This window comes from Silene latifolia, chromosome 2 (genome assembly GCF_048544455.1).
Source record: "Silene latifolia isolate original U9 population chromosome 2, ASM4854445v1, whole genome shotgun sequence".
NCBI classification, from domain to species: domain Eukaryota; kingdom Viridiplantae; phylum Streptophyta; class Magnoliopsida; order Caryophyllales; family Caryophyllaceae; genus Silene; species Silene latifolia.
In genome coordinates this window covers 186,659,340-186,781,186 of record NC_133527.1, presented here as the reverse complement: position 1 = coordinate 186,781,186, position 121,847 = coordinate 186,659,340, and the positions used below count along the sequence as shown (strand labels likewise).

General features: G+C 36.1%; 12 protein-coding genes and 1 non-coding gene across 19 annotated transcripts; 4 read left to right on the top strand and 9 right to left on the bottom strand.

The window, feature by feature from the left end:
- The first annotated feature begins 1,749 nt into the window (after positions 1-1,749).
- On the top strand, positions 1,750-4,012 carry LOC141643810 (uncharacterized). The gene is made up of 3 exons (XM_074453125.1): positions 1,750-2,096; positions 3,229-3,498; positions 3,771-4,012. Exons 1-3 carry the CDS (start codon positions 1,892-1,894, stop codon positions 3,824-3,826), a joined length of 531 nt encoding a protein of 176 aa, XP_074309226.1. The 5' UTR covers positions 1,750-1,891; the 3' UTR covers positions 3,827-4,012.
- Positions 4,013-15,753: 11,741 nt separating this feature from the next.
- LOC141643809 (prohibitin-3, mitochondrial-like) lies at positions 15,754-19,897 on the top strand. The gene is made up of 3 exons (XM_074453124.1): positions 15,754-16,348; positions 17,518-17,881; positions 19,615-19,897. Exons 1-2 carry the CDS (start codon positions 15,861-15,863, stop codon positions 17,873-17,875), a joined length of 846 nt encoding a protein of 281 aa, XP_074309225.1. The 5' UTR covers positions 15,754-15,860; the 3' UTR covers positions 17,876-17,881; positions 19,615-19,897.
- Positions 19,898-23,169: 3,272 nt separating this feature from the next.
- On the bottom strand, positions 23,170-31,176 carry LOC141643814 (acetyl-coenzyme A synthetase, chloroplastic/glyoxysomal-like). The gene is made up of 18 exons (XM_074453130.1): positions 30,594-31,176; positions 30,008-30,151; positions 29,669-29,824; positions 29,430-29,552; positions 28,928-29,096; positions 28,119-28,201; positions 27,745-27,846; positions 27,579-27,667; positions 27,301-27,391; positions 26,375-26,488; positions 25,763-25,839; positions 25,602-25,680; positions 25,339-25,407; positions 25,066-25,241; positions 24,917-24,973; positions 24,128-24,218; positions 23,911-24,009; positions 23,170-23,691 (listed from the first exon to the last, which is right to left on the bottom strand). The coding sequence occupies exons 1-18, from the start codon at positions 30,780-30,782 to the stop codon at positions 23,506-23,508; spliced, it is 2,094 nt and encodes a 697-aa protein (XP_074309231.1). The 5' UTR covers positions 30,783-31,176; the 3' UTR covers positions 23,170-23,505.
- A 3,338-nt stretch (positions 31,177-34,514) lies between these two features.
- LOC141643815 (OVARIAN TUMOR DOMAIN-containing deubiquitinating enzyme 12) lies at positions 34,515-41,370 on the bottom strand. Its single transcript, XM_074453131.1, has 10 exons — positions 41,283-41,370; positions 39,222-39,448; positions 39,012-39,085; positions 37,077-37,131; positions 36,929-37,003; positions 36,454-36,527; positions 36,290-36,338; positions 35,655-35,739; positions 35,109-35,165; positions 34,515-34,819 (listed from the first exon to the last, which is right to left on the bottom strand). Exons 2-10 carry the CDS (start codon positions 39,378-39,380, stop codon positions 34,776-34,778), a joined length of 672 nt encoding a protein of 223 aa, XP_074309232.1. The 5' UTR covers positions 39,381-39,448; positions 41,283-41,370; the 3' UTR covers positions 34,515-34,775.
- Positions 41,371-58,470: 17,100 nt separating this feature from the next.
- LOC141643808 (ribonuclease TUDOR 1-like) lies at positions 58,471-65,890 on the top strand. 2 transcript variants are annotated; one of them, XM_074453122.1, is made up of 17 exons: positions 58,471-58,868; positions 59,702-59,870; positions 60,213-60,287; positions 60,456-60,587; positions 60,700-60,795; positions 61,015-61,221; positions 61,333-61,548; positions 61,649-61,756; positions 62,145-62,315; positions 62,397-62,594; positions 62,708-63,070; positions 63,302-63,532; positions 63,607-63,795; positions 64,022-64,102; positions 64,198-64,392; positions 64,689-65,069; positions 65,397-65,890. In XM_074453122.1, exons 2-17 carry the CDS (start codon positions 59,721-59,723, stop codon positions 65,583-65,585), a joined length of 2,982 nt encoding a protein of 993 aa, XP_074309223.1. In that variant the 5' UTR covers positions 58,471-58,868; positions 59,702-59,720; the 3' UTR covers positions 65,586-65,890. The 2 variants fall into 2 exon arrangements, with proteins under 2 accessions (XP_074309223.1, XP_074309224.1); XM_074453123.1 differs by having other exon boundaries at positions 58,578-58,868; positions 59,686-59,870.
- Positions 65,891-66,724: 834 nt separating this feature from the next.
- Positions 66,725-73,544, bottom strand: LOC141643807 (putative magnesium transporter NIPA8). The gene is made up of 14 exons (XM_074453121.1): positions 73,079-73,544; positions 71,724-71,972; positions 70,694-70,778; positions 70,556-70,617; positions 70,290-70,375; positions 70,132-70,205; positions 69,529-69,631; positions 69,236-69,361; positions 69,014-69,113; positions 68,805-68,924; positions 68,363-68,453; positions 68,207-68,273; positions 67,379-67,478; positions 66,725-67,240 (listed from the first exon to the last, which is right to left on the bottom strand). The coding sequence occupies exons 2-14, from the start codon at positions 71,814-71,816 to the stop codon at positions 67,019-67,021; spliced, it is 1,329 nt and encodes a 442-aa protein (XP_074309222.1). The 5' UTR covers positions 71,817-71,972; positions 73,079-73,544; the 3' UTR covers positions 66,725-67,018.
- A 1,438-nt stretch (positions 73,545-74,982) lies between these two features.
- On the bottom strand, positions 74,983-79,805 carry LOC141643806 (uncharacterized). 2 transcript variants are annotated; one of them, XM_074453119.1, is made up of 2 exons: positions 78,794-79,802; positions 74,983-75,468 (listed from the first exon to the last, which is right to left on the bottom strand). In XM_074453119.1, exon 1 carries the CDS (start codon positions 79,691-79,693, stop codon positions 78,818-78,820), a length of 876 nt encoding a protein of 291 aa, XP_074309220.1. In that variant the 5' UTR covers positions 79,694-79,802; the 3' UTR covers positions 74,983-75,468; positions 78,794-78,817. The 2 variants fall into 2 exon arrangements, with proteins under 2 accessions (XP_074309220.1, XP_074309221.1); XM_074453120.1 differs by lacking the exon at positions 74,983-75,468 and adding an exon at positions 76,938-77,591 and having other exon boundaries at positions 78,794-79,805.
- A 900-nt stretch (positions 79,806-80,705) lies between these two features.
- On the bottom strand, positions 80,706-84,367 carry LOC141643805 (syntaxin-22-like). The gene is made up of 7 exons (XM_074453118.1): positions 84,010-84,367; positions 83,817-83,910; positions 82,814-82,953; positions 82,659-82,721; positions 81,701-81,858; positions 81,482-81,582; positions 80,706-81,185 (listed from the first exon to the last, which is right to left on the bottom strand). The coding sequence occupies exons 1-7, from the start codon at positions 84,183-84,185 to the stop codon at positions 81,120-81,122; spliced, it is 798 nt and encodes a 265-aa protein (XP_074309219.1). The 5' UTR covers positions 84,186-84,367; the 3' UTR covers positions 80,706-81,119.
- Positions 84,368-85,200: 833 nt separating this feature from the next.
- Positions 85,201-98,508, bottom strand: LOC141643804 (ATP-dependent DNA helicase At3g02060, chloroplastic). 3 transcript variants are annotated; one of them, XM_074453117.1, is made up of 16 exons: positions 97,692-98,473; positions 95,989-96,214; positions 94,877-95,122; positions 94,185-94,319; positions 93,474-93,598; positions 92,067-92,206; positions 91,219-91,289; positions 89,357-89,518; positions 88,656-88,742; positions 88,386-88,559; positions 87,815-87,859; positions 86,873-87,229; positions 86,465-86,599; positions 86,275-86,373; positions 85,741-85,884; positions 85,201-85,525 (listed from the first exon to the last, which is right to left on the bottom strand). In XM_074453117.1, exons 1-13 carry the CDS (start codon positions 98,288-98,290, stop codon positions 86,498-86,500), a joined length of 2,469 nt encoding a protein of 822 aa, XP_074309218.1. In that variant the 5' UTR covers positions 98,291-98,473; the 3' UTR covers positions 85,201-85,525; positions 85,741-85,884; positions 86,275-86,373; positions 86,465-86,497. The 3 variants fall into 3 exon arrangements, with proteins under 3 accessions (XP_074309218.1, XP_074309216.1, XP_074309217.1); XM_074453115.1 differs by having other exon boundaries at positions 86,275-86,599; positions 97,692-98,508; XM_074453116.1 differs by having other exon boundaries at positions 85,201-85,597; positions 86,275-86,599; positions 97,692-98,480.
- A 2,143-nt stretch (positions 98,509-100,651) lies between these two features.
- LOC141643803 (small ribosomal subunit protein eS27y) lies at positions 100,652-104,436 on the bottom strand. The gene is made up of 4 exons (XM_074453114.1): positions 104,303-104,436; positions 104,024-104,125; positions 103,896-103,924; positions 100,652-101,059 (listed from the first exon to the last, which is right to left on the bottom strand). The coding sequence occupies exons 1-4, from the start codon at positions 104,303-104,305 to the stop codon at positions 100,933-100,935; spliced, it is 261 nt and encodes an 86-aa protein (XP_074309215.1). The 5' UTR covers positions 104,306-104,436; the 3' UTR covers positions 100,652-100,932.
- A 315-nt stretch (positions 104,437-104,751) lies between these two features.
- Positions 104,752-110,530, bottom strand: LOC141643801 (uncharacterized). 3 transcript variants are annotated; one of them, XR_012543778.1, is made up of 6 exons: positions 110,058-110,530; positions 109,787-109,963; positions 107,566-107,989; positions 106,631-107,423; positions 106,537-106,587; positions 104,752-104,844 (listed from the first exon to the last, which is right to left on the bottom strand). XR_012543778.1 is itself a non-coding variant. In XM_074453111.1 (4 exons), exons 1-4 carry the CDS (start codon positions 110,316-110,318, stop codon positions 106,738-106,740), a joined length of 1,548 nt encoding a protein of 515 aa, XP_074309212.1. In that variant the 5' UTR covers positions 110,319-110,516; the 3' UTR covers positions 106,508-106,737. The 3 variants fall into 3 exon arrangements, 2 of the variants coding, with proteins under 2 accessions (XP_074309212.1, XP_074309213.1); XM_074453111.1 differs by lacking the exon at positions 104,752-104,844 and having other exon boundaries at positions 106,508-107,423; positions 110,058-110,516; XM_074453112.1 differs by lacking the exon at positions 104,752-104,844 and having other exon boundaries at positions 106,508-107,423; positions 110,066-110,491.
- A 2,374-nt stretch (positions 110,531-112,904) lies between these two features.
- On the bottom strand, positions 112,905-116,802 carry LOC141643802 (uncharacterized). Its single transcript, XM_074453113.1, has 4 exons — positions 116,336-116,802; positions 116,050-116,223; positions 114,076-114,490; positions 112,905-113,893 (listed from the first exon to the last, which is right to left on the bottom strand). Exons 1-4 carry the CDS (start codon positions 116,582-116,584, stop codon positions 113,220-113,222), a joined length of 1,512 nt encoding a protein of 503 aa, XP_074309214.1. The 5' UTR covers positions 116,585-116,802; the 3' UTR covers positions 112,905-113,219.
- Positions 116,803-121,361: 4,559 nt separating this feature from the next.
- On the top strand, positions 121,362-121,448 carry LOC141645461 (small nucleolar RNA SNORD24). The gene has a single exon (XR_012544943.1). It is a non-coding gene; the product is annotated as a small nucleolar RNA SNORD24 (small nucleolar RNA).
- Positions 121,449-121,847: the final 399 nt, after the last annotated feature.

The window sequence follows — 121,847 nt, the reverse complement described above, 5'->3', positions numbered from 1 at the left end:
TTCAGTTATCTAAGACATTAATATTATTAGCTTTAACAATTTCTTGTCAAATTATGATAATATTACAAGTCCAAATTTTCTTATGAAACTCAATTATCTCAAAGATTTAATTCCAAAAGACTATTTCATTAAAATTATCTTTATTTGATGGAATGCATGGTTTTATAAAAATGACATTATCTTTAACAATGTTCATTTCAATATCAGCAAAATTATTATTTTTTGTAATATTAGCATTAAGATATGGAATGAGACTAGATATAAAGATCTCAACAATCCCGAAAAAGACAAGCCAACTAGAATTAATTCTAGTAGCGAAGAAATCTAGTGGGAAAAACCTATAAAGGATTTTCTAAAGCTAAATTTTGACGGTTCAAGAATAAAAGTCAATGAAGCTGCTTTAGGATATTGTATAAGAGATCATAATGGTAAAGTCCTTATGTTAGGAGCAAAAAAGTGCGGATCTAATAATATTCTTGTTGCGAAAGCTCTCGATTTAAAAGAATGTGCTTTAGTCACTAAACAATTAGAAATCTCAAAGCTAATTGTGGATGGTGATAATTTATCCGTTATTAACCCACTTCGTAGTATTTGACAAATTCTTTGAGAAATCTCTAGTATTATCAGAATAATGTGAAATTAGGCCTTCATTTGTCCGATGAAGTATTGTTTTAGTGAAGCCAACAAGGTTGCTGACTTCACGACTTTTATTGGACATTCATGTCCAACTCTTTCAAGGTGGTTTGAAAGCCGGTGATTTCAATTTACTTCACTCATTCGAAAGCATAAGATAGATTGATCATACCCTAAAGAATCAATCTAATTTTCTTACCTAACAACTTACGGTACTTACCCAGTTACCCGAGAAAAAGGAACATACATCGTATGTACTACCTCCAACTTTTTTGTTTTTGAGCATATATGTATTTTTGTTGAGCTTATTACCTCAAACTTTATTTGTTTTTGAGCATATATGTATTTTTTTGAGCATAATAAAGTTATATGTAATATTTTTGAGTTTTATTGTAATTGTTTAGAGCTTAATATTTAAGTGAATAAACTCAGAAATTTCATAGTGAAACTCAGAAACTTTAAAACAAAACTCAACTTTATTATAATGCTCAGAAACGGACCTACTCAGAAACTAGGGCAGAGCAAAAAATCCGATTATCCAAACTGATCCGATATCCGATCCGAATGTTTGGATATCTGATCCGAAAGTTAAGTTTGGTTTGGATATCTAATCCGAAATCTTTGGTTTTGGTTTGGATATGGATATTAGAATTAAAACATTTGGATATCCGATCCGATCCGAAACTATAGTTTTCTAGTATAATTTCGAGAAAATAAAATTTTATTTGATACAACAACTTAATTAATGTTTAAAATATTAGAGAAATATCTAGGTGGTACTTAAATTTTATGTCGAGAACATTGGAATAAGAATACTAAAGAAAATCATCATGTAAGTAAATGAATATAATCGTGTTTCAAACTTAATTTTAAAGTAAATTCTAAAGTATGGATATCCGATGGATATCCGCATCCGATCCGATTATTTTGGATACCCGAACATTGGATATCCGAAACATTTGGTTTGGATATTGGATATCTAAGTTCAGTATTTTTAATATGAATATCCGATCCAAACTAGCACTTTGGATCAAATACCCGATCCGTACTCTGCCCTATCAGAAACTATAGAATTAGAGGTAATACATCAGATGTATAATTCTCTTACTGTCAGTTACCCCGAACTTACCGAGTAACCTGACTGATTGAGACTGCCTTTCTTTCACCTTAATCCAACTAAAATCGTGCACTCGTGCGTCACCAATTACGCCCAATCTGCTACCCACTCCCCTCTTCAGACACATCTCCCGATAAACAAATGACGACGATGACGATGAGAATTGCATCGCCTTCGCAACCGCCGTCGTCCGCCATAGCCGATCTCCGACCACCTTCAGCTTCACTTTTCCGGCGCGTTACTCCTCCTTCTTCCTTCTCTGCCGCAGCTCTCTCTTTCACCATCCTTCCTCACAAATTCAACCTTCCCGTTCTTCGTCGTCGTTCTTCCTTCCGTTGTTTCTCCGGTAATTCTATTTCTTCCTCTTAATTAATTTGATTATCAATTTTCAGTACTTTCAGATTATTTTTTCGATTATATTCGTCGAATTGATGATCGCTTCTGTTGTGTTCAATTGCTGAATTGTTTTCTGCGATTAATTATATTTTTACTGAATTTTGAGTATCATTTTGCTTAGTTTTGCTGTTTTCTTAACTGATTATGTGATTTCCGGCGAAATCGATGTTCGATTCAGATGCTCATGTAGCTTGAGTTTTCAAGTAATTATGATTACGGCTTATTTTTGGATTAATTGTTCGATTATATTCGTCGAATTGATTATCTCTATTGAGTTCAACTGCTGAATTGCTTTCTGCTCATAATCTTCTGTTAATTTACTTGTGTTTCTGTTTTACTGAATACAGTAGTATTTTGCTTAGTTTTGTTGTTTCCTTGATTGTATAAGCGATTTCCGCCAAAATCGATGTTCAATTCAGATGCTCATGTAGCCTGAATTGTCAAATAAATATCGTTTTGACTCGTAGATGTGAAAAAAAAAAAAGCGTGATTATGTTATGTCAGGTTATATTTATACTGACAGAGTCACAGAGCCGAAGTTACTTGTTGAATAGGATTAATTTTGCTCAATTGGTGAAACAATGAAACATGTATAACGTATCTAAATATATGCTGCTATGAATGAGATGAAATATAATTTACGATGTCGATTGTGATTTATGAGAATAAGAAGGGAAGAAGGTGCTTTAGAGATAGGGGTTGAGCGTTTAACTGCTGAAATATTTTTCTTCTCATAATCTTCTGTTAATTTTACTGGTTGTATACTTAACACAGCAATATTTTGTTGTTTTGGCTGTTTTCGAGACTGTTTATTTAATTTCCGCCTTCTCATGTAGCATGAAAGTTCAAATATATATGATTTTTGACTCGAAATGTAACGTGTACCTGAGTTTGTCAGGTTTATTTTATACAGGCAGGTCTGAAGTTTGCGCAACTTAACAATTATACTGTAGTGACTGAATGAACCTTCCTGAAACATGATTTACAATGTCGGATTGTCGGTTGTGATTTTGAGATTGGGTTGGAGTGTATTGATTGGGCATTATATGACAGTGCAATGGCCTTGTGTTTGATTTCTGCAGCTCTTAGTCCAGAGTTGAAGACGACAATTGACAAAGTTGTTACGTCACACAAAGTTATTTTGTTTATGAAGGGAACCAGGGATTTCCCTCAATGTGGATTCTCTAATACTGTTGTACAGATATTAAGGTCGGTGAACGTGCCTTTCGAAACTATTAATATTCTGGAAAATGAGTTCTTGCGTCAAGGATTGAAGGAGTACTCGAGCTGGCCAACCTTCCCTCAGCTTTACATCGATGGGGAGTTCTTTGGTGGTTGTGATATCACTGTCGGTGAGTCTTGTTCTTCTCTGAATGCGTTGGTTATTTGTGATGATATTTGATCATGGCGCTTTGTCCTTCTAATGTACTGTTCCGATCAAGTGAGCTTACCTGCTTTGGTAAAGTGGACTTAAAAATCTTTTCCAACTTGGTAGCTCCTCGTGTAAAGCTTGACGAGTAGCATTCGCTGAACTCCAAATTTCCGTTCTTTAGTTTTTCCGGTTTTGGAATCTCCTGTTTTTTCTTTTGAACATTTTCTAACCCTGAGCGGTTCCTTGTTACAGATGCATTTAAAAGTGGGGAACTTCAAGAGACTCTGGAGAAGGCTATGTGCTCTTAATAGATCACAAGATTAGCTACATGTTGTAACCTTGAGTAATACATGGCCCACTCGGACAAAATGTACATCATTCATTCTTTGTTTTAGAATACTTTATGGTTTCTCGGAACACCGTATCAGCTTGTGTTGACTTATAATTTTGCTAGTTCTTTTTCTCGTCTCCTTAATATAGCATCTGGTTCAGTACTTCCGTGGTTGTGGACTCCCTTGTTGGAGCGAAGGTCTTGAGTTCAATACTTGCCAAGCCTTTACTTAATTCGTGGTGGAGTCTCCACCCATCCCAAAATGATTTTGTTAATTTTTTTTATTTTTTTTTTGGGTGTTGACTAGGAGTATCCCCTAACGACAACTAGAATAATCTCTTTCGGGGTACTGAAGGCAATTTAATGGGCTTCACCCCTCCCAAGTTTGGCTTTTTCATTCACAAGAGTCAAGAATCAAACCCCGGACCACTTGTTTAAGAGATGAGAGACTTACCACTCATACCAGCGAAGTTTGGTAAAATGAGACAATAAAATCCGGGTTTTTTTTGTCAGAAACTACCTTTTAATTAGGGTCATTTTTGAACAACTACCTTTCATTTCTTCATTTTGCAAAGACTACCAAAAATTCACTTCCGGCGATAAAAAGTCAACTTTCCGGCGTTGACTATGATGACAATTTGATCCTCCACACCCAATTTGATCCACTTGTAATCCAATAATTGGTCCCCTTCTATTTCCTTGGTCTTTGAGCCAAAACCAAAGGCAAACAAATGATCGGGGTGAGGGAGTGTGTATTTTGATTATCACAAATTCTCATTGAAGACATGACATATCCGTCACAAGCTTGTGACGGATACCATTTTACCTCACAAAGTATCCACTTTTTCTCTCTCTGCAACACTATTCATGTGGCCCCCTTTCTCCACTAACCCATTTTGTTACCATTTTATCTCACAAAATATCCGCCACAAATGGTAACCCGTCACAAGGGAGACCAATTGTTTGATTATAAAGTGTAGGACTTGCAATGCTTTTTGGCTTATGTTCATTAGAAATTCACTTGTTCTATGATTTTTGGTTTATTAATGTCGTCTTAGGCTGAAATTTGGTTTATTAATTGAAAAATAGTCATGATGGGCAATAATGTGGATCCTGATCATAATGTTGAGATGAAATCGCGGCCTAATGAGGAAGAGGACGAGGATGAGGACGAGTGTGGAATTAAGTTACTGGCCCAACTGCCGCAGGAACTATTGCTGGAGATCCTGATATGACTTCCCAGCAAGTCTGCTAGTCGTTCCAAACTTGTGTGTAGGGATTGGTGCTCCTTAATTTCGACCACTTACTTTACTAGCTGCTACATGAAGCATCGTTGCCAAGATACTTCTAGGACCTTTACCTTGTGTATACGCTCGACTACAGATCTCAAAACTCAAACTCCGGACGCCGTCAAAATATTAAGGCTGTCTCCAATCATCCGGATGTGTCCAAGACGGACCAATACGTTGGAAGAGTACCACAAGTTCAAGCTTAGCAACGGCTGCCAACCCGCTCTACTGAGAAGACATGCTTCTGTGTTGCTCATTAGCGCTTACTGGTTTCCATCCGCACCGGGTTCTAAAACCAGTTAGTTACTCCGTATTATTTAACTTTGTTGTTGTATAAGTGTGTACTTTATCCTGTTTTGCTCAAAATTATTAAGGAATGAACTTGGTATTGTCCGATTGTCGAGAGTTAATGGGTTTCCGTATTGTTTTTTGTTTAAGTTATGCTCTGCTTGCATTGTTGTATGAGGTTGATTGCTCATTTTCGTGCTCCTTTTGTTTTCAGCTTCCGTGACAAGTGCAGGTTAACTCGGACGAAGAGCGAGAATGATTAGGTAACATCAGATTATTAGAAGAAGTATATGTCTTAAGGCATGAAAAACAGTCACTACTCACCTGTGATTGTGATTAATTAGGTTTACAGGTCAGGGCAGGCCTCTATATGCAATCAATTCATAATGCATCAGCATAATAAACTATCAAGTCAAAGATACTCGACATTCGAGCTAGTCAGGTATCGACGGTTTGCTGACGTCACCGATCCATCAGGTCGTGATTAAAAATGCAAATGAGTACAGTTCAATTTTGTTAAATTATAGACATCTCATCAACTTTTAAGTAAACAATCAAAAGGTAGCAGACTAGTAGTGTTTTATCTCTGGATCAAGAGGCATAGACTCCATGTTTGGATCATTACCTTCATAAGCCTTTATGAAGATGTGAACCACCTTCCTTTAAGATTGAGAACTTTGTACCAGAAACGAAGGAATTGTCAGCTCCCATACAACATCAGTATCCCTCATTAGGGTTAAGGTAAGCCCCCTTGATTAAGGCCCCATTTGTTTCATGACTACATAACTAACTGAAGTGTTAAGAACGATTAATACCTAAGAGTGGAGGGGGTAAATTAGGTGTACTTTAAAATTTATTATGACTAACTTGTTTAGAATCACAATCGAAAAGCAGCAGATTGGATTAAGCAAATAAAGATGGATAAGAGTTAATAAACAAACAAGACGATGTTTTTAAAGATTGGTTCAGCTTCTACTCTGAATCCTACGTCCAACCGTTATTTATTACTTTGTTTAGAAATTTACTCAAATTCCTAAACCTCTTACAATTAAAATAACACCCCAACCAACTTAAGTTGTACTTACACTTAAAGCAACTTAGGTTCAAGAGTATAGTTCTATCTCCACAAATAGGTTTACAAAGTCTAGAATCTCAAATGGCAACTTAGGTTCAAGAGTATAGTTCTATCTCCACAAATAGGTTTACAAAGTCTAGAATCTCAAATGTTCACTTGAATGAACTTGAAGATTACTAGTAAGACCAGTAAGTGGATTATACATCCGATGTACTACCACTAATTTTATAGTTCCCGAGCATCATAATAAAGTTTTTGAGTTTTATTTTAAAAATTATGAGTTTTACTATAAAGTTTTTGAGTTCATTCACTAAAACATTAAGCTCAAAAAAATTATAATAAAACTCAAAAATATTACCTACAAACTTAGTTAAATTTTAGTTTGACGGAAAAACAAAATAAATTCCAACTTATAAGTTTTAATAAGTTGAGAAAAAATACACATATGCTCAAAAACAAATAAAGTTTGAGGTTAGAAGCTCAGAAAAAATACAAATATACTCAAAAACAAGTAAAATATGAGGTAATACATCCGATGTATGTTCCCTTTTCTCCTAATAAGACCTAAATACGAGATCACGGAACAAGTTTGAATGCCACAGTAGTGCGAACTAATTCAAGGAGAGTTTAACTTTTGAAAAACCGAGTGAAAACTTTTAAAACAAAAACTTTCAAACATGAAAACACTTAAGAAAAATAAAGCTTTGAATGCCAATGATTTGCAAACTATTATTCTCAATAAATGCCCTTAAACGTTTTAGTGATAAATGAGAAATGAGAAATGAGAGGACTATTTATACAATAAGAAGTGTCCAGAGGAAGGATCATATGATACTTCATCGCTCCATTATTCAAGAGTTATAAGATATTTTCTCATTTAAAATTGTTTAAAAGTACATTCAGTTTGTAAACTCAAAAAAGAAATCATTTTCCAATACAAGGAGTGTTTTCCATAAATTTTTATGTAAACTCACAATTTTACTATAAATAGAAAAGGTGAAAGACCCATTTTTGGCAATAAAATCAACTTATACAACTAGGATTGTTATTTCAAAAATCAACTTGTTAGTAAATACTTTTAAGTTCTAAAGATTTGTAGGATGCTATCTTTTGACAGCAAGAGAGTTTGAACAAGTTTTGGCATTTGTTATTTTCTTCGAAAATTTCTCCTCTAAGTTGAACTATAAACCACTGTAGCATGTAGTGTCGTTTTGCCGATACTAAGACAAGTTAAATGAGTTCTATAATCACGCTTACAACATTTAACTAAGCCTAGACCACCTTAATTCTTGATCATCATCTTTGAATGTACTTGGCATCTCCAATTGAAAGATTCAAATCTGCAATTAGAAACTAAGAGGACACATAATTAAATGATTAGGGACTTGACATCATCAACCAAATATAGTCTAACACCAACCTCTTTAGAGAAGTCAACTCATGTTAGATTCAACGGATCGAGTAAACGTCGTTCAACTCCTTCTGGTCCTCGGCATAATACTCGGCCCACCAATACTCGGACGCCTACGGAGCAATCACATGGGCAAGTTGTGGCGAATTCTCATTGTGCTCCGCTTTAATCTCCGTTGTAAAAATATAATATCTAAAACATTCTATCATGGTAATTCGGGCTTTCTCCAATAGCTGGGGATCCTGCTCCACTTACACGATTACTTGTTTTAACCGACGATCGAGTCCAACGACCTCGTCATTTAGCTTCTTGGTTTCTCCGAGAGACATGTCACCATCACTGATATCACTAAGCTCTTTCGGGCTCACCGCTCGAAAGAACGGTTAGACGGATGCAACTAAAGACGCTCGTGAAGACATTGATGCCTCGCTACTACCATCGGAGCTTCCACCTCCCTCGGAGTCCGCACGTTGTTTCCCTGAAAAGAAATCGTCAAGAGCAATGTTATTATTATCGTCATTTTGGTAAAACAAAACATCTGAAATTACGATATCGTCCATAGACACATGTACTCCATAGATAATATGTTTCAAAGAAAACACATAGAAAACCAGTAATTATTTTTACGTCTTAAAAACCAAACAATTAAATAATTATTTAAAGAAACAAAACCTGTAAAACCCAACAAGAAGACTAAATAAGAATATCAAGACAATAAATACACAGCATACATAAATTCTTATTTTTTTTTTGTAAGATATTTAAATAATAATGAGTAATATCTCATTAGTTTTTCATTTTAGCCACAAAAATTTAGCACGACCACTTGCGCCACGAAATTATTTTGTGGCGATGTACCTTAGCCACGGAATATAGCACTTTTGCCACGACTTTAGTGGTCGCCCATGATGCTCATTTGTATTAGGGGTAGTATCTCATTAGTTGTTGATTTTTCTCGTTGTATTTGTTTTGAGGAAAAAAAATGAGAGTATTTTAAAAAAAAAAAAAAAAAATTTAGATCACAAACTAATGATTTAAATTTATAAATTCTCCAAAAAAATGACTAAGACGGAGGGAATATAATTTTGTGTTCTTCGTTATCCAGGTAGGCCTTTCCATGCAGTCAATTCATTGATGCATTAGCATAATAACCTATCAAGTCTAACATACTTGACATCTGAGGTTGAATGCCAAGGCACAAGTTTTTAAACTCATCAATAAACTTGATTGTATCGGAATAACAAGTTCAAACGCCTACTTAAACGAAGGAATACCTCATTGGGTATGACTTGATCAACAACACTCTAGGATTAGGTCTTTCCACTTGCTACCTCAACCACTTCATCCTCATCTGCTATGTCCATAACATCAACAGTAATTTTGAGCAAATACGAACATGTGAGCAATGTTTAGGAAATACTCACGGTTTTCTAAAAGAAACGCCGGAATATTCAACTCCCATAAACAAGCATTATCCCTAATCACAACAAAAGTGACCTCACTTACCTCAACCCTCCCCATGATGACGTAATCAATTTGTTTTGAGAATTCACTCCATGGTAACTCGAGCGGATTTCCTTCGTTGTCCGGAGCATAGTATTCCGCAGCCGTGTATTATGGACCTCAAGGAGCAACCACGTGTGCCAGTACTACTAAAACATCAGCAAGCTCAAACTCACTCCTTAAATCTCTGCGCAAAAGTGTAATAGCCATGACATTTGTACAAACCAATACAACCCTTTACAACTAGCTCCGACCCCTCCTCCACATAAATCCTCGCTCGCCTATACATACGATCCAACTCCGGCTCATCATCATCTACTGCTTTGTTGGTTTCTCCGAGAGCCATGTCATCATCACTGACATCACTAAGCTCTTTCGGAGTCTGTGAAAAGTCGAAGGACTGGGAAGATGAGGATGAATATTTTCATATCATTCAAGTTCTAAGCATCAATACACATATAATACAATAGGTTAAACTAATACAATAGGTTAAACTAAATCTTTAACCTTCCTAAATCAACCCCTACAAACAAGGTAACAAATTATACATCTTACCTAAATACAAACATTATGTACAAAGGATAATACACAAAATCAGGATATTATTTTTAATATTAGTCTTTCACTCCCTCTTAAGTTGGAGATTTTGGTAAACCGAGTGGTGGGTAGGGATTGTTGGAATAATGGCTCAAAAAGTCTTTTGTCCCACATTGGAAAAAAACTAGCAAGTTGTTTTCTTGTCCCACATCGGAAAAAAACAAGTTTTATGGATTTATAATGTTCTTCTCTACCTTCTTGTTTGAACTTGTGATTAGACCTTTTGTGGAGGTCGATAAGTTCGGGCTAGGACACACGCGCGCGCGCGACTCTACTCGACTCGGCGAGCCGGGCCCGGGCTTTGGGTAGAGCACCTGTGGTGCGGGCCATCGGCTCCTTTTATTTTTTGGAACTTTGTTTTACTGTTATTCAAAGGTTCAATTTCCGAGACTGATTGGTGCAGTCTACGAAATTGACTACGGTAGTCTTCCAAACTGATTGTTCTATTTACAACGTTTTTATTTTTCCTCAACAAAGCTGGGATCAACTTAACATTTGAATCTGATAAACTTGTGCTCACCAAAAGGGAAATTTTATTGGAAAAGGCTTTTGTAATAGCGGTTTATTTGTATTAGATCTTCAGACTATTAATAACAATTTTGCTTTTGTTTATATTGCTGAGTCTGTTTCTTTGTGGCATGCTAGACTTGGACATTTGAACGTCGCATCGATTAAAAGACTAAAATTCCTCACTTCAGTATCACATGTTTCAACAAATGTGAGGTATGTATTGCGGCAAAACATGCAAAACAACTTTCAACAACTTTCAACAAATTCCTCGGTTTAGTAGCACCTGTTTCGACACGTTTTTATTTTTCCTCTACAAATGCATCTTTTCTATCCCATCTTCTAAAGCTCCTGGCCCTGATAGTTTCTCTAGCCAGTTTTTTAAAGATTCTTGGTCAGTTAATGGGTTTGAGGTTTGTGAAGCTATTCTTGACTTTTTCAGGTTGGTAAGCTTTTGAAACAGTTAAACTCAACTTTAGTTACTCTCATTCCTAAAACTGCTCACCCCTCAAGTGTTCTTGAGTTCGGACCAATTGCATGATGTAACATCATTTATAAATGTATTGCTAAGTTGTTGTGTTCAAGACTGAGTAATGTTCTCCCAGACATTGTGAGCCCTAATCAAGGAGGGTTTGTTAAGGGGGGAATATTGTGAACAATGTTTTGATTTGCCAAGATCTTGTTAGGCTTTATAACAGTAAATCTGCTTCTCCCAGGTGTTTAATTAAAATAAACCTTATGAAAGCCTATGACACAGTTGAATGAAAGTTTTAACAAAACATGCTCCTTGCTCTTAAGTTCCCCAGGATTTTAATCGATCAAGTAATGACCTGCGTTACTACTACTTCCTATACTCTTATCTCTTAATGACAACAATTTTGGTTTTTTTTCAAGGTAAAAGGGGGTTGAGACAAGGTGGCCCTTTGCCTCCATTATTGTTTACTCCGAGTATGGAGTACCTTTCCAGAATATTTAATGTTGTGAGTGAGCAAGATGACTTCAGATTCCATCCCCTTTGTGGCACTATCAGACTGAACCATTTACTTTTTGTTGATGATTTACTGCTATTTTCTAAGGGCACTGCTCTTTCAATCATGTGGATGTTGATGGCCTTCTCTACATTCTCTGGTGCTAGTGGGTTGTGCCTGAACAGAGACAAATCAGATATATATTTTAATGGAGTAACTGGGGCAGTAATGAGTGATATCATGTAAGTATCAGGATTTAGAAAAGGTTCTTAGCCTTTCAAATATCTAGGTGTCTCGATCTCTTCTAAGAAGCTTTCAAAGAATGATTGTATGAAGTTAATAGACAGAATTACAACTAGGATCAGATCCACTACTACAAATCCAGGCAACTACAACGCCCCTTTAACAACGTTTATGCACGAAAATCACAATAGACGTTGTAGAATGTATGGCGCGATTTTTACTAAACTTAATTACAACGGGTATGGTTATATAACCGTTGTTATACGTTTTAACAACGGGTTAAATTTGCACAACCGTTGTTAATAATTTGGCGCAAAGTTAGTGAAAAGTAATCACAACGGGTATTTTTAAACCCGTTGTTAATACTTATTTGACAACGGTTGTTGATTTACAACCGTTGTTAAAACTTATTTAACAACGGTTGTTGTTGAACAACCGTTGTCAATACTTTCAATACTATAAACCACACAAACACGATCGCTCTGACCACAAAACACATACATAACCTAACACAAACACAGACAAACACAAACACAAAACACACTTTCTCATCGTCTCTTTCTCTCTTTCTCATCGCCGCTTTATCATCTCGCCACATCGTTGGTTTCATCGTCTCTTACTTTCTCTAATTATCGGGTAAATCTACCGTCACATTGTTGGTTTCATCGTCTTTCATCGTCATTGTTTTCTTTTCTTTTTTAATTTTTTTTTTTTTGCATGTATATATGATGGGTTTTTATCGATCATTATTATGTTATTATTCGCTTAATTAGCTCGTAAAACAAATTAAATAAAATAAAACAAAGAAGAAGCAAGATGATAGAGAGGAATGCATGATAAACTTAATTAATAATTCATTAATATATATATATATATATATATATATATATATATATATATATATATATATATATATATATATAAATACATAAATTAAAAAAAGAATTACATTTCTAAAAATGCAATTCTTATATTTTCATAGAGAGTCTTATTCTCTTCTATGATATCCCTCCTCTCCTTCTTAGGTATTTGGAGGTTTCGTTCGTGCTTGCTATATCGTCATATAGCCGCAACAACTCGCCGCTCTGTCAAACCATTTCTTTTGGCGTCCTTGAGTGCGGCTTGAGCATCCACAAGATAGCTCCTAAAACTGTCCTCGATGTGGAGCAACCGGATGAAGTCCGTTGTTGTTCTCGGTCATAGTAAGAGTTTTAAGGATGTAATCGTTCATTTTGTTGATGAACTTTGGAGTTGTTAGTTTGAAAGATTAATTAGGGGTTGGAGATTGTTTTAGCAGTTAGGGTTTGAAGATAGTGAGATAATGGAATGTTGGTTGAGATAAAGTATGTATTTATACTAAGTAATGTGTCCTTTGAGTTGTTTTTTAATTAATATAATATATGCATGTTTAGAAAGTTGTGCCATAATCATCATATCTCCCTGCTTCAAATCTAATGTAAACCCTTCTCATTCCATATATTGTCTATTCATATGCACAGTACAGGGATGGCAGTAATAATGCATGCATCGGAATTATAACGGGCCCCGTAATTATGAATGCATCTAGTAATATTTAATTTAATTTTTTTTTTATTTTGTAAAAACAAACAACAACGGTTATGTAGATACAACCCGTTGTCTTTAGTTATAACGACGGTTCCTTGTAAATTAACCGTTGTTATAACTTTCCCACCAAAATTGAGTCACACTTTCAACAACGGGTTTTGATACTTAAAACCGTTGTTAATAGTTTTAACAACGGGTTGCTTAAGAAAACCAACCGTTGTTAAAACCTTTAACAACGGACGCTTTAACAACGTCCACTATTTTATATAACAACGGTTTTTAGCCGTTGTTATAGCCTGTATCTGTAGTAGTGATCATGGGGTTCTAAACATCTCTCTTATGCTGACAAGCTTGCTCTTATAAAACATGTTCTTACCAGTTTGCACTCTTATTGGGCTAGTATATTCCTTATCCCCAATGGAGTTATGACTATAATTGATTCAATTTGCAGAAATTTCCTTTGGGGATGGAAAGATTTCTACATGAGAGCACCCAATGTACACTGGGATAAATGTTGCAGTCCTAAAGAAGAGGTGTGGTTTGGGTATAAGAGCATCCGCAAAGGTGGGGAGGTGCCTTCCCATATGTACTCTCTCTCCTCAAATGGGGAGCCTCATTATTACACACACTTCTCCTTAATTAGAGGCTCCACCATTTGTAGGGGAGGTTCCCATATGAAAAAGTGGGCCAAGTTCTATTAAAAAGGGGGCCAAATATATTCATGTGAGATCTTGTTTGATTCGTCTTTACGAGTACATTAAAAATATCGAACTTTTATAATTTTTGCAAATACGTAGTTAACGATATTTACCGCGTAAAACACGCGTTGGCAAATGTGAAAAAGTAAAGTGGTAAAGTGGAGTTGAAATGGGGAACCCCATTGTTGCAAAGATGTAGTTATGAAACACAAATTCTCATTGAAGACATGACATATCCGTCACAAGCTGAAGACGGATACCATTTTACCTCACAATGTACCCACTTTTTCTCTCTCTGCAACACTATTCATGTGGTCCCCTTTCTCCACTAACCCATTTTGTTACCATTTTATCTCACAAAATATCCGTCACAAATGGTAACCCGTCACAAGGGAGACCAGTTAGTTATGAAATGAGGAGGGTAAATGAAAAAGTTAGTGGAAATTAGGTGGACGAATAAGAAAAAGAAAGAGAAAATATGGGGAGCCCCATTGTTGCGGATGCTCTAAAAGCTTTTAAGATTTGGAACAAAGCAATGTTGGGAAAATACATATGGGGCTTGCTAACAAAAAAGATCATCTTTGGGTCAAATGGATTAATCATGTGTATATGAAGGATACCCATTGGACCAACTACTCCCCTAATTCTGAATGTAGTTGGTCTTGGAAAAAGATAGCTCACACTATGGTTACCTTTAAGCAAGCCTACACTTAAGACTGTTGGTTAGCTACTGATAAGTCATATACTGTGTCATCTGGCTATCAGTGGTTAAAGCAAGTGCACCCTAGGGTGCAATGGAAACATGTTTGGTGGAGTTCTATGAATATCCCAAAATGGTCTTTCATTTTTGGGGCTGTTTCAACTCCATAGATTTTTTACTAAGGACCGTATGATTCGTATGGGATTTGGACAATATTCTATCTATGTGCTATGTGGTGGTGCTGAAGAGAGTCATGTACATCTTTTCTATCAACGTCCATTCAATGCTCGTTGCATACACAACCTGCAAACTCTGCTCGCAGTTCAATTTCAGCCTGAAAACTTGTGTAGTTAGAGCTCCAATGAAAGACCTAAAAGTCAGCTCAAGAGAAAGATCATTAGTGCTTGTCATGTTGGTATCACTTATGCTATATGACAAGCGAGAAACAAAGCTAGGATTGATTTATGCGTTGGCAGCCCGCGACATACTGTACAACAAACTGTCAAAGCTGCAATTTCCAGATTCAGAGCTAGAAACACTTCAGCACTTACAGTACAGGAGATGGACTGTCTTGCTTAGCTGGCTAGTTCATAATTCTGTAATTTCTATTTTTGTCTCATGTATATCTGTTCTGAACTTCACATGGCCCCTTGATGTAAATTGTTTTTGATATCAATATATACTTACCTTTTACAAAAAAAAATAACACTAAAAAAATGGAACAATTTTACAATTATAGTCCGACTGTAACGTAGGATAATTCTTAACAGTTAACACCCTAGTATAAGAACTACAATCTAAAACTGCTAATTTAATTAAAAAATTGGTCATAAATTGCAAAGAAAAAACAGTAAATACTAAAAAAAAATATTTTCGGATCGGATAAAATATTTAAACGTTTTCATTCTAATATTCATATCCGATCCAAATACCAAAAGTTTCTGATCGGATATTCGATCTAAACTGAACTTTAGGATCGAATATCCGAAAAATTGGATCGGATATTGAATCGGTTCGGTTACTCGGAATTTTTTGGTCAGCCCTAGTTCCAACATCCAAGTATCCAACCATACGATCCAATCTTCACCCCCACCCCAACAAAAACCGATCTATTTCACCATCTCCCCTAAACCCTAAAATTCCTAAAACCCTAAAACTCAACAACAATGGCGGGTAACGCACAACAAGCCGTCTCCGTCCTAACAAACATCGCACGCGTAGCCCTAACCCTAGGTATCGGCACCACCGCCATCAACTCCGCCCTCTACACCGTTGACGGCGGCGAAAAAGCCGTTCTTTTCGACCGTTTTCGCGGTGTACTTGACGAAACCGCCGGCGAAGGGACACATTTCTTGATTCCATGGCTTCAGAAACCCTACATCTTCGATATTCGCACCCGTCCTCATCAGTTCTCCTCGATTTCCGGAACAAAAGATCTTCAGATGGTTAATCTTACACTTAGGGTTCTTTCTCGACCTGATGAAGCGAAATTACCAGTGATTTTTCAGCATCTTGGTACTGAGTATGATGAGAAGGTGTTACCGAGTATCGGTAATGAGGTTTTGAAATCTGTTGTTGCGCAATTTAATGCTGATCAATTGCTTACTGAGAGGCCTAGGGTTTCTGCTCTTGTTAGGGATAGCTTGATTAAGAGGTTGTTTATTCAACTTTGTTGTTTTCGTTGTGTTTTGATTGATTTGACGGATAGCTTGATTAGGTCGTATTGATTTGTTTGTTCGATTGCGATTGAAAAGGTTTTTATTATGTTTTGATTTAGGTTCGGTTCGAGATTATATGATATAATCTGTTATTACTGATGATTTAGGCTATTGATTGATGCATTGATTATGCAGTATTATTTTGTTTGTTTGATTATGATCCAAGAAATTAAGCTACGTTGTGATTTAGGTTTTGTTAAAGAATAGTATCTGATTACTTTGTTTTGCTTTTGATGATTGTTGGTTTCTAAGTCGTATCCGCTTTCAATTGTTAGTTACTGTATTTGATTGTTAGTTTCTAATTTGTATCCGGTTTGTTATGATTGTTGACCCTCTGGTTAGGGATAGCTTGATCAAAAAGAATTTTCTTTCGATTTGATGGTTTTGTTATGTTATGGTTGTTGTGATTGATTGTTCTTTGATAGTGTTTTTATATTTGTTTGATTATGATCAGAAGAGTTGTTTCATGCTATCATTTAGGTTTGGTTAGATACGTTGTTTTTTGTCTTCTAATTGATGATATCTGGTATTTTGGTATGTTTTTGGCGAATTTCATGTTGTCATGTGGTTGCATTTTATAGTTATTACTGATTTGAATCCGGTTTGTTATAATGACTGTTGGTGTGATATAATCATGCTAAGTTGAAATATTAGTCCATGAGCCCTATTGTGTCTTGTTTTTGAGCTGTTCATCCAATTTCTTATGCAAAAGTGGTGTTTGCTTCTACAAAAAGGGTGACTCTCTGCCTGTATGTCAGCTAATGTGTCTTGAGTTGTTGCTTTCTGTATTGTTGCAGTATGTATTACATGTTTTGTTTGGGGTTGATTGCTGCCAGTTCTCCTTTCGTGATAGGTTTTGGCGCTTAGGGCTTTCAGGTTTCTGATGTTATTAATTTATTATAGCATATGCACAGCTTCCAATTGAATGATATTGATCAGTTGCATACTTACGTTTGGTAATTTGATGGTTCTTAGACTGTGATGTGAGGTAATTATGATGCTATTATTATGGATGTGATGAAGGAACTGTATCGAGAATTTTGTATTTTAGTGGACTAATTGGGAATGTTGGGCAGTACTGACTGCATTTTACTTGGAAATGCAGGGCAAAAGATTTCAATATTATGCTTGATGACGTTGCTATCACTCACTTGTCATATGGAAATGAATTCTCAAAGGCAGTGGAACAGAAGCAAGTGGCACAACAGGAGGCAGAAAGGTCAAGGTATGTGGTTATGAAGTCAGAGCAGGAGAAGCGAGCAGCTGTTATAAGGGCAGAAGGAGAAAGTGAAGCTGCCAAGTTGATTTCAGAGGCAACTGCCTCTGCAGGAATGGGTTTGATCGAGTTAAGGAAGATTGAAGCTATGAAGGAGAATGCAGCTACAATGGCAAGGAGTCCTCATGTCACTTATGTTCCTGGAGCAATGAGCATGATTATGGGCATGCCCTCTGCTGGTCGTTAAAAGATGGTAGGTTGCCTTTTCACCCTGTTTATGTTTTTGGGGTTGACTTGCTTAAGAGTTTGGCACCTGTTCTTATACAATACTTTGTCCTTTTTAACCATACAACTCTAATTTATTTGCTTTAGTTGACTTACCCAGAGTATTGTCTATTGCTGTTAGTTTCCTTGTTGAAATAATTTGGCTTGTGTAGTTTTTTTGGTCATAGGTTTGTCTTTAGGTTAGCGGGGAAGTGGCAAATAAGCCCCATACGTTTGGCCCTATGTGCAAATTAGCCCCATAAGTTTCTACTAATGCAAATTAACCCCATTAGTTATAGCCTCTGTGCAATTAAGCCCAATTGGAGATATTTAGGTGAATTTCTCGCCGGAAAAAGATGACAAGACACCGGAAAAATGACTAGGATTAAATCAAATAAAAAAAGCACTTATCAGAGGAGATTCACGAGATTTGTTGTAGACTCGTAGCAGCCTAATTACCAATTTACCTACACATTGATTGTTTCTTCAGTTTTATCAAAACATGACCACAACTAAATAAGGGAACTGAAATCAAAGAGCAAGAGCAAGTCACAAAATCCAAAATCATCACAAAAAGTGATCTTAAATTAGTCGAATTGATTCCCAAATTCTTTCCTAATAAGTTTTTGTTCAGTGGACGACGAAAAACAAAGGTACATATGCAACGCACTGTGTACTCAACGACTCGTATGATTCAAACCAAGCATGAGAAAAGAAAGAATATGACAGCCATCATAATTAACTCTCGTATAAATCAAACCAGTAGATTGTTTACCGTTTTTTTTTTTTTTAATTTAATCCTAGTCATTTTCCGGTGTCTTGTCGTCTTTTTCCGGCGAGAAATTTACCTAAATATCTCTAATTGGGCTTAATTGCACATGGGTATAACTAATGGGGTTAATTTGCACTTGTAAAAAGTTATGGGGCTAATTTGCACATAGTGTCGAACGTATGGGGCTTATTTGCCACTTCCCCGTTTAGGTTAGTTGGGTCTTATTCACCAATTTTTCGTGTTCTAGTTGGCCAGGTTTTCTGTGGTTTGGTCCTTTAGATGAGGTTTTGGGTTGAGCCAGCGTAGCCAGTTCTATCGTGGATCATATCATGTTAATGCCTTTTTACGATACGCTTGCTTTATTGGTATATGCGGAAACTACATCTAGCAAACTTGAAACTTTTGTTACATTTATTGGGCCGATCCTCAAAAGATGATGGTCATTCAATTTTAATTTCTTCCAAAATAATTGACCGACTTCCTATACTAGGAACCTTGGAAAGTTGGAATTATAATCTTCATATATTGCTCTCTATTGAACTTCCCGTACTGTGTAATTTGATATTGTGGTGGACATATCTACTTCAGTTGTAGATCGGGATTATTAACCAGCAAAAAGTTCTATTTCATTCTTCATTAACAATTTAACATGAACCTTATCTGAGAGTGATCAATCTTTTTTGGGTTCGAGGGAGCAGTGTATGATTATTTGCAGTCACCCAGTGCCTCAGATTATGTTTCTAATATGTATTTCTTACAGTAGTGCTTTGTGGTGATTCCTCCAAAGAAATACGAGTATATGCTATCGGCCTATCGTGACATTGATTGCTATTTGTACTGCGCGTTGAATGATAATCATCGTCATTCAATGGGTTTATTATCTATTTGCTTGGTTTTAGTATGCATGTGCCATGGATGAGTATTCTAACACTTTTTGTCTTGAACTGCAGGCATGTGCATCTCAGAATGATGATCTTTTGGGTCAAATAAAGGTTCTCGTCTAAGTTTGTTGCTGAATGGGAATACAAAAGCTGTGATGTTGTGGATGATTTGAAAACAATGGCGAGTTATTCTTGTTTTCTAGGTGGAACAATTTATCGTTCTGACACCTCATTTTGGGGTTGCTTCAATTTTTATTTTGTACGTTTTGGTAACTTTCTCCCGCTGGCAAGGAATTTTGGACAACTGAAGGAAAATGCTTATCGAGTTAGAGATTTAACTCGGTTTCTAAAATGTTCTCGTTGTTTTGAATTTTACGACTTTCTGTGAAAAACCTCATTAGAAAGTGTTTGGAAGTAAATGTACCAATAATATTCAGAAAGTAATTTTGCGGTGCACCTTAGCACAAGAATTGAGCTGAAAATGTTATCAAAAAAAAAAAAAAAAAAAAAAAAAAAACTCCATTGAAACACCTTCAATTGCTTTGTCGCTTATCTTCTCCAGACTAATTGGACTAATTGCAAATGGGTTATGCTCAATCATGGACATGATTTACTCAATCATGGACACAATTGACGATTATACCCTTTAAAAATACCTTCATTTACAATTTTGTTTCACTCCAATTTATCTTCTCAATTTACTCACCTCAACTACGACCAGCTAACCACCGCCACCGACAGCCACCCTGCACTAACCCCCGCCGCCCCTCCCTGTCGGCCAGACCACCTCCTCAGAGTCGCAGTTCCTGAGACCCGCACCTCCCAAACCACCATTGAACCACCCCCTGTGCTGCCACCACTCCCGATCGCAAATGCAGACCTACCAACCTAGAACCGTCCCCACCACATCCAGGCCGCCCACCTTAGAACCACTCGCACCACCTCCGACCTCCGACGTCCGCCTCTACTACCTAGCCACACTTTCCTATATTCTTAATTTTCATTAACCCTAATTTTCCTAAACCATAAATCAATTAAATCTCGCTAATTTGATATACTTAATGCATAATTAATTGAGTTGGAATGTTAGAATCATTGCCTCATGAACTTGAGAATTATAATACATAATTGATTAATTTGAATTCAATTTTGTGAGAGAAATATGGAATTCGTTTTTTTTTTTCCCTTTTTTTGGTTTCTCAGAGGAAGGGCAAAGGAAGGGAAGGGCAGTGGAAGGAAAAATAATGATAAAAAGTACAGGAAAGAGTAAAAGTCGTACTTGAAAGAGCAATGACGATTGCAAATTACCCAAGCGGGCTGAAATTTATCCTCCAATTCTAAGACTCTTGTCGTTACGGACAAAGTACAATCAACCTCCAATCCAAGAGCCCATTTCCCATGTCAGCTAAATAGTTGATGGTCAATTATATAGTTAAGGGTCTTAGCGCATTTTTTGGATTTGAATTGTATGAATCAATTGAATCGAATCAATCGCACTTAATGGAGTGAATCGAATCAACTTAACTTAATGAAGTTTAATCAATCAAATCAACTGATCGATCTCGAATCAAATAATAATAATAATAATAATAATAATAATAATAATAATAAATATTATAATGACAATAATACCAATAATAATAATAAATATTATAATAATATTATTCATTACGAATAATAATATATTAATATAATCTAATAATAATAATCTAATAAGGTATATAAAAAATAAAATAGTAATATAACAATAAATATAGTAATAATAATAATAATAGGTCTAATATAATAACTTATTAATATAATAATATTAAATATAATAATAATAAATATGTGATTAATAATATTAATAATAATGAATATATTAATAAAATAATAAATATAATATAATAACTTATTAATATAATAATAATAATAATAATAATAATAATAATAATAATAATAAATTTGTTATGAATAATATTAATAATAATAATGAACATATTAATAAAATAATAAATATAATATAATAATAATAATAATATTAAATATAAATATAATAATATAAACAATACAAATTAATTATTAATAAATATAATAGTAATATAATAAATATAAAAATAATATAATAATAATAATAGTAATAACAATAGTAAATACATTAATAATAATAATAATAATAATAATAATAAGGGTTATTTAATATAAATACTCTAAACTATTGCTGGTCTTCTTAAATTACTCTATACTTCAATTTAACTTACAATAAACCATATAATTGACTCATTCTTCTCATACTACACTCAGGTGACCGACTACCTCTTTAACAAGTCATCCTCTCCTCCTCCTTGAAAACTTGCCTATTACTCACCCAACCTTAATCCATCATATCATTCCTTTTTTCATTCACAAATTTAAGTCCCAGATTAATATTTCATCTCAACGACATTCCCTACAAATCTGTTTTGTTCCCAACATCCCTTCTTTTTTCATTCACAAATTAAAAGAAATCCAACAAATGTTTCCACATTTTTAAGTAAACAATAACTCCCAACATCATGATATTCCTTTATCAAACAAAAACCAAATGAAAAGATGCAATCTTTGGACTTAAACTTTGCTCCGGTTTTAACATAAAAGATGCAAGATTGTTGTTTGTTCTTCTCAAAGGAATTTGAAGCGAGAGTGACGATGTATGACCAGCGAGCTTGAAGCGAGGAATTGGATGCGTTGTTAATTTGTTATGTTTGTGAATGGAGAAGGACGCTGGGGTTCTCTTGTTTTTATAGGTGATGTAGTGGTGGTGGTGAGATTTAATTCAACAAAGTGGAATTTGCCCAGATTTGGGTATTTGTGTTTTAATTGTGGCGCTGATGATAGTTAAAGCTCTTTAATTTGGATGCTTCTTAAATCATTTTCGTTTTAATCTGCCTATTTTCGTTTTAATTGTGGTGATAGAGAGTTATATTTTCATAAAAGGAACTTGCCCAGATTTGGATTTTTGATGGTCCGAGTTTTAATCTGGGTATTTTGTTTCTATTCGGGGAAGAAGAATTATTGAGTTTAATGGTGAATGGTAGGTTATGGAAAGAAAATGGAGGGTAGTTGGCATTTTAAAAAGTCGGGGATGGATTTGGAAGGAGAAGAATGGTGGCTTAGGGAAGAAGAAGAAGAATGTGGGATCCACACTTAATTTTACCTGCTGTCACAGGTTAATAAAGGGACAATTCTATTAAAAGAGAAAGGGTGAAATAGTTGGGTATAATGGTAGTTAAAACACAGTTAGTAGTATTTTGAGAAGCACCCCAATAGTTTGGAGTATTTTCGTTAAATAACCCTAATAATAATAATAATAATAAGAAGATGATGATTATGAAATAAGAATAATAATATTAATGTTGAAATAAACTGAACTGAACTGATCTGAATTGAACTGAACTGAACTGAAATGAAATGAAATGAAATTAATGGAGCTGAACTGAACTGAACTGAACTTATTAGAACTGAAATTAAGTCCAAAAGAACAGGGCCTTAGTTTCAAAATTATGAAGGTGAAGATGAAAAGAAAAGTAATTAGCACATTTTGCAAGTAAACCATAACACATTTATTTTAAGAGTTTCGTGTTCTCCAATAATTTTACAACCACATTTTGCAAGTAAACCATTACATTTATTTTCATGCTCACAAACTAATAATTTTACAACCACATTTTGCAAGTAAACCATTACATTTATTCTCATGTTCACAAACTAATACGATGCAAACAATGAATTGAATAAACTCTCTTTCGATGTGATTTCAGTTCAAAAATGAGGTAACATAATTAACAAAAGCAACAATACAATGGACTGAAACACAAAATGAACCTATGTAATTTCGCCTGCATGATTTTGCGGGGTGTCTTCCTGAACATCCGAAATCAATCCCCTGTACAAATGCCACGTCGAAGTAGAATTTGTCAACAACAGGTCGACTTGAAAGTTTTATACATCGGCAAGGGCAATGAGCTGATCAACAACATTTGGTTCGGCTAAGGTGCTGGTGTCACCAAGTTCATCTAGCTGTCTTGCAGCAATCTTCCTCAAAATCCTTCTCATTATTTTACCACTCCTCGTTTTTGGAAGTCCTGGTGCCCAGTGAATCTTATCTGGAGCTGCAAATGCTCCTATCTGTCCGTTTTCCAACGGTTTCTAATGTTAGTTGAGCCAATAATCATACATTGAAAAGGCCGGTAATCATACCTTGTTAGAAGTAGTTTTGAGGGAGAACCACGGCAAGCCGGTAGGTTTCACATGACATAAGAATGAGACATCTTGAATGTGAACTAATTGCATGTTCCAAAATTTACTACAGGTCTGGGGGAGAACGATGGCAAGCGGAAAACTAACCTGCTGACGTACGCTTACGATAAGGCTTTTTCGAAGCTCTTCACTGTAAGGAACACCCTCTACCAAGGTAACGAATGCATAGATGCCCTGCCCTTTAACCTGACAAAAAAAGAAGACAAGAAATGAAAAATAAAATTAGAAAAGAAAAAGATAAGGATTCGATGCAAATAAACCGAAGTCGAGCCGAAAGAGAAATCTGTTTAATGTGTAAAAATACCTCATGCTCAACACCAACAACAGCAGCCTCGGCACACTGTGGATGAGACACTAGGGCGGATTCCACTTCAGCAGTACCAATACGGTGACCACTACATAAAACGAACAAAAAAGGATCAAAATGCTTAAAAAGACGGATGTGTATGTCACATGTAAGGTTTCCTTGTGTGTCGGCACGACCTGTTTTACTCGGATTTGGGTACGGGTATCTGAAATGAGTAATATCCAAGTATATTACTCCACATAAACTTTAGACACAATGATTGTCTCCTATGTATCCCAGTGTTGACTCGGCACGATTCTTTAGACCCAAGGACCGTCTCGGGCGTCTCCTATTAATGAGGATATGGGTGTAAGTAGGGACTAGGGAGTAGGGACACACCCTCAAAGTTCAAAACAAAAATGCAGTTATAAAATTAAAATATTTTAAACTTTTAGAGTAAATAGGTAGATGTTTGATTAAAAATATCTTAAAATCCTTGAAAACATTTCATTCAGAGTTTCTTCCTCTAATTTTTGCCATGCAGAAATTCCTTTTTTTTTTTGGCTCTTTTAGAAGAAGTTGTTGGTGTCGAACATGGTATGGCCCCAAAAGCGAAGTGTTGAAGTAAAATGGAACTAGAACAAGATGCTCCTTTCGATATGACACAACACTTTTGATGTTTTAGTTTAGGCCAGAAAAATGATTGTGAGACCACGACACGCACTCACATCCGATGACTAAGCAGAGTCCGAGTAACAGATCATAGGCATACCGCATATGACACCACGTAATTTGACACTACCATACCTGACATTGATAACATCATCTACTCTGCCAGTGAGCCAGTAGTAACCATCTTTGTCCCTGAGTAACACACGAAATTGTTCCACCATCAACAAGTGAAACAAAAGCCAGGTATCCTTTCAAATTTCGAGCTGACAAAAATGCAAGCGTACCTACTACAACCATCACCGGTAAAGTAATAGCCTGGAAATGGCTTGAAATATGTTGTCTCATATCTTTCATGATCACCATATAAAGTACGGAAAGCTGAAGGCCATGAATGCTTGATACATAGATATCCACTACACTCACCTTCAATCTCATTACCCTTCTCATCAACAATGACAGGCTGGAAGTAGACGGATGTAATAATTAGAACCAACTTCACGCGTTGGTAAAGAGGTTGAGAAATAAAAGAGTACAAATAGTAACTCTCAAGACACTACCTGAACTCCAAAGAAAGGAAAAGTGGCGGAACCTGGCTTCTGTGGCCAGGCACCAGGTATAGGAGTTAACTGCGGGTTAAAACAAAGACAAGTCAGTACACTCGTATAACAAAAGTCAGCAAGCACCATTAATGAGCTTTGTATGAGACCAAACCAGACCTTATGTATTTGTCATTCAATTATAGGGTTAGTGGCTTCGTCTCAGACGCGAGTTCTTAAAATGACCGAGAAAACAAGATGTAATGATAAAAAAAACAGCGTACCATAAAGCCACCGGTTTCAGTCTGCCACCAAGTGTCAGAAATAGGGCATCTCGAATCTCCGACAACATTGAAGAACCACCTGCAAGAAAGAATTACAAAAGGTCAATAACTCTTATTTAACCACCATCATCATAGAGAGAAAAGAGCCATAGTTGGTTAACCTCCATGCGCTGGGATTGATTGGCTCTCCTACACTTCCTAGAATCCGTAATGATGTGCGAGAATAACGAGTCACATGCTGCATTAACACCAATGGGTATTAAAAGAAAAACTGAACGAGTTCATTAAAAAACAGCTCTTCCTGTTTGTAAAGGAGCAACAGGACAACAGTTAGAAAAGGAGGTATTACCTCCGTCACATTTATATTTTCCCATTATATATTTAGTTTTCTACCGATGCCAACTTTTGAGCATAAATTTCACAAAGTATATTTGGATGTAAAAATGTAGAATTTTAAAACAACCAATTAATCGATATGCTATACTCCGTAATATTTAGAGAAAAAACTTTTTTTTTATTCTAAATAAGCTTCTATATGAAGTATAATATACTGCGGAAATTTCGGTCAGACATTGTTTGATTGTCAAAGTCAAACAGGGAAAATATAAATGGGATGGAGGCAGTACTATACTACAATATTTTAAAGCAGCATTAAAGAAGCCTGCCATCAACATTACAATCGCCTGAGTATGGTGAAAGAAAATCTTAGCAAGAACAAGAGAGGTTGATTGTACTTTTATAAGATATGAAAGACATTTTGACATAGCTCTTACCTCCTTGCCCTCACGCATGAGAGATCTGACTAGCGTAGGGGCAGTGTAGAATATACTAACTTTGTATTTATCAACAACGTCCCAACAACGTCCGGCATCTGGATAAGTAGGAGTCTACAAACCAATTATCAACCATAAGTTTTGATTAGGCATAACTCATAATTTAGCATGAACACAGAAGTATAACTTAGCAACTGAATAGTAACACGATTTTCAGGCCTATTTCCTACATTTTTTGCCAAATTACTCCGTTTTACGGTCATTTGTTCCTGCTGGTTCAGGTTTTGCCCCAAGGAGTTTGAAATTTGAATTAACATTACCCCATTTGTAGATAATAGAATATAAAATCTTAAGCAACAAATTTAAGACTAGCAAACGATTAGGTTCAAAGAGTAATTGACAAAACCAGAGCGCAATAACCATCAAGAACCTATTGAACAGAATGAAAAGGAAAAAGGAAACCTGCAGAACATCACTTTTAAGGCAGAATGAGAACAGTAAATGGTGAATTGGTTTGCCATAAGAATTTGTAATATCTGAGTTTTCTTTTTCGTCCAGCAAACATGATAGCACATTCGTAGTTCACATAAGTTGTAATTAATGTGTGTATTTTTATTCGGAACCGATAGCTGACAGTGTTCTACAGGAAACTTATACTGAATCTACTTCCGGCATGATTGCCCAGGAAGATCAGCATAAACTTGATCAAAGAATAATGACAGAGATAAATTAAATTCAAGGAACTGAAGAAGCCGCTATCAAGAGTTTAAATTAGAACACCATGTTTAAAATATGTATTTCTGTGGTTAGTTTTCTGCAGGAAAGTATTTCAATTTTACAGATAAACAAGGATAGATCCAATCTAAGAGCAGCAAAAATTATACATATCTATCTAAAACAAACTAAGGAAGAGGGACGGTAATTACCCCTTCAAAAACAATACAGCTTGCGCCATTGAGCAAAGGACCATATGTGACATAACTATGTCCAGTAATCCAGCCACAGTCTGCTGTGCACCTATGTCATGATTGGGAATAAACAACTTCTAAGAAATTCTGCTACATAGTACAGTCGACCATAGATGCACAATCGAAATTTTCTCAAAGGGAAGTGTTTGTTAAGAAAAAAAAAAAAAAAAAAAGACAAAACAGATGATAGATAGACATATAACAATATTGCATCTGGGTTACTCGGACAATCTTACCAGTAGACATCTGAAGGCTTGTAATCAAATGCATACTTGAATGTTGTTGCGGTGTAAACCATGTATCCTCCTGTTGTATGCACGACACCCTACAATAAGACCCCACGGATTATATAAGACATTGACCAAGCAAAAGAACCAATTAAATAAATGATAACATTGTTACCTTAGGTTTTCCGGTGCTTCCACTAGTGTAAAGCAGGAACAACGGATCTTCGGCATCAACCCATTCAACAGCACAAGAACTGGGGTACTTTGGAACAACATCCTACAGAACCGAAAGGATGTCAAATCGACTCTAAGTTGTCATGATTAGTAAACCACTTGGAAATGAAATGCTACAATTTCCCTTTTCCATCTAAATAGGTTAATAACTTAATAGAGTCAACGTATATGCTACTTTTTTTGAATACAGTGGAAACTTTCTACGGTAATTGCAAAATCATGCCCATGAAAAGAAGCACATCGCGCATTGTACGAATAACACGATTGTATTATACAGGGAAATTATCCATAATCTGACAATAAAAGTCTACTAACCTGCCACCAGATATCTCGCCCTTCCTTCCATTTGGTATTTTCTCTTTTCATTGCTGATTGGTTTTCATATGTCAAGCACACATCTGTTTCAATGAAGTTTCAGGGTAATAATCATTGTCCAGATAATAGGAGCATCATCTCAAAATTTAAGCAAATCTATATAAAAGATGATCGCGAAAGATACAAGTATGGATTGAGGATTAAGGGAATGTTGTTGATTAGGGGAAGCTATGGTGAATCAGAAAATCCTCTTTGTCATGCAAAGATGCAAATAATTAGAAGAATACCTTTACAATTATCATGTCATGTTGAGTAATGAAAAAACCAAACAATTGAAAAAGTCCAAAAAGATGCATCACGCATGACACGGGTCAAAGAGTGACTCAGGGTACAAACCAATTGTACAATGAACTGATGAAGTGGCTAAACAAGCTACTTTAGACTAATCATGGGTTGGAACAGTAACCAATGATCGATCTACTAAATGAACCATGCAATCCGCATCAACAGATAAACATTATAGAAAACTGAAGTGTGCTATTTCACCAAACACAAAAATACTCTATTAATTATCTTAGGCTACTTCACCATACAAACAAAATATTAGTTTTCTTTTGTTTTATTCAAATCATAGAAGTCAATTGAGTTGTCCTAAACCTACGGGTATTATGGAAAGTATGCAACTGTGCAAAACCACGCCGTTGTGGTCTTTTTATCTCATTAAAATCATTCATTTGATTGAAGAAGGTAAAAGGCTCAAAGGAGTGGAAGCTGTTAAAATAGTCACCAAGAAAATGATCAGTGTGTACCTACGGAAATGCCATTCTTAGCTGAATCATCTAGAGCAGCATCAACAATATCTTTGAGCCCAATGACCTTTGCTCCTCTTTTTACGGCATTACAGGTCAGGACCACCTTTGGCTTGCAATCCACGATTCTCTGAGAAAGAGACTCTGCAGAGAACCCAGCAAAGACAACCTAAACATGAAAGTGATGGCATCAGCCATAAAGCCGTAATTCATAGAATAATACCACCGAAAAATTGTACTCCGTCCAATTTTATTGACCCTATTTGACTTTGGCAATCAACCTATAAGCCAATTATGATCATTAATTTGGCATAACATAAATAGCGATATAATGTACAACTTGCCGTTTTGATTCATCACGAAAAAAACTGTTCTCATATCGACATTTCATTTCTAAATGTTGTCACTATCGTAAATTGCGAAAAAATATGGGTGAACATGGACATTGTTTGACTAATAAGATAGAGATTGTACAAGAATAAGAAAGGAAGTTATAAAGTACCGAGTGGATAGCCCCAATACGAGCACATGCCAGCATTGCAATTGGCAGTTCCAAGAGCATGGGTAAGTAGATAACAACAGCATCACCCTTCTTAACACCAACATCTTTCAAGTAATTCGCTAGCTGTCACAAACATACAGATTGATTGGATTACAACCTCCACATAAACCATCACTCCACACAAACCACTAAGCTCTTCCGTTTGTAACAAGCCGAAAGAAACAAACTTCAACAATCACCTGGCAAACTTTCTCCAGAAGCTGGCTATAAGTTAAACTGTCATCAGAACCCAGGTCATTCCCTTCCCAATACAATGCAATTTTATCACCATCACCGAGCTCCACATTTCGGTCCAAGCAGTTATAGCAAATGTTGGTGAGCCCACCTTTAAACCACTGTCCAGATCACAAATTTACTAAAATCAATAAACCTTACACTACTAGTACTCGAAATCGAAATTTATACCCAAGTTACAATCTTTTTTTTTTTTTTTTTGAAAAGCCCAAGTTACAATCTTTTGGTTAAAGCTATGAGATCAAGTTTAACACACAAAAATACATTAATCATTAATCACTGACCTCAATGCTAACATTTCCGTTTCTCACATCCAAATTCTCTGAACAAACATCATCTCCCCATTTCAACTTCCAGTGAAATTCTGATGCAATGTCTGACCAAAACCCTGATGGATCCTCCACTGATCTTTTATACATCTCCAAATACTACACATTCCAACAAAAACACAGCATTCATAAACATTGAAATTTGAAACCCGTCATATTTACCCTATGCTCCCTCCGTCCCAATCATTTGTTTACCTTTGATTAAAATACCCGTCACAAATAATATAAAAGATAAACAAATAACTGAATGGAGCGAGTAATATTATTCAAACCCATCATTCTATATTTAGCCAGAGGATCAAATACTCAAATCCCAATACACATCACCAACATTAACAAATCAAAAAAAAGCTGCCCACCAAATAAAATTTACTGAATATTCTATTAAATTCCACACAAATCATATACAGTAATAAGACGATTAAAATACACATTTATTGCCATCAATAATTGAGTTTTTTTTTTTTTAATATAGAACACTGTTTCACACTGTACGATCTTACATAATAATTATTGTAAATTCCAGAGAAAAAAAATGGACCTTGGAAGAAGAAGGGACATTGGCAATTGAAGAGAAATCATGACTGGGGAAAACGAGGTCGTTTTGTTCAGTAGCAAGAGCTTCTCCAAGAATGACGGAATTTAGCTGCGGAATTTTACCGGCGCCAGAAGGAAGCGTCTTAAAAGACTCAAGATGTCGGAGATGATTTTCCGTCGTTAAAGTTCTCATTTTTCCGACAGATTAACTAAAATTTGCGACACTCTATTGGTTAGGTTGGAAAATATGAGTGCTCAGATCTCGAGATTGCTGATTAGAGTATGGTGGGTTGTTGGGTGAGATGAATTTGGCTTTTAAATGTTCCATGATGATCCTGTGCTGCAAAATCGGTAATATCTATGACCCCAATTATTGTTCTAAATAAATTACGACGATTACATTGGTTTTAACCTTAAAACGTGTCAGTAAATTTTATGATGGATACATTGATTGGTTGATCCGGAATTTGAAGGTCAACAAGCACAAATTCTAGAATAAGACGGTCTTTTTTTAAAAAAAAAAAACATTGATTGATTTATTGTTATTAATAAAAGAGTGAAATTCCACTGTGGGGTACGCATGCGGTTATTTCGGCCTTCGAGGGGAAACCCCGTTGAATAAGTGGACCCTGGGCTTGCCGGTGTCTGGGTGTCCGAGGGTTTGCTCGCTCCTTGGATCAGCCTGGTCGGCCTTCGTGGGGCAACCCCGATAAAGCTGGGGCTGGTAGCTGGAAGAGGGATTCTCCCTTTGCTTGCCAAAAAAAAAAAAGAGTGATTTTTATACAAACTGAGGGCGTGAGACGTAACACACAATAACAACCGATCAATAAAAACGGTTAAACGTGAGCGTTCTATTCTATTGGTCTAACAATTCATTACTCCGCTTACATAGTTGCATGTCAAAGAGAATGAGGATAGTGACACGATCTTTCATGATCCCGTCTTATACTCTTATACTCCGTAAGTCATAACACTATATCAGCCAAAATGTGTGAGAAGAAAATAATTATTACTTTCTCCATTATTTATTTTATGACGTTTTAGATTGAAGCACACAAAATAAGGCATGCATTTATTCTACTTTTTTAATCTCTTAATTCACTTTTTCTGCACCTTTTTTTGCACGTGTCCATAAGAAAGAGTGCATTGCTTATCATGTTCTTTTCTTTCGTGCATTCTATTGGCTCATATAGAGATTTCATGTGACCAAAACATTGGGAATTGGAGAGTTTTAATGATAGAAGGGCTAAAACGACAAGTATAATGCAAAAAATCAAAACACCTAGAACGACATATAATAAGTAATCAAAACATTGGGAATTGGAGAGAGTCCATATAATAAGTAATGGAGGGAGTATATTTGCGGAAATTCTTTTTTAGTTTAGCCATTTGTTATTCAACAATAATAAGACGCCTATTTATATAATTGCTTAATATTTTTGATAGTTTTTCTATTAACTAAAGACAAATTAGACATATTAGTACAAAACATCTGATAAAATTATATACAGTACGATATAAAAAGAGACAAATAATAAAAAATGATTTATGGGGGAAGTACAGTAGGTAATTACTAATTAAGGAATAAGGACCATAAAGGTTTGGAGGGAATGGTGATTGGATATTTTTGTAAAGTTTGGTGAGCAACAAAAAATTGAAAATGAAGTAAAGCAGGGGATGATCCACGAGGTCACTAAAAGTCATGCACTGCAACGCAGTCTCGCACGTGACCATACATACACTCTCAATATCTCATGCACGCCCCACGAGGTACCAAACTACCAATGGAACGGACTACGGACTGTATATCAGTAATGTAAACCCGTTTTGGAAAACGGACGTTTACGCTGATGCTTTGACGGTCGTAAGATACAATGGAAGGAAAATGATTATTTTTCGATTAAATGTGAATGTTTTTTTGATAGAAGGTAAATATACTAGTTTATTATTAAAAAGTGACGATTTTAGTGATTATTTTCTCATTGTAACTAATACAAGGGAAAAAAGTTGTAAACTCGATTGTACTATAATTAGTACAAGCGACCAATTTTAAGATTTTTGCGTCATAGTTTTGTCTTAAAGCTCGATAACTAATATCTCAAGTTTTGTCTTAAAGCTCGAGAACTAATATTGGAGTAAAACGTCAAGGACTCGATTTTGGACAGAATTGGACTCGAAATAGGCTGTATTTGTGACTAAACAAGGATATGACTTAGACGAGATCACGAAGCAAGTCTAAGACTAGGAATCTCGTCCAAGATCACGAAGCAAGGACTAAATTCCGCCCCAAAGCACTAAGCAAATGGAGGGTTTTCCGCACTAAGCAAGAAGAAAGCGAGTAGAAAACTCAGTTTTCAAACTCATAATTTTAATCTTAAACTCAATCTAAATTTTACATAAGTTTAGAGCTCCTTATATAGAGGGTCCAATCTAAACCCTAGCCATACATCCAATATTACATCCAAGGGTCACAAAATGGCAGGTTTGAGGTACAAAAAACGACAGAAATAAGGCCTTACAAAGCCTTACACAAACTGAAATGAAAAGGACAAAGCAATAGAAAGATAAAGTAAACTAATAGTCCAACCCTCCTTTGTTTGCTTGCTTAACTCCTTATTTATGCAATGTGGACTGGTTTGGGTACTTTAAAAATCGTGTGGGGCTCTTACGTAGCTTCCAAAAGTTCTTTGGCTTTGTTGGATCAAAATAGGGAAGGTTGAAAGCGACATTCAGTACATTGTTCATGTTCCGGGTGTAATTCCAGAGCAAGTATTGTTACCACCCGTGGCTTGTAGAATGATGTCTCGAGTTGGATTCCTCACGTCTCTATCGTTCCTCTCGGCCTCTCCTGCAACAATGAACGCACTGAGGGCTTGGCTTTGTGCCAAGCGTACTCACTCCGACGCTCAAGTCAGTGAACTTAGAGAGATAAGTTGCGTGTTACTTGGCTAAGTATATTGTAGAGAGATAAGGAAGATATTACCAGATGAATAGTGATTCTTAGGTTAATTTGTTGGATCCTTTCCTCAATGAGGGTTGAGGAGTATTTATAGACTTTCACCTTTTGTCACGTAGTGGCCAAGTGGCTAGCAGGTGGAAAGACCGTTCTACCCTCGGCCGATGGACCCATGTCAGGCCGACCGAGGGGTCTTGGATGTGAGTACGCGGATACGTGCCCCGGCTGGCTAGTTGCCTAGCCGAGACCCAAGTGACAGGCCGACAGGTGGCGTCGGCTAGGCTGTCCAAGGTGTTGATTTGCTTTGGATATCTTTGACCTTGCTTAATATGTTGACTCGGTCATCGGGTGCAGAATATGCCCCATCAGTTCAAAACCGAGAACCATGTGTACCCTTGCAAAGATTCCTCAATTAATTCTTGATAGGTACCTCTTTGAAATAAAAGTCCCTAGATAAAAACGTCCCAAACTTACCCAAGATGTAAAATAGGACGGTTGGAACCATGACTTCTTAGACAGATTTGGAGTTAGACCTCAAATTGTGACGAGGTCCAAAACCGGGTGAATTTGAAGCTTCCTCGGGTTGTTTCTCTTCAAATATCTCAAAACAAAATATAATTGGAACTTTTTAGGAAGTTTAGACTTAGGCTGAAAAATAAAATAATAAAAAAAGGTTTAAATAGGGACAGGAATGTTATACAGCTTCGAAATTATAACTGCAAAAAAGCTTTGTACTGTAAAGCTCAAAAATTTGGATTACTTGTAGAGTTGTAGATTACAATCAGTTCAATAATCTTTGTATTGCAACTGACTACCATTAACAATTTTTTTTTTTTTTTTTTTTTTTTTGGTTGGGACCCATCAAACGAGCAACAAAAGCCAACGGTCAGAAAACTACACAAACGGAGCATTCTGGTATTGTACAAAAAATGAATTAAACATACGAGTCGTCGAGTCATAAGAAGTGGATTGGCACACAAAGTTCAGTCTTAAGCCAATAATCTTTTATTCAACAATACAAGTTTTAATCAACTCAGGCTGTGAGGAAATATTCACACGAAGAATCTGACCAGAAAACCACGAGGCCAAATGAATGAATGAATGAATGAATTAAATCCCAATTTATAAGACGGATAATACTAAAAACTGTGTGCAACCTGTGTAACAACATCGACTATACAATCTATATACAGAAGATTATCAGTACTCCATTTGTATCATCACTAGTATTTAGAACAACCAATGTTTCTTCCTTGGTTTGGGCGGAAGAGCCGCTGCAAGATGAATCAACTTGCTATAATTAGTCTTCTTATATTTGAAACATTCATAAATTATAGAAATTGCAAAAATTACTTGACCCAACCCCCCATGTACGTGAACAGATGAAATTGAACCGACCCCAGTCTGACCCCATGCCGACTCTTAAGACTAAATGAGTCCAAAATAATACTACACCCGAGCGCAAAATGACCCAACTCAGCCCGTATGCAAAGAAACCAACAACCTACAAATGACTGACTTTTTTTCCAGGTCTAATAAACAAACCATGAGAAGGAAACAAACCTCGCATATCATAAAGTGAATTATAGTGAACCTCGGACCAGAAACTCAACCATAGCTCTGTTACATGCATTTGAAAACCCTCAGGTGTCATCATCAATCAATTAAATACAAAAAACATGGAAAATGTTCAATGGAAATAATACTCCAAATATAATTTCCTTTGTTTAGTTGAAAGGCTGTTGTGTGATTCGGCAAAAGCTCAACTCAAGGTCAGAGACCAAGCTTGAGCACAAGCCACTTTTCATTGGAACGATCGGAGCCGGATGTAATAGGTCTCAACTCAAATGGTTACATAAGATCAAAGAGGTTTTACTTGGAGGAATTAAAATTCCCTTCATACTTTCTTTCAAGTCCAAGATCATACCACAGAAGTTTCCGGGACAATATTCTACCCCAAACCAAACAAGGCCTCGTAGTATCAATTTCAACACCCTCAATTAGGAAAATGGACATCATGATTCATGTATATAGTGCAACACTCCTTTAAGGTCCTAAATGTAACAAGCATTACTCATTATTAATATCGCACAAAAATAGCAGTATTACCTCGTTGGGGCGGGTGGTTTTGTGGAACAATCTCAATAAAACACGTGTCTCTGAAGGAAGTTAAAAGGCATATTTTTGCAGCAAACTACACAGTAGAGCACAATAGTTAGTAAAAATAATACGCGATATAAAAGGTAAAGACTGAAGCCAAAGTAACCAAGCACAACTGCTGCAAGCAAAGTACTTTAATTTGTCGACTCCGGATTTTTAAGCATGAGCTTTTACCTTTACTTTTTAAAGATAAGCAAGCTCAATGCCTACTAATTCAACTTTTCGTATCCTTAAAACTACACTAATTCATAATGTTTAGCTTCATGGACAGCAACGTTAACTGGTTGGCTGTTGGCACGCGACAGAGTATCTATATTCTAGTACACTGTACAGTGTACACTAAATAAGTTTCGAACACTTGCTGCCTCCTAAATCCTAGGCCCCCAAATACAAGAATTAAATTTTCTGATTTATAAAGCACATTTTGACTATAAGATGACCAAAAACACGGCTCATTACTAAGAATTGTATTTTGTTAATAGGGAACCTTATTTTCAAGGTTAAATTATTTTTCAAGCACGAACTTCTACAAAGCAGAAAACACACATAACTATAATAAGAATCGCATGGAAAAAAGTACTGACCCTATCTGCGGCTGCCTGAAGCGTTACATGGTCTCCCCATTCACCAGATCTGCCACACAGAAAAATTAGCAGGAAACAGAGAGGTGACTGCATAAAAGTTGCAGTAAATTATCACTATCAACAGAATGCAGATAATTCAGAGAGAACTGAAACTGCGATCCTACTTGGCCATCTTCTTGTAATAATGTTTGTACTTCATTGGGATATAGCTTTCATACGAAGACTTCTGTTCCTTTAGCTGAAACAAAGGGGTTAACAGCATGTTAGTACATTTCTGAAGCCAAAGATAAAAGACTAATTCAATTTGCCTCGGAAAGCTTAATTCTATTTACAGGGTAGGAAATACTGTTCAATGGCGGAGCAAGACATAGTTGGGCCTACCCAACGCGATAAAACTAGAAGCACAAAACTCCCTCTCTAAAAGCTTCATCTGCTTCCAGTTTATAACTATATTTACATGAAAGGCATAACTCACAGCACAAAAAAATAACTGCTTAGCTCAGCTCAATAAAAGATATTCGGAACTATTTTGTCTCTGTTAACGTCTGGTATTTTGGTATTTCCCTAAGTCTAGTTCCCTTTATTTTATATCTACCATCACAATTACAATTATCAAACTCAAAATATTGAGGCACATACCTGTTTAACTACTTCTTTACGGACAAACTTGTGATGCTCAGGCGACTTAAACATCTGATCTGAGAGCGCACGGAACTGCAGAAGGTAAAACAAAGCTGCTAAGAATTCATTTACAATCATTTGCAACTAATAGTCGAGCTATACCCACCTGACAATTTCCATCACCAGCGACACGGACCTCAAGGAGACCATAAGCCTGTAGCCTGATAGGAACTAAAGCGAATAAAACTTCACAAACCATAAGAAAGCATGAAGCAGAGACATAAGGTCACCAAAGGCCATATAAAAGGTTTCGCCTTTAACCAGTAGTCCATACAAATGCACACAAAAAAATAGCAATTGTTAAGAGAAAAATGATAAAAGTTTCGAGTTTTTGACAGCAAAAGAGTTGGAGGAAGCCTTTTTTTTCCATTTTCATGATAAAAATAGAATTTCAGTTGTCACTTCTGCACAACTAATTTCTCCAAAATTCACAGAGTTCTCTACTTTGCATATCAACTACTAAACTGATCAACAATGTACCCCAAAACTACATGATCTAGTTAATTTAGGGTACATAGGGATGCAGAAAATAGTTTCTGATCATCCCATTTCATGAGATACAACCATGCAGTAGATTATTTCTGAGCATTGTAAGTTGCAACGGCCCTATCTGACAAACGAGGCTTGCTGTCAACATATAGCATATTTCACCTACACACGACTTTATATCAGGCCTCGGAAGTCTATATGAAATTTTACCAGAGAAGTCCAAACACAAACCATTGCATAGTGCCTGAGTCCACTGTTTGGGAAACCTATGGTGGAACAAAGTGGAATCAAAGGCAAAAGAGTCTAAAGAGAAGGATGTAATATGAACTAAAGTTAATTGTAGACTTAAGGGGGACCTTTGTAGTGCTTGTGATGGAAGGAAACTGGAGACAAAGTTGGCTAAGAGGCGTATTGGACTCGACTGTCTTCAATGAGAGTAAAATTGGTAGACATGATCATTATCAGCCTATCAGGTGGCTACAGTCTACAGGGTATCGCAAAAGGAGGTAATATATTATATATAGCGGGAGTCAAATGCCATATCTCCAAAGTAGGATTACTAGTGGTTCCTATCAGTCAATCAGGTGGGAATACCCAGGCAAAGTGGGCTAGTTGCTCGGAGGTGTTGGGCATGAGAAAAGTGATTTCATGTCATTCTTTAAGGGAATATCCTCAAATCTCCTTTTAAGGTATGATTCAGTAGCAGAAGAATTGAAATATGTTGTCAATTTTCGGCACAAATTGGAAAACTTTCCCTGATTTAAAATGAAGATAGAGGGAGGAAGCCAGCAAAATCCTCCTACTACTAAGAGAATAAAAATTCTCTTAGTTTTCCCTCCAAAAAAACATCTAGCTAAATAAGGTAATAAATAAAATTTTCTTTCATTACATTATTATCCTTTCAATGAATATATTCTTATAAATAAACTCTAATTTTTTAAATAAATTCATAATTATGATTTTTTCATTAAAATAAAATAAAATTGATATTAAATTATAAAATATAAGTTGCTAAATTTTTTCAGTAATGCAATAATTATTACGGTAGAGAATAACTTGACACATGCTTACTATTAGTTTCGTGACAAAAAAAAACATTCACTAAAAAAAAATTACAACTTAAATAAATTTTTTTCTTAGTTTTCCATTTCAATTTTTCTGTTTCATATCAAAATACAATGGAGTGAGTTATGAACTGATAAATATTAACGAGGTGCAAATTTTAAAAGTATAAAACCTCCTATATATTAAGAGAATACAACTTCTCTACAGTTTTCCCTCAAAAGTGCTCAAACTTATATATGGAAACAAATTAGATTTTCATTTATTAAACTAATTTTCCATTTAAAATAATCTATACATAAAAACCGTATCTCCAATTATTAACTTAGTGACGAAAAAAGTTTTTTTAAAAAAATTTGACGTAGTTAAAATATTTTCATAAAAAATATAATTCGCGAGATATAAAATAACTAATACACTAAAAATTAAAAGGTCTATATATACCGCGCATTTGCGCGGGATCTACACTAGTTATATTCAATACACATACCTCTGGAGAAGTCGTTGGTGATCCAAATTGGCATCACTTAAAGTGGGAAAAAAGGAATTTATTCTTGGGACAACCTGAAATAGAGAAGGTATCAAATTACAAAGAAACCGTTAAAATCTAGGTTTCTTCAAACAGAAATAGTCAGGGCAAAAAAAAAAAAACGAATGCTTCGTATAGATAAAAATAAGGATGCATCTGGGAGGATCTTACAGGCACAGGAGCAAGGTTAGAGACACGTCGAGCAACAGCGCCATCTAGTTTAGAATACTCTTCTGTTAACATTAGCGCAATCATCCTATCATCCTTTGTATCCGGCTGACTACTCCATGAAGTTGAGCTTGAACATTCACTTTGGTATTCATTTGTCATAATTCAAGATTGAAAGTTAAAACCTTCTAATATTACCTTATTAAGTTATCAAAAATCGGGAATGTGGCCTGCAAACAAAGATATCCAATCAACTGATCAAAGGTAAGCCATGCAAAAATGGATTGTAAGAAATATAAAGATATCGATAATTTGAGTAAAATAAAATTCAGGAGATGCACAACAGAAAGCAGGGTCACTGCACCTAAGTTAATTAAAAAGTACTCCGTAATAATTAACTAGGGGAACAATTACAGGATATGTCGCATATACAAAACTATCTACCATAATAACATGTTACTTATGAGCATAAAAGAGCATGAGAAGGCTTCCATGTACACTATTTGTTGGCGAACAATCACAGGATAAGTCACATATACACAAGTATCTAGCAAAATACCATATTACTTATAAGCATATAAGAACATGAAAAGGCTTCAGGGTACACTGTTTGTTTCGGCAACACTACAGTCAAACTGTAGAATGCATAATAAAAAGCTCGTATCTTGGCATCCTTCAATCAAACAACAAAAAGCCGCAAAAAGAATCACATAAGCACACTCACTCAGCCAGGTTAAGATCAACAAAGACGCTCCATAAATGCTGTGGAGATAACACTTGAACGAGCAGTCGAGCACTTAAAAATCTAATATAAAGGATAGCGTTATGCTTAACAACATGTAGCTTTCTCAACATAAAGTGAACTAATCAATATCGCCAATAACATCGATGACTAAATTGAAGACTTGATCAACCAAGTTTTATTTTCAAAGGCGCATTGGTTCGCTTAACCAGTAACCTAAAAATGCACGATAGGATAACACATCCACATATCCCGCGGAGAAGAAAAATTCTTTGGAGCTCCATGGCCAATAAGAAGCTTTTAATTTTGGGTTTTCCTACATGGTAAACTTGTGTTTTTTCAAATTCTACATGGTGGCAAAACGGGTTGACAGGTCAGGTTTGGGTCGGGCCAATTCGGGTCGGGTAAGCTCGGGTTTGCCGCATTAACGGGTTAGTTTGGGTCGGGTCCTTTCGGGTATGTTTGTCGGGTCATTTTCGGGTCAAACGGGTCAGGTCATTTTCGGGTCAGTGATTAAGGGGAAAAAGGCATTTCAAGCCTTTGGGGTCAATTAAAGTTATGTTTTGTCGGGTCATTTCGAGTCGGGTCTATGAAAGCTCGGGTCATTTTCGGGTCGGGTCAGTTCGGGCTTCGGGTGTCATTCGGGTGTGGCGGTTCGGGTCGGTCTCGGGTCAGCCTTTTCGGGTCGGGTTGATTTTAGCAGGTCTTATTGGTAACCCTACTTTTGAGTTTTGAGTTAAATGAAAATTGTGTTTTAACCGAGTTTGGTCGTTGATTTGCGTTAACCCTGTGTTTTTTCAAATCTAATTACTTTGTTATTTATGAAAATTGTCGTCAATTTCAATTTTCTCATTGGAATATCTCCACATAAACCGCATTTGAAATAATGCAATGAGAACGCAAATCAACGACCAAACTCGGTTAAAACTCATGACAACGATCAAGAACCCGATCTACGAAGCATTCCAAATCTCCTAAATTCAATTTCATAGGAACGTTTTCCCCAAACTTGGTCAATTTTTTCAATTAATCATCAGATCAAAAACAATTTTGACTATCATTTAAGAAATTAAAATCAAGACACAGCAAAACGCAGCATAAAATTCATATACAAATTGCGGAATTGGGGAAAAGTTGAAACAACAATACTTGATATGAAATTTCCCGCATAAGCAATTAGTTACATCGTCTCACACCGCGTTAGTGCGTTACTATGAGACGGTCTTATTCTATAATTCGTAAATTTAACATTGTAAAAGAGGTCATCGAACAAAAAGAAGAGGAAATTATAGGTAAGACATGAAAATTGGAAAGGAAGTTACCTGAGGCGCGAGTAACAAAATGCGGGAAATTTGACTATGCGGACGAATATCACGAAAGAGTATAAAATGATGTATAATTGGACATAGTAATAACAAGAACTCCGTGCGTATCAAAGGTAGCGGTTAATGGAAAAATAAATGAGGGATGCTGGTTGGTTGGAGTTCCGAATAAAACAATCGGTGTACACGATTTAAAATAGGGAAATGTTATATACAACTTAATGAATTGTATTTAAAGCATTTAATATCCTTTCAAATTTGGTATTAACTTAGAAATTAGAGAATAAATTACACATGAATCAATGCAATTAATGCATATATTAAGTATTTATTTCCTTTTTTTAGTTTCTTAAATACAACCCAATCATAACCCTTTAAAATATCACAAAATCTCATTTTAGTAGACGGGTCAAATATGACCACTTTTATAATAAGGCGAACAATAAGTGGCATGTTGGGGGTGGTCTTATTATAAAAGTGGTAACATATTTAACCCGTCTATATACGGATATATCCGTCTACAATGAGATTAATTGTTAAAATATTTCCATAGTGTATTTTCACGAATTATCGTTTAAAACAGCATATCGTCTAGGATTATAATTCTCTTCATTTTTTCGGGGGAAAATTAATGGTTTCTTACCTCTAATATACACCACCATTAATTACTTAAGTTGGAACTGTTAGATCATTTCAGAATAATATCTAGACAGTTGAGAGAAAATAATAGGGAATAAATGAAGAGAATCCAATTGATCCGTCTAAAACATAAAAGAGTCATGGAATTAAAAAAAAAAGTAAGTAAATACTAGCTAAGTTGGAATAATAGCGTGTTGGAATAATAGCTCTAATAGTCTTTGGGAAATGGAGCACCCCGTGAATATTGTGTTGGAATAATATATACTCCCTCCCAGTCGTTATAATGTTCCCCTTTCGGAATGGCACGATACTTAAGAAAAGTGAATATAAAATAATAAAGGACAAAAGTGGGGTTTGTTGATAGGAGAGAGAGAAGAATAGTTAGTAGTTAAATAATGTAATGAGCTTTGGTAATTGTTCCCTCCAAAAGGCTAACACAAAACTGCACATGCTTAATTAAATTGCTAATCCGTCTTATCTATATTAAGACTAACAGCTAATTATAGTACAAAACTTGGTTGTTTAACAACCATTACATACGGAGACATGCCTCCGTTTACCAATAATACTACGTACAATATTAATAAAATCAAATTACACAAGATTAGTACCTGATTACGAAACAAATTACAGAAATTGAAATTTTTTTTTTTTAAAAAAAAGACGAGAATTAGGTGATCAGAGGACTTCAGTAATCAGTATGGATTTCTCCTATCTTGGCAGACAATTAGGTTGTCCTTGAACCAAAAACCAAAGTGTCAAAGTCTTAATCCATCAAAGCAAGTTGCCTCACATATGAAAATTTGGCACCAAATTCAAATTAGGAGCCAAATATCACAAACATTTCAGTTTTGCGCCCAAATTATCTTTAAAACAGTGTGCAAAGTTCATGGGTATATAATTAGAGGGGCTGAGATCATTTTGCCTCATTTATTTGTGTTGAGCCAAAACAATCCTTTCTAACCATCACATAATTGAAACAAAAAACATTCTCACTATATTCTCAATAAAGTCTGCAAAAAATGAAAAAACCAAATCTAGATAACTTGGAAAGAGAAAGAATCTGTCATCTTTTACTAGAAAAAACCAATGATGGAAAACTAAAACATGGGGCAATGAATGAAGTTGCAAAGACGATTTGGCGTATGCAGAAAAACAGTTACCAAACTTTGGAAACAGGCTAAGATGCAACATGCAGCAGGTCATGGGATAAGTGTAAATAGCAAGCTCAAAGGAAGACAAATGCCTGCAAGAAAGGTGTTTGACACTACAAAACTAGAGAGCATTGAGTTACTAAAGAGGACAACTCAGGAAGGAGTAAGTAAAGGGATGGGTGTTAGTCAATCAACAGTCAGCAGATGGGTCAAGGCAGATCTCATAGATTCACATACAAATGCCATCAAGCCTCTTTTATCAGATAAGAACAAACTTGAACGATTAATTTATTGTCTTTCACACCTTCATTATGATAAACACACAAAACAGTTTATTTTCAAGGATCAAAGTAATGTGATTCACATAGATGAAAAATGGTTTTTTATTACAAAACCAAGTCAAAGATTTTATGTAGGAAAAAAAGAAAGGAGACCTTTTAGATGTACCCAATCAAAAAGATTCATAACTAAGGTTATGTTTATGTGTGCGGTATCAAGACCTAAATATGGTGAAAATAAAGAAGTAATTTGTGATGGCAAAATTGGTATATGGCCATTTGTAATAGAGGTACCAGCTAAGAGGAAATCAAAAAACAGAACAGCAGGAACATTAGAAACAAAGAATATAGAGTCAATAACTAAGAAAGTAACAAAAGAAATGTTGATTTCTAATGTCTGTCTGCTATTAAGGCTAAATGGCAGGATAATACTAGTAAGAATGTTCTGATACAGCAAGATAATGCAAGACCCCATATAACTAACATGGATGAAGATTTTAGAAGGCATGTTAATGAAGATGGGTGGAACATTCAACTAACTTGTCAGCCTCCAAATTCTCCAGATTTAAATGTTCTTGATTTGGGTTTTTTCAGAGCCATTCAGTCACTTCAGCAAAAGGAAAAAGCAAACACACTCCAGCAACTTGTTGACAATGTTATGCAAGCTTATGAACAGTTGGAAGCAATTAAACTTAACTATGTGTTCATTACTTTGCAGGCATGTATGATAGAGATTATGCAACTCAAAGGTGGGATTGACTATCCTATACCTCATATGCACAAATCAAAACTAGCAGCACAAGGTTTATTACCTGAATATCTACACTACAGGAAAAACGCGGGAAACTGACGGAAAAATAAAGCCAATACTGACGGCAATTCCGTCGGTATTTCCCTTTACTGACGGAAATTCCGTCAGTAATCAGGGGTCAGCTTATTTTGTCAGTAAAACACCTCTACTGACGGAATTTCCGTCAGTCTCCCAAATAACTGACGGAACTGTGACGGACAATCCGTCCTTTTTTATAGGTCAATAGTGACGGAATTTCCGTCAGTGTTTAGCATTACTGACGGAATTTCCGTCAGTTCTGACAGACACGTGGCATTCCACGTAGGTTTCTGAAATCACATTAACAGAGGGTACTGACGGAAATTCCGTCAGTTTTTTAGGTTTACTGACGGAAATTCCGTCAGTTTGTGTGACACGTGGCAGTTTCTAGTTAAATGGAAAATGGGGAGGAAAACGCAGCGATGGAAATTCCGTCGGTATTTTAATATTATCGACGGAATTTCCGTCGATGTATTAAATAACGATCAGAAACAAAGAAATTGACTGCTGCCCCCCACGATGCGTTTTTTTGCATCGTTTCAAATCACCCACGATGCCTATTTGCATCGTTTCCAATATAAACAAAACCTGCAAAACACATCCAATCGTCGACCGCCAAGCGGGAATCCATTTTCACGTCGACCGCTAATGCGGGAATCAATACACAACAAAAGAGAAGGGGACGCAAATTGTTTTACATAAAAACATAGTCAAATTTGTACATTGTCTTACAAATTAAACAGAGAATTGTTTTACCATGTCTTTCATACTTACTAGACGACAATACTAACTAAACTAAAGTTCTAACCTAAAGGCTCTAACTTAAAGGCTCTAAGTGTTTATAGGGTCAATAAAACTACCACCAATACCTCCAAACCCGTCATCACCACCCCCAAAGTCATCCCGTCTATGTGGAGTAAATTGTGAACACGTGTTTGGGGGTTGAGATGCTTGCAAATCAGCCCAAGCCTTTCTCATTGCCGCCATTTCTTCAGCCTGTTCACGAACCTGTCTTTCAAGAGCAACTCGAGCGGATCGTTCATCATTCATTTGGGTGGAAAGCTGTGAAATTATGCTAGGAGCATAAGATAAAGACCGTCGGCCAGCTTTGTTAGGAGGAAGATCATACCATATTTGGGCCCCTGTAGGTCCTGTCCCAAACATCCGGTTCTTCTCGTCAAATCCTCCTACAGCCTTGTAGTAGGCCTGAATCTCGTCGGGAGACTGTCCAGGTGGCAATGGCTGCCTCATCTCCTCATCGTCAAGGTCATCAGGATTAAGTCGATCCTCTAAAATTTGGTCAACAGTATCACGCAATGCATTTTCCACGAACTCACGGTAAGGATTCTCACTAGCATTTGTACTAGGTAGTTTCTCACCGTGATACGTCCATACATAATAATTATCGGCGAAACCATACGACCAAAGATGAATTTGAACATCTGCTTTCCTTTTAAAACCTAGGTTTTTGCATTTCTTACACGGACACCTCATTTCACCTAAATTCTTGTACTCACTACTTCCCTCCGCGAATTTAATAAACTCTTTCACCCCATCTGCATATGCTTTCTTGGGTTTCTTTTTTTCGTCTAATCTTTCATACATCCACTGCCGTTCTAATCTTTTCATGTTATTATATATCTACACATTTATATATATCATTAAAAAAGATAATAACCTAACAATAATCAAAATCAAGCATAATAAACAATAATTTAACATTTTAACCAATAATTTAACATTTTAACCAATTGGGTCCTTATCACTCCAACCTAAACCCATCAATGTACGTTTTAAGTCACTAGCAAACATGTACTTGTGATTTATTAATGAAAAAAAATTAAGCAAAGAAATTCCCATCCGTTCTCCAAATACACAATATAGAATAAATAATTACTCTACATATGCATTTAGAGAACATTAAAGGAATTGTCACCAAACTCTTTTCTCATTAACAAATCACAAGCACATGTTTACTACCTAAGTGACTTAAAACGTACAAAGACAGTCCCAAAACGGGGACTATTCAAAAATTACTCCTAGTGAGTAATTTTTGAACGGGTACTAGGTCAATATGAACAATAATTTTAACAATATTAAAAACAAAACATACAACAATGACTACTTTTTCAATTAACAAAAACTAACATAATTTACTTTTCATTTTACATATCTAGTCTAATTCATATTTATTCTAATTAACATTTAACAATAATCTAATTTTTAATAATAAAATTAAATATCTATCTTAACTCAACATGCATACATTAAAAAAAAAAAAAATTATAACTAATAATCTAAATTAACAACATACATTACCAACATACATCCGTCACAACATTGGCTTCTATCCTAAGTCAACATGCATCAACACCAACCCTTTTTCAACAACAATTAAAACAATAACTAATAATCTAAATTAATTAAACTAATTAAAAAATTTAAAAAGAGTAATATCCGTCGCTTTTTCACAATTACGACGGAATATCCGCTCGGTAGAAACCTCGACGATTAAAACAATAACTAATAATCTAAATTAATTAAACTAATTAAAAGGAGTAATACCTAATTAACTTGACCAAAAAAAATGAAAAAGGAAGTGCGGTGGTGGCGGCAAAGGGCCGGCGGCGGGCGGCGGGGCGGCGGGCGGCGGCAAGGGAGGCGGGCGGCGGCTACTATTAACAAAAAAAAAAAAAGATAAATAAGAAAAGGAGAAGGAAAAGGATGAAGGAGAAGGAAAAAGATAAAGAAAATAGAAAAAAAGATAAAGTTAATTACCTTATAGTGATGGCGACGGCGTGGTGGTGTTGGTGGTGGTGGTGGTGGCGCCGGAAGTGGAGGAGGGTGGTGGTGGTGTCGGGTTTTAAGGAGGTTAGGAGGGTTGGCGATTTTTAATTGATTTGGGGAAATTTGGTAAAGTGAGGGGAAAGTGTTCGCGTGTTTTAATTAATAGGGACATCGACGGAAATTCCGTCGATTAAATAGAAATCCTGACGGAAATTCCGTCAGTATTCTTATTAAACTGACGGAAAATCCGTCACTGCTCACTTTATCAGAAAAATAATGCAAGGACTGTACACGTCAGTTAAAGTAACACTACTGACGGAATATCCGTCAGTTTTTTCAAAAAACTGACGGAATATCCGTCACTAGCTCAATTATTGTGACACCCAGTCACACACTACCACCAACTAATAATTGACCATGTGACGGATATTCCGTCGCTTTTTGAAAAAAGCGACGGATATTCCGTCGAATTGTATAGTGTTTTCAAATTTGTCATCCAATTTAACGCGCAAAAGACCATTGACGGATTTTCCGTCGGTATTAAAAGATTACTTGCGACGGAATTTCCGTCACGTTCTTTTTGGCGCCTTTGACTTGGTCAACGCGCCAATAAATACTTGACGGGATATCCGTCGAGAAATCTATCTTGACGGAATTTCCGTCACATATCCGTCGAAGAACCGTGTTTTCTCGACGGCCTCTTTTTCCGTCGAAGGCCGTCGATGCGCGTTTTTCTTGTAGTGCTAACTGCTAACACAGAATTGGTGATGAATTGCATAACATATGTAACAAATCTTGGTCATGCAAGTAGTATTAGTGAACTGGTAGATGAAATAAAAAGTGCAGAAAATGATTTGGAACTAACAGAGCATGCGGGTTGCGGTAAATGACCCAACAAGCCAAATCAAGTTGTTGGTAACATTACAGTAAATGAAGGTGTCGTTAGTGCGGAACCAAGAATGATAGATCAAGGACAAAAACTCGACTTTTTGAAGATAGGCGGATGAATGCATTCGAGTAAACAAAGAAGGAATGATAAATCGAATCAGGCAAGTCAACTTTTTGAAGACAACAAACTGAATGCAATCAGAGTACAAGCATGTAAAGCAGAATAACAGATGTATGAAGACATGCAATTTATGTACCCTTTTGAACTTCGCACAAGTTTTTAAATCGTTTTGGGCAGTTGATGTAAACTGAAGTAGTTAAATGGCAAATGTGCTATGGCAGTAAAACTTCAACATCATTGAGTTTCAAGTTAAGATAACCACAGATCACAATCCATGCATAGCCTGCATCACAATTTCTTATGGTGGCGTAATGCATGGATTGTCATCATTTTGCTCTCAAATTATCATTGAGCATCGAAAAAAAGGAGTAAAAGATAATCCATAACAGTTTATTAACATCATTAGTCCATTAAACCTAATTTAAAAGATAAAAACAATAAATCAGGAGAAGAATGAGTGATAAAATTAGACCTCCCATCGTATTTGCCTTCCAAATCAGGCAGGAACATACTCGAAAACTGAGAATCAGGGACAAACGTATCAACTTCCCCATAGGTGTCAGGAACAACATCACAAGAGTCGAAAATGGGCTGACTGTAACCACCAACATCAACACAATCCTCATACATGACTTCATCTCCCTTCACACCCTCGTCATCTTCACTTTCAATGGCAAACATAGGATCAATGTTTGCCATCTGAGTCAAAATCAAACGAAGGTACTCCGGGCTTTCACGCCTTTCCCTCAAAATCTTCATCCTTCTCTCAACCTCAACCCTCATAAACTCCGCCATCACTTCCCTACCTTTCTCATACTCAGTCTTCCTCTTCTGACCCTCACAATCATCATCAATCTCAACAACATCAACGGAGTTGTTGAACATACAAGGACCGTCATCGAAATCATCATCAACAAACCTCAGATCTGGAGCACAGTTGAAAAAAAATCAAATTTATGGCGATTTAGATAAAAATCCATTGACATATTGAATTATTGAGAGTTGATTTTAATTGTAGATCAGAATGGGAGGATAAAAGATGAGAATCGAAGGATTTTAATGGAGATTGACAGAGAAGTAGATAGAGAAAGGGAAAAGAGAGTGGCGGAAGAGAGAGAGGGTGAGATTAGGGTTTATGGGATTAGGGCCTTAAATATGGCGGGTACAATTAGGGTTAGGGATAAATGGGCTGGATTAGTTAATGGGTTAGTATTAGTGTTAATTGGGTGGGTTAATAAGGTGGGTTAGTGTTTGGGTTAGTAAATAAAGTGTAGGTATAAATTGTAAATATAAGAAAGAAGTAAGGATAGAATGGTAATTGTATAGATGAAAAAGTTTCTAAAAAAGGAAAGGGGAACATTACCTGAATAATCCGTTTCGGGAAAGAGGGAACATTATAACGACTGGGAGGGAGTAGCTCTAATAGTCTTTTTGTCCCACATAGAAAAAATACTAGCTAAGTTGTTTTTTGAAACATTTTTTAATGTTTTCAAAGGTTCAATTTCCGAGACTGATTGACGCAGTCTACGGAATTGACTGTTGTGGTAATCCAAACTGATTGCCCGGTTTACCATGCTTTCTTATTTTCCAAAATCCGATTTCGTTAATTCTTAAGTCTTTTTAGCCTATATAAACAAGTCTTCTCCTTCAGTTTAAGGGACAACAAAAATCATTCTCCCCCCATACATTCTTAAGAAATTTTCTTTGAGGTTTTCTGACAACGATCTTGGTTGTTCTCATCTGCGTCTTTGCCTACACCGAAGTCGCAACGGTTGTGTTAATCCTGGGGATCGAATGTCATTGAGTCCGTGTGTAGCAGACGGGGCATATTTGACTTTAGGACAGTGGCCTCAAGTCACGTTACAACCTCCTCCTTATCCAGATAAGACATAATTATTTATCATAATTACAATTATATTATTTACTTTATAATACATAAGTTAATTTGTCCGAGACATGTTATGTTATTTCGCTACTAGTCATACTCTATGTATAACATAGTGTCACTTGCATATTATGAGAGGGGTACTATACTACTATCCGTCTTTAGCTTGTAACGGATAGTATCATCTTCAATAAAAATTTGTGTTTTAACTAGTTTTTTTTTTTTTTTTTTTTTTGACAGTAATCAAATAACAATCTTGATCAATCCAGTGCAGCTCTTGCAATGGAATGAGCAATCTTGTTAAGATTTCGAGGACAGTAGCTAATTGTGATACAATGTAAACTAGGAAGTAAACTGAGAATAGATCGGATAAGAAATCTTGCATCTTTAGACATGTCCATCAAGCCTGTCACTTGCAGAACAAGATTGAGGCAATCCGTGTTTGCTTCAATATGGCGAAAACCACTAGAAACTGCATCAGTGAGAGCATGAAGAAGGGCAGCTGCTTCAGCTTGGAAAGGAGAGGATGCCCAACACCTTCTTGAACCAGTCCGCAACACAACACCATTTCCATTCTGAACAACCCACCCTGAAGCCGCCTTAAGATCCAAATTCCAAGAGGCATCACACTTAAGACGAACACAAGTCGAGCACATAGCAGAACCAACCAGAAAAAACGGAAAGTAGTTACGTATATTTTCCACATCAGAGTTGGACTCAGGGCAGTCCTGAGAATGACTATGAGCAGTTCTTACTTCAGGAGCCCTTTTTGCAATGAAGGCATTAGTGACAAGTGTGGCTTCTTTCCAGATCAGTCTCATTGACATAGAGATGTCAATCTCTAAGAGACTAAGCTTATGACTATTCCGAATACACCAAATCCGCCAAATGGTGCTAACGAATAAAGGAATAGTTGTTAGTGAGTCATCAGTCTTAAGGAGAAGATTTAGCCAATTAATAACCCATGCTTGCAAAGATAAATTACTACCAGCAATACCACGAATACCCATAAAGGAAGCAGACCAAATACGGGAAGAGAGTGGGCAATCACGGAAAAGATGACTCATTGTCTCCAAACATGGTCTATCAGAACAAAAAGGACATAGGTAGCTCCAATCAAGACTCCGTTTCCTCCCTTCATCTCCAATAGGAAGAGAGTTGGAAAGGATTTTCCACAGAAAAATTTTCCACTTTCCTGGAACAGGTAAGGCCCATAATCGGGACTTACAGAAGGAAATCGTACTCTGCTCCATTCTCTGCAAGTCAGTGGGTGAAGCCTTTGCATCCCAAAGAGTTTGAAAAGCAATTGAGTAACCTGTTTTAACTGAGTATTGTCCATTTCTTGTAAAAGTCCAGAAAATATTATCAGGAATGTCCTTGTAAAAGCAAACACAACTCAATATCCCATCCTCATTAAATAATTTTTCAAATTAAAATCAAACTCTATATCTTTTAAAAAACAAAAAATTGAAGTTATGATAAACTTTTAAGTATCCTAGGTGTAATATATCATGTACTCCCTCCCTAGTCCCTTCATATACACTAGTATACATAAGATATGATACTTCACACATCATAAATTTACGGAAATGGTACCCATGAGCACTTAGATCAACTAGCAAGGGGTTGTTCTAACTTAACCAGAGGTCTCGAGTTCGAACCCTGGGAACGCAGCAGTGTTAAAACTCATGAGGGAGAGCTTTACCGTCCTAGTGGTCCTACCCGGCTCGAACCGGATTAAATCGGATGGTTTACACCAAAAAAAAAAAAAAATTACGGAAATGGTGATGGGAGATGAAGGAAGAGAGGAAAAACTAATTGGGTGAGAGAATGAAAAAATGAGAAGGTTAATATTACAAAAATCATATCTGAAAGAATAAAATTCGTAAGTGAAAAAGTACGTTCCTAAATTTAAAACTGATAGTGTTGTCTTAAATAAGAATTAGTAATTTACTTTGAAATGTCTCAATTATTTGTTTATCTTTTTTATTTTAAGACCTGTTTTTTTTAGTTGCGCATTCACAACCATTTTGTTCCACTTAGAGCATGTACAATAGAGAGGAAGTAACCTCCTTTTAGCACTCTCTTTCATCTAAGAGGATGCCCTCTCTATTGTAGAGAATGCATAGAACATCCTTTTAGAAGAAGAGCACCCACATTGAAAAGGATACACCATCCTCTTAGGACTCTCTCTCATCTAAGAGGATGTCCTCTTCAATATGGATACATCCTCTTAATGTCCTCTTTGAAGAGGAAGAGGAAGACATCCTATATTTATGGAGTATGTCCTTGTTTTGGCCCTTGTGCCATATAAGAGAGAAAAGTGTGATGAAGTCCTACTTTAAAGGTGGAAAGGAGAGGAACACAACATCCTCTTTGACGTGGAAAAAAAAGAGGAAGAGGATGAGAAATTGAAAAATGTGGCAAAAAAATAAGAGAGAACATTGTACTCAATGAAAAAATTAGAAAAAATAAAGAAGAGGAAGAAGACCTCATCTTCAATGTGGATGCTCTATCTACTTCCTCTAAAATTTGAGGAAATGAAACATTGACCCTTGGGCCAACTAGCCAATTATATATTTTTCATTTTTAATATTTACATTTTATTTTTTATTTTTAATGGAAGTTAAAATATAATTAAAATGGTAGAGAATGGATAAGAGGATCCTCTCTATTGTGAACAAAAATATATAAGAAGAGGATGGAGATAGTGGAAAGGAATGTGGGTCATAGAGAAAATGATGTGTTAAAAATTGAGAGGGCAAAAAAAAAAAATTAGAGGGTAATAATGTACTCTCTATAGTACATGCTCTTATCATCTCTAATAATTAACTATGAAAAAACCTTGCTCTTTTTTTTTTTCAAAAATAAATAAATAGTAAGTCTACAAAGAGACCGTTAACTATATTAATAAGAAATAAGAAACAACTAATAAATAAATAAAAACTAACTAAAAAGAAAAAAAAAAAGTTAAATAAAATAGTAACTAACACTTTTACTACATTAACGAGTCCTAGTCAAGCCAAAATCTCGTTGTCCTTCCTATTAATTTCTTTACAAAATCTCATTGAAGACGGCACGTATCCGCCACTCTAAAGTGACGGATACCATTTTCTCTCACAAATGACCCAAATAGAGGAGAGAGAGAAGCACATGAGGGTGCCCCACCTTGTCCCCCTATTCGTTTTGTGAGTGACATTACCCATCACTTGCTCCGACCCGTCTTCAGCAAGACTAACTGTAATTTCTTACGGAGTACTGTGTAGTGTGTACGAGTGTTCCTTGTTTTAAAAATGGATTAAAACGTTTTTATTTGAGGAAATGTGTTAGCACTAGCAGTCATGTACCCGTGAAGCATTCAGTGGAGAGCACCGACACCATAATGTCATAACCCACGGGCATTAATTGGAGCCTGCCATTTGACTAAAGTTGATAAACTCACAGTAAATACTTTGTACTCTGTAGTCAATTTATTCACGTCATTCGTTTTCAAACTGTGTAAAGTTTACACAGATTTGGCACTTTGTTTGCACAGAATCATAGCCTACCATTTCAAGTAACAATCCCTATAAAGTTGTAAACAAATAGTGTTGGACAAGTGAGGTATCTATTTTCCACCCATTTACATTATCTACAATAAGACGGATTAAGTAAGTAAATACGGAGTATTACTTCATCAATTTAACCACTTTTATTTACAATTATTTCCCCCTTAAAATTAAAACTGATTAAATAATATTTCAATTGGACATATAATAAGACGAATATCTTGTTAGTTCTAAACATTTTACTTTTATCTTATTTAATATATTTGACATATTTGACATGTTTAAAATTTAAGACCAATACTTTACTCTCAAACAAGATTTGTATTTACTTTGAAATCATCAAATGAAAACACTTAATTTACCCTCGCAAAATAAAGTATACGTAAGTTATTCATAGGGACAAAGGAATTAATGTTTTTTTATAATATTTTATACTCTGTACTCTTATCTTAGAGTATATTCCATCAGTTTAACATAGTCTTGGTAAAAGTTTTGTAACTTTAACACACAACTCCAAATAAACTTTTTCCTATAAGACCATCCCTAAGTAAAAGGTCGACTTAATCGGGTCAATTAGAATTTTTACTCTTAATCACCCCTTATTAACCTGACCCATTTTTACCCTCCCAAGCAGAAGGTCACGACCCGGGTCAATTAATCCAATTATTTTCCACTTTCATCATTTCCAATCATTTCCCGCATTCTCTACCTCACTAAAACTTCTCTCTTACTTTTTCAATTATTATTTACTAACTAAATATACACAAGTTATTTTTGTATTTTTCATAAAACAATAGTAGTCCAATATGTTAAATATTAATTTAATGGTATACACTGCTGGAAAAAATTATTAAATAACAATGTTAAAATTTAAAAATTGAAAAGACGATTTCATTGACAAAAAAACGCAAACATAATTAAAAAACCCGCATACATAATTAAAAAACTATAAACGCATACATAATTAAAAAGAAAAAAAAAAGCAAACATGATTTGAAAAAATATGAAATACTATTTGCATATTGTGTATTTAGTTTTCTTTTTTTTAAGAGAAAATTGTTGATTACAACCTTTTATAAACCATTTTTTGAAAATTACAGCCTTATATAATTTTGTTTGCAAATTACATCCAAAATTTTAGTTCTGATGGTAAATTACAGCCAAAACTTTAACTCCGGTGGACAATTGATTCCAATTTGAATTTTTGTCACTTAAGTTCATCTTTTATAACCAAAATGCCCTTACATTCATCTTTTATACACTCTTATGTTCATCATAAATTCAGTTAGCAATCTTTATCTTTTTATACCTCAATTTCTTCAACATTCTCACATAATCAATCTCCCAATTCGCCCCTTTCTTCAACATTTACCCTAATCAATTTAATTTAATTCTATTATTTCCATTACAAGTTATAATTAGTGTTCTTAATTATCTCTCTTTTATACTATCAATTTTCCTCAAATTGAAAATAATTAGGATTCTTCAATTTTGGCAATATCTCTTTAATTTTCCCCAAGTTGTAGCTTTGGAGGGAGAAGGAGATGTTATTGTGGTAACCCAGTTTCGAAAATCATTCCATCGCTTTAAAAGGATCAAGAAACTGAGAATAACAAATTAACCGCAAAAGCTAATTAAATAACAATCAATCAACCAAATGTAAGTCCAAAATCCAGCACTTTCGCAAATAATTATCAAAATCGAAGGCGAGAAGAGTATAATAACCAGTAACCTAATAATCTAAACATGAACACCCTTTTAGAAAGTAATTATATGTTGAGGAAGATGAGATGAGAGATGTAATAAGTTGAGGAGAGGGAGTAAAATGAAAAATGAAATGAACTGGGTAAGTAATTAAGCTCTTAGATAAGAAAGGGTATATCGGTCATATTTTGACAAAATTCACCGAAATCCTCAAGTTGGCGCAAATTTAGAAGAAAAGTAATATTTTGGATGTAGTTTACAAAAAAAATTATATAAAGCTGTAATTTTCAAAAAGTGATTTTAAAAAGGCTGTAATCAATAACTTTTTTTTTAATTATGTTTTTAATGCTGTAACCAATTACAATTTGCCATGGAAGGTCAGTCAATCTTTGGGTCAATTTGAGCAAGTGAAGGTCATTAATTGACCTCTTCTCACCTTTTCAACCCTCAGGTCACCCTAATCTTTAGCTTAATATTGGATTAAGATGACCTTCCACTAAATATTAATTTAATGGTATACACTGCTGGAAAAAATTATTAAATAACAATGTTAAAATTTAAAAATTGAAAAGACGATTTCATTGACAAAAAAACGCAAACATAATTAAAAAACCCGCATACATAATTAAAAAACTATAAACGCATACATAATTAAAAAGAAAAAAAAAAGCAAACATGATTTGAAAAAATATGAAATACTATTTGCATATTGTGTATTTAGTTTTCTTTTTTTTAAGAGAAAATTGTTGATTACAACCTTTTATAAACCATTTTTTGAAAATTACAAATTTTATATAATTTTGTTTGCAAATTACATCCAAAATTTTAGTTACGATGGTAAATTACAGCCAAAACTTTAACTCCGGTGGACAATTGATTCCAATTTGAATTTTTGTCACTTAAGTTCATCTTTTATAACCAAAATGCCCTTACATTCATCTTTTATACACTCTTATGTTCATCATAAATTCAGTTAGCAATCTTTATCTTTTTATACCTCAATTTCTTCAACATTCTCACATAATCAATCTCCCAATTCGCCCCTTTCTTCAACATTTACCCTAATCAATTTAATTTAATTCTATTATTTCCATTACAAGTTATAATTAGTGTTCTTAATTATCTCTCTTTTATACTATCAATTTTCCTCAAATTGAAAATAATTAGGATTCTTCAATTTTGGCAATATCTCTTTAATTTTCCCCAAGTTGTAGCTTTGGAGGGAGAAGGAGATGTTATTGTGGTAACCCAGTTTCGAAAATCATTCCATCGCTTTAAAAGGATCAAGAAACTGAGAATAACAAATTAACCGCAAAAGCTAATTAAATAACAATCAATCAACCAAATGTAAGTCCAAAATCCAGCACTTTCGCAAATAATTATCAAAATCGAAGGCGAGAAGAGTATAATAACCAGTAACCTAATAATCTAAACATGAACACCCTTTTAGAAAGTAATTATATGTTGAGGAAGATGAGATGAGAGATGTAATAAGTTGAGGAGAGGGAGTAAAATGAAAAATGAAATGAACTGGGTAAGTAATTAAGCTCTTAGATAAGAAAGGGTATATCGGTCATATTTTGACAAAATTCACCGAAATCCTCAAGTTGGCGCAAATTTAGAAGAAAAGTAATATTTTGGATGTAGTTTACAAAAAAAATTATATAAAGCTGTAATTTTCAAAAAGTGATTTTAAAAAGGCTGTAATCAATAACTTTTTTTTTAATTATGTTTTTAATGCTGTAACCAATTACAATTTGCCATGGAAGGTCAGTCAATCTTTGGGTCAATTTGAGCAAGTGAAGGTCATTAATTGACCTCTTCTCACCTTTTCAACCCTCAGGTCACCCTAATCTTTAGCTTAATATTGGATTAAGATGACCTTCCACAAATTAACCCCCATCCCCCCCCCCCCCCATTTGACCTTGCTTGGGGGTGGTCTATGAAATTTCCATTATCAACTAAGATTACATGTTTCCTACTAAGTTTTTCCCTAATACAAGAATTAAACCTTAATACACAAAATACTTATTCCCTATATTTACTAAATGAATAGGTAAACTCACACATTTTACCTCAAAAAAACATCTTTTTAAATAAGGAAGTTGTTGATAATTAACTGTATTCAACAAATAAGGATCGAGATTTTAATATACTATTCATAGTATAAACAAAATTATAAATCTTTTTGATTACTTTCATAACAACAAAAATTGAGATAATTTATAAATTGGAATCATTAGGTTTGTGGTATAAAAAATATAATACTTTTCTTAAAAAAAAAATACATTTCAGTACATTACTCAATTCTCTTGGATTAATTTTCAGTTTTAATTTTTTTTTTGCTCAAAACAAAATACAATAACGAAAAAAATGAACAATTAATGAGATACAACTATATATTTTACAGTTCAATTTTACTCAATTTTCTTGAATAATTTTACAATTCATTTTTTTTTCTCATATCAAAATATAATGACGTGAAATGTGAAAAATTAATGAGGTGTTAATTTAGCATGATTAAGTAATATACAAATAAAAACTCTATAAATACTGCGCATTCATTGCGCGATATCTAGGCTCTATTTGGTAAACAGCGGATTAATATTAGCAGAAGCAGATTTGACTAGCATAATGATTTAGCGGGTTTGACTAGCAGATTTATTTAGCAGAATTGTTTTAGAGGTGTTTGGTAATTGACAGTTTTAGATTAGCAGATTGTTTAGATCCTTTGTAAAATGACAAATAAGGATAAAAACAAATTATTTATTAAATATATAAAAGGAAGGTTAGTATTTTTTAAGGGGGTAAATAAGACAGTTTTTTTTCTTTCTAATCCGCTAACCCAATATGCTGATAGGAGCAGCATATTGGACCCAAATATGCTATTTCAATATGCCATTAACCAAACGCTATAATTAGCATATTCGTAAATCAAAATGCTAAATTTCTCCAATATGCTGAAATTTGGCCAATATGCTATTTACCAAACAGAGCCCTAAACTAGTATTACTAATTTACTATCATGGTAATAAAGCAATTACATTTTGAAGATATCTTAACCGAGTGTTTAAAACAAAGGTAAAATCGATATTAGATCCAAATTCAAATCTCTCCTTCCCATATATTATACTCTCTCTATCCCGGTAATTTGTCCACCTTTACTTTTGGCACAAAGATCCAAGAAAGAGGAGATGATCAACTATTTAATGATAAATGGATCAAATTAATTCATAAAATAGAAAGGTAAACAATTCACTTAGCCACTCTTAAATAAAATAAGTAAACAAATGATCGGAACCCAAGGAATAACTAATAAATTTCACTAAAACACAACGAAGTGTAATATTCATGTACACGAAAACTTGTAGTAATTCTCATATCCAAATCCGAAACAAAAGATTATAGTTATAGCAATTACCAAAAATACACCTAAAATCCTAAAAATAGCATCATCATGATATCATTCATTCACTCATACTAAATCTATATTTCCTTCCCAAAAAGCTAAACTAGCTAAAACCCCACCTCACCCACCCCACCCCCATCTTCTTCCTGCAAATTGCACTCCTCTCCATCTGTCTCTTATTTCCTTACATTTATAACTGAAATTAAAATTAAAATTATAATTTAAATAACAGTGGCGTAACTTTCGAAGTTTAATCTGTTCAACAAACCACTGTTTCTTCGCAGATCTCACTTTTCACTTTTCTTCTCCTACACGTTTTCCGCCATTTTCTTCCATCAATCAAGGTTTCCTTCTTCTTTTCCGATTTCATTTTGTTTGAATTCATCGTAATTTTTGATTGTTTTGTTGTTGATCTTTGTATATTTAAGGAATGATTTTATGTTGAATTCGTTGTTTTTGTTTAAATTTAAGTGTAACAGTCGACGGATCTGAACTGTGATTGATGATGATGATGATGATATGATATGATATTTGATTTGTAAATGTAATGTTTTCTTCCGATTTACGAGATTTATGATCTTCGTTGAATCGTCGTTGAGTTTAATTACAGATGTTATTTCATGCATGTTGAATTCTACTGTATGTGCTCAGATTATGTTTTCTGAATTGTTTAATCCTATGACATTAAATTTCTAGATGTAATGTTTTATGTACATTTATGAGTTTCTGTTAATAGTTTATACGGTGTGTTATTATGATCTGAATCGCCGAGTTTAATACGATACTCCCTCCGTCTCAATCATTCGTTTATTTTCCGAGTATTGTATTTCATGCATATGTCAGCTTGCTTAGCTGATAAAGTCATGAGAGTGATAATATATTTTTTTCTAGATTGTTCAATTGTGTATGCGCTGTTTTTATGCAAATTGTATGAACTGATCATGTATATTACTTCATCCATCTCGATCATTTGTTTACCTTTGATTAAAATACGCCTCACAAATAATAAAAATGCTAAACAAATGATTAGGACGGAGGAAGTATATGTTTGAGCAATTGAGCTGATATTTCAGTATTTTAATTGTTTGCATGTTTTTGACCTGAATTTAGTGATTGCTGAATATAACGTGGTTTATCTGATGAAACAATTCATTTTAACAGTGGAATTTTGTTGTAGATCCGAGTGACATTTGGTGATGGCCGCTGCGACACAGGGAAAATGGTTGAGGGGGAGAGTAAAGGCTGTTCCTTCAGGGGATACTTTGGTCATTATGGGAATGACTAAGGGAGATGCCATCCCACCTGAAAAGATGGTTACCTTAGCATCTGTTATTGCTCCTAGACTGGTTTGTTTTTAATCCCGCTCTCTGGTTTGTAGTGATATACTTTGTACTCATTTGTGCTCATACACAAGAACTTAGATCTTAGGGGAAGTTTTCTTTGATGGTGAGATTTTGAAGGTTTAAGGAAGGCCTTTAAAATTTGACCCTAAAACCTGACTTCTCATCATTCTGAGTTCGTGCATACAAATTAGTCTTGATTAATTAATTTGTATCATGGTACTCCGTATCACTTGTATTGATTTTAGTCTGTGAATTTGAGTTTGTTTTGTAATTTATGATTGTTGCGAAAGTTATAAAAAAATTTGGCTTCTTAATCCAGCGCCATACATATTGTTTATTCCATAGGCCCGTAGAGATGGAGTTGACGAGCCCTTCGCTTGGGAGAGCAGAGAGTTTTTGAGGAAACTCTGCATAGGAAAGGTGCAGTCTTTTTTTTTTTCTTTTCCATTTCTATTATATGATTGTTGTTTAAGCTGGTTTCCAACTTTATTTAGTGAAAAAAAAAGTTTTTTTGTGACGTTGCAGTCACTTGAAAAGTTGTTGAAGTCTGAAGTTTGAACTTACATGGCATTGTATTTGTGTCCACAGGAGGTTACTTTCCTTACCCATGCCACACCACCTACACAGTCGGGGATGGCGAGAGAATTCGCTACTGTGCTTCTTGGGAGCAGTACCAGTCAGAACGTTTCAAAGCTGGTGGTTGCACAAGGCTGGGCAAAGGTTTTTGTCATGCTGTTCTATCTCTTTTATACAGGATATCTGACTGTATTATTCGCCCAGTCTACTACGTTGAAAATTGTCTTACATTCTTCTTTTTCTTATATGCGACCAGGTCAAGGAACAGAAAAGTGAATCAAACGAGGATGTGGCAGAGTTGCTGCGACTTGAGGAGCAAGCAAAAGAACAGGGTTTAGGAAAATGGAGTAAGGTAGTTCTATTGCTTTTTACTATGGATGCTCCATCTGCAAGGTTATAACTTTGTGCACTACTGAAAAAGATCACACTTATTATTTCAGCTTGTCAGAGGCATTGGCGCATTCCATATGCTTAGAAACTGATGGTTTTACATCCTGATAAATGATAATTAGGAGTCTAAATGTAAATTTTGTATTAGTAAGACGTAACTCCATTTTTTTCTCAATTACAGGCTCCGGGTGCTTCAGAGGCTGCCATTAGACATCTGCCTGCTTCTGCCATTGGCGGCTTTAGTGATTTTGATGCTTTCGATTATGCAACCCGAAACAAAGGGAGGTCGATTGAAGCGATCGTAGAGCAGGTTCGCGATGGGAGTGCTCTTCGTGTCTACTTGCTTCCCGAGTTTCAGTTTGTTCAGGTTTTTGTAGCTGGAGTTCAGGTAGGATAATGTGATAACTTATGCTTTCTAAGTTTCTGTGTTGTCCTGAGTTTTAAGTTCAGGCTCCTGTACTATTGTTTCTGATACGTGCATGGTCTCTGTTAACTGTAGGCTCCTTCAATGGGAAGAAGAGCAGCTCCAGAAACCATAGCTGATTCTGAAAGTAGTTCTGATAAACCAAATGGAGTTAGTAAAGCTGAAACTCCTACCCAGCTGACATCAGCGCAGAAAGTCGCTTCCAGCGGCCCCACAACTATTGAGGTTGCACCGGACCCCTTTGGAAGGGAAGCTAAGCATTTCACAGAGATGCGTACATTACATAGAGATGTAAGTTGACTCTATCTTTCTGCTATCGTCTATCGACATGTTATTGTAAACTTGTGTTTATATCCTGGCACAAGTGGTTTACTTTATATTGAATCTGCAGGTACGTATTCTCCCTGAAACTGGAGACAGATTCAATAACCTGACAGGTTCAATATATTATGATGACGCTGGTGAAGTGAAGAACCTGGCCTTGGAATTGACAAAGAATGTAAGTACATCTGCAGTCGAAGTAGTCAGAAAAGACAACTTAAACTCACAGTACCACTTGGATTTTATACCTAGTACTATTTTCTTTTTGGCAGAGACATCTTTTTTTTTTTTTTTTTTTTTTTTTTTTTTTTTTTTTTAAAGAATATTGGTTATTTTAATATATTATGGAGTACTACATTAAAAGTGTGCTGTCTGTGATCTTGCTGGCTTCGCTGTGTATGGCCGTCTGCCTTGATATGTTGCTGCTTGCATGAACTACGTACTATTTACGGTTGAAGCACAAACCAGGGTGCTGTTATAATTTCTTCTTTTGAGTGTTTGTTGGTGGGTATGTTACTATGTTTTATGACAAGGTAACAATGTAACAATAATTGTTTAATCTGTAGGGATTGGCTAAATATGTTGAATGGAGTGGAAAAATGCTGGAAGACAAGGACAAAAAGGAACTGAAATCAGCAGAGCTAGAGGCAAAGAAAAATAGAATCAGGATGTGGACAAATTATGTTCCCCCAGCTACAAACTCCAAACCTATTCATGATCAGAATTTCACTGGAAAGGTACAGTCTTGATACTACTATAGTATCTTTGAACTCTTTCCTCAAGTTAACCTCAAGTCTAGTGTCTGATATTCATATCAGGTTGTGGAAGTTGTTAGCGGAGATTGTATTGTCGTGGCTGATGACGCTGTGCCATTTGGTAGCCCATTGGCAGAGAGACGGGTAAATATTTCAAGCATTCGCTGTCCCAAAATGGGCAACCCACGAACCGGTGATGGGCGTGAAAACTATGCCCGTGAAGCAAAGGAATTTCTTCGCCAAAAGCTCATTGGTCGCCAGGTATTCCTCTTGCTTACATTTTGTAGGATACGTAGTAAGGTAGTAATATCATTCACAGGGTAGTAATATCATACACAAGGAAATCTAGTAATTATGTTTTATGATGAATTCAGGTTAATGTTTGCATGGAATATTCGAGAAAAGTTCCTGTTGGGGATAATAGTAATCCTGCTGCTCTCTCTGCCGATTCCAAGGTGATAGACTTCGGATCTGTGTTCCTGGCTCCTCAGTCAAAAGGCGAAGGACTCGATTCTTCAACTGTGTCATCTACCGCTGGTGGACAGCCAGCTGGGTATAATGTTGCCGAAATGTTGGTTGTGCGTGGGTTGGCTGAAGCAGTAAAACATAGGGATTTCGAAGAAAGATCGAGTTATTATGATGCCCTTTTGGCAGCTGAATCAAAAGCTATTACTGGTAAGAAAGGGAAACACTCTTCTGGTGACCCCCCTGCACATCACATCCAAGACCTTACTACTGTGAGTAATACCATCACATCTTACCTCTTAGCACTTCAGTTTCCCCTCAGTTATCTTTTATAGTTACTTGAAGAACTGGGTCTTGTATGAGCAGTTTCGTATGCCCAATACTTGTATATTCCTCATTTAATTCTGTGGTTAATAGGCTGGCCTTTGAGACGTCTTATTTAAGTATTGTGTACCTGAAGTGATTTAACGAAAGTATTCTCATCTCTATTATCAATATTTCAGGCATCAGGAAAGAAAGCCAAGGATTTCTTACCCTTTTTGCAACGAAGCAGGAGGCTTTCTGCAATTGTTGAATATGTATTCAGTGGTCATCGGTTCAAGCTTGTAATTCCCAAGGAAACGTGCAGCATTGCCTTTTCACTCTCTGGCGTGAGGTGTCCTGGGCGAGGTGAGCCTTACTCTGAAGAAGCAATTGCGTTAATGAGGAGAAGAATACTACAAAGAGATGTTGAGGTATTGTATTTCTTTTATTGAATAAGACGGATTTCCACCATCGCACCGTGATTGATCCAAATTTTTTCTCTCAGATTGAAGTGGAAACTGTGGATAGGAATGGAACTTTCTTGGGATCCCTTTGGGAATCTAGAACAAACATTGGGTCAGTGTTACTTCAAGCTGGGCTTGCTAAGTTTCAAGCCTCTTTTGGTGCAGACAGGATTGCAGATTCCCATCTCCTCGCTCAAGCTGAGGAGTCTGCCAAAAGGCAGAAGTTGAAGGTAAAGCAACTGTGCTACTGCACAAATACTTGTGCAAATCGCCTTACGTGAGTGTTAATGTAAAACCATATAATCTTAATATCGACTTCCAAAATTCGGAAGTAATTGGTTCGTTATCGGGATGGTTTTACACTATATTACTGTAATGACGGTTTGATTGCTACATTACCAGATTTCTCATCATATCATTTTCAAACTCACTTTTTAACTATTCATATGGCTCTAGATATGGGAAAGTTATGTTGAAGGGCAGGAAGTTGCTAATGGTTCATCTGTTAATGAAACCAGAAAGAAGGAGGTCCTCAAGGTAGCTATCTGAGTTTGATTGTGCAGTACCTTATTATATCATATCGACTCGTGCTTCACTATTTGAAATTGAACTCATTGTTTTCACCATTGCAGGCTGTTGTCACTGAAGTTCTTGGCGGTGGCAAATTTTATGTTCAGACCGTTGGTGATCACATGGTGGCTTCCATCCAGCAGCAGCTTGCTTCCCTGGATATTGGGGAAGCGCCTGTAATTGGCAGCTTCAGCCCCAAAAAGGGTGATCTGGTTCTTGCTCAATTCAGTGCAGATAATTCATGGAACCGAGCTATGGTAAGATATATCACATTGTCACCCTCCTTGTGCCATACTTGTATAATAGAAGTTCAAGTGTGATCGGGTCACTTAATTTTGGGCAACATTGTTTTTTTCAACAAGCAAATTTTATTCAGGCACTAAAATACAGTACCAGGAATAAAAACTACGCATGATGCAGTTTCCAAAAACCCAAAATCAAGGGTAGTAAAGGGAAAAAGTTTAAATTAAGGAAATGAAGACTTGGTATCAAAATATGTGTTTTTAACTATATATATGACTCAGATTTTTTTTTTCGTTTATTGTTATGATAGATTGTGAACGTTCCTCGTGGTGGTATTGCTCAATCACCGAAAGACGAGTTTGAGGTTTTCTATATTGATTACGGTAATCAAGAAGTAGCTCCTTACAGCCGCCTACGGCCTCTACCCCCTTCTGTACACTCTGCACCTGGATTGGCTCAACTCTGCAGTCTCGCTTTCCTCAAGGTGCCTAGCTTAGAGGAGGACTATGGACAAGAAGCAGCTGAGTATTTGAGTGAGCTAACCCTCAGCAGCTCCCAAAAGTTTAACGTCGTGATCGAGGAAAGAGACACGTCTGGTGGGAAAGTAAAAGGTCAAGGAACTGGGACAATCCTCCTTGTGTCTTTGGTTGATGAGGAGAGCAGCTCGAGCGTTAGTGCTGCCTTGTTAAAGGTAATGGCTCACGCCCATGTTTGTTTTAAGATCTTCATGAAACTTATCTGTAGGCCGAAACAAAAATGCTTCGTTTAAACTTGTTAAAAGACCAGTAGATTGGATTATTTGTTTTCATACTGGTGGAACTTAGACTGGCCAGAACTTGTAGGGTTGAACTTAAAATGTCGTTAAGCTGCGCCTAGGTGCTTGAATAATTAACGCGTGACCCTGGCCGACATCTCACCATACTTTCCGTGTTTGTTTAATTGAATCTTAGTTGCGGTTTGTTATTTTTGGGGGTTGCATGGTGAATGTATGATAACTCGAGATGTATATGTATTCCAGGCTGGACTAGCTAGATTAGAAAAGCGAAGAAAATGGGACACTAAAGAAAGGAAGGCCGTCTTTGATGAGCTGGAAGAGTTCCAGCAAGAAGCAAAAACCAGCCGGAGTGGAATGTGGCAATACGGCGACATTCAATCTGATGACGAGGATTCTGCTCCACCTGTGAGGAAAGCTGCTGGCAAGCGTTGATTAGTACCTGATATTCTAATCGTAGTTGGCTTGCTAGAAGTGAATGAGTCCAGAGAACACGCTGAAAAAAATCACATCTTATTTTTATTTGCGGATTCCCAATTTTGTTGTTTGTTTTTTCTCTATTTCTTTTTATATGTACCTCTTCTACGAATTTCAGGCACAAATAGAGGACACAATTTTGATTTTTTTTGTTAGAACTAGTCGAATAATTCAGTTTGCCTCCATTGGGAGGCAGCACATGTATGATGTATCTCAATATAACGGTACCATGTTTAATTTTATGTAGATCGAGTTTTCGTTAATTACTCTCTGCTGATCCACCAACTGGTTTACTTATCATGAGTGTGCTTCCGCCTCCATTTGGCAGTATATCACCGATTTTGACCAACTGGTTTACTTCATGAGCGTGCTTCCGCCTCCATTTGGCAGCAGTTCACCGGTTTGACTTGCTGGCCAATAAGTATCATAATTGTTTTTCCTAATCTTTTTAATCATATTTGAAATTCTTCGAAGCCATGTATCAAATATTTTTAGTAGAGTGATAAAAGCTCTCAATCTGTTGAACATTGAACGAGCGTTTCGACACTTAGAAATCAATAAAGCGGAGTAGGAGAATTCTGCCGATCAAGTTACTGTAGGTACGACTTACGAGCATGGAAACCTGCTGCTACAGGAATTACTCAGTTTAGACAAATAAAATTTCTAAAAACAGCAACCGGAACCTCGAAGGCATTTTTTTCCTCGGCCCAACGTAAGAGAATGATGTAATTTACCTCCATTTGTGTACAATTCATACATCATTATTATCCGCAATCGTGATAAAAATATCATGTATCGAAGCTCTATGTCGATGGTATCAGACTATTGCACCATATTACTTTGCATCTTTGTTACTCCGATACTTCTTTTACTTGCCGTATTCCGTATCCGATACGTATTTTGTCGGATACGATACGACACTTTGATACTTCGGTTTAGACCAAAATTTTGAAAATTTCGCACAAAATAGCCGTATCAGATACCCCGATACGTATTTTGCCGGATACGAGTAGACGAGTATGAGTAACATAGCTTTGTATAGTATTACTCTGTAGATGTTAATTTACGCGGGGCTTTGTCACAGTGAAATCAGTAAATAAGCAGAAAGCTCGTGTATTGGATTTCATTTTCACTCGATAAACATAATACATCATTCTGACATATTTACTCGAAAAATTATACAATAACTACCATGGACAACCGAGTATGTACACAGGTGACAGACCTATAAAAATACACCTTGAATTTTGGACTACAAGAAGCTGCAAAGAACCAAAAAAAAAAAAAAAAAACTTCTAGTAATCTACGGATTCTATCAGAGATGTCGTAAACACCATCAAATGTGGTAATTAGAAATGATTTCATTTCATTTTTAAGTGGAACTAACCATATCAGATTTGCGAGACCCTCGAACTTGTTTCGAGTAGGTTTACACCATCCTCATCCATCGGGATCTTACTCCAACCAGCGCCTCTCATGGGAAAAAACTTGGCCCGGTCGACGGTTGTACTGCCTCTAAATCCAGTTATCTTGGATGATAGCATAGGCATCGCTAGAACCGAGGATGCATTTATAGAATCTTCTCCCAATCCTAAAGCTATTAGGCAAGTGGTCTGACAGTAACGAAATTTTCAACAAGTCAGTCAGTCAGTCTCATGTGAGACTCGGAGAAATTGTGAGATGTACAATCAATAAGGGCGTGATTTAAGAGTATCGTACATAATCAGAGGTAAGTGGATAATAGCTGTTACCTTTGCTTTGAGCATGAGATCCATAGCTTTTGTCAACACCAATCGCAAAAGCGGTTTCATCTCTTTGTTTTGTGTATCCTCAGATGTTGTAACAATCAACCTACCATAGGTTCACAAAGAACAGATAAGATCAACATTGTAAAAAGTAGAAAGACGGCTTTCTGCCACCAAACAGGAGAGGAAAAGCCTCTAGACTGTAAATTGATCAACGGACTGACCAACGCCAACCTAATCTTATTTGGCCGTTATTCAAACAAGGAACTGATAGATAGCAAATTGAACACTGATTTTTTAGTAGACATAGACGCCCCCACCTCGTAAAAAAACAAAGGAAAGTTTTTCACCTCTTGGCTAATTTCACTTTGGTGCCCTAGTGCTTGACCAATTCAATTTATGTGAAATTCACCGAAGCATTTTATTCAAGTTTATTTTTGTATTTTAGTAAGATCGTTAGTAATTTAATTAACTATGCCATGCGACATCACTGGTCACCAAATTTAACATAATAGATTAGGCTTATTTTCGTATTTCATTATGTCTAAAAATGTCATCAAATTTAGATGAAATATACCTATGTCACTATGTGAGATCATAAGTGAATAAGACTAATCCAACTCCACGGGAAATAACCAGCAGGGAAATTGCGTAAACATCAGGTAACGTCAAGCCTTGGACACTAAAGTGGTAATTTTTAGAATGAAAAAATAACTCAATTTTCTCCAAATCAGACTACTAACTGGAAATCATAATTTTAAGGTAGCATATCTCCCACTATTATGCTAGATCAATGTTAATGCATCAGAAATCGAAAAGGCAACTCTTTCATACCTTTCTCCGTCAGCTGAAACGCTTGACGATGTTATAGAGTCCAAGGAACTTTCTTTGACTTCACCACCTGACAAAATTTCAAAGTTTCAAGTTACTAAATAAAACTTTCAGGAATTCCAACTTTTAATCAATGTATTCCACAATCAAAATATATACCTTTAGCTTCGTCAGGGGCAAGCAAAAATATGCCTATGAACACTGACGTCATTCCCAGAATAAACATTGTCGTTCGTAGAGTGTTAAAGACCTACTCAAGGCAATACAACAAAATCTACTTGTCAATATCATTAAATTACCAGCACACATTTCTGGCCACAAGCATACATGTCAGACATAAGCACCTTGCAGATACTCAAGGACATGTTTCCAAGGATAACTACATACACAGCACTCAAAAGTTAGTTTGATGTAAGATGGTGGAGAGCTGAACAGTTTGAAGAGTTCGCAACCATATAATAAAATGGTTTAAGTACGACATAGAGCTTTCACGTAAATCATTGTAGACTTGACACCTCACTTTGGCTGCGTATGGAACTTAATGCGAAGCACCAAATGTATTTTACTGCAAAAAGAAAGAGCATGAAATAAGAAAGATCACCTGATATTCCTGAAAGTACACAAATCCTGTACAAATTGAGAAAAATGTCCATGCAATCTGAAACATGGGAACTATGACAATGGCATCAAAAAACGCCAATCCTTCATTCAGCCTAGCCATCTGGATAAAGAAAAATGCCAAGGCATAACTGTCAGGGACATGAACAAATAATCAACCACGCCATAGCTAAAAAGTGCTATAAACCTTACCCAGAAGCCAGCCGTGCTAAGAAACAACAGAAGCATGGAGTACGTAAACCAAGTGTGTAACGGATAGCTACTGGACATAGCTAATCTGAGGAGATTAGAGCTGCCAACACAAAAAAAAAAAAAAAAAAAAAAAAAAAAATTAAATGAAGACCCCTACATTAGGCAATACAAACAATCAGAACGAAGTTAATACAGCAAGTCACAGTTGGGGAATGACATTACAGAGACTTAGCAAACAAAACAGAACAAGATCCTACTGCTCCTGAAACTATTGCATAAGAGAAAGGAAGCAACATCTTCCAATAGGACTTGAATTCATGCCCAGAAGTAGCAATTAGTTCTCCTTTCCTGCAAAGGTCAAGAAGATACCATTACAAAAGATGGCGAGGTCTGGATCGTATGCAAAATTATTACAGGGAAAAGAACACAGCAGAAATTTTAATCTATTCCTGGGTCTATACAAATACGCCACAATAGACAATTTACTGTGCTATTTGAGTCAACCAGGGGCTGACCTGTACATGTAGTGATGGACGGCAACAATAACTACCAAAGTCAAGCAATACAGCAGGAATGTAATATTACTGTACTTCTCTGCCAACTGCTCTGGTGTATAAACTGAAGGGAAAAAAAAATCAAGAGTAAAAGCAAAATCAATTTACGAAAGAGTAAGGAAATGATTACAGTCTCCAACAACCAAAAAAAGAGAGAATATGGAGTAAATCCGGCATTCATCTGATTACAGTTCTACGATCTTCCGAAACATTTAACATTTTGTTTTGTTTTGTTTTGCTTCAGCGGAACTCACTAAATATAAGTTTGCTGACTTAGCTATCTCAAGTCGACAAGTATGCCATCTCAAAACGATGGTACTCAATCCTCAGCAATATTCTCTCAAAGATGCAAAGCAAATTGAAAGTCATAACATTAGAAACACAGAGACATTTGAAACTTTTCAAGTAGTTCCTGAATGGTATATTGCTTCAGAAGGGAAAGTACCCGTATTGGTCCTAACCTACTAGTAAGCAGACAGCAACATATCAAAGAGACATTTTCATTAAGCTTGTAAATAATGATGTCTACGACTATTTTCCACTTCAAGTTATGCCAAGACATACCAGGTGACTGATGATTGCCGAAAGCAACGAGGAAAACATTTCCTAGCACGATAAAGGCTGTAGCAACCAATACCCTGGAGAACAAAACAGAACAGGCTGATCGATCTTAACATACTAATAAGAAAGGGTACTAACACTCACAAAAGATTGCGACTTACTTGACTGAGATCTTTTTGCTCAAAACAAAGTAAGCAAATGCAATGTTAGACACAAACTGCACAGATCCTAAAGCTGCAAGAAGGGACTGCCAAGCAACCAATATTAGAGAAAGAGAAGATAAAGAGAACCATGAGATTTGTATTAAAGAAAGTTAAATGAAAACTAGAAATGTAAGTTAAATAGTCGATTGTTAGTGTGTTCATATTATCCAAAATCCAAGTAAAGCAAAATCAGAATGGGATGGACCCTTTTGATATTAACTCACCTGAGCAGCATATCCAAATGAGATGAAGTTCAAACAATTCCCAAAAGCAAAAAATAAAAGGCCTGCAGAAGAGTAATACAAGGAGTCATAAGAAGAAACAGTCTTTCAAGGAAGTAAATGGGCTTCTCAAAGTTTTACCGACTCTCCACGTCTGAAAATGAATAATGGGCTTTAGTGCATTCTTCCCAACTATCTCTTTGTTCTCTAGCATAAACCTTTCTCTCTGTAAAACATTCATTCAGGTTAATGAAAAGGTTAACATATATTCGACAGTACGATTTTTTAGGGGTGGGGGCGGGGGAAGGGTGCGAAACTTGCTGATTGAAGAAGCAACAGCGTAAACGATGTAGCAGCCTAAAAAAAAAAATCCAACAAACTTTATATTGGGCTTGAATCCGCAACATTTCAAAAACTCATTACTTCATGTCAAACACATTTAAAGGGGAATGATCAAACCAACACTTGAATAGCATATGCTATTTGAATGTGCAGCAACATGTTTTGCAAAACCATTGATGTATGAGTGCATAGCTCTAAAGTGCATAACTCTGAAGATTTTCCCATAAATTTAACTTGTAGCCAACATATTAAAGAAAATAAGCCAAATGGAAATAATTTCTTTAAAAATTAACAGCAACGGTATTATGTGTAGTGCATGGAAAAAATAATAAACGAATTCTAGTAGACAGTAACAATGGTTAAGACGGAGGTATTGTAGACAGCAGGTCTCCCGCGTCTTTCACTTTCTGCTAACTGGCCAAGTTCGAAACCCCCCACCCCTCTATCAGTCTATTGTAATGCGACTAAGAGCGCGCTTACTGCCGCTTCGTTAGACCAAAAAAATATAATAACAATGGTCAATGGAAAAAGTGTGGGTTGAGGAATAGAAATTATGGAAGCAAACTCACTCCTTTTGTAACTCATTACATATATCACATTCATATTCAAATGAGGTCCTAAAACTCCACCATTCTTTGAGACACCGGGTTAAAAGTCACTTACAATACTCGTGCATTTAATTGCTTACATGATGCAAGACTACATCCTACAGAGATTTGTAAAAGAAACAAATATAGCAGGTCACATGCTATAGTATAGATCATACAACTTCAAGAGAATAACAGAAGAGACAATATTCTAAAAAGTACTCAGACCCACAATGGCATACCTCTGTATGGCCTAATTTTAGAAGGTTTGTCCCAAAGTTAATTGCAATACTTCCAAAAAGATTGATGAAGGCTCCAATAACCCACTCTCCCATGGCGTCGAAGGAGCCCTAATGTATATACTTAACTAGAAGTAAAGTCCTCAAATCGTAACTTCTACAGAAAACATATGAACGCCAATGCTTCCTCCAAAGGTGATAAGCAAGGTCGAATCCATCACCAAAAGCAGAGGAACATCATTGGCACTGTCCCTGTTCATCAGTTTCAACTACATTAGAACCATAACTTCTAAGTGTCAAGGCATACGCATAGCAAAGTCATGATTGGCTAATGCACAAGAATTACAAAGAAAAAAGGCATCTGCATACAAGTATATCTAGGCCTAAAAGTTGACGACAATTGAATTACAAAGCTTTATCATCATGGCATAACCGTAATAAACTAATGACGGGAATAAATATGATTCTCAAAATCTTCCATTCGGAAAACCAAAGAACACTAGTGGGTAGTGACTACCCTATGCACTCAAACCTGCATTATTCTGACCACCAATCACAACATACAACCGAAAAATACATGATTTTTGCCATTCAATTCAATTATGCCCGCGAATGAGTTGAGATTTTTTACCATCTTAGCAATTACTACCAGCAGGGGGGAGCTACAAAGAAGCAAGGGGTAGCATTCGCTACCCCAAATCCCAAAAAATAGTTGAAATTATTAATTTCTGCTACCCGAAAATCTCTAAAATGCGGCCTTAACAAAGATACTAAACTACAAGAAGAAATTTTGCTACCCAAATTTTCGTTCCTGGCTACGCCCCCCTACCAGTATACCAAACAATTGTGATCCCTTAACCAAGTAACCTCTATAATGCATCAACCAAAATAGCAAATCAAGCTAGTTGGCTATCTGAGTACGATTTCGCAAAAAGTTGTTCACACTAAGGGATCAAGATATGATCAACCCACAAACAAAAACATGGATAACAAAGAAAAATAAATTAACCCATTATTTAGCTCATTAATTCCAATATAATGCAACCCAAAAACACAAAAATAATCAAAACAACAAAACAAAGATCAAAAAACAAGCTGAATAATTCATCAAACAGCCCATGAAATCCATAATGCATCTAAATTGATCTACCAAAAACAACACCAACCCACATAATATTATCATCTAAACAACAAAACCCATAAATCAGTTAATTGATTAAAGTACTAATTATACCCAATTAACCCACAAAATATAGCATCTAAACAACAAAACCCAGAAATCAGTTGATTAATTAAATGTAGTAATTACAAAAATAAATCTAAAAATGTAAACAAATTGAGCTGAAAAGACACGAAACCTGTAGCAAAAGCCTCAAGTTTGATTTATGAAGAACCCTAAAATGTTGGAAAATCAAATGATGATTATGGAAAGATGATGACTTTATTATGAAATGAAAAAAAAAAGTGGGTTGTAATAATAATTGGATCCCCAAAAATTCGTATTTGTAAAATTACCGGATCTTACGGAAATATAATAATTTGTTTTGTTCGTTTTTGTATGAAGATAATTTGATCAAACTTGTATAGCTTTGGAATATTGTATCAAATATTGATAAATTAATTAAAGTTTTTTTGGGTGATTTTAATTATTTGAAAAATTAATGACTCTTTTTAAAAAAAAAAAAAAAACGTAAGTTGTTGGGAGAATATGGAAGGCCACGAAGTCATATGATAGAAGAGGAAGGTGTATGGTCAATTTTGACAAATTAACAACTTGACCTTTATTTTATTTTATTTTTATTATTATTTATTTATTAGACAAACGGCCTTTTTTTAGGTTTTTTTTTTCTTTATATATGAAATCTGAATGATAGATATCATGAAAACAACATGCATAATAAATAAAATTTAAAATTGCTATGTTTTATAAAATTTAAATTAAAAGTGGGTAATGAATTAGTCTGATGTTTTATGTATGTATCATAGTATAAGACCCCGAATTATAAAATAAAGATTTGTCCCTGTCGAAATGCAAGTCAAATTTTACGATAATGATTTGTTACAGATTAGATTTGTGACAGATTAGCACTAGATTGTTTGTCTACTTGTGTTGAGTTTGAAGTCGAAACCCTTTTAAGTAAGATAAATATATGTATTTCGCAGTTTGTTATTAATTTCATCGGTTTACACACCGATTCCATGAACAACTCAATTCATTCAATTTACATTGACTTGTGTAACTAGAGGTCATGTTTGAAAATGTATTGTCGCCATTCCTACATTGGGAGCATATTGTTAAATCTAGAAAATAAAATTATTTAGAAACAAACTCAAAGAATAAATACTACTTGTAACATTATTGATTCAGTTTGGTCTCCCTTAAAAGTTAAAACGAGTCATTTTATAGTCTTTTCCAAAAAAACGGGATTTTGACACCATTGTACAGATAAATGTAACCACTTTTGAAAACCAACTTACCTTAAGTCGTAAAACTAACTGCACCATTATGATTACATTTAACCATAAAATGGTTATAAAATTCCGTCTTTTTAAAAAGACGAAAATAGTCCTTCTGACACAAGAATTTCTAGTTGCGTTCTTGCCTACAACCTTGAAGCTACCAAGTAATTCAGACAAACAAAGCCACAAATGTCGGTGTGTTGTAACTTGTAAGTTGTAAGTTTGTAACTAGGACTTGCGAGTACAAGAAAAATGGAATCTATATGGTGATTGTCCTTCATTTTAATCAACCAGCTTTATTTGACTTTTTAATACCTAAAATTAGGCAATATAACTGAAATGAAAAGACCAACCCATGGAATTATGATTGGCTTTGAACTCACAATACAAATACTCTACGTGTCTTGTACCTTGAGTTGAAAATTTATGAAAAAAAAAAAAAAAAACACCTCGGTTTTACGACCATAAAAACCCAAGGATTATTTCCCATATTCTTGGACCCTAGTAGTTCAAATGGAGCTAACTCATTATCCTTAAAATTAGTTTGCACTTTTGCATCTGCATAAAAAATGCAAAACCTCTATTCATTTCATTTCTATGTTTGACAGGGCCGGAATTTGAACTCAACGGAGATGAACAATTTCAACGGGTGCAAACGGAGTAATAAGAATAAGGGAAATTCGGAAAAAGTTTGCAATTTTAACTAAGAACTTTGAAATTTTCATCCTCCAGTGGGGGCGAGTGCCTCTGCTAGCCCTCTCCGGGGTCCACCACTGAATCGCGTCAATATCCGTAAAGAGTATTTTTAATCAAATGTATACAAACGAAATAAATGGAGAGTGTCTCTGCTTTCGAAATGCCTGTCAAAAATACAGAAATAAAAACACAGGAATAAAACACAAAGAACAGTGTGTTTTCCAGCCAGGGTCGTACGAATTTTCTAATTTCAATGGCATAATTAATGCACAGGGAGTGTTCAGTAAGAGACGTAAGTGATCGATAAGAGCTGAAACAAACAAACAGTGACAAGTGAAGAAAGTTTCTCTACATTTGCTGAAAATTGGTGCATACCCTTTGAGCCGGGTGACAGTCTCTTCAAGCTAGAGATACCTAATTCTGCTCCTTACCGTTGGCCATTAAGCAGCTTAAACCAACATCAAAACTTATGGCCTATGCCAAGCTTTCGCAACTCTAGCTAACACAAAAGGGTGTATGTACCTCCAGTAAAAAGGTCCCCGTCTACGTTACAGTCTGCTAACTTGGAACTATGACACATCATTTCACCAACCTGCAAGATCAGCAAACAGATTCAACAATAAGTACAATAAAAGGCACAAATTGGTTCTCTGATTAGATATTTATTTATGTGATAGAGTTTCAAGTTTTTAGTTCAAAATTAAGTGCTGAAGCTGTGTCATTTTGAAATGTCGGATACATGAAACTGCAGTATTAGGGAATACCATAATAGAAGCAGAAAACATGTAGTTCAGATCGTCTGAACAAAAATCATGTTTCAAAGACTCAACTCATACATATTTCTATGTTATAAGAGGCTAGGCGGATTCAGTAAGCAGACATTCCTAAAAATTAAAAAAGCTCTAGGTCATGGTCCAACGACACCAAGCTCCACCTTTGGCAATTTCTAGAAACATAATATGAGTGTACAGCTGAACGAAAGCCCTATACTTTGAGTTCGAACTTAGGGAAAACTTCAGCACAAAAACCCTAGTATTACCTTCATATGAGAAAGGTTGGTGAAGATCAAGTGACTACAAGAGATGGCATTCCAGCTCTTACTGACAGTGATATCTAAAGTGTAAAAAGTTTAGGTGACATTATTACAGAAGTTTCACTTCACCTTCACGAAAGTTAGCCAATGATGCATGCTTTGGGTTTCATCTAAACAGATAGATTTTTCATGTTACTTACCCACCCCCACCCCACTTCACCCCAAAAACTTAACAACATTCTCCACAAATTTGTCTCAGATATCAATTTCATGCCCGATCGAAGATGGTCTTGTAAGGATCTTGGTCTGTTTTTCCACTGGTGTAAATCAAGTTGTTTTGAGCCATGTGACCTAGTATAGCATTCAATCATCAACGACTTCTTCCCGGGCAATCATTTTGTTCCATTTGTGGAGCATCTGTGGTAGAACAAAACTGTGACTGCTAATTTCTAATCAACACATTTTCTCTCTCACGTCAAAATGCAGTCTTGGTAACCTCCAAAACCTTGTTAACTCGGTCGCAAATCGGTCTTCAGGCGGCTAATTAAAACCATATATTCAGCCTTTCATTCTGTGATTATTATTTCTGCATTGACCATGAAGCCCTTGGGGTCACAGCCATGATTCACATTAAAATTGTCATATTCCAAAGAACTTAAGCTAAAAAATCCAATAGCAACGTTCATACTTCCCACGTGTCTCCAACGGCCTACCTAATCACAAGAACTGTCACAGTTAACTCTTCTTTCACTTTTCTTCCCATCTGTCACAGTCTCTAAGTAGCGACTAAAGTTAAACAAACAATTGGCGATTTGATTAACATTCACGTTTGCTTCCAACTTGTAACTTAAGATAGTTTCTTCAGAGAAAGACACCTACACCTTACAGAACCATTTTTCCATTATTGTGCCGCAACACAGGTGCTTATTAGCATGTCCACCATAAACATTCAGAATAGAGTTCATACTGATGTTCACATTCCTAGATGGACCTTTCATTCATCCTCTTAGATGGAACTTCGCAATAACTAGAAACAAGATTATTATTCTATTATATCACGAAAAAGTTACATAGTTTCGTAGACAAATGATAAAGGGGATCAACCGTTTGCATATGACACACTTCATCAATCACCCAAAAAAAAAAAACAAAGAGTCTTCCAGCCATTAAAGGAAACAAAATAACAAGTCCAAGCCTCAAAGGTGTTTGGTGCCAATAGTTCTAAGCTGGAAACGGCATTCATGGAGAAAAGAGACTTCCACCCTAAACATTTGGAACATAGTTCCCATTCCTAGATGATCATCTCACTCATCCTCTCAGATGGATTATAGCAATAACTAGCAATCTAGTACTCGTATTACAATATGCAAAAACAAGAAATGCGGCTAATAACAAGTCAAAACGAGGTGTATGTAACCTCCAAAACCTTGATAACTCAGTCGCAAATCAGTGTCGAGGCAGCTATTTAGAACCATAACTTCAGCCTTCATTCTGTGATTATTGTTTCTACATGGCTCATGAAGCCCTTTGTCTCACGGCCATCGCCACTAACTTGTTATCCCTGTCACACCCTATGGCGTTACTTCACATTGAAATTGTCATATTCCAAAAAACTTCAGCTACAAAACCCAATAGCAGTAGTCATACTTCCAAGTTCCAACTCTAAGTCTCCAATGGCCTACCTAATCACAGGAACTGCCACAGTTACTTCTTCTTTCTTCTTTTTCCATCTATTAGGAGGGATATCACATAAAAAGAGGATCTCTATTCTCGAAGTAGCAATTAGCGGAGTTTCACTATCAGATAGAACTGCCAAGAAAGTGATTAAAACTAAAGACACAACTGGTGTTTCGTGCATCAATTTCAAGTTTGCTTCCAACTGGCAAGTTAAGGTAGTTTCCTCAGAGAATCTAAGACACCTAACAGAATGGAGGTAATGTATGGCCATCCGCAATCATTTCATCTCTTCCTACTTTTTTGATTGCACGCAATAACACCTCCAATGTCGTATTACAAGCGTATCGAGATGAGACGAAGATTTCTCTATAATTTATAGCCTTATAACAGAAGGATAACAAGAGGAAAAAAGGCAAGAAACTAGCAAACAGAAAGTCTCTTCCAGTCATTATTGTAGTAAAGGAAACAAAAATAACATTTCAAAGGTGTTAACCCCATTCTTCCACCCCAAACATTCCTACACAGAGAAAGGAGACTCCAAGAAGCTAACCCCGTTTTTCCACCCTAAACATTCATAGATGATCGTTTCACTCATCCTCTCAGATGGATCATAGCAATAAGTAGCAATCTCGCATTGACACTCTTCCTTAAAACAATATACGAGTACAAAAACAAGGTAACATAGTTTCTTACTTAAAGAAAAGCGGATCAACCTTGACACTCTTCAGCAATCAATTAAGAAAATATCTCTTCATAGCTAAAACAGACGATCTACAAAGTCAATGCCTCTGACACAAGTATACAAAAAATGCTGCAAACTTTAATCAAATCAATGATCCTAAACCCAATCCTTATGAGCCACCACAAACCCTAACAAAAACACGATTCCTAAATTCATCACCTTCATAAATCAGAAGTTGACTAATCTCAACAATTCACTTCTCGTCTAAGCACAAAGAAAGCAATTCAGATTGAACTGCACGATTCCTAATTTCATCACCTTCATAAATCAGAACTTCAGAAGTCGATTAGCATCAAACAATACATGCTAAAACTAGTAGTAAACTACTCCGGAGTAATATAATCTCAACAACAACAACACGATTACTAATTTCATCAGCTTCATAAATCAGAATTTAATTAATCTCGACAAACAAGACAATTCAGATCAAACACGCGAAAAAAACGATCAGAAAGTTGACCTAACCTGAAATCAAACGAAATCAATCCCTCACGCCTGATTACCACTCAAGGCCTTCAACTGAACATGACCAGCACCAGCACCACCATCAACCGCGACATTAGGCAACGCCTCATACGATCCAAGCCGTCTATTCCCAACCCCAATCACCTTCCCAACAACAGCATAAACAACAAACACAACCAAAACAACAACAACAACATAAACAACAAACATAAGATCAAGTATCGCAACCGCTCTCACTCTCGCTTCATCAACCTCACACTTAGTACTCCCTTCAACACCACCAACAACATCAAGCAACTTATGACACCCTTCCGGAACAAACGCATCAACATAAAGCGACAATCCGGTCTGAAACGCCCATAATCCTTGTAAAAACACCGAACCGGATAGCGCCACATCCGCGAGGAAGAGGCGCGGGTTGAGAGCGAGAAGGAGGGAGAACGCGGCGGAGGTGAGCGACACGCGCGAGGAGAGCGCGTACAGGTGGGAGGAAAGGGAAGGCGCGGTGGCGGGGGTGAGGGAGAGGAGGTAGAATGCGGCGGAAGCGGAGGCGAAGGAAAGGGAATTCGGGAAAGGGAGGAGGAGGGAAAGGAGGAAGAGGAGGCAGGTTAGGGAAGAGGTTAGGGAGAGGTAAGGGTGGTTCGGGAAGAGTGGGGAGGTTAGGGTTGAGGATAGGAGGTGGTAGAGGAAGGAAATTAGGAGGGAGAGGGAGGTTAGGTAGAGGGGGAGGCGACGGAGGTGTGGTGAGGTGGAGGTTTGGGAGAGAGGGAGAGGGTGGTAGGGTTTGGATTGGAAGGTGGTTGGGGATTTGAGGTAGGTATGGATTGAGGTGGTTAGGTGGTAGAGGGAGAGGGTTGTTAGGGTGGTTGATGTGAAGAGTTGGTATAGTAGGGATGACATTTTTGGGTTGGGACTTGGGAGTTTTGAGTGTGTTTGATTGTTCAAGGTTCGGACATGAGGAGATGATGATGATCAATGTTTTGTGTTATTACAGGGAAGGTTTGACTTTTTAGTTTTGTAAGAGAGAGTTGGAAATGGGGGTTGGATATTTATTTATTTATTTATTTTTTTTTTTTTTTTTTTTTTTTTTTAGACAAATGGTAGAATTTGTGTTATTATTAGATATTTGGGATTATTTGGTTTTGGGGTGGTTGGTGGTGGTTGGGCTTGTTTTCGGGTTTAATAAGTCTTGCTTAAAAGGGATACTACCCGTTTTAAATGAGAATTTGTGTTTAGGTTAGTTTAATGCCTTGTTCTCTTTGGTTGATAGGAGCTGAGCTAAGCTGAATGGAGCTGAGCTTAACTGGATGAAGCTGAAGAAAGAGTTAATAAACTGAATAGAGTTGAGCTAAATGAACTGGACTGAAATAAGTTGAAATTTACTTCAGGTCAGCTCTTTTCAGTTGAAAAAAATAGGACTTAAGTAGTTGTTCTCGTGATGATTCTTCATTGTGGTTTATTAGTAGTTATGATAACATAAAGAACTTTATTTGTGGTTTCTTAGTAGTTATGATAACATACAGAAATTCAACTCGTTCTGTTACAGATCGGGAATGGGCGATGAATGTTGAATTGTGGTTAACTGATAATATTATAGTAACACAATAATTTGAGCACATTATAGATAGTAAATGGAGGGAGGATATGGGTTGTGAAATGGTGGTTAAATGCTACTCCCTCCGTTCATCCTATTTATTTGACTCTGTTTCAATTTTGGTTAGTCCGCTTTAACCGCGATCTTTCTTTTTAAACAAGTATTAGGCTCACGCCTTGTGTGAACATTGAACAATAGTAAAACAAAATCTAAATTCCGAAAGAAAAGGAAAAGGGAAAAAAAAATCATAATTTTCCATTGTTTGGAGGTGGCATAGCCGCATCTCACTCCGCCACTGGAACACAATAACAAAACAGAGGCATTCAATCTTTCGAATAATAATATAAAAATCACACCAACACCACACACATTCAAGCATTTTCTGACAATACACTTACAGACTCCGGAATAACACCATTAGCTATCATCGTGACTCTGAGGCCCGAGCCTTTCTATTGTACAATTGCACACTTTTCAATGTTCCTCTGCAAACTTCATGAAATCCCAAAATTATGGAACCGCTAAGCAAAGAATAAGAAATATTCAAAAATATTTGGGAAAACAAAACTATTATGATACATGCATACACAAGATTTTAGGGATAATGCTCCAAGAACCACGAGGGTTAAGGAGGATAAAAGAATTGTCACCGTTGTCCATTGCTGCCTCTCTAATATACAAAGCAACAAATTCACAGCTGTTGCTTTGGCCTTGTATCTTTCATTTACGGGCTTACATGAGTAGGACTAACAATACTATGATGACCACGATTGCAAACACCACCAGCAGCCACCAACACTGTACAATAGCACATCGTGACTGATTAATGATATGGCATTTCACCCACAAAACACCGGAGAAGCATGAATGAATAAAAATATGAGAATAAGCAAGCTTTTTGTATCAGTGCTTATTACAGTTTCGAATGTCGGTAGATAATGCCTTAATTTTCAGTTGATATAGTATTTGACAAGCACACTGCTGAATCAAATACCTTAGGTTTAGAGTCTACTACCAGAGCAGATTTGCAACTTAACATGAATAGTAGCAATCATTGCTGTACGAAACGTCATTCAGAAGATGTTGAATCTTACCGCAGCTGAACCAGATTTTTCACTTTTAGAAGCCTTAGATATTTGCTGTTTGGCTTGGCTCGTTACAGCAGCAGAAACTTCAATGTTAGAACTTATATCATCTGCAATAATGTATGGAAGATTAAGAATACTGAAATGTAAAAGCATCATGCACAAAAACAAGAAGTGATTTGCGAAAACGAAAACGAAAGCGAAAGCATTTATGAATAAGTATCTTACCAATTGTTACACCCTGCTCATGGACAAGAACAGCGAGGTCCTTGAAGACTTCATTAACCTCCCCAATTTGGCTTTGTATCTCCCTAATTCCCTGTTCTCTCTCCTCAATTATTGCTTCATTGAATGAAATTTCATTATCTAAAAGCACCAATTCTTGCCTGTATACATAATTGACTGTTATTTTCTCCTCATATTGCTGAGCAATAGCTTAACAATAGCTAAAACAGAATCCACTTTGTTTATCCACTCATTTAGAGATGAATGAGAAAACTGCGTCATTTACACTGTAAAGCAAGTTTAGAATCAAAACACAACTGCAAGCAGATCATATTTAATTTAAAATCAGAGAAGAGAAAGGCCAATGTATTGTGAGAATACAGAAGGAAAAAAAAAATGAATCCTTGTTATGATTGTTTGGAGACACGAATGAAAGAAAATAATGCACGTCTGCTATCATAACACAATTAGATGAGTTCATTAAAACCCAATCTCCCACAGAGTATAGCAATTGCAGGAATGAAAAGACATAAGCTTATACTGTGCGCCTGCTATCATAAGCTTTGTTTTTGTTGTTGTATACTAGTGTCATACTCGAGATTCCAACTAGGATGCAAGACGTGCATAGAGCATAGTGTAGTCATGGACTCATGGTGCGCCTTACATACTACACAAACACTCGACTAGGATCTGTTCCCTTAGATGACATATTGTTCTGGTAAAAAGACTCAGAATACAACACTAACCAAGCACCATATTCAACATCTCGAATTCTTTCTTAGGACAAGTGAACCATAAGGTGATGGTCATAAATGATCAAACAGAAGATCTTCTCATTTACTATATTGATCGTTGTAACAGTGAAAAACAAATAAATAAACCTTCAATACACAACGTACACTAATTGATGTTTTGAAGCTATGTGGGCGGGGGGAATCATATGCAAATTAAAAATTCTGACCTCTTCTGCACCATTATGAAAGGTTGGCTTTCTGAATCTTGCCTTGGTTCTTCGTCAATTGTGCTACAGAACACCAGAGAAATGCCAGCTCATTTCGGCTACACCAATGAAAAACTAAAATGAAAAATTCAGTAGAGTGCCAATAATTAACATACATAGTTGCTGCACCAGGAGGAGGCCCAGATGGCATGTACGTTGATTCACGCTCACTAGCAAGATGTTGAACTTTCTGGAATTCTTGTAAAATTGCTTGAAAATCTCGAGCAAGCTTAGCATCTTCTAATTTTTTATTTGCCTGGAAAATTAAGATTTAATAATGAGTTTCAACGGTAACTATTTTTCGACCATATACAGTTTTAAATACATGAAACAAACTGATTCAAACAACTCAATAACAACCCATAGAAGAACAGAACTGCCGGTTACTGTGATAAAAAGGCAGAAAACATATCAAGACTGAGGAAATGAAACAAGCATCAGAAAAAAAGCACATTACATCAGTAAAAGGCGTAAAAACCACATCATTACTGAATCACAACAGTATTATCACCAAAAGGAGTAAAAGGAGTCCAACAAGCTGAAGTAAAAGGAGTCCAAAGTTACCACAACAGTATTATCATCAAAACTCTACAGCAATATTACAGAATGTCAGAATGTCGCTTCACTTTCTACTCATAAAAACCACATCATTACTGAATCACAACAAGCTGCGCACCAAATTTCCGCATACTAAACAATTGACAAATTAATTTCACAGTTATCATCATCCGCTTTGACAAAGTTATCGGGGACAGACTTACAAAGCCGTCCCCTACGAATATTAACAGTTGATTTGCCAATTGACACTTGAATACTTCATTAATCAAAGGAACTCCATTATCAAAGAACAAAAGAAGGAAGATTCTAGACTATGACTTTGGTAGGTTCTAGAATCGAATAAATGCTAGCACATGAACCACTGTAGTACATTGAACAAGACTCTAACAGATGCGCGCCAAACTAAAGCACGTAAGCTATATGATAAGCATCAAATATATCAACAGCTGCATTTTCTATCCGTTTTTCGATCGCATCACTATAAAATGAATTACTACCCTAGGTTAAAAACTCAATTAACTGAAAACTTAAGAAAACGATGACGAAAAGAGGAAGAATTACAGAAATATTAGAAGCATGATCAGAATCACTGAGAGTTTTAAGCTTAGCAGAAGTATCTTTCACCAGTTGCACTATCCGCTGTCTCATATTATGCCTGTATAATCACCATAACAACACGATCATCAATTCATCATCGAAATCAAAAGCTTAAATTCACATAAAATTGAACAATGGAGTAATTAGCGATACGAACAGTTTAAGGCGGTGTTCAGGAGTGTCTTTGGCGGTGCCGATAGCATCGATAAGGCGGCGGAAGGCGGAGACGGCGGTGTTGATCTGGAATATTCCGGCGGCGACGGCTTGCGACGCCGTCTGTGGTGCTGACCTCGACGCCGGCCGAGCGCCAGTCTGGAGATCTTGGAAGCTCATTTTGGAACCCTAATTGATGAAATTGGGGGAAAATAGTAGGTTTAAATGTGGTAATTGCCGGCGAAAATGGTGGTGGAAAATAAGAAAAGTCGTTAAGGAGAGGGGACCAGAGTTAGAAAGGTGATGAGGACAATGATGGTGATAGATAGAAAGCCGAATGTTTTGACAGCTTGGACACTAACGGAGTAACATGTGAGATCGTATAATTGATAAGATATATTTGGGTCGACTTAATTATTTACTTATTTTGGGTTGGGACTTGGGTGGGGGTGCGGGTTGGGTCATTTGAGTCGAGTATTTTGACTTGAACCGGACAAGTAAGTCGAGTCTGGACTCTGGAGCATGACTTACTTATCGCGTATCTATAACTAACAATTATTGTCTTAATCAGCTTAGTAAGCCGAGTTATACCGAAGGGCAACCAAGAGATAAGGAGGCAAGGATTCTGGAAAACTGACTTCGTACAAACTCGTCATGGCTAGGCCCCCGGGATGTGGTGCATGGCGATAAGCAATCATATTTGGTTGTGCTATTATTGAATATATAATCAACATTTTATTGGATCATTTTGAGAACCGACTGATTTTAACCGGGCTATTTGATTTTATTATTTTTAAAAAACTAGGTCAAGCTATTGGTTATATTGTTTGTGGAAACTAACAAAAAGATGACTAGGTCATTATTAATCCATGGAAAATAGTTACGAACTTACGATTGAGTTAAGTGACCTCATCTTATTTTTGAGTCAAAATTTAAATACAAATTAAATGAGAACTACCAAAGTCAAATATCTTCAACAAAGTTTAATGTGACCTAATGTATTTCTTTTTTATTACAACAATCTCCAAAATTGAAGATTTGTGTCTAGGTTTCATCAAACTATCAAATGAAAAGAAATTCAAAACTTATTAACTTATGAGTTTTTATCTCAAATGAGAGCTAATTTTTTTTGCTTCGAAAGTGATACGTGACATATGTCTCGTCTAATTATTTAGAACTTAAATAACACAAGTTAAAGTAAATAAATAGATTATACCATTAATATTGACTTTCATTTACTTTACCACATAGAAAGTGAGTAAAAATGATACACAAGTCAGCAGGAAACTGAAAAACAACATTAATAATTCTCATGCCTTGCCTTCTGAAACAGAGAAGCTGTTATCTAGGGGTCAGCCTTGCGTCTCTTCAACGTCTTCAAGATCAGATGGCGCCAACTCAGTTTCCGAACCCACCTTTAGTTAGTTGGACGATGATATGATCATCATAAGTTCGTAACTATATGTGCATAGATATTCAATTCTGGGTCCTAACGAGCTGTCAAGTCTTGAATGATCGTACTGCATGAAAATTTTAGACATTCATTTTCCATTTTTTAGATTCGTTCAAGACAACCATGTCAGCGATTTAACCTTCATGTCAGTAAAGTTTAGCCGGTAAAGTCATTGAGGCACTAATACTACGACTTGCACTCAAAACTCGTCAGCATCTAAAATTGCCCTTGAGATCCTACCTTTAACAAAAAGAAATAGAGTGCAAAATAAGAGAACCAAACCTCTGCAACAGGTAAACAAGGCAAGCGAATGCAGAATAATTTGATTAGCTGAAGAGAACAGTCTCGTAGCTTATTCATGTAGACACTCTCAGACCTTGTTCTGTAATAAGCAGTCTAATACAGAGCAGGATTGCACACGGTTTCCTACATAGTCAACAACTTTCATTGGATCAGCCATAATAAAAACCGTAAGTTCTGGTAAAAGACACTTCTATGGTAGGGTTAGTGTGGTGACCAGTGGCGGAGCCAGAATCTTTTACCTGTGGGGTTTATTTTAATGTAATTGTTAATCATTTCTTATTACGGGGTCTTAAAGACAGAGAATTTTCAAAACGGACAAATTTTAATGATAAAATACGTCAATTGGCGAAAAGCTGTGGGGTGACTTGTGACAGTTAAAGTTTTAAGGCCGAGTTTTCAGCTTAAAACTTTTAGCTCACTCTTAGTATTTGTCACATCTTAAGGTAGAACCATCTCACCCAAGTTTTTGCCTAAATAAAAAAAGAAAAGAAGCAACCGAAAAAAAGTGTGTACCTGACTAATATGGCTTGCAATATATACACCATCAGAGTTTCCAGTATAACCTATATTTTTCTTTCTAACAATTTTCTTCGATCTATACAATAAATCCAGCTGTCCAAACGAGGAGATCCCGAAAAAATTAGAAGCAGTGGTGCATTTGGTTCTCATTGGACATCATCTGTATAATGAGGACGGGACTCACGGTTGGAAAGAGTGGGCGCTACAACGAAGTAGCCTAGTATTTAATAAGAGCAGGCAAAGCCGCATGAAGCTCTGACAAACACTGAAAGATCCAGTTGAGAAGTTGCTCTCTTGGTAGCTCTAAGAGTAGTTCAGCCTGGAAAAAACAGGAACAAGGGCGATACTGAGAATTAACAAAACGTAACAAGATAAATCTAATATCCACTTTATATCTTCTAGTGTATATCTTTCCCAACGGCAACCTGGCCATCTATGGTTCTTTAATGTGCAGAAATATGTCCTCAGTTAAAATGCTGCTGCTGTCGTGAAACATAAAAGAACGTGCGGAAAATGAAACCAAAAAAGTCCTCATATTGTCATTTCCAAGGGAAAGCATGCATTATAACGTATACAGGTTCGAGTAATTTACCTTTATTTGTTTATCTTCAAACATCAGTGAGGTACGCAGAACTTCAGAAGCCATTGATTCCTTTATCAGTCTGAAAACGTTTCTACTCATGTTTGTTTCCATGCCAACCATCCGCCCAGCACCATAAATACGCATGATCCCAAGGTCGGCAGCCATCCTTTTCACATAGAGCTTCTTTAAAAGAATTCCCATGGAATGCGGCTCTTTTCCATATTGCCGCCTAAGATCCTCTGTGAACTGAACCAAACTCAAGATGTCTTTCTCTGCTGCCTTCTCGGCATCACTAATAAGTTCCATGGGATTCTCTAAATAATTTATATATTCCGAAGAGAGATGAGGATTTATGTTTATGTCAAGCTGGCAAATACATTCCAAGATAAAGCTAGTTAGAGTGATTAAAAGCCATAAACGAACAATAGAATTGACGCTAGCTTGCTAAATTATGCTCTTTGAACAAGAAAAATGGTCCAAGATGGAAAAACATCCCCAAATATTCAAAAAATGGAATACTTTGAGGCTTTGAGCTTCTTGTTACTTGGAAGCATAACACTCCATCTTTATGTAGTTTATTAACACAAAATGGAAATGTGTGAATTGATCTGAATGTCTCCGAAAATCACAAGGAAAGAGTAATGAATCCATATAGAAAATACGGGAGATACATACTGTAATAACATTCTCTTGGCATGCATTTCAAACATTATGAATGATATGGTAGCATTGTTCAAAATTTCAAGATCTTAAGCAAGTTCTGGCAGGAATCCCATAGAGCCTAATCTAACAGATATGCAGTGTCATAGGTGAAAATCTTTTGTGCTAGTTATTTTTTCCATTTATATGCACTTCTGGTCTACAACAATAATATTTTGATTGTACTTACCAACAAGCCATTTCATACATCCTGACAAACTTTAAAAACTTTGAAGAGCATTCAGTAAATACCTGGACTTTTTGATACGGAACAGAGATAATACGATGTTCTTCCACCTGCAAAACATGGTCATATTAAGTATACACAGAATGGGTAATGTGAATTTCAGAGTATCAGGGTCACTTGCCATAGCGCCCGCAGGCCCTCTCCACTAAGCTTATGAGCTACCTCCCTCTCTCAAGAGGAACTGAACTTGGAAGCTCTACGGCTCCAAGTTCAAAAGTGGGAATCTTACCAACTGTTGACACCAACCACAGTACCACAACTAAATATTTTTGGTGCTCGCTCCTATTCTCTGAAAATGACTCATTTTCCATTTCTGGCTCGTTGGAATTACCCCATTTCTAAATTTGGCACGAGTTTGCTCATAAATGGTGCTTTTTAGGCTCACCTTCATATTAGTGACAAAAGTAATTGGAGCAATTCCAAAGAATAGGAGTGAGTACAGTAGATGGCTTAACATTTGTTGTGGAGATGGCAATGCAGAGAATCTTAAATGAAAATTCTGACTATGGCACATTATTAGTTAGTAGAAGTGTAGAACAACACTTAGTAAAACAAAACAAAGTAGCAAGTCATTACCTTGGACAAACTCTCAAAAAGCATCTCAAAGAAGAGATCAATGCCCACATTTCCAACATCACCAGTTTGCTGCTCACCAAATATATTTCCAAACCCCCTAATTCCCATATCTCTTTCAGCCAGCTGAAAACCCTGGCCAAGTTCGCAATATTCTTCAAGGGCTGCAAGCCTCTCCTGTACGTAAACAAGATAAATTTTAAATTAGCCAATGCCAATGGTGACGTCTAAAAAGGGTGTCTGAAAAACAGTTCAATATTCCAGGGAACATACCAAAGCTTGGTCAGACAGAAGAGATTTGTCGGGGTAAAATAAGTATGCATATGCTTCTTTATCTGCTCTTCCCACCCTTCCTCGCAACTGTTCAGTAGTAATCGCAACATCATAAATCAGAAATTAAAAATGATGGGACACCAGAAATAGCAACTATCCATGAATACTTGGGACATATGGGAGCAACCAACTAACTGTATAGTAAACTAAGAAACATGTGACGAGGATATAGGTGATCTCACATGTGACTCTCTCTCATACAAGACTTACGGCATCTATCTTTAAGTCAGGGCTGAAATATGAGGATATGTGTAAACCAGATACTTAAAACATAGGACAGTATTTGTACACTAAAGTCCACACTTTTCATGCTCTAACTATTCATTATCTTCCATCATAACCAAAACATGCTAAGGCGTCCAGCAGTGACTATATCTTCATGACATTCAAGCTCCCAGGAGTTCCTCCAAGATGAGAATAAATTTTAGAACAAGGTAGAAAGGGTGTAATATAAAAAACCTATAAAATGCTAAACTTCAAAACATCTTTATTGTAAGTATAGTTCATAACACTACAACGTGACTGGTGTGTCCAACGCCACATAAATACAACTAGAAGTATCCTTCAGCTAGCCAAATTTTAATGGCATGAACATATAAGGAACAGAAAGATGTAACGGCTTATAGCGGAAAATAACATGCCTGGTATAGCTGTGAAAGTCCAAAAAATTGCACGTCTTGAATAATTATGGTGTTTGCATTTTGAATGTCCAAACCACTTTCTACTATATTCGTACATATAAGAATTCTTATTTTTCCTGATGCAAAATTTTCCATCGTGTCTTCGAGCTGCTTCGAGTATTGCTGCATTGCAAAAAGAAAAGAAAAAAGGAAAAAGTTGGGAATCTAAGAAATACTCCGTAAAACACAAGCGCTTATAATCATATGACTGACAAAGAGGCAGGACAAAGGGACGACAACCAATAAAACTCATTATCAAGAAAAAAGAACAAAAAATACAGTATAAATAAGAAAATAAAAAAAGTTGCCGAGAACAATTATTTTATTTCTAACTCGCAGCTAATTTTGCCAAGGAAAAACAGCAGTGTCCGGGTACTACTCCCTATTGCTCGTAGATGCATATATTGAATCTCCAAGAAACCAAGTAATTCAAAAGATGAAGGTTTAATTGGACAAACCAAAGGGAAGCAAAGGGAGTCCAAAGGAAGTTGGGAAGCAAAAATGACCCAAACAAGAGAACCTTGTGCACATGGGTTAACTTTGAGAGGCCATATCTGGAGTTAAAACAAAATATCAAGGTGATACTTATTGGAGGTGAAAGCTCAACATCTTATCTTCCCAATTCGGTCACACGCCTCAACCAGACAATAAACATGGATTTACGTCCTTTCGAAGACAAGCACACATAGTATAATTCTTGAAATAAATTCTATGAAGTGGGTGTAACTCAAGCCCACCGAGTGCAAGTTGCACCAAACCATCCCTAAAGACAACATAGGGTTTTAGACTTTTAGTACCTAAAGTAACTTCAAACCACCGACCATGAGTTAACCATGATGCTAACCCGATCCCTTATTTTCTAAATTTCCTTTAAGGTTTAAAACACATTTTCTCTGTTTCGAAAACTAGTTGAAATGTTTTATTATTGACGATTTAGTAAGAGCATGTACAATAGAGAGGAGATTATGATCCTCTTATTTTTTCTTTCTCCCACTCTTTTTTGGACACCTCACTTTCTCTATCATCCACTTCCATCCTCACTATTTTCATCCTCTTCTTATTTATTTTGCCCTACAATAGAGAGGATCCTCTTTTTTATCCTCTAACATTTTAATTGCATTTCAACTTATATTAAAATAAAAAAATAAAAAGCAAATACTAAATTTGGACAAATATAATTGGATAGTTGGCACAAGGGCCAATGTTCCACTTCCTCTAAAACTAGAGGAAGTGGAGAACATCCTCCTTCTAAGAGGATCCTTTATGCATACTCCACAATAGAGAGGACCTCCTCTTAGATGAGAGAGAGGGCTAAGAGGAGGGTAAATCCTCTCTATTGTACATGCTCTTAGGACAAGATTCAAGCTTCCGTAATTTAATTTAATGCAAGTATTCATCGTCAACGTGATAATTTTCTCTCCGCTTTTTATTTAAGTTTGTACTTACCGACTTTACCTTTGGTGGTTGTTAGTTTCTCTCACTTGCTGCTAGTTACTTACTTTTGCTCTCATTAGATTATTTCAGATAAAATTACTATAAAAACCCCATGATTCAATAGTGCACTTACGAGGTAATTTAAGAATATACGATGCACATGCTTTGACTCTCGATTAGGAGTACAATTTAAGTTACCATAGGCAGACTTCCTAATCTTCCTTTATCTCATCCATAAAAAAAGGCTGATTATATGCAATTATTATGGTCCTTAATGAAGGTCATTGTGATGTTCAAAAATAACCATCTTAAGCCAAATGTTTAAGAGGATACGATTCTTCATCCTAGAAATTTAAAATGGAAACTAGATTGTTGTTAACTAAGAATACCTGCCCATGAGCAATGGCTATTTCAACATCTGGGAAAGATTGTTCTAGAAAACCCATCACTTCATCTAGTCCTGCAAAGTAACAAAATTAAATTAAACCAATAGCAAAATCAAGGGACAGCAGATACTGTTACTAGATTTGCTGACAGTTTCGATAGAGTTAATAATTAGTATCCGGTGTGTTTGTTGCTGATTTTACAAGTAAAATGAAATTGCTTTGAAACAACACGGGGTGCCACCCCTCTATGGGAGAAAGCCAAACACCAAACAATCAAGTCCTACTGTCCGAACTTCTAACTTCTAAGTCACAACTCCCAAGTCCTAACTCTTAAGGATATCAAGAGAAAACTTACACAAAAAGTAAAGAAAAATACCCCTCATGGAGTAGCAAAGTTTTGCCTCACTTCAACTTCAAAATAATTGTCATAGATTAATGTTTCAAAGTAATTTAATTTTCAATCAAGCCAAAGGCTAGCGATTTTTTGGCTTTGGGACTGGGTTATCGGATTGGATAACCCCCGGCAATCTTACCCTGTGCTGAAAATATAAAGAGGTTGTTTACGGAAAGCCCATAATGAAATTCCTGAGAGAGCGTCCACCAACTACTGCTTCACAACAGAAGAAGCTCAGACACTTTAGGGGGTCATTTTACATTACTTCCATCATTTTCTATCGTTTTCTTAATTAAATATGGATACATAACATCTAATATGCAATACACTCTTAAGAGAGTTTTCTCATAGATGCTAGGGTGTTATGATATACCGTAAGCGTGAACTGTGAAGCTATTGACAATTACTAGAAATAGTGATATGTTGTATCAGAAAATATAAAGAATAGCTATTTTACCTTTAATACGTGGAAGGACATAAAAGATCTGGCCACCTCTATCCAGCTCATATTTAATTGCTGATACCACCTTGTCATTACTGTATGCTGAAAGATGTGTCCTGATAGGGACTCTTTCTGGCGGAGGAGTAGATATTAAACTGCAGATAAACCAAGTTAATTAGGGCAGAGATTTAAAAGGACAATAGCTATTTTCGAATATCTTAAATGTTCCTTTACTTATAAAGACACGACAGGGGGCGTACGAGGACGAGTGATGTCAGAAGGTCAGAACTGTATAGCTGTTTGAAAACACACAGAGCATCATATCAAGCATCTTAAACTAGCATAACTCAACAAATTTCTTGCCAGTGACTATTCATTTCTGAATAATCTTATGGTTCAACACTGAAATCATCTACTTCAAACTTCCACCTAATATATTTTAATTTGCACCACTGGCCTTTCATAGACCATGAAAAGCTCAAGTTTAAAAGCAAAACCATAAAAGCAGGCAAGCAGCAAATTACTCTTAAGATATTAATAGGAAAATCGCTGTATCAATGAATTGAGAAAAGTTCAAGAAATAAGGATAAGACATCCTTAAGGGTGTGTTTGGATAACAAAAGTGGAGGGAGAGGAAGGGGAGGGGGAATGAGGGAAGGGAAAGGGAGAGAAGGGAAGGGAAGGAGGAATGGAGTGTGGGTGTTTGGATACAATTTTCCTCCAAATCTTGCCTATTGTGGAGAGATTTTGATTAAGCTTGGAGGAGGGAAATCGGATCCCTCCAAATCTCTCCCCCTCCATTTCCCTCCACCCTCATTTGCTATCCAAACAAGGGATTTTAAACCCTACTCTCCCTCCCTTTCTTTTCTCTCCAAATCCCTCAATCCAAATACACCCTAAGGTAGTGTTTGAAAGCACGGAATTGATTTCATTTTCATGATTTCAATTGTAGAAATTTCAATAATTTGAATTCAATTCCAAATCCAATTCCAAAATTGCGTTTGGGCAACCCATGGAATTGGAATTGGAATTGCACTTGGGCGAGACGGATATGAGTTGAGGTCATTGGATGTTTTATATTTGAAAAAATTAAATATTGTCTCGGAAAATATTTGCGATCGGAAAAATATCATAAATAAGAATGTTTTGATGAAATTAGCGTCACAAAATAAAACGTAAGAAGTGAAGGAATTGAAATGACTATCATAGTACCATATGGTAGGTATTTGAGAACCCCAAATTTTAACTAGCTTGGAATTGATAAGGAATTGGGTCAATTCCAATTCCAAATTCTAGGGGTTCCCAAACACTTGAAATATCTCAATTACGGAATTCAATTCCAATTCAAGGTTCCCAAACATAGCATAAGGGAATTAGCAGGTTACTCTAAGATAACACAGGTAAAATAAAAGTCTACATTACCTAGCATCACGAAACCCTGTCAAGGCTAGATAGAGAGTTCGAGGAATCGGAGTAGCTGACAGTGTAAGGACATCAACAGAAGTTTTGAAAGATGCTATCTTTTCCTTCTGCTTTACACCAAACCTCTACAAATGCACGTAAAACTGGTTTAGAGAAGTCATCTGCGTTGTGACTTATGAGTAGAACTAGTAGCTAGTTAAAATTGACTGCATCATCAAGCTATAGCATTGAATATACAAATACATAGTTTGGTTAACTTCTGGTTATCCAGACAGAACAACATGAAATAAGAAATCCCTCTCTCTATAATGATCCATAAGGTGCCACGTCAAACCGACTTTCAAAAGGCACACAGAGGACCCATGGCGACAGAGGGAGTCATGAAGCAAAGGCGCGGCCCCATGCACAGGAGACTAGGAGACACCATTTTAGCAAACAGATTTGTATTTTCTTAAATTTAAGCAACTATACTTTTTTGTTGGGTTTTAAAAAGGGCTAACATCTGAAATACGGGATAGTGAGTTAGCACCCTCTTCCCCTTCCCCGGGAAGACAAATCATATGTATACCAAACTTATTACATAACAGTTACAGTTTATATCGATCCGTACGACCAAACAAAGTAATCAGGAAACCCACATAAGAAAAGAGAGGGCAAATAAAATCAAAGGTAAATGCCATCCCCCAAAACAGAAACAGCAAAAGACCAAACCTGTTCTTCATCAACTACAAGGAGTCCAAGTTTATTATAGACAACACGATTTCCGAGAAGCGCATGTGTTCCCACAATAATGTCCAGTTCACCGTTTTTTATCATGCTTATGTATTCCTCTTTTTCTGCCCTGGTCTGCACATAGTAATCCATCTATCATCAGCCTCACACTCATACAAGGGTTTGTTTGGATACAATAGTAGGGGTGGGGGGATGGATTAGTGAAAAAGGAGTTAATCATATATTAGCAATTAACGCAAGGCAAGTTAATAACTCTAACTTCTTTAAAAATTTGTTTTTAAGCTCCGAAGAGGGGAAGGAATCATATAGATATTGTTTCCAGCTAATAAATTGCTCTGAAAGCTTGGCTAATATGAATGTTTTGTAACTCAAACGATCAGAAGCTCTCATATAATGATTGATGCAGTAAAGCAAAACATGATTACAAGGTAGATCTCATGTCTCTCTACCATGGTCATCACTCTTTATTTGGGACACCAAAGTTAAGGAGTAGGTCACTAATAGTCAGCAGAGAAGCTATAAGTGGGATGGAGGGAGTATTATATGACAATTACACCGATATCAGACATTGCATGCTACTGTGATCACTTCACCCCCCCATAGATGTAAGTATTCCCTTTAGTTAAAATGAACCAGCGCCCAAATTAGAATCATGTCCGAGCTCAACATACCTGAAATCTACTCAGAAGTCCAACCTTGATGTTGGAATACTTGGAAAACCGATCTGAAATAACATCAAAATGTTGCTTGGCTAACACAATAGTTGGTGCTAGAACCATAGCTTGTTTTCCTGCTGAAACAACACAAAAGATGGCACGTAGTGCAACTTCTGTCTTGCCAAATCCAACATCTCCACATATCAATCTGTCCATCGGAGTTTCTCTTTCAGTGAGATCTTTCTCTACATCAATAAATGCCTGCACCAAGTGTCAACGACCCTACTAGCAAGAAGTATCAACTATCTAGCCAAAAAAAAAAAATGGGAGTCTTTGAGATACTATCCCACAATCCCACATAAACCATATAATGATGCAGCTAAGTTTCTGATCTTATGAACATTAAGAATCTCAAGATTTGAAGACGTGGTTTTCGTTAGTTTTACTCTTCCCTTTAGGGCCCCTTCAAGGTGGCTTGGATTGATAGAGGAATGTGGTGAATGGACGGTAATAGTTACGCATCTCCTCCCAGGTAAAGCATTATCCACATATTGGAGTAAAATAATCCCCTTACAACCATTTCATCCTCCCTTACACCCATTTTATCTTTTCTCCACCACATCACTACCCTAATTTTCTCTTTTGTTTTGATCCACATACCCCACAGGCCACAACAATTAAACTTAATCCTATCAAGCCCTTATCAGTCACATGACTTTCATTAGTCTTGGAGGTATCCTAGAGGAGATCAATTTAACCTTAAACTCGAGTGAAATAAATGAAGAAGCAAAGACTTATGGATGAAACCCTGTTAGGCAGATTAACAAAAGTATTATCATCCTTTGAGTGCAATTCGATTCAATATTTGATAAAAGCAAGGCTTCCCATGAACAATATAAGAAGAAAAAGTTCTATCGTGAAAATGCAATGCGACCACACAAGAAGAAAGCAAGAGGCCAAAATCATAGCGCCCAACTCCCCAAGAATTAAAAATCTACATAGCTATCATTATAATCCAGATACAAAGCCTCTTCTTAACCAACCAAAGGAAAGGAGTAGAGCTTCTCTTATAAGTAGTCATAAAAGAAAAAAGTTAATGGCTTTCATGAGAACGTACAAAAATATACCTGTTTCTGATCTGGAGTGGGCTCATAGGGAAATTGAGCAACAAAGTCTGCCACTGCAGGACTTTTTGGGTATGGAGGTCTCCTTTGCTTTAGCCTATGTAGATACAATTCCATCAAGTCAACCACCATCTTTTGAACAGCTACCTTTCCTTTTGTCCTCCTCCGTTCCCATGCATTTGTGTCACTCAACTTGCTAAGTGATCGTGGTTTTTTCGTTTCATTTGGACTGGAAAAGAAAGGAGACACCGAAAAGTTATGTGAACTGAAAAACTAAATACGGAGTATGCTGCATTTCTAACATAATAAGAAAAACATACAACAGTATATAAACTTGTGGAACATCAAGTTTGGCTAGGCTGGACGACTGAAAGAGAACATGTGCAAGGGGTAAGGGTAGTGCACGGAAATTTAGCCACTCAACACCACCCCTTCGTAGCAGTGTGCTCTACTATATTTAATACAGAAACTACCACCTAGCATGGCTACAGATACAAAGAAGGGTTCGGACCAGGTGAAAGTTTCCACAGCCTCATTTCCAATCAAAAATAGACGAAGGCATGAAACTGTAATATTTTTTTATTAGCAGAGGCCATAGGTCGTTAAATCATAAGAGAATCGCCCTGCAGTGAACTGTTGTACAGATATTGTATGCCGGTTACTTCCCAATTGAAGCAGGTCATTTCTGTATCCTAGAGGTAGTCCCCTCTTAGACATGTTCTAAGGGCTCGGTTGGGATGAAGTAGTATTATCGGAGTATTAGGGCTTAAACCAAGAAGGGTGATTAGTGGTGGTAGTGAAGGGTGGAAAGAGGAGATGATGGGGAATTATTACCCCTATATGAAGGTTGCATTACCACCCCTTTTATAGGGTAATCATTACCCTTTCTTCCTCATTCCCACCTTTCACCACCACCATTTTCCTCCATTTGTTCTGTTCATTTGATATCTATTACGCTAGTAACTATTACCCCAATGGCCCCATCCCAAGCAAGCCCTAATAGAGGATGCAAAACAGACTCATAAGCAAGAAGCCCAAATACTCAGTTTTTTCTTCCAAAAATGCATTCTAGTAATTCTAATTTCTAACATATAAAACTAATTCTAGCACGGAGCATTAATTACTCTGATAAGTCGCAGTTACTCACTGCAGATATTGAATTGATGACAATAACCGATTCCTAGTTGAATTTGATCTCAAACCAGCAAAATATCATCTACAGGACTACACTACATTCCAAACCTGGAATCCGAAACTGACTCGCAATAAGCATAACAAAAATCCACCATCCTCACTAAAACTTAAACTATAATGCTTTAGAAATCCATCCACTATCACCTAATCCGAGGTTAATCCTCCTCGAACAATTCCTGCTTACAATAGGTCACATGTTCAAATCCCCCACCCGACCACCCCTTTATACTGCATTAAGCACCTCATCTAACAGACTAACACCAAAACAAACAGCCCAATTGACAATTATTTGACACACAATCCAGTGTCCACAAACAACAATCACAATAATCCTACAAGGGTAAATGAAACATACTCCCTCCGTCTCAGTCATTTGTTTACCTTTTTTATTCTTCGTGGGGATATTTTAATTTTAATCAAATGTAACCTAATGATTGGGACGGAGGGAACAACAGACACTATACAAACTCAATAAAAAGAAATGCAAAAGAAGACTAAAATAAGAAACATACAGATTATAACGGTAGAGCATACGAGCAGCCTGTTTAACAGGAAGTTTAGCCATACCATCAGCATACTCAATAAACACATACTCAATCGGTTGCGAACCGTCTTTCGGAACATCAAACTTAATCCCAACAAACCTACCAATACCAACTTTCTTATGAACAACATAATCTCCACTTTTCAAAGTATAAGGATCAACTTTATAATTAAACCCACCACTCCCATTTCCAACTTTACCCTCCTTATTAGCTCCTTTAAGCTTCTCCAACCCTTTTTGTTGTTGCACCTTCACTAATTGTATGTACTTCTCAGCTTCCTTTGAATCCATGGCGGGTTTCGAAGCGTCTCTAGTCCCATTATCCTTCCTAATCCTCTCATTTAATGCCGAAATCGGGTCGTTATCCCAATCAGGTAATCTATCTCTTGATTGAGTTGATTTTGTGGGTGAAATTCTTTGGGTGTAGACTGAATTGCACATTGGGAATCGGCGTTTTCGACGACATGGGCAGTTTCGGGTGATTGTTAGGGTTGAGAATTGAGGGAAAGATACAAATTTTGGGGTGAAATCTGAAAATGGGAAATTGTGGAGTTTTATTGCAGACATTTTTTGACAGTAATTTGGGGGAAAGGTGCGATTTTTATTGAATTAGAGAGATGGGTTTAAGAATTTTGATTGAATTGTTGCATTTTGGGGGAGTTTTTGAAGGAAATTGGATTGAATTGGAAGATTATTGAGAGGGTTTTTGTGTTGGGAGAGGGTTTAAGCAAACTGATAATGGAAGAACTTGTGGAGTAGAGAAAGCAACGGTGTTGCAAATATCTACTTTGCTTGGGTGGCAATAGACCGTTGATGGCAGTTTGCCAGGTGATTTGTTTTATGTTTTCTTTTTTTTTTGAAAATTATTTTTGGGTGGTGATTTTCGCAGTACACATTTTACTCATCACATTACACTGTTGACAATTATACCCTTTTCATTTCTCTTCCCATTTTCCCTCTCTAATCTCTTTCTAATGTTTTCTCTCTAATTTCAAACATTCATTCTCCTCTAATTTCACAAAACCACTAATCAGATAGTTGATGTCGACATTGGGGAAGGGGAGCGGTGAAGTGTTGCACTAATGTGCCATGGATTGGGAGTAAGTTGGTTGGATAACTCACATTGGTTGTACGTTTTTCAATTCATGGACTATACAACCAGTTGTATATATTGTACGTCTGTACGGTGTAGAATATGAGCTTTTGTGATAAAGTATCCGAGCTTTGTATTAAAAAAATACGAGCTTTATTAGAAAGTATTGAGTTCATCCATTTACACATTAAAAACATAAACTTTAAATTAGCTCAGAAAGAATACACATAAGCTCGTATTCTTATACCTTGGTTGTACTATGTTTATGGTACAACTGGATGTATAATACTATTTGTGTTTTCCTATTGTGTACTACATTATCATTTTTATTTTTTTGAAACATGTGTACTACATGATTAATTGAGTCAGTGACCACCAACACCACCAATTACTATATATAGTACATCTGAAAAAAATTCAACCATGTACTGCACTGACTGACGTCGAATCACACCAGCAATGACGCTAACCACCTCAAACTACACTGACGACGCCTAGCCATAAACCACCACCAATAAACCCCATCATACTATACTAATTAGCCCTTAATTAATTTAAACATAAACCCTAATTAAAAGGAAATAAAATTGTAAGAAATAGTCAATTAAATTAATAATATGAGATTAACGAATTAAATACTTACTCTGCATTCGAATAATCGTTCATAATAGAAGGATTTAAGGAGTTTGAAGAAGGTTGATGCGTCGACAATAGAGAGAAGGTAGAGAGAATTAAGTTTTGTTGTTTTTTAGTTGAGGGTATAAAAATGGAAAGTTTGGTGTAAAAAATATTGTAATGAGTAAAAATCGTACTGCGAAAATAAATTACCTTATTTTTTCCGTCTCGATCAATTATTTATCGTTGATTAAAATATCACAAATTCATTATTAAAATGTTGCATATCAAAAATTAGAAAGTTAAATAAATAAGTGAGATGAGAGAGTACTCATTTTTATACTTGAAATTATTCTATTTAATCATCTTACATTTTTTTTTAAAGCTATCAGCTCAGTTTATGTTCCGCAAGACGGACAACATCATTCATATATATTTTTTATTTCAAACTTCTGTGTGTTTTTTTACGATAGTGATTTAACAGCATTAGACAAGATGCATATTACAAGATATGGTTATGGTAGACGTGAAACATTTTTTTTTTGGTGTATTCACCTTTAAAATTGTTTTTTGTCCCAACACAGACTTGAAGATTATATGATTTCACAGTATTAATTTGGATTACGACAATAATGTACCCCACTGTCATTTCGCCGCCTTATCTTCTCCCCTAACTCACTCCGGCCTCGAGTAGCTTACTTTGTACTGTTATCAATAATGTAAGTTATTCACCTTCTGTCAAAAAAAAAAAAAAAAAAAAAAAAAAAAAAAAAAAACTCACTCCGGCCACAAACTCTCTTTCTTCTCGAACTCCAGCTACGAGCTCTTTCTTCAACCAAACTTATCCCTTTACTTCCATATGGGAGTGATGTAGGAAGGTTGGCCCTAGTAGTCGACTAGTCGGTAAAAGAGTAATAGGAAGTGACGGATAGGAAAATGGAGAATGAGAAGACGGTTAGGAGGGTTATTGGAAGATTACACTCTAAATATAAGATGTTTAAGCAAGCTTTTATTATATACCTGTTTTTTGGTGACATTATACGGCGACTTACACTAGTATCCAAGCTTTTTTCTCCAAGCATCGAGTTAGCATGTTTATTTTTTCAATCGGCTCACTCATAGTTTGTAACAGCTAAGATTATGATCAACTTATGACCAAATCCACAACATATGCCAAACATAATTTACATACAACATTTTCAGAACTGCCAACTCGATACTAGGAGAATTAATTCTTCCATTCGCTTTAAGCGATAGAGTTCGCAAAATGTAATTGACAATTTAGGAAATAGGGTAAAAAAACAAACTTGTTCAAAATGCCAATCAACTTAACATAAACCACAAGCTTCTTCTAAGGAAAATTTTCAAACCATAAAATCTAAACCCCCAAATTCTAGGAATTACAGTACAAAAAACAACAGTAGTATAGATCTATGAGTAACCGAACAAGTTCAGTTTCATAAACCATAAACCAAGTGCATAATCTCTTCATATAGATAATCTAGTCTCCCTTTCTCCTGAAAGAGCAACCTTCGGTGAGTCGGGCACGGCCTCCAGTAGGCTGGCACAAGACTGTCTGGCAATTACCGCACACCACGACTGTCTGAGAGTGACTGAAAACAGTCGTACTGCAACAAGTTACAGAAATGTGAACATCAGAACCAATTGCATTCAGAGAACTAGCATTAATAGGGAAAAAAATAGGACATTTACAAGGCACATGTTCAATATCACAATAGACACAAGTCTCAAAGAGATACATGGAAGCTACGCAGCATTTGCACTTATAGAACACGCCTGAAATCACGAACTATTTATGTAGAGGCATTAGAGGGTTCATCTTTAATCTTGGAACAGGAGTATTATTAGGAAATAATAGAGCTCAAATGAACTAGATAATGGAGTAGTAGTGGTGGTGGAAGGTGTAAATGAGGAAAATAGGACATTTACAAGGCACATGTTCAATATCACAATAGAAACAAAAAGTCTCAAAGAGATATATAGAAGCTACGCAGCATTTGCACTTATAGAAGACGCCTGAAATCACAAACTATTTATGTAGAAGCATTAGAGAGTTCATCTTTAATCTTGGAACAGAAGTATTATTAATGATCATTTCTTATAGCAAATCCTACATAACATCCTAGTTCACCATTTAAAATTAATGATCATTTCTTATAGCAAATCCTACATAACATCCTAGCTCACCATTTCAAAACTTTATTAATTTACGAGAGGATACCAGAACTGAGACGAGGCTATAACAGAACGAAACCCTAGTTCACCTTCTAAAATTAATCATCAATTCTTATAGCAAACTAAGATAATACACTTATATGTTGAAGCATCCCTGGCGCTCAACTCATATACAAGAGACCCCTATAAGTTACAAAGTCATGTTCTTCACAAATGCATTTTTAAGTTCCACAACTGCACTATCCCTATAACAACAGAGTGATATGTATACTCATATTTTTCTATATATGACTCTCACATTTCGAGACACACACTTCTCTCTTCAATATCTCTCAAATTATATGATTAAATATAGTGATATGTATACTCATATGAAAGAATTTTTCACAAGGAATTTAATGGTATAATTTTTATAATTTTTTACCAAATATATTTTTGTAAATATTAAAGTCAAAGGCTCGCCTCAAAAAAGCAAAACGTCATATATTAAAAAATGGAGGGAGTACTTAGATGAGAGGTCTGTTTGGATAGCAAAAGTGGAGGGAAAGGGAGGGGAGGGGGAAGGAGGGAAGGGAAAGGGAGAGAAGGGAAGGGGAGGGGGAATGAAGTGTGGTTGTTTGGATACAATTTCCCTCCAAATCTTGCCTATTGTGGAGAGATTTTGATTAGGCTAGGAGGAGGGAAATTGGATCCCTCCAAATCTCTCCCCCTCCATTTCCTTCCACCCTCATTTGCTATCCAAACAAGGGATTTTAAATTCCCTACTCTCCCTCCCTTTCTTTTTCCTCCAAATCCCTCTATCCAAACACACCCCAAGTCTCTTATGAGTTAGCACTACACAACTCAATACAATGTTGAAAAGCGTATTGTTCATACCCTCAAGCATAATAGCAATGCAGAATATCACTGCCAAAAACTAAATTGACACAGCATGGGAATAAAAACTCACCTCCAACTCTGACTTATCTTTCCCTATTTCCTTATTGAGCTTAGTCATCTTATTTTCCGCATTTCCTTATTTGTACATATAATGGTCCATTGATAGACATGAATACCCTCAACAATCACTCTCTCCTAACAATTCTGCCCCCACGCTATCTCAGTCGCTCGCAATACCTTTCCTCTACCAACATACATATCCTTACCTCAGCCTTAATCTGAACCACCACCACCACCATCGTCACCATCACTAACAAGTAACACCCCATTTCCTTCTCCATAGAACAACCTCCATAAACACCCTCAAAGCCTCAAGCATCACAGCAATGCATACCACCATTGCCGCCACCACTAACATGTTTAAGCAACATTCATCGAATTTTAAACAACCAACAAGGAAATAGACCATATATGTTCATCCAACCATCTATATTCCATCAATCACACTTGCTAACTCAACTAAAAATCGACTATCCAAAATGTTGACTAACAAACTTTGTATATCAATCAATTTAATAACAGACTATTGTTGACCTATCAAAACAGTTTTTCGTTGCCGCCTACAACCACTAACACTACCCACATATGGCCGTAAAAGTCCCTCTATCAACCCACATAACCATCAAAGTTCTTTTTGGGTGAACAGGTACCTACTTTTCCTTATTAATGCATTACCCCAAATATGGCCGAAAAAATTCCTCAATCACCTCCTCTATCCATCCAAGACTACCAATACCTACCCTCTCTTTTCATTTTAACCTATATTGCCCCCTCAATAATAAGTCTCATTCCAAGCGACCCCTATAAGTTCCAATGTCATTTCTTCAACGATGCCATTTAAGTTCCAATCTCGAGGTAAAGAGTGTCTTCTCAACCAAATGTAAATGCCAACACCAATTAAATTCCTGTATACTCATGAACTTTTATATAAGAATAATATGAGTATAATGAGTGCTTAAATTAGGTATCTGGTGATTTAGTACTACATCTACACTTCGAGCTGCTTCGAACAAACATGACATCTTACTTCACCATTTAAAATTAATGATCATTTCTTATAGAAATTCCTAATTCACCAGTTCACAACTTAATCAATTTACGAGCAAATAATGGAACTGAAACGAATCTGTAACAACAGAACAAAACCCTAATTCACCATGTAAAATTAATCATCATTTCTTACAGAAAATCCTACTTCACCATTTCACAAATTGATCAATTTACGAGCAAATGATGGAACTGAAACGAATCTATAACAGAACAAAACCCTAATTCACCATGTAAAATTAATCATCATTTCTTAAATCAAAATTAAGATAATACACTTACATGTTGAAGCATCCCTGGCACTTAACATCCTAGAAATCAAAAGAGGGAAAAATCATCAAAATTCAAGAATAACAACAAATCAAAAAACAAATTGCAATTTATTTTAAAAATCAAACAAAAAATTATACCATGAAGAAAGAATTGGGAGATTGAACAAGACGTTTGAGCTTGTGCTTCCTCTTCTCAAGCTCAGCAGGTGGGTTCAACAGATCAATATCATTTTGAAGAACCTTCAAACAAAAATCAATTCATCAAAATCAAAATCAAAATCAAAATCAAAATCAAAATCAAAATCAAAATCAAAATCAAAACTATTATGATTATTATTAGTATCAAGTTAATTAAACCCTAAGATTATAGAAATTGAATGAATTATGAACAAAATTCAGTGACTAAGAAAATCGTACCATTTTCGATGAGAGATTGAAGAGAGATGGAGAAGGTGGAAATGGAAGTGATGAGCGGCGGAGTGTGATTAGGGTTTTTGCGAAGGAAAAATGAGTTTGATAGAACTATTTGATATATACTGCAGATTTATAGCTAGGGTTTACATCAGCCGTTCGATCTATGGTCCTCCCATATTTTTTTTTTTTTTTTCTTTACAAGATTGTATTCAATTGTAAATTGTATTTTGGAGGAAAAGTTATTTAGCAAACACAAATTCTCATTGAAAATGGGCATTATCTGTCACAAGTTGAAGACGGATAGTGTCACTCTTACAATATGCAAGTGACATTATTTATAGGGTGCTTCATTTTCCCCCCATTTGCCCTCACACTTGCCTTATTGTGAGATGGACACTATCCCTTTTCAGTTTGTGAAGGATAGTGTCCAATGTCCATCACAAGCAACCCGCTTTGTTTAGCAAATTGGGTGGCGAGTCCGAATTGAAAATATTTAGCATTCGAATATTTACGGAAGAGAATTTTTTAAAATGAAAAGTGAGAATGTGATGTTTGGTTGGCTTTCTTGAAATGGATTGGAATGGATTTGCTTTATTCCAATGTTTGGTTGAAGTCTTTTGGAGTGGAGTTAGATACCATTATAACTTCATTCCAACCCCTTAGAGTCTCATGCCCAATTTTCCCCATGGTATCAAACTTCATTTCTCTCTTCTACAGTTTGAAGATGAACCAAACAAGTTTACGAGATAATGGATTTAGAACCTCATACCATTATATGGATTCATATTCTAATCAGTTTCATTCCTTGCTATTGAACCAAACGCCCCCTAAAACACTATCTTGAACGCTATAACACTTTGGTCTTTTTTGCCTCTTAGCTTGTCATGATAATTTGATATGGTGTACGACTATACGGTGTACTCCTTCCCCTGCCCCCTCTCCATCTACCGATCATATGTTTTGATCGCATCTTGGACTTTTTTAGTGAGAGACTAGCTATTTCTTGATCTGCATGTGATTCTTTTCGGATTTTCTTTATTTTAGGTTGAGAGTCTGGTGGAGTGGCGAGGTGGATATGGTTATGCCTTAATTTGGTTTTCTCCGGTGTATATGGGTTTGGGGATTGGTTGAGAGGTATTCTTTGTACCAGTTTATCTTTGGACGGGTTGGCCTACTTTTTGGGTCGCTTGTTTGTCATGCTCGATCACCAACGTGTTTTGGAATTTTCACCATTAGTTGCATCATACGTATGTTTGTTTCCCGCCTTCAATCTCCAGGTCCTTGCGGCGTAAGCACAGTTTATTCTTGTCACATGACCGCCTAGCTGTCTTGATGCCGTATGGGTACTATCGGCTTTGCAACTCTGAAGGAAGAATCTCGTGCATAATCCACCGTTCTCCATCAACAGATATCCTGTCTCTATAGTCATGATCTTCGTGGCGAAACACTAGCTTTTGTTATTGGTCTCTAGTGTTAATGAATAGTTCTTGTAGCCCATTAATTTTTGGATCTAGTCAGCTATAACCTCTAGTTTTTTTTTTTTTTTTTTTTTTTTTTTTTTTTTTTTTGGGTACATTTTGTTTGGGCATGGTAGAAAAAAGAACATACATCGGATGTACTACCTCCAACTTTTTTGTTTTTTGAGCATATATGTATTTTTTTGAGCTTATTACCTCAAACTTTATTTGTTTTTGAGTATATGTGTATTTTTTTAAGCATAATAAAGTTTATAAGTTAGATTTTAATATATTTTTCTATCAAAACTCAAATTTAACTAAACTTATGTAATGTTTTTGAGTTTTATTATAATTTTTTAGATCTTAATGTTTAAGTGAATAAACTCAAAAACTTCATAGTGAAACTTACAAACTTTAAAACAAAACTCAATAACTTTATTATGATGCTCAGAAACCATAGAATTGAAGGTAGTACATCAGATGTATAATCCTCATACTGCTTGTAACGTTGTAAGCTACCTATCTTTGGTTATCAAAAAAAGAGGTTGACTAATACAGTAATACGTAATCACACTCTCGTTACTGGGCGCAAGATACTATCTGGCATCTGGTTTTTTCAACAACACAAATTCTTATTTAAAACGATTCCATGGTCTTGAAAGATTCAGCCAAAAAGAAAAGTTGTTAAGAGACTGGCAGCTTCTGTCATAATTAATCGAGAATTAGTCAAGTTTAACCAACCCTCCAATAAGACGGGGAGAAATCTTAAAGCTTTGAAATGTAGAAATTCAATCCCGAATTTTTGAGTCACTAGACTCAGTAGACTCACCACTACATCTTACCTTTGTCTGCACAAGACAATTTTATCCAACACTCTACCATATTACATACTCCTAATAAATTACTCCATATAGGTCAATCTCCCATACAAATTGTTAGTACCTAATATTTTTACCACGCAACAGCTAGTACTTCGACACTTCAGTTTCGAAGCTGAGCCCTGGCCTTCTGAAATGCAGCCTGCGCTTCACCCCATTCCACCCCTCTCATCTCAGATTCCTCCCATGCTTCATCGGCTTTTTGAGAAGCAGCTTGCAAGCTCTCCTTACACTCGGCAATGGCTTGGGTGATCTTAAGCAATGTTTCTTGACGATAAGCAATCTCTGCCTTACAGCTTGACAACTTCTTGGTCAACTCCGATGGGCTATTGAAAACTGAAGCTTCTGCACATAATAAACTAAACTGATTGTTAGAAGCATTATAAGCATCCAGAGCTTCCTTGTGAGCTTTCACTAGTTCGTCAAAACGTCGTCGTTCGTTGTCACGATGGGTTACGAGATCTTCAGGAGAAGTTTCCATGCTGATGAGTTGCTCGATATGAGCAAGAGAAGATGCTTGTTTAATGTATTCCACTACTTTGGAGTGGAAGACTTCGTAATCGACCTGTAGACAGTTTAAGGCGGAAAATGTGGAATTTGCCTCCTTTGTCATGGTCTCATGACTATGTGGATTTGTGGACTCCAATGACGTGATGAGTTTGTTTTGAAGCTGGAGAGCGAAGTTCCCGAAATCTTCCAGTGTCGTACTTGTCATATTATTTTCCTCGTGTAGGTTGTCTTTCAGAGGACTTGGTGGGTTTGGAAAAATCACGGCCCTTGGCTGAGCACCTGAAGAAGGCAGATTTTGTGAAACAAGAATTAGATTTGGAGATGAAGATGTTCAAGGCCCAGGGCAAGTCATAAAGAAGTGCGAACATTTTTAGAAACAGAGAATTTTTACTCGAATAAACAGCTTTCATATGAAGCGCACCTTCTAGGACTCCCTGGTTAAGGGCAGCAACAACATTGGTGTGAGATGCTTGCATATTATCCACCGGCGAACTATGCATTTGGTTATTCAATGTATTATCACCACTCTGAAGTATCATATCAAAATCTGGATTTTCCGGAATATTGTTCAAACCAAGATGAGGATTAACTTCTGGGGTTTCCATAGGTAACCCATAAACTTCACCTTGAATCTCCCCCTCATCACTTTCCACACGAAAGTCTTTACTAGGGGTTCGAGCAAGCATCTCCATGGCATCAAGTTGCATTGCTTCTTCATGGCTCAAGTAAAAGTCATCCAATGTAGTACTCTGAGAAGCAACCGGATTCGAAGAGGTGATTGATAGAGATTCAGGAGATTCAGGAGAATTATCGAGCCATTGTTTAAAGTTACATGCTCCATGTCCCTGTGATAATGCCAAATAATCAGAACCGTAAGACACAGCAATTTAGTTACCAATGTGTCACAAAGGCTCCCCATCTGTGGGAGTGCTAGGGGGTCATATGTTCCTAACAACATTACTGACGAGGTTGTTTCCAGATGACTGATAATGAAAATTGCATCAAACACTGCAACATTGATTTACAAATCATACACAAAGGTTGTCTCCAAATCTCGAAAACACATGCTCATTTTAGTTTTGCTTTATTCCATCATATAAGTCTAGGATCAAAAAGTAGTAAATATGTGCCATTGGAATGAAAAATAATAAGTTCGACTCTGAGTTTGAAACTACGTTAATGGAAAACCCCAGCCACCCACTACAAGAAAAAAATCTGAGCCCGTCAAGTATTGAACGTCTATACTGGTTTTGTAAGTTCATATAACCATTTGCAGGGTACCGTACTCAAAGGTAAGACTAACGTTGTGAAAGTGCTATAGTTCGTAAATGTGGAGAAACTATTGTTCAGAAAGTATTGCTAACTCACATGGCCTTTATCGATAGTCATCGTCAATAAAAAAAGAGGAACAATTATAAACCAGTCGTCATCATCTTGTATTCTTATCCCACATTAGTTTGAAAGCCTTGCGAATTAGACCAGAAATACATTACAGAAGTAAGTAATCTCAATCCTCAAGTATTTCCCAGTATTATTTTGCTCAATTACGAGCAGATCATAACGAGATAGAACAAAAATAAGTAGCTTGCTTAATTCTTCAGTTATTCCAATCTAAATTCCCTCACACGAATAAAAAAAAGGAAAACAAAAAAAAAAACTCAATGAATTTATCAAAACCAAAACCGTTTCCCTACTACAATCATACAAATAACAATCAAAATCAGTGACCATCATGTACTCAATAGCTATGTTGCTCGGACTCGGTCACAAGTATCCGACACGGATACGTGTCCAAGTGTTGAATTCATCTATTTTATTAAAAAAAATCATGTTTTTGGTCTAAAATGAAGTGTCCGATTGTCCAGTGTCCGACACGGGTACGTGAGGTAATATTGAAAAGTCCGAGGAACATAGCTCAATAGTCCATACCAGTAATAAAAACTAACATAATCATCCAACTACAAACTAATACTATCTCCGTCTTAATCATTTGTTAATCTATGATTCAAATACCCCATCGCCCATGCAAAGAATAAAAATCAGTCACAGTCATGTACTCAATAGTCCATAGTCCATGCCACTAATGACAACAAACATAATCATCCAAACTAATACTACCTCCGTCTCAATCATTTGTTTATCTATGATTCAAATACCCCATGCCGCGTATACAAAAGATACGCAATTGATTATTTGATTGAAACGTAGTGAAACGGAGTCTGTATAGTACTAAACTACTCGTCAATGTTTACAATCAAACCAAAAGATTGGAACTTTCTTAAAAGGATCAGGCAATTTATACACACAAAACAAAAACAGATTTCCATTTAATCACAAAGACCCTACATTCACAAACCAGTCATCATCAAATACCCAATTAATAAGTCAGCCTCACTAATTAAACCACTCAATCCGTCACAATCATTTGTTTACCTTTTATATTCTTTGGAAAGAGTATTTCAATCAAAAGGTAAACAAATGACTAGGACTGAAGGAGTACATATCTCTTAAACAAATACTCCCTCTCTCCCGATCACTTATATACCTATTTTATTCTTCAAGAACTCAGAAGTATTTTAATCAAACGTAAACAAATGATTGAAACGGGTAAGAAATTAAAACCCGAAGAAGAAAGATGAAACCTTTTCAACTCGACAAACAAAGTAACTGCGACCAGCATTAACCCCATTTTGTTCAACCAAAAGAGTACAAACTCCGGCCCCACATCCACAAACCGGATACGGTTTCGGCTGAATAACCCTAACATTTCCTTCATCATTCAGCTTATCACACCATTTAAAGTACCCACAATGCATTCCCTGCAATACCATCATTACACACAAACATAATTAAACTCCGCGACAACAAATTAAATAAATAAATACTTGTGTAAGACGGTTTTAATTTACGGACTTTTTTACCAGGGCAACCGTAAAACTTTCTGTTGGGGTTATTAATACTTTTGGAAATAATAATTTCGCAATGTCCGCCGCCGCAAAGGCAGTGAGTGGCGGGGAATTCTTGATCGGAGTTAATGGGCAGTGAATTGGGGCTCCGATTGTTAGGGTTTTTTTCCGGGCAAGAGTAGGCCCAGTGACCCAGTTTGCCACATTTGTAGCATGTATCGTTTGGTTTAACCGGAGATCGTTGTTGTTGTGGGTGGACTTGAAACATGATTAATAATTAACGTTATGATTATCGATTTTTACAATTATTGGTAGTTTTGAGTGCGTAATTTGGGGAAAGATTGAAGTGGGGGAGAGGAGGGTATATGGGGGAAAACTAGGAGAGTGATGATGATGATGATCACAGTAGAGTGCAGTGGAGTTGGGAAGTGTATGAAGCACAGTTTTGTCAACATCAATACAGTTTACGGCTTTACGTGTGTCAAGAGAGCTTCTTTTGGATGACTACTCAATTATCAACTAGGTAACACGGACACTCCTCTTAAATAGCCGTTTCGTATCCGATACCGTGTCGGACACCCAGACACCCGACACTCGTCGGACACACGTCTAATCATGTTATAGTTTACACGAAGAATAAATTCTCAAAAGAGATTGACTAGAAGATTGGTTTGTGTGCGAAATTAGAATTAGTTATAGTTAAAGTCGAATTTTACCTTCAGTTACCTAAATTTAGTATCAAATACATTTAATTTAGAATCAAATACATAACAAAAATAAAATCGCACGTTATTTATAACCATAAAATATATTTTTTTATTAAATTTAAATAGCGTGTCACGTGTCCTAAATTTTAAGGGATGTCGTATCACGTGTCCGTGTCGTGTCCGTGTCCGTTTTGGTGCTATCTAGATTATCAATAGCTCTTTTTTAAGATGGATATATCGTATTAATAAAACGGGTTAAATAACATCTACTTGTATGACAATTTTTTATAGTTTTGTTAATATCAATGCAAATGGTTTTTGTCTAATGTGATATTTAACCCAATTTAAAGTTAAGATGGATATGCTGTTTTAAATAAGAACACAAAATCTCATTTTTGAATGGCATATACGTCGCAAGTTTGCAATAGGCGACAAGGGAGACTTGTTGAAATGAGAATTTGGGTTCAATTATTCACTGATTGCTCGTATTTGCACTTTATAGTAAGTTTGGACGAGAGTGCTTATAATATTAGGGTAAGAATGTAAAGATTATTGGTCAGAATTTGCTCAGTTTTAAGACTTTTTTTAGATTCAACTTAGACTTTTTACATTATCTGAAATACTTATCTCATCCTCTATTTTTTCACTTTGCTTGAAAAAATGTGCGATTTTAAAAAAAAAAATTAACAAAAACAAAATAACCTATGGCATAATTGGCATCCAATATTAGATGTCTCCCCTTGAATATTGTGTCAAGACCATAAGACCACCCCCAAGCAAGGTCAATTGGGGGGGGGGGGGGAGCGGGGTCAATTGGTGAAAGGTCACCTTAATCCATATTTAAGCAAAAGATTAGGATGACCTAAGGGTTGAAAAGGTGAGAAGAGGTCAATTGGTGACCTTCACTTGCTCAAATTGACTCAACAATTGACCTTACATGTGTCAAATTGTAATTGGTTACAATATTTAAAATCCAATAATAAAAAAAGAAAACTAATATATTATTAACATTAAAAGTACAAAGAGTATGCGGTTTTTTTAATGTATGCGGCTTTTTTAATTATGTATGCGGTTTTTTTAATTATGTATACGGTTTTTTTAATGTATGCGGCTTTTTTTAATTGCTCAAATTATGTATGCGGCTTTTTTAATTATGTATGCGGTTTTTTTATTGTCAATGAAATCGGCTTTTCGATTATTAAATTTTAACTTTGTTATTTAATAATTTTTTTCCGAAGTGTACGTCATTAAATTAATGTTTAATATATTGGAGTACTTTTATTTTTTTAAAATTACCATAAAAACTTGTGTATAATTAGTTAGTAAATAATAATTGAAAAAAGTAAGAGAGAGGTTTTAGTGGGGTAGAGTGTAGAAAATGATTGGAAATGTTAGAAAGTGGAAAATGATTGGATTAATTGACCCAGGTCGTGACCTTTTGCTTGGGAGGGTGAACATGGGTCAAGTTAATAACGAGTGGTTAAGAGTAAAATTCTAATTGACCCGATTAAGTCGACCTTTTGCTTGAGGATGGTCTAAGAGTTTTAGGGTGAGATTATCAGTCAGACCCTCCCAAATCTTAAGACTCTACACATCAGCTTTCCACAAACTTTTATTATTTCTTTATTGTTCAGACTCACCTCAGACTTTATACATTATCCGTCAGACATACTTCAAACTCTACTTTTTCACTCCACTTTATTTTTTTAACAAAAAGAAAGGACACATATTGTTCACCCATTGGATAATTTTTCTTTAAGGTGGGGTCAATATTCACCAAAGGTTTTAAGTTGAGTCTTTGATTTCTAAGACTCAACTTAAGATTTTGTTAAGATTTTGTAAAGATTAGGGTAGATTATTGGTAATCTTGAATGAGTCTTGTCTTAAGACTTATCAAAGTTTTGTCTCAAGACTACCAATAATCTTACCCTTAAATTGAATTTTATGGTAAGATTATTGGTAGTCTAGAGATAAACCTCAACTTAAGACTATCGTAGAGTTAGTGGCGGAGCCAGGATTTGAAGTCTGTGGGGGTGAAAATTTCAGCGAGGACAAAAGGGTAATTTTATAAGGGGACCTCGTATTTTTTTTGAAAATTTTAACTTAAAAATTCGACAATTTAAAAAAGATAAACAAATAACCGAGACTAAAGCAGTATCTGAATCTCAATTTAAAAAAGATAATCTTACAGATTGGCAGCTTCTGTCATAATTAATTAGTCTAAAGTAATGAACACCTTAGCATTCTACAAGTTACATGAAGAAGTCTTTAGGTTATAATAAGAGTATCAAGCCAAGACCATTTCTACAGGCTCCAATAGAACGTGGTGAAATTTTAAATTCACCCCCTAACAATGAAGATCTTACCCAACATTCTACCATACTAGTACTTGTTAATAAATTACTACAACTAACGACGCAGAGTAATATTATTACCATACAACAGTTAATAATTTGGACATTTCAGTTTCGAAGCTGAGCCCTAGCCGTCTCAAATGCAGCCTGCGCCTCACTCCATTCCATCTCTCTTTCCTCAGATACCTTCAACGCTTCTTCGGCTTTCTGAGAAGCAGCTAGCAAGCTCTCCTTACACTCGGCAATGGTTTTGTTGATCCTATGCAATGTTTCTTGACGATCAGCAATTTCTGCCTCACACAATGACAACTCATTGGCCAACATAGATGAACTATTGAAAACCGAAGCTTTTGCACATAATACACTAAACTGACTGTTAGAAGCCATAAAGGCATCTAGAGCTTTTTGACGGGATTTCAATAACTCCTCAAAACGGTGTTGTTCATTGTCACGAAGGGTTACTAGATCCTCAGGAGAAGTTTCGATGCTGATGAGTTGCTCGATGTGCGCAAGAGCAGATGCTTGTTTAACTAATTCCATTACTTTGGAGTAAAGTGGTGTGTAATCGACTTGTAGACACTCCAAGGCAGAAAATGTGGAATTTGCCTCCTTTGTCATGATCTCGTGACTATGTGGGTTCATGGACTCCAATTTTTTGATGAGATCGTTTTGAAGCTTGAGAGCGAACTTCCCGAATTCTTCCAGTGTCGTACTTGTCAAGTTGTCTTTCAGAGGGCTAGGTGGGTTAGGAAAAATCACGACCCTTGGCCTTGGCTGAGCACCTGAAGAAGGCAGATTTCGTGAAACAAGAATTAGATTTGGAAATGAACATGTTAAAATCAAATTAATCAAGGCGTAGGGCAAGCCATAAAGATGTAGGACGATTTTTATAAACAGAGAATTTTTACTCGGCTAATAACAAGATGAAATAAAACAATATAAAAAACTTTCATATGAAGCACACCTTCTCCGACTCCCTGGTTAAGGGCAGCAACAACGTTGGTGTGAGATGCTTGCATATTATCCACCGGCGAACTATGCATTTGGTTATTCAAGGTATCACCACTCTGAATTATCATATCAAAATCTGGATTTTCCGGAATATTGTTCACACCAAGATGAGGATTAACTTCTGGGGTTTCCATAGGTAACCCATAAGCTTCACCTTGAATCTCTCCTTCATCGTTTTCCACATGAACATCATCTTTACTAGGGGTTCGAGCACGCATCTCAATGGCATCAAGTTGCATTGCTACTTCATGGCTAATGTAAGTGTCATCCAATGTAGCACTCTGAGAAGGAACCGGATTCGAAGAGGTGATTGATAGAAATTCAGGAGAATTATCGAGCCATTGTTTGAAGTTACATGCTCCATCTCCCTGTGATAATGCCAAATAATCAGAACTGTAAGACAACAGCAATTGCACAAAGGTTGTTTTACAAAGTTCAAAAACACACACGCTCGTTTTAGTTTGCTTTACTACAAGAAAAAATCTGAGCCTGTCAGGTATTTGAACGTCTATACTGGTTTTCTAAGATCATATAACTAACCATTTTGCAATGAACCGTAATCAAAGGAAAAACCAACGTTGTGAAACTGCAATAGTTCATAAATGTGGACGCTCTTTTGAAGTATTGATGATAGAGCAACTGTTCAGAAAGTATTGCTAACTCACAGCAATAACTTCAACACATGGTGTTTATCAATAGTCGTCATCAATAAAAAAGCGCAACAATTATAAGTTATAACCCAGTCATCAGCGTCATCTGATCACACATTAGTTTGAAAGACTCGTGAATGAGACCGGAGATACATTACAAAAGTAAGCAATCTCAATTCTCAAGTATCTATCAAATGTAGAATAATAAAACAAGCAAACAATTTCATCATTCCCAGAATCCCAGTATTATTTTGCTCAATTCATCAACAGATCAATAGGAGAAACAACAAAATATAGGTAGTTCACTTCATTCATACTTCAGTTTTTTCCAATCTAAAATCCCTTGCAGAAATTTTAAAAATAAAACATCCCTCAACGAATATATCAAAAACGAAACCGTTTCCCCACAATCACACAAATTACAATCAGAATCAGACACCATCATGTACTCAATAGTCCATACCACAAACGAAAACAAACATAATTATCCAACTACAAATGAATGCTACCTCCGTCTCAATCATTTGTTAATCTATGATTCAAATACCCCATGCAGCGTATAAAAAAGATACGCAATTGATTATTTGATAGAGACGGAGTTATTATTATAATACTAAAACTAGTAATGGACATACTCTTACTCATTAATGTTTACAATCAAGCCAAAATATTGGAACTTTCTTAAAGAATCAAGTAACTTATACACACAAAACAAAAACACATTCCCATTTAATCAAAAAGACCCCACATTCACAAACCAGTCATCATCATTCATCAAACGCAAATTCTTGTTTCAGATGGACACTTTTCGTCTTATTTTTCAGACGGGTATATGTGATCATTTTATAGTTAAATGTAACCACAATGGTATAGACAGTGTTACAGCTTATGTTAACTGGTTTTTCAATAGTGATCACATTTAACTGTAAAATGGTTACAAAATCCCATCTTATTATTTCAGACCAAAAAGGGTCGTCTGAAGCAAGACGCACTATTCATCAAATACCCAATTAGTAAGTCAGCCTCACTAATTAAACTACTCACTCCTCCTTCGCAATCATTTGTTTACCTTTTTTATTCTCTACGAGAATTATTTTAATCAAAGTTAAACAAATGTCACAAGCATGTCTTAAATGTATACTCACTCAGTCCCAATCAGTTATAAGCATCTCTTACCTATTTTATTCTTCGTGAGTATTTTAATCAAACGTAAACAAACAAAAACAAATGATTGAGACGAGGAGGGGTAAAGAATACTGGAACTAGAAAGATGAGACCTTTTTAATGGGACAAACAAAGTAACTGCGACCAGCATTAACCCCATTTCCTTCCACAAGGGTACAAACTCCGGCCTCACATCCACAAACCGGGTACGGTTTCGGCTGAATAACCCTAACATTTCCGTCATCATTCAGATCTTTACACCATTTAAAGTACTTACAATGCATTCCCTGCAATACCATCATAAACAAACACAATTAAACTTCGTAACCACAAAATAAATAAATACTTGTATAAGACGGTTTTACGAAACCGAAAGTTGAGGGGGGTAGGTTTACTGACATTTTTACCAGGGCAAGCGTAATATTTTTTGTTGGGGTTATTAATACTGTTGGAAATTTTAATCTCGCAATGTCCACCGCCACAAAGGCAGTGAGTAGCGGGAAATTCTTGATCGGAGTAAATGGGCAGTGAAATGGGGCTCCGATTGTTAGGGTTTTCGGGGCAGGTGTAGGCCCAGTGACCCGGTTTGCCACATTTGTAGCATTTATCGGTTGGTTTAACCGGAGACTGGCGTTGTTGTTGAAACATGATTAATTAACGTTACGATTATCGATTTTGCTAATTATATTGAAGTGAGGGAGAGGATATATGGGGGAAAACTAGGAGAGTGATGATGATCAATTGATCACAGTAGAGTGCACTGTGCAGTAGAGTTGGGAAGGAAGTGTATGCAGCACAGTTTTGTCAACATCAATACAGTTTACGGCTTTACGTGTGTCGGGAGAGTTTCTTTTGGATGACTACTCAATTATGATAGGTGATTTTTAAAACGGATATATCGGTACTAAAATAAAACGGGTTAAGGCCTTGTTCTTTTGGACTTAAAGTCACTTAATTTAAGTTAACTTCAGATCCTATAAGTTTAGTTTAGTTCAATTCAGATTCTATAAGTTCAGTTCAGATTATATAAGTTCACTTCAGATCTTATAATTTCGATTCGATTCGAGATCCTATAAGTTGATTGATTCGATTCGATCAGATCCTCTATTCACTTAATTTAAGTTCGATTCGAGATCCTATAAGTTCGATTCGATTCGATTCGAGATCCTATAAGTTTAGTTCGATCCTATAAGTTCGATTAAGTTCAGATCCTATAAGTTCGATTAAGTTCGATCCTATAAGTTGATTAAGTTCGATCCTATAAGTTGATTCGATTCGATCTTATAAGTTCGATTCGATTCGATCCTATAAGTTTCAAATCAAAAAAAGCTGGCCTAAATAGCATTCACTTGTATGGATGAGATAACTTTTTTGTAGTTTTGTTAATATTAATGTATTCGGTTTTTGTCTAATGTGATATTTGACCTATCTTAAAGTTACGACAGATATGCCCGTTTTAAATGAGAATTTGGGTTTAATTATTCACTGATTGCTCGTAGTTGACCTGACAAATGGGTCAGTATTTGGGTCGGGCCAATTCTGGTCGGGTTAGTTTGGGTCTTTCATTGATTTCGGGTTAATTCGGGTCGGAACGGGTCATTTCGGGTTTCGGGTCTGTTCCGAGTTTGTTGGTCAGGTCTTTTTCAGCCGGGTCAGATTGTTTCGAGTCGGTCATTTTCGGGTCAATGAATAATAAAGAAATAGTCATTTAAAGTCTTTTCGGTTAAGTTATAGTTATATTTATCGGGTCATTTTTGGGTTTGGTGGTTTCGGATTGGGTCACGTCAGTTACGGGTCAAGAAAGCTCGGGTCAATTCGGGTTTTCGGATCACATTCGGGTGATGTAGTTCGGGTTACTTCGGATCTTGGGTCAGTCTTTTCGGGTCGGGTTGATTTTGCCGGGTCTACTTTATAGTAAGTTTGGACGGGAGTGCTCATAATATTAGGGTAAGAATATAAGATTATTGGTCAAAATTTGCTCAGTTTTAAGGCTCATTTCAAACTCACCTTAAACTTTTTACATTATCCGTAATACTTATCTCAAACTCTATTTTTTAACGTTATTTGGAAAGATCTGAAGTTTAAAAAGAAAATAACAAAAACAAAATAACATATGGCATCCTAGATAGAGGTGGCAAACGGGGCAATTAGATTTGTTTCGGTTCGGGTTATTTCGGTTTATCTTTTTTTTTTTTCGATTTCAGTTAGGAACAACTCAGGTTGGATTCAGTTTTCACTTTTAATCGGATGTAGATATTTGGGATCGGTTTAGTTCGAGCTGGGTCAATATCGGTGCAAATAAAGTTCAAATCGGGTTAATATCAGAGCAGACGAGATTCGAGTCAGGGCATAATCGAATTGGATGTCAAGGAATTAGGTCTTTATTCAAAATATTGGATATAATATGAATACTTGTTTTTAGAAAAGTAATAAATAATGTGTTTTATATAACTACGATATAATATTAATTCATTGACGTCAACTGGGTAACATTCATGTACAAAAAGACACCCTAGATGTGACGCCTAAGTACATTCGGGTCATTTCGGGTTTTAATGTTGGGTTTTTGTCGTCTATGTACAGGTTGAAATCGGTTCAGGTATATATCGGTTCGGATTAAAACAATTCAGGTTGAAACAGTCCAGGTTCATTCAATTTTGGGTCTATTTCGAATATTACAATTTCGGTTCGATTTCGAATCAATTTAGATTTCGGGGTAAAGTTCAGTTACACCTTTCGAGTGCACGGTCAAGTGTCGATTCAGGTATTTTTGATCGATTTTTCGCGTTCGGTCTACTTTTGCCAGGTCTAATCCTAGATGCCCCCCCTTGAATATTGTGTCGGGATCCCTACAAGTTAAATTGAGTTTTAGGGTAAGATTATTGATAGTCTTGTGACAATACTTTGGTAATTTTGACAAGTCTTGAGACGAAACTCACCTAAGACTACAAATATTGGAAATCAAAATCTCAATTCACTAGGCACTTTTTCCAATATTGGCATGTGTAACTCTTTTTTTTTTCTTTTTTTTTTCTATAAGCTGGAAAAAATTAGTGGGGTAAAAAATAGAGTCTGAGAGTCTGAGATGAGTTGATTGATAATGTATTAAGTTAGAGGTGCGTCTGAAGAGAGCTCGAGCAATATAAAAATAGTAAAAGTTAGAGAACAACTGATGTGATAGAGTCTTAAGACTTGAAAGAGTTTTGCTGATATTACCCTAAACTTAAGACTTTGCCATAACTTTGGTAAATTATTGAGAGTCTGTCTAGTGTTTAAAACTCATATGAGTCTTGTCTCAAAAATCACCAATAATTTTACCTTAAGACAATACAAATACTTAGACCATCCCCAAGCAAGATCACCGACTGGGTCGTGACCTTGTTGGGTCACCTTAATGACACCTTAAATTAGGATTAAGGGGTTAATTTTGGTGACCTTCAACTACTCAGGGTCAATTAACGACCTTGAGTTGAGTTGGTGTCCTTGTTGGTGACCCGCTAAGTGGCACACTCCCATTGGTTGGAAACAAAAAAAAGGACAACCGTCAAAATAAAGAGAAGGTGACATTTGGTTGAGTATGATGACACGGTAGGTGGCACTTTCTCATTGGTTAAAAAGTGAAAAATAATTGGGTTGGTGACCTAGGTCGTGACTTTCTGCTTGGGAGGATGAAAGTGGGTCAAGATAATTAAGGTGTGATAATGAGGAAAAATATTGGTGACCCGATTAACTCGACCTTCTGCTTGGGGATGGTCTTACCATCCGTCATCAAAAGGTGGCAATCGAGTCGGGTTTGGTCGGGTTATATTGGGTTCAAGCCAGATCGGGTCAGCCTACCCTTTCGGGTCGGGTCGGGTTCGGTTCAGGTCGAGATCAGGTATGGTCATTTCGAGGCAAATGATGTGTTGAGTCGGGTCGGGTCATTATCGGGTTCGGTTAGTTTACCGCATTTCTTCAATTGTTGACCATTAAATTTAGTATTTAGGAATAATTTGATTTAATTACTTCATTATTAAGTCAAACTTATCAACTTAAACATTAAATCACTTTCATATTTATCAATATTAAGCTTAATAATTGTCTGGTAATTAATTTAGTCGGGTCAACATCGGGTCGGGTCAAAATCGAATGGTTCGGGTTCGGGTCAGGCCGGGTTACCCGTCGTCATGGGGTAGGGCCGGGTCACTTTCGAGTCGCTAAATTCTCGGATTCTATCGGGTCGGATCAGACTTATCAGATCTACTATCATCCATCCATCCATTATCCGTATATGAAACAAATAGATCGGGTTTTGGTCGAGTTCGGGGCTATTTGTTTTCTACATCGTGGGCCGAATTATTGCAACTAATGGGCTTTAAACCCTTTGTTGTTTACTCGAAAAATCAAAGAAAAACCTGTTTATTTAGCAGTGTATCTTGTTAACCCTAATCACATCGCTGAGAATTGAGATTATTGAGTTTCTCCTTACCTCTTTCCTCCAACTCTACATGTTTCTTCTTCTGTTAAGTTAATAATTCCTTAATTAATGTTATTAATTTCTTGAATATTCGTGTGATTAGCTATTTATATGTTTAATTGTAGTACTAGTATTCAATAATCTGGACTACATGTTGATTCATATAATCATATCTTTCTGCTGTGATTAACTAGTTCCTGTTTTGTTGCAATGGCGAATGTTGATTGTATTGCTTTCCGTATTAATTCTCATGTCGTAATATCGTCGCGAGACCGTCTCATGTGAGAATTTGTGTTTTATTTATATCCAGAATTTGTGTTGATTGCCGTTTCGTTGTAGATTTATTATTATGTGACTACCTGAGTTACATTTGGATTTTTCATTATCATCAATCTTATAAATTAGAGGATTGTTTAATACTCAAAATACTAGCTATTTGTTTTAATCATTTGTTTACTTCTAATTAAAATATCGGAGGACAAGTTTTTTCGGAATTACTTACTGGAAAAACCAGACATTTAGTCAGGTGTTTAGTTAATTTCAATGGTTAGACACCGTTACTTGTCTGGGAAATCAAATATGGAGAAATAAGTTGGTGAATGGGGTTTCCCATTTGCCTTCATTGTTTCTTTTGTAAGTGTTCATCGTTGCCCGATGGTATAATTTCATTATCATTGAGCTACATCTGGATTCTACACTTTTTACTCGAAAAACGATACTTCCAAGTTCCAATGTTTTTGGAGGATAAATGACTCCATTGTACAAGTGAATTGCATCGCTCTATTTCGCTTTGCCGTCTGAGTTTGATCAAGTTATCGTCTAACTTATTTGGCATTCATTATTTTTGGGTTGTGATCATTAAGATTTATCCCGTGATTCATTCCGTTATTTGTCCATTAGTTTTTGTTTCGCTCTTTGGTAGCCTTTATGTTTGCTAGCTTGGTAGCTTGGTGTGTTTTATAATGTGATGGCCAGTGATGCAGATAAAATATTTGCTACTCTTGATGGAATAGAATTTCATTTGATGATTACATAACCACCAAGATCTCTGAGGCCAAATGTTTTGCTACCTGCGTCAAATTCGAGTTGTTTTAAAGTGTTTTAGAGTTGAATATAATGTTATGTGAAGCTTCCTGCAAGGAGGAAATTAACTCTGTTGGTCTGTAACCTCGCTACACATGTCCTGAATTTTCGGATTGCCAAAACCGTGTTGTTAATGTGACTGATTGCTTTTTAACTTTTAGGTTTTGTTTTTTTACATCTCCCGTGGAAGGCGATTTCTGAAATATGGTTCTATTTCTACTATAGTCATTCATTAACCCAGACATTTAGTCAGGTGTCTACTCTTTTCTATGGTTGACACCGTTACTTGCCTGGGAAATCAACTATGGAGAAATAAGTTGGTTGATGGGGTTTCCCATTTACTTCCATTGTTTCTCTTGTAAGTGTTCATCG

Excerpts from the sequence above, each read along its gene's own strand:
- LOC141643810 (XM_074453125.1), top strand. The coding sequence starts at position 1,892 with ATGACGACGATGACGATGAGAATTGCATCGCCTTCGCAACCGCCGTCG. Across the intron at positions 2,097-3,228 it reads TTCCTTCCGTTGTTTCTCCG|CTCTTAGTCCAGAGTTGAAG; the intron begins GTAATTCTATTT and ends TGATTTCTGCAG. Across the intron at positions 3,499-3,770 it reads TGGTTGTGATATCACTGTCG|ATGCATTTAAAAGTGGGGAA; the intron begins GTGAGTCTTGTT and ends TCCTTGTTACAG.
- LOC141643809 (XM_074453124.1), top strand. The coding sequence starts at position 15,861 with ATGGCGGGTAACGCACAACAAGCCGTCTCCGTCCTAACAAACATCGCA. Across the intron at positions 16,349-17,517 it reads AGGGATAGCTTGATTAAGAG|GGCAAAAGATTTCAATATTA; the intron begins GTTGTTTATTCA and ends TTGGAAATGCAG.
- LOC141643814 (XM_074453130.1), bottom strand. The coding sequence starts at position 30,782 with ATGAGAACTTTAACGACGGAAAATCATCTCCGACATCTTGAGTCTTTT. Across the intron at positions 27,847-28,118 it reads GGCGAGATATCTGGTGGCAG|GATGTTGTTCCAAAGTACCC; the intron begins GTTAGTAGACTT and ends TCGGTTCTGTAG. Across the intron at positions 26,489-27,300 it reads GCTGTATTGTTTTTGAAGGG|ACTCCTACTTATCCAGATGC; the intron begins GTAATTACCGTC and ends ATTGGTTTGTAG.
- LOC141643815 (XM_074453131.1), bottom strand. The coding sequence starts at position 39,380 with ATGACAAATGAATACCAAAGTGAATGTTCAAGCTCAACTTCATGGAGT. Across the intron at positions 37,132-39,011 it reads CACCAACGACTTCTCCAGAG|GCTACAGGCTTATGGTCTCC; the intron begins GTATGTGTATTG and ends AGTTCCTATCAG. Across the intron at positions 35,740-36,289 it reads TTCAGGCAGCCGCAGATAGG|TTTGCTGCAAAAATATGCCT; the intron begins GTCAGTACTTTT and ends TCTACTGTGTAG.
- LOC141643808 (XM_074453122.1), top strand. The coding sequence starts at position 59,721 with ATGGCCGCTGCGACACAGGGAAAATGGTTGAGGGGGAGAGTAAAGGCT. Across the intron at positions 60,588-60,699 it reads TTGCACAAGGCTGGGCAAAG|GTCAAGGAACAGAAAAGTGA; the intron begins GTTTTTGTCATG and ends ATATGCGACCAG. Across the intron at positions 65,070-65,396 it reads TTAGTGCTGCCTTGTTAAAG|GCTGGACTAGCTAGATTAGA; the intron begins GTAATGGCTCAC and ends TATGTATTCCAG.
- LOC141643807 (XM_074453121.1), bottom strand. The coding sequence starts at position 71,816 with ATGGGAGAGTGGGTTATTGGAGCCTTCATCAATCTTTTTGGAAGTATT. Across the intron at positions 70,618-70,693 it reads TTTTCAGACGTGGAGAGTCG|GCCTTTTATTTTTTGCTTTT; the intron begins GTAAAACTTTGA and ends ACTCTTCTGCAG. Across the intron at positions 67,479-68,206 it reads GTTTCAGCTGACGGAGAAAG|GTTGATTGTTACAACATCTG; the intron begins GTATGAAAGAGT and ends AACCTATGGTAG.
- LOC141643806 (XM_074453120.1), bottom strand. The coding sequence starts at position 79,693 with ATGTCATCCCTACTATACCAACTCTTCACATCAACCACCCTAACAACC.
- LOC141643805 (XM_074453118.1), bottom strand. The coding sequence starts at position 84,185 with ATGAGCTTCCAAGATCTCCAGACTGGCGCTCGGCCGGCGTCGAGGTCA. Across the intron at positions 83,911-84,009 it reads CCTGAACACCGCCTTAAACT|GCATAATATGAGACAGCGGA; the intron begins GTTCGTATCGCT and ends GTGATTATACAG. Across the intron at positions 82,954-83,816 it reads ATCATGCTTCTAATATTTCT|GCAAATAAAAAATTAGAAGA; the intron begins GTAATTCTTCCT and ends TTAATTTTCCAG.
- LOC141643804 (XM_074453115.1), bottom strand. The coding sequence starts at position 98,290 with ATGTCTGCAATAAAACTCCACAATTTCCCATTTTCAGATTTCACCCCA. Across the intron at positions 95,123-95,988 it reads CCACTCCAGATCAGAAACAG|GCATTTATTGATGTAGAGAA; the intron begins GTATATTTTTGT and ends CACTTGGTGCAG. Across the intron at positions 92,207-93,473 it reads ACAGGGTTTCGTGATGCTAG|TTTAATATCTACTCCTCCGC; the intron begins GTAATGTAGACT and ends GTTTATCTGCAG.
- LOC141643803 (XM_074453114.1), bottom strand. Across the intron at positions 103,925-104,023 it reads CTCCCAATTCTTTCTTCATG|GATGTTAAGTGCCAGGGATG; the intron begins GTATAATTTTTT and ends TTTGATTTCTAG. Across the intron at positions 101,060-103,895 it reads TGCCAGGGATGCTTCAACAT|TACGACTGTTTTCAGTCACT; the intron begins GTAAGTGTATTA and ends AACTTGTTGCAG.
- LOC141643801 (XM_074453111.1), bottom strand. The coding sequence starts at position 110,318 with ATGTTTCAAGTCCACCCACAACAACAACGATCTCCGGTTAAACCAAAC. Across the intron at positions 107,990-109,786 it reads TTGTTTGTCGAGTTGAAAAG|GGACATGGAGCATGTAACTT; the intron begins GTTTCATCTTTC and ends GCATTATCACAG. Across the intron at positions 107,424-107,565 it reads TAACCAGGGAGTCCTAGAAG|GTGCTCAGCCAAGGGCCGTG; the intron begins GTGCGCTTCATA and ends TGCCTTCTTCAG.
- LOC141643802 (XM_074453113.1), bottom strand. The coding sequence starts at position 116,584 with ATGTTTCAACAACAACGCCAGTCTCCGGTTAAACCAACCGATAAATGC. Across the intron at positions 116,224-116,335 it reads ACGCTTGCCCTGGTAAAAAT|GGAATGCATTGTAAGTACTT; the intron begins GTCAGTAAACCT and ends ATGGTATTGCAG. Across the intron at positions 113,894-114,075 it reads TAACCAGGGAGTCGGAGAAG|GTGCTCAGCCAAGGCCAAGG; the intron begins GTGTGCTTCATA and ends TGCCTTCTTCAG.